Raw genomic sequence first — 144,179 nt, forward strand, 5'->3', positions numbered from 1 at the left:
ATCAGGAAATACAGAAATGTATGCCACAGATGAGGACTGGTTACAGAATGTGAATTCTTGGAAATGTGTAAATAATTTATGGGGATAAATGACTAACAGTCTAAAATATGTCATTAAGAGTTTTATTACTTCATAACCCAGCTAAAAATCACAGGAGTATTTGAGTTGGAAGGGACCCCTGTTTAGTAATCTAATTCACCCTTGTATCAGAGAGAGAGCATTTTCATTATCCCTAAATGATCCCAGAGAACTGTGTCAAGTCTAGCCTTGAGTATCACCAGTGAAAGTGATTTATAAAATCACCCTTAGCAGTTTGTTCTATTACCTAACTGCTCCTCTTAAATGTTTCCTAATATTTAGCCTAAATTTTCCATTCTGCAGTTTACACCCATTAGTGCTTGGTCTGCCCACGTTAACTAAGGGGAGTGTTTTGTCCCTGTCCTCTCTAGAACATCTTTTCTTGTATTTACAGACAGTTAATAATAGACATACAAGTAGGATGACTGGATGTCCCAATTTTATAGGGACAGTCCCAATATTTGTGGCTTTGTCTTATATAGGTGCTTCTATTACGCCCCTCCCCCCACCCCATATTTGCTATCTGGTCACCCTACATACAAGTCTCCTTCAGAGTTTGATCTGCATCACAACCAAGTATGTGGGTCAATATCTGAATCTCTTCAATCTTCAAAATGGAGTCAGAAATCTTGGTTTTCTCAAAATGCTTCTGCTGCTTTTGTGGTCAGACCATAAATACTCCAAGAACAGCTTTTTTATTTGTTTTTTTCAGGGTATCCAGGCACTTCTGGTCCCAGCTTGAACCAGGGAGTACAAGGACCTGAAGCAATGAAATAAGCAAACTTTCTTGACCCTCAGAGTTCTAGTTCCAATTTGGTTTCAGTTTGATGGTTGGCAACAGTTATTCTGTCCTATTCACTATTGTGTCTACTTTAGACCTGGTGTAAGCTTCAGTGTCATTGAACTTATTTAACTCTGGTCTGAATTTGGCCCTGGGTCTCTTCTCAGTTGTCTTTTTCTTTTCCTTTTAGAGCAGGGGCAGGCAAACTTTTTGGCCTAAGGGCCACATCGAATTTCTGAAATTGTATGGAGGGTCGGTTAGGGGAGGCTGTGCCTTCCCAAACAGCCAGGCATGGCCTCCCCCCCGGGACACCTACCCCATCCAACTCCCCGACCCTAACTGCCCCCTGCCGCTCCATCCAACTCCCCCCTTCTCCTTCCTGACTGCCCTCTGCCCCATCCAGTCGCCCCTTCTCCTTGACCGCCCCCAGGACCCCTGCCCCCATTCAACCCCCCTGTTCCCTGCCCTCTGACTTTCCCGACCCCTATCCATGCCCCTGACCACCCCCCAAACTCCCCTGCCCTCTATCCAATCCCCCCACTCCCTGCCCCCTTACCACGCTGCCTGGAGCTCCGGTGGTTTCTCGTGTGGCTGCACCAGAACAGGCTGCCGCGCTGCACAACACAGAGCACCGGGTCAGGCTGCACTGCCCCAGGAGCTCGCTGCTCCGCCTCCCAGAGCATTGCCCCGGCGGTACAGTGAGCTGAGGCTGCAGGGGAGGGGGAACAGTGGGGAAGGGGCCGGGGGTGAGCCTCCCGGGCCAGGAGCTCAGGGGCCGGGTAGGACCGTCCTGCGGGCCGTAGTTTGCCCACCTTTGTTTTAGAGTAAAAATGCCTCATAAACCTAAACTAACAAAAGAGCCTCCTTTGGTTTTTCTTCCAGAGGGTGGGAGACCCTAGCCACACCAAGTTGTTTGCTTGGGGTGCTTTATGGACAGGTCCCAGTTTTACTTCTTGCAAGGGGCCCCTGTCCTTTGCAGGCTTTCTTAAGTCCCTTCTGCTGCGGGATCGAAAGGAAAGTTAAATGCCCTAGCACACCCAAGAATAACTTCTTCCTGGGGTCCCTCAAAGGGGATAAAAGCCAACAGTACAGCATCTGTGCAGTGGTTTTTGAGATGTCCCTCTGGCTGGGCTGCTGAATCACACTCACTCTGTCAGGCTTACCCTTGGAGTTCACTGCACTTCCCCAAATAGCTTGGGTGGAGATCTGATGGGTGTTTCTCCCTGTGGCATCAGGAATTGCTTCAGCAGTTTTCTGCTTGGGATGATCTCTCCGCTGACTGCAGTTTCCTCCTTTTCAAAGGCTTCCTCACAGTGCCTCTCTCTGGCACCTTCCTTGTCAGCTATCCACAACCCCCGTAGCACTTTTGTTGCTGTACAGTACTCTGAAATTCCCTAAACTTTTTTCTTTTTTTAAAAGGTGATATCCAGAACAGCACCCTGAATTGCTATACCTAGCTTGTTGAGTTCAAGACACATTAAACTACACCTCTACCCTGATATAACGTGGGCCTCAGGAGCCAAAAAATCTTATCGCATTATAGGTGAAACTGTTTTATATCGAACTTGCTTTGGCCTTGAGCATTTCCGTTGTTAATAGTCACTTCCTGCTCCCTGTCCCCTGACTGCCCCGACGCCTATCCAGGCCCCCCGGGACTCCCAAGACCTATCCAATGCCCCCGTTCCCTGACGGCCCCGCCTCCGAACCATCCAACCCCCCCCCCCCAAGCTCCCTGTCCCCTGACCGACCCCTAAGAAGAGCAGTGTGTCAGAGCCAGACACACTGATGCACTGATTTGCCGGAGCACACAGCCACCCCCTTTGCGCCCCAGAGCACTGCTTTACCGCATTCTATCTGAATTCATGTTCTATCTGAATTTGTGTTATATCTGGGTAGAGGTGTAGTTGTCATCTAGGTCAGGTTTGGACCATTCATAGATTTTAAGACCAGAAGGGACCATTATGATCATCTAGTCTGACCTCCTTAAAAGCCGCATAGCCAAGCAGGCCCAACCAGTGCGTTCTTTATGCAGTCTTCCAAGTTAGTAATGAAAATGCCAAATGGTATTAGACACAGGGCAGGCTGACAGCATCTCACTCAACACCTCTTCCCAACATGACACTTAACCATTAATTACTTCAATTTTTTAATGCCACTGTGCATCTAGTTTATAACAGTTCCAGCTCATTTTCATTTCTCTAATTTCCTCTTGGGAATGTCATATGGAGTCCTATTGACTGCCATGCTAAAGTGAAATACTTCGCTCAGCCCACTTTTCTTATCCTCTAAGCTTGTCATCTATCAAAGTAACAGGTTTCAGAGTGGTAGCCGTGTTAGTCTGTATCCACAAAAAGAACGAGGAGTACTTGTGGCACCTTAGAGACTAACAAATTTATTTGAGCATAAGCTTTCGTGGGCTAAAACCCACTTCATCGGCTACATGCAATGGAAAATACAGTAGGAAGATATATACACAGAGATCATGAAAAAATGGGTGTTGCCCTACCCACTGTAATGAGAGTGATCAGTTAAGGTGAGCTATTATCAGCAGGAGAAAAAACCTTTTGTAGTGATAATCAGGATGGCCCATTTCCAACAGTTGACAAGAAATAAGCATGGGGAAATAGTTTTACTTTGTGTAATGACCCATCCACTCCCAGTCTTTATTCAAGCCTAATTAACTGGACACCATTAAATGGGTCATTACACAAAGTAAAACTATTTCCCCATGCTTATTTTTCCCCCCTACTGTTACTCACAAGTTCTTGTCAACTGTTGGAGATGGGCCATCCTGATTATCACTACAAAAGGTTTTTTTTTCTCCTGCTGATCACTCTTGTTACAGTGGGTATGGCAACACCCATTTTTTCATGTTCTCTGTGTGTGTATGTATATAATCTTCCTACTGTATTTTCCACTGCACGCATCTGATGAAGTAGGTTTTAGTTCACAAAAGCTTATGCTCAAATAAATGTTAGTTTCTAAGGTGCCATAAGTACTTCTTGTTCTTTCTGCTATCAAAGTAAGTTAGTTTGGCACAACCCGATTTTTGTTGACAAATTTACCTAATCAGAGCTGGAAAAGATCTACTATCAACCTTATCACTATTTATATTACAATATGGCTTAATGACTCCAACTGCAATCAGGGCCCCATTGGGAAGGATGGGAGAGGTAAATAGGCACAGGGAGGTGAAGTTGCCCAAGGCCATGCACCAGGTCAGTGGCAGATAGGATTCAAACCCAGGTTGTCTGATTGACTATTCACTGGACCATTCTGCCACAGAAAAAAAAAGCATCTCTTTATTTTCTCCAAGTATCACATATTTATTTACTGCATTTCTCTGAACAAGGACAATGAAAATAGACTGTTTTACTTCCTGCTTCTTCTCATGGATCAGCTCAAGGCTGCTATGTGCTCCGTAACCGGTTTTTCTTTTCTTTCTTTTAATTTCATGACCGTTTAAAATTTTGTCCTCAGCCTGGCAGTGTCCTCCTTTACTACAATGTACCATTTTAATAAAACGCCCCCCACCCCCCAGGGGCTGCGGGGGGTTGGTCTGTGCCCATCTCTCAAAGCCGGGACAGGTCCTGTCCCTGTGGGCTCTAGACAAGACAGGGCTTTGTCCTGCTTTCGGTAACCCCTGAGAGGCCCAGGAGTCCCTCTCTCCCCCCCCCCCCTTTCCACAAAGACTCCGCCACCAGCCGGGCGGGCGGCGGGGTTGGGAGAGGAGCCGGGGGCAGCGGGCGCCCGTTCTCCTGTCTCCAGACCCCGAGCGAGTCCCCACCGCGCCCGCTGCTCGCAGGGTGGGATCCCGGGTGGGCACAGCCCGGCAGGGGCCGTGCGAGCTCCGCCGTACCCCTGGCACGACCCCCCCCCGCCCCCGGCCCCGCCCGACAGTCCCGCGTCCGCAGCCCGCGCTGGCCCCGGGACCAGCCCCCCGCCCTGCCCGCAGCCAATGAGCAGGGAGGGAGCCCGCCCGGCGGCGCTATAAGAGCGGGGGCCGCGGCTCCAGCCGGGCTCGCCTCCCCGGGACGAGGGTTACGGTGCGCGGGGACCATGTGCGGTGAGTGACGGGCTCGCCTGGCTCCCGGCTTCTCCCTCCCCTCCCCTCCCCTCCCCTCGCCTGGCCTGGCCTGGCGTGGGACCCCCCCGCCCCGCAAGCGGAGCCGAGCCCCGAGGGAGCCCTCGCCCCCTTTGCGGGGAGCCCTCGCCCCCTTTGCGGGGAGCCCTCGCCCCGCCTTTCTTCCGAAGCCGGAAAACACGGGGGGGGGGCCTCTCCTTCCATCCTGCCAGGGGCCCCGACGTTCGCGGGAGCCCCCTGGCCTCAAGGCCCCCAGAAGGCGGAAAGCCCCTGAACCGGGGGGCCAAGGGGGCACCTCCTTTCCAGCCCGCACCCCAGCAAGGGGACTAGCGGATGCTTTTCTCTGCCCTCGACACCTCCCCGTTCGCACCCAGCCTGGCACCGCCCCTTCTCCCTCCAGCTGAGCTGGAGCCAGAGGTGGCAGCAGTCCCATGTGTTCGCCCCTCGACCCCCAAAGCTTGTTGCTTTCATGGAGAATGCTACGGTGCGGGGGCAAGCTAGGTGAATGTTTTTGCCCCCCCATCCGGAGCCGGCTACAAGGTCCTTGGTGGCCACCCCAAATGGGAGTGAGGACAAAGCCTATCTGTAATCCTATTACAAACTGTGTGTGTATGGGGGGGGCTAATTACATCTTCTCCTGGGAGACAGCAGGGGAGCAAGCAACTGCTGGGACAGGAGTGACTTTATTGTTAATTTGCAGGGTTGTTGTGTTGGTCCAGGAGACCAGGTGCCTGAGGGAATATCGGTTATTGGACCAGCTCCTGTTAGTGGACGAGACCAGCTTTGGCGGTCCGCAGACCCAAAGAACAGGTTTCAGAGTAACAGCCGTGTTAGTCTGTATTCGCAAAAAGAAAAGGAGTACTTGTGGCACCTTAGAGACTAACCAATTTATTTATTTATAGACCCAAAGAAGAACCCTGTAGAGCTCAACAGCTTGTCTCTTTCACTGCCAGAAGCTGGTCTGAGAAAAGATATTTCCTCACCCACCCTGTCTTTTTTTTATTTTTAATAGCATTAAAATTAGCCAGAACCCCTGCTACAGTGTGAATAGGAGTTCTAGTTATTTAAAAATACAGAAAATCCAGGCTTGATCCACAGCTGTTCTCTCTGGGCTTCTTTATTTTTTAGAATTCTGCTCTTGATGCATCTGTTTTGTGGGGATGGTAAACCATAGATCTGGGAGGGTGTAACTGGCTTTTAACCATTTGTGCTTGTCATAGGTAATGCTTCCCATCCTTAACTCCCTTTTGGACCAGTCATATCTTTCTGTTTGTTTGTCCTCCCACAAACTCCATCTTGCTGGCTTGCTCCCAAACATCTTTCATCACAACAGGCTTCAGGTGGTCCACTTCAGTGGTTCTCTGTTTTTGGGTTACTGGGTGGCTCCACTATTAATCTTTGCTCTAGATCAGTGGTTTTTTCAGCCTTTGGCCTGCTAACTCTGGGGGTCTGCAGACCATGTCTAAGATTTACAAAGGGGTCTTCACCTCCATTTGAAATTTTTTAGGGGTCTGCAAATGAAAAGGTGAAAACCACTGCTCTAGGTCCAAATGTCTCCTCTTGACACTTGGCTGTGTCTTCCCTAGGGGAAAAAGTGTGTTCTTCACTTGAGTTAAAATTAGGGCTGTCAAGCGATTAAAAAAAATTAATCACGATTAATTGTGCTGTTAAACAATAATAGAATACCATTATTTAAATATTTTTGATGTCTAAATTTTCAAATACAAGACAGAATACAAAGTGTACAGTGCTCACTTTATTTATTTTTGATTACAAATATTTGCACTGTAAAAAACAAAAGTATTTTTCAATTCACCTAATACAAGTACTGTAGTGCAACCTCTTTATCATGAAAGTTGAATTTAGAAATGTAGAATTATGTAAAAAAAACCCAACAACCTGCATTCAAAAACAAAACAATGTAAAACTTTAGAGCCTAAGAGTCCACTCAGTTCTACTTAAGCCAATCGCTCAGACAAACAAATTTGGTTACAATTTGCAGGAGATAATGCTGCCTGCTTCTTGTTTACAATATCACCTGAAGTGAGAATAGGCGTTCGCATGGCACTGTTGTAGCAGGTATTGCAAGATATTTGTGAGCCAGATGTGGTAAAGATTCACATGTCCCTTCATGCTTCAACCACCATTCCAGAGGACATGCGTCCGTGCTGATGATGGGTTCTGCTCAATAACAACACATAGCAGTGTGGACCGACGCATGTTGATTTTTGTTATCTGAGTCAGTTGCCACCAGCAGAAGGTTGATTTTGTCTTTTTTGGTGGTTTGGGTTCTATAGTTTCCACATCGGAGTGTTGCTCTTTTAAGAATTCAGAAAGCATGCTCCGCAGCTCATCCCTCTTTTGGAAGGCACTTCAGATTCTTAAACTTGAGGTCAAGTGCTGTAGCTATCCTTAAAAATCTCACATTGGTACCGTCTTTGCATTTTGTCAAATCTGTGAAAGTATTCTTAAAACGAACATGTGGTGGCTCATCATCCGAGACTGCTATAACATGAAATGCAGGGAAAACAGAACATGAGACATACAGTTCTCCCCCAAGGAGTTCAGTCACAAATTTAATTACCGCATTATTTTTTTAGCGGGCAACATCAGCATGGAAGCATGTCCTCTAGAATGCTGGCCAAAGCATGAAGGGGCATATGAATGTTTAGCATATCTGGCATGTAACTACCTTGCAGTGCTGCCTACAAAAGTGCCATGTGAACGCCTTTTCTCACTTTCAGGTGACATGGTAAATAAGAAGAAGGCAGCAGAATCTCCCATAAATGTAAACAATCCGATGAAGTGAGCTGTACCTCACGAAAGCTTATGCTCAAATAAATTTGTTAGTCTCTAAGGTGCCACAAGTACTCCTTTTCTTTTTGTGGATACAGACTAACACAGCTGCTACTCTGAAACTTGTTTGTCTTAGCGATTGACTAAACAAGAAGTAGGACTGAGTGGACTAGTAGGCTTGGAAGTTTTACTTTGTTGTGTTACATAACTGCACGCAAACAAAAATGTAGATTTTGTTTTTTTAAGTTTCTCTTTCATGATAAAGAGATTGCACTGCAGTACTTCTAAGAGGTGAATTAAAAATACTATTGCTTTTGTTTATCATTTTTACAGTGCAAATATTTGTAATAAAAATAATATAAAGTGAGCAGTGTACACTTTGTATTCTGTGTTTTAATACAAATATATTTGAAAATGTAGAAAAAATCCAAAAAATTTAATAAATTTCAATAGGTATTCTATTGTTTAACAGTGTGATTAATTGCAATTAATTTTTTTTTTTAGTTAAATGGCGTGAGTAAACTGCAATTAATTGATAGCCCTAGTTAAAATCCTAGTGATAAGGCAGTTTGTAGTAGTTTTCGCATGACTCAGTAGAGTTCTGCCATCGGCCTAGGCCACTTCTCAGAGAGGTGGATAACTACATCAACAGAAAAACCTCTTCCATCAATGTAAGAAGTGTCAACTCCACAGAGCTACTGTGCTGTTGTAGAGTAACAGCCGTGTTAGTCTGTATTCGCAAAAAGAAAAGGAGTACTTGTGGCACCTTAGAGACTAACCAATTTATTTGAACATAAGCTTTCGTGAGAAGCTCACGAAAGCTTATGTTCAAATAAATTGGTTAGTCTCCAAGGTGCCACAAGTACTCCTTTTTCTTTTTGTGCTGTTGTAGCTATTGAATTAGCCAAGGCCATGTCTATGCTACAACAAACCTTTGCTTTCCTACTGAAAGCAAGACCTTTAAGATGATAGCCAACCCAGCAGAGATTGTTGATTAGGCTGGCTTTGAATGTGACTAGATTCTATAAAAAGAACAGGAGTACTTGTGGCACCTTAGAGACTAATACATTTATTAGAGCATAAGCTTTCATGGGCTACAGCCCACTTCATCAGATGCATAGAATGGAACATATAGTAAGAAGGTTGTGTGTGTGTGTGTGTGTGTATGTATACATATATACACACACGTACAGAGAAGGTGGAAGTTGCCATACAAACTGTAAGAGGCTAATTAAGATGAGCTATTATCATTAGCCTCTTACAGTTTATATGGCAACTTCCACCTCCTCTGTGCATATGTATATCTATCTTACTATATGTTCCATTCTATGCATCCGATGAAGTGTGCTGTAGCCCACAGAAGCTTATGCTCTAATAAATTTGTTAGTCTCTAAGGTGCCACAAGTACTCCTTAGTTTTTGTGGATACAGACTAACATGGCTGCTACTCTGAAACTAGATTCTATGATGCTTTAAAAAGTGATAGCAGCCTGTATACACTAGGGCTCTCAATGCTGCTAATGCAGTGCAGTTTAGCAACAGAGGGAATTTTTTTTTTTTTTGAAAACTTTTTTTAATGTAGAGAGGCCCCTCAAAATTTGTGAGGAATTTGGTAAAGGTGAGGAGTCCATTGAGGGACAAGGAAAAGTGTGCTACTTACCTGTACTTGTTTGAAACTTTAAAAAGGTTCTTGGTGTGAGATTTGGGCTCAAATTGAGTTTTACTGAGTCTCCCTTACTTTTATGCTCTGAATCAGAAATCAATGCTTTGTCTTTTTGAAAATGTCCAAGGAGATGTTCGAACATCTACTTACTTTTAAGTTGCTTTCTTTCATCAAAACAAACTTAAAAGGTACCTTAATTAAAACAAACAACAACAAAGCAACCTAGGTGAGAGACAACCCTAGGTAAACAGACATGTCAGAAACATTCAACTGAGAGACTGGAAGTGACTTAATCCGAAGGTATGCAGGCTTTATTGATTGAGGAAATAAGGGAGTTAATCCTGCTAACGCAGTTTAGTAACATTTCTAATTTAGGGGTGGGGTAACTGACTCAGTATGAAATGGCAAGGGGAGTAACCAGTCACGGATCGTGAGAATGATGTGATTTAATTGCACTCCGCCTTCTGCCACCACCAGCATTTGTGGACCAGATGTCTTCAGTAATATAACATTTTTTAATTTTTACAATGGAACTTCAGTCCCAAAATGCCATGGGACGGGGGAAGAGGACAGGGAATCCTTGTTCTGGATGTGAGGCATCTGTAAAATGCCCAGGATAACATGTATGACCCCATTAAGTACCCCTTAACACATACATGGCATGTTGAAGCTGTTCTGTGAAACCTGAACACTTTCAATATTCTCTCTACAGTCAGCAGATATTTTAATATTTTTAAAAAGTATTAATAGTCCCTTAAGGTTTATTGTCTCCTCCAATGATGTAAATTTGGAAATATTCACTGTGGTACCTTCTTGTCTAATCTCTGATTTTGTGTATGTGTGGGGTGGGGTTAGGTAGTACATACAAGCCAAAGGTTTGCAATGTCGGTTCCTTAAATTTAAGTACCTAAATTTATCTACATAGAAACCTAAGTACCCTTTTCAGGTGAGTAAGCTGGAAAATTTTGGCCAGAATTGCCATTTACGTAAATGGCAATGTTGTTGCATGAAAATAAGGTAGGAAGAGTAGTAGTAGGCATCTGTCAGTCTCGAGAGACCACGGGTAGGTGCCACTGAGAGGTAAAAAAATTTACTGAGCTTGTTTTTATGGCATCTGCAAATGTGGCTGAAGAGACCCACTCGGGGGAGAGACTCTGCCACATCTGTCACATTTAAAAGTGATGTTTCGATCCTATGAGGATGCAATGTAAAAAGTGTTGACTCTTTTAAGCAGACTGGCTATTTTAAGTGTAAAATAAGCTCTAGTCCATCTAAAAGTGAATTTCACTTTCTTCTCTCAGAGCTAAGTTTCTGGCACCAACAACGCACTCGCTCCAACTATTGAACATGGACTTTAATCTCTTGGGGCGGGGAAGTGCCTTTACTTTCGGTCAAATTCAAAGCATAGGCTGCTCCCATCTTGGTGGAATCTTGCAATTACAAGCATTCTTGTGAAGTTTTTCAATAGAAAATTCTCAGAATCCTTTTTCTAACACATGACATGCAGTCTGCCAGAGAAAGCCAGAACTGCAGACTCTTGATGGGGGTTTAAGGAGAGGCCTCAAGCAAAGATTAACTCTGCTCTTTCTTAAACTTCTGAGCAGTATTTTGGTGTTTTGTTTGTACAGAAGCCATTTTGCACTGGAATAGACAATCAGCTACAAGTAACTTGATCAAACCAGATAATTACAGTCATTACTACAGTTTATAACTGGCTTCATCTTCTGTGTGATGCAGTTACAACATGGTATTGTGGTCAAAGGACAATACTCTAGCAAAAGACAAAAGAATGACTTTGAACATTAGCAGTTAGATATAAAATATCCAATTCTATCTTGTACTCCAGATTTATATTCAAGGACAACACTTCATTTTTTTTTTTTTTTTAAATTGTGCTAGTGAGGTGAGACCATCACTTTCAATGGCTTTACTTGATTTTTTTGGTATAATACTTAAGCTAAAATGTGTTAGCCATTTTTATTACAAGTTCTGTTGGAAATTGCCTCTAGCTAACACTTTTTAATGGTTTTCAGAGGGATCAGTTTCACAAGTCTCCTTTATATCAAGTAAAAATATTTGTCAAACCTGTAATTTGGTTCAGCTTCCAGTGGATGCGAGCTTTTCAGAAAACACTGTACTAAAATGTTGGTCTAATTGCATGTTGCTCAACTCCTCTTTAAATCCAGCCAAGAGGATGATCTGTTCAGGGAAGAAAGTACACGAGTGAATAAATTATGAAACACAAAAAAATACTGGAGAGGTTTGGTTTTGAGAACGAATTATTTCCCTATACCCAAAGAGTTTGTAATATATTCCTTGGCAACCCAGGTGCAGCTATCACTTTCAGTGTAATGGCCTCTAGTGGCTTCTGAACCTCTGAGTTGACATATGTAGAAACATAGCTGGAGTTCCCTAGAAACAAGGAGCCTTTAACAATTACAGCACACTGGTAGCATTGTAAAGGCCGTCCCAAAGGAAGCTTTTCCTGGAGCTCTGCATAGTCACGAACACGCCACACTGAACATACATGCCTGAGGTGTCTTTAAATACGTTGTGAAATCTGGCATAGAAAGAAGGGTTGGAGCTGAAAAGGGAGGCATGTAACAATGTTTTGGAATGATATTAAGAAATCTGTATTTAAAAATTCTGCTCTTGAGGCTGATGGCATGCACCAAACAACTGGAACTGGGTGTCTGAAAAAGCTGTCCAAAAATCCGCAGTCTAAGGAGCCTTTATATGTAATAAACTGTAGACATTACTTCCAAGAAATCCATTTAAGAATAACACTTGCAATGTGTTCAGTTAAATTTTTTTAAAAAGCATCTAATGTGTCAATGTTCTCTGCACATACTGCCACCCGGATATTAATATGATGGGCATATTAGAAATGCCTAGGCTAAACAGATATATGCAGTGCTGTTGTTGCTGTGTTGGTCCCAGGATATTAGAGAGAAGATGGGTGAGGTAATATCTTTTATTGGACCAACTTCTGTTGGTGAGAGAGACTAAACAGAGGGATTTCTATTCTGTAGTGCAGAACTGTTCTACTGAGGATATGCTATTCTGGATCAGTCTAATGAGCACAATAGTTTATGTGAGATTAAAAAGCTATCAGGCTAATTGTAATATCTGTGGTAGAAATTCTTTGAAATTGCTGGATTTACACGAACAATGAATTTGTCCCTAGATGTTCAACTATAATATCTTCACTACAACTTCCTTGCTTTTGGAGGACCACTGGGATATGTAAATTATGATGTTGAGTTCTCAATATCTTTAATTGATGGAGTGAAGGTATTAACAAATGCTTCTTGTATTCAAAATGTTAATTAGTCATTGCAGCTCTGTATTTGTTAATAAAAACAATACTTTCAAGTTTAACTGTCTTTTAATAGCTCAACTTTTACTCCTTTAGCTCTGTGATGTCACTTTCACTAGTTCTCTCGTCTGGATATGGTTTTCTGGACTAGACAGGAGCTAATTTATAATGTTAAAGGCATTTTTTAACAGAAAAACCTTCCAGGCTACCATTAGAACAAAAATGGTCACAAGAATACATGTTTTGTCTTTTGCTTGTAGGTCTCCTTAAAAAAACAAACAACCCCCCCCGCGTGCACACACACACCAAAAACTGAATATAGTTGCACCCTCTAAAGTGATCAGTGATCAGTTATCCTTCAGTCTCATTAGGGACATTATGCTATTACTCTGCTTCACCTCAGCCTTCAGAAAATGACCTGACACATCAAGAATTCCTTCCTGTCTTAGTGGTGTCCCATTCCCCTGTTCTTCTTTCCCTCCCATTCAAGAAAAGAGATTCCAGCTTGTGCACTTTCTTCTCATTCTGTCTTTCTGTTTATGGAGCAGAGTGTTCAGTTCTTTTCTACAGCAGATTGCTCTCTGAACAAGATGACCTCATAGACGTTAAGGTCAGAAGGGTCCATCATGATCATCTAATCTGACTTCCTGCATATTGCTCACCACAGCACTTCACCCAGCCACTCCTGTAATAGACCCATAACCTCTGGCTGAGTTACTGATATTCTCCAATCGTGATTTAAAGACTTCAAGTTACAGAGAATCCATCATTGACTCTAGTTTCAAGCAGCAAGTGACCCATACTGCACAGCTGCAGCGGAAGGTGAAAATCCCCTAGAGTGTCTGCCAATCTGACCTGCGGGAAAATTTCCTCCTGACCCCAAATATGGTGATCAGTTAGACCATGAGCATGTCATCAAGACCTACCAGCCAGACACCTAGGAAAAAATTCAACGTAGTAACCCAGAGCCCTGAAGCATGTGGGATGACAAATGGGACTAACAACTCTTCGTAGAGTCAGGGGTGACAAGCCGGTTATGTTGAGGGAGAACTTCGGGGGTGTGTCCTTTTGTCCCCTCACTTTTTTTGTCCTTCCTTTTCGATGTCTTTTCTTTCCTTTGTATTTGCTTCCCTAGTTTTCTCTTCTCTCCCCCTGCTAAAATGACCATTGAACACCATATAAAGTAGAAACTTTTCAAAAATAGATAACTACTCAAAGTACCTATCCTATTTAAGCATTTTGGGCCCTGACTTTGATTACTAATGTCACCTTATGTTGTACCTTAGTATTCAGATGTCTTAGTTTTAGATATGAAGTTGATCACAATACTCTCATTTTCAGCTGCAATCATGAAGTGTTGGGAAGACTCTTTTCAGCTTTTGATGTTCGCTGCTGCTCCTAATTGGATATGACTGTGAGGAGAATGAAAGGCTAAGCATTGCTTAGAACTGGTGCACTTGTTTAATTAACATGAACACTGTATTTGGTTTGCAGCATTTAAAATGGTTGGATAAATTTCTCTTCCCATTTTAAAGCCCACTGGGAATGACTGTACCAAATATAGACTTTATTGGGAAATGCGTGGTTGGTTGGTTTGTTTGTTTAATCTTACCAATAAATAAATGTTTTGAATTCCATAAAGGATTTTAAATCAATTTCTGAAGGGATTCAAACTAAATATTTGCTTTCTGTTCTGTCTCCCTTCCTCTCTCCTTGTTTTACAGGAATCTTTGCTTATCTGAACTACAGAGTACCTCAGACTCGGAAGCAGATATTTGAGACTCTGATAAAAGGGCTACAGAGATTAGAATACAGAGGCTATGACTCTGCAGGTATCTAAATTTACTTGTTGTACATGTGAGCATTTGTAAACAGGATGATGCTAACTGCTTACCTTTAAATTTAAGATAATATGGCTAATACTTTTAATCAAAACTCAGCATCTTGATTTGCACAGTATTCTCTCAAGCTAATTTTATACCATTGCCAGGAGAGGATCAAAATAATTTATCTTGACTATTAATCTCATCTTCAACTTTCCTTAGGACTTCAAGGGCTGAACACTTGATTTAACCAGGTGTTCACCTATAATTGAGGTGTAGATCATGTAATCAAAGCAAACAGGATAAGGGAACACTGTCTACACACTATAGGGTTGGGTTTGGGGCTTTTTTTGGGTTGGGGTAGCATGTGTCTTGTTGGAGGGGGGGCGGGAATCAAGGAGGCTTATTAAAATGACATATAACTTTTTAATGTCACTAGGCAAAATCTAGCTGGGGGTCCTTACTTAGGCAAAAGTCCTTTTGACTTCAGTGGGAATTTTGCCTGAACTGGGGAGACAGGAATTGCCCTAATCTAATCTACAGGAGTCCAGTAATAGACTTCAAGAGTTTCTCTTTGGAGGCTAATTTTGAAGTAGAGCCATGCCTTTGCATGTGCATGTCAGTCTCATCTCAGGTTGGACATTTCTTATAGACTCAGACTTTAAGGCTAGAAGGGAACATCATGATCATCTAGTTAAATTCATTTCTTAAGTAGCTGACACTCACAGATAGGTCTTCTGAATTCTAGGTGTTGCCATTGATGGAAATAATAACGAAGATAAAGAAAGGTACATCAGACTAATCAAGAAAAGAGGAAAAGTGAAGGCACTAGATGAGGAGTTACACAGTAAGTTTAAAAATTCGTATGTTGGCTTTGTATGTATTGCTGGTATGCAGATATCACCTTAGACCTCACTCGTGTGAAAACATTACCGCTGATCGCTGCATTGTATAACAGGCATTAGATTGGAGTGAGTGGTCTGTGATCAGCCACTGGCTGTCACAAAGTAAATCCATCTTCATGCTCCAAGTGTAAAGCAGCATTCTTCTTGTTAAAGTAAAGTGATGGAGGCCTCAGTCCACTCTTCATTTTTGGGTGGCTACTATGCTCCTTGAAATATGAGCTTCCTCTTGCAAGCAGTCATATACTTAATGGACATTCTGCAGCAGGAATGGCAGAACATGGACTGTTGTACAACAGAAGCTCTTATTAGCACTAAAGCAACTGGCTGTCTTAACAGCATCAGTTTTATATAACGCTTCTGTAACCCACACACCCTCTGGGTGTGGAGTTCTGTCCCATCTAGTGGGGTTGACACCACTGAGAGAGAGTTAGAGAGAGAGACACTGATTGCTCTAGCTAACAGCCAGTTGACCTTTAGCTCAGGCATTAGAGGCTCATGCACTAAGCTCCAGAGGTCCCTGGTTTGATCCCTCCTGCTGATGACCGGGTTCTGTCAGTGTTCCACTTCCATCTATGAAAAGCAGAAGTCACGTTTCAATATATCTGCATTGTATCTTATAGTAATGTGAACTTTTGGCTTCGTGCATAACTGTTAGAATTGGTTGAAAATGGTTCAGCATTAGCAAATAAAGGTTTTAATCACAATAACTTGAACCACCCAAAATTTAGTGTCATGAAAGTAAATACTTAAGGTTTTTTTGCCATCTTCTAACTGCTTTTTAATCTACTGAAATCTAAAAACGTTGGGGGACCAAATTCTGTTAATCTTGCGGTTTGAGTGATTTTAAGATTCAATTTAAAGCTGTTAGTGAACTGATTTCCCTCTCTATAGAACAAGATGGCATGGACTTAAAGGCAGATTTTGAAACACATTTTGGAATTGCTCACACTCGCTGGGCAACCCATGGAGTGCCCAATGCAGTGAATAGTCACCCTCAGAGATCAGATAAAAGGAATGGTAGGTATTCTCTGTACCAATCTGGAATCCTATTTGAATTTGAAATGTCACCAAAGACTTCAGAATACAGTGGATTACTGTAAAACTGATTTATGTGTGTAAATTTCAGATAGTCTGAACTCAGTTACCTTGTCAAACAGAAATTTCAGCGAACAATTTTGTGGATTTTTCTGAATTTGGCAAAGCAGTAATTGCTCAAATAAAACATCCCTGCATCTAATAGTCTTAAGTGAAATTTGTGTCATGCTTGAGAAACAAGTGCAATTAAATCACTAAGGGTATAAATTGTTCTACCAATAAATATTTGTGTGTATCAAAATTTTCAGTACAACTAGCCATCTACTCAGACATAATATAGAAATACATCTTATCGCGTCAAAGTCATCGTTGGTGTAATTGCATTTCGAAGGGATTAGATTGAGGATGCATTTAGCCTGTTGGGGGCTGTAAAATGCTTAGAAATTTTCGTAATGAAGTTTGAGCAATCTATTATGTCTGAATCCTGATTGGCTAGAAATTCTAAGGGCAGATCTACACTTAAAACACTCCACAGGCACAGCTGCATTGCCCTAGCACTTCAGTGGAGATGCTGCTACACCAGTGGGGAGAGCATCTTCCCTTAGCATAGTTAATCCACCTTTGCAAGAGGTGGTAGCTGTGTTGATGGGCCAAATGTTCAAAAGTACTCAGCCCCCAGCATACTAATCTCTGTTTAAAAACCTTGCTACTTATTGTGGGAACTGAATTCTTTTGAAAATTTGGCTCATAATAGTTTTTATTTTTAAAGAAATTTCTTTATTTTTAAATCTTCCCTTACTGTCAGTCACCCCCAGGAGTGAAAATGGAGTTACCCTATTTGAAAACTTCTATCCAAACAATGAAACTTAGCTGTTTTATTGTTTGAAGTGTCCAGCTGCACTAACACATTCTTTGATTGAGACTACAGTATCCGAATGGCCTGTTGTCTCTTACAAATGTAATGATTTTTGGGTGGTGAATTTTTAATTGGTTTACAAGGGGTTTAATCATTGCTCAATTTGGCTAAATTCATATATTCTATTTAACATAATTGTTAATATCTAACAAAACGCTGTCCATAATAAACTAAAGTTAATAAAGATTACTGTTAATATTAATATCTAGTTGCAATATTTAATCTCAGAAATTGAGTGTGATCTCTTTAAAGAGGGCAACAGACTTCTTTTTGAAAAAGAAGATCACACTCTTCTCTTCCCCTTATAAACCAATCAAGCTGTTTCTCCCATTGGCTGGCTGGGAAGAGGGGGGAAAAGAGATTTACAGTTTCTATTCTGGGAAGTGCTTCAATACTACTGTGGTGGTGAGAGCTGTATAACTATCTTGATACGTAAGTCCTATAAGGTTATATTTTAAAAAACAGAACTCCTAGGATTTTGTAGTTCACTCTGTGGGTTCCGCGATAAATCTTGATCTTAAAGCTCTGGAAGTAACTAATGTATTTTGTGGCTTTAAGCTTCTGACTTTAATTTTGTGTGTATGGAGTTTCACATTCGTTTTTTAATTTGAATCTTCCCTTCAGAGTTTGTAGTTATCCATAATGGAATCATCACAAACTATAAGGACCTGAGGAAATTTCTGGTAAGTTTATGACAACTTGAATAATTATAAAACTAGAAAATACAAGCAAACACGTACACATGTCTCATGGCATCTGCATAATGTGAATTACAATGTGCATGCAGTATTTCATTTAAAAACTGTATTATAATGGAAGCTGCCTAATAAGGACACCCAGGAACAGATACAATGCAGTGCATTTCTGGCCCTTTACATGGCATGACTGGTATTGTCTGCAAACCTCTTCGCACATTGTTGCTCATGTTCTACCCTGCACTGTTATAGTTACCTAAAGTCTCTTATCTAAATATTCCTTTGAAAATAATGCTATTCTGTTTTGTTATATCCTTACACTTCGTTCAGTGATAAATATATACCAGCCCAATGTGATCCTCTGTTTGAAATATGTATCTTTCTGGTGAGACACACCAGTTAAAGGCACTTGTTGAGTTCCTGTCTGAGGAAGAAAACACTTACCTTGCCTTCAATATATAACATTGCAGGAGACCAAAGGCTATGAGTTTGAATCTGAAACTGACACTGAAACCATCCCAAAGCTGGTCAAATACATGTATGATAACAGAGAGACTGAAGATATCAGCTTTTCTGCCTTGGTAGAGAGAGTTATTCAACAACTGGTAAGTGTGGAAATTCCATCTTTCTGTGTGAAGGGGGACTGCTTATGGTGCTATTCGAATATTCTTCATGAATTTATTGAATCCCACAGAATTAATTAAAAGATGCTGCAAATAACTTTTTTAAAAACTTTTTAGTGGTTTTTATAGAGCAAGTAATTAGATTAAAACATTGGAAGCTTGAAAAACTTGGTAAATCTCAAACTTAGTTAGCAGTATTTTAAAGCAGTAAGGGGCGTGTTGCTGCTTTTTGCTAGACTGCTTTATGTTTAAAACACAGAGCTAGTTAGGGGACTGGTGAATCCATCTGCATAGACTGCCCACCCCTTCTGCAGATTTTGCTTTTGAGCAGTTCTGCACCCCACCTATTTCATATTGTCCCTGTATGTGAGAGCCTGGAGATAGTCTTGGTAACATGGGGCAGGAGTTTGCTCTTGCACAGTATGGTACTTTTCAACTTCAAAGCTCTCTAACAAACATTCTTATACAAGGCTGCTTCTGAGTGTGGTGTCTTGGAGCCCCATACTTGCACTTGACAGTAAGGAAACTAAGAAGTAGTAGGACCTGAACTTTGGCCTACAAACTTGGGAATCATCCCATGTACATCCTGTAATGCATAACAAATTTGTATTACATTTCTAAATCTTACTGAAAATCTACAGCTGTCAGTTTTCATTGACTCTTAAAGTTGCTCATGAAGAGAATTGGCAGTCTTTTGTGTGTCTGGCTTGGGGTGGGAGGAGAGGGAGAGTTCTCTTTTTCTAATCTTTCTGGCAGTTTGTAGAGTGCATGTTTGTCTGCCTTGCATTTATTCCATTACTTCCTGGCCGACCCTTTCAAGGGGGCAATCGGACTTCAGGAAAAGACTCCAGATAACCTAATGAGCTAGACCCAAGAGGCTCCTCAGGAAGAGAGGGGCCCAGATTAGTGCAGAATGTGACTCATTCATGTAACTTTTTGGGAGGATTTTCCCTTTTTTAATCATTTGTTTGTATGGTTTCCAGGAAGGTGCTTTTGCATTGGTTTTCAAGAGCATCCATTACCCAGGTGAAGCTGTTGCCACCAGGTTAGCAAAAATCCATTTTTTAAAAACCCATTTTCTTCATTCGTGGTGGTCTGTAATATAAAATCTCTGATCAGTAAAATATGGGAACAATCATTTCCGTATTTAGCCATTTTATTTTTTAAGTAACTATAAGCGTTCAACCAAATGCAATTTGAAAACAGAGTTAGAAAAAAATGAAATAAGGAAACTTGACTAATATTATGATGAAAATACTGCATCTGTACATAACATCCTGTATGTTCTTGAGCTGAGATAGATAATGGTTGCAAACTGCAACTCAAATTCCCTCTGAACACTTCTTTAATTGACCATTAAATATAATCGATTTTAGAGATCATGAACTATTCATACTTTCTAAAACTACAGAATTCTAAAGGATTAAATTGTTTCATGAGTTTCATTTTGAAAGTCTGTTATAAAGGCAGCCTTGATTGTTGAGGTAATAATTGTGTAAAACGTGAATTAGCATTTTGTAAACACAACTGAAAAGCCATCAGAACTTGACAAACCAGACTTATTCTTGATGCATGTAACTCGGTTATTTTATAGGGAATTGATATATTGTATCAAGAGAAGAACTTACTAAGGCAGACACACCACATAGGAAGGGCTATAGGTGTGGAATTTCCTAGGTATGCTGTAGAACAGTGGTGGGCCACCTGCGGCCGGTGGGCCACCTGCGGCCGGTGGGCCACCTGCGGCCGGTGGGCCACCTGCGGCCGGTGGGCCACCTGCGGCCGGTGGGCCACCTGCGGCCGGTGGGCCACCTGCGGCCGGTGGGCCACCTGCGGCCGGTGGGCCACCTGCGGCCCATCAGGGTAATCTGATTGCGGGCTGCGAGACATTTTGCTGACGTTGACCGTTCGCAGGCATGGCCCCCCACAGTTCCCAGTGGCTGCAGTTTACCATTCCTGGCCAATGGGAGCTGCGGGAAGCAAGGGGCCGCAGGGACGTGCTGTTCGCCGCTTCCCACAGATCCCATTGGCCAGGAACAGCGAACCGCAGCCACTGGGAGCTGTGGGGGGCCATGCCTATGGACGGTCAATATCAGCAAAATGTTTTGCAGCCCGCAATCAGATTACCCTGATGGGCCGCAGGTTGCCCATCACTGCTGTAGAGTGTCATTTGAAAAGCTCCGTTTACCTTCTGTATCCAAAGTGCTTTTAATGGGTATACTTGCTTTACTGTTTATAACAGACCCAAAAAGGAGAAAGGGCTTGTGCACTCTTCCTTCGTTCTGAAGAAATACTGTGAATAGTATATTCATTCAAGCTGGCTAGAAGCCATTGCGCTAAAACGTTACACAAACACTGATCTCTAGCTCTAGTCCAAGAGACAAAACTCATGATAGTGTTTACAAACTCTGCTATTTCTGAGTGGAAAAGCAACTTTCAGGAAAAAGCAAAGGCAAGCAATTTACAAGATGGTAATTCATGTTTTACACAACTGTTACCTCACTCGTCTCAGACGGCTTTTTACAGTACAGCTATGTAGTCAACAGAAGCAGTGGCATTCCTTTTGCTATAGGCATGGAGATGAAAAAACTAATGTAAAAGTCTCCTCTATGTTTTGGAACACATAAGCAAAATCCTATAACTGTGATGGCAAGCAGAATTTTCCATGCCAGTGTTTATCTGAATTCCTTATTTTAGTGTTCTCTGAAACTGGGTGTTCACAGTAATATGTAGGGAATTTTTAAAATTATGAGGAACTCCAACGTAGTTGTTTTTAATTTGAGAACAGCTCTTTAAACCTTGTGGATCTGTATGCTGACTCTTTTTAATTGAAGTTAAAAAAAAATTGACTGGTTTAAAGCATATTCTAGTGACTTAATGTGGTGTATGATCCATCTGGCTCAAAAAAGTGATAGAATTTTGCCTTGCCTCCTAACATCACACAAGTCCATAGGCACAGTAATTAGGGTCCTGAGTTTGAGAGGAAGAAAGGCAAAACAAATCCCTAGTTATACAGTGATTATTGGGTTTACACTTCTCTGCCTCTGAAATGAGACAGCAGTAACTTTGTATGTAGAAAAGAAGAGTTTTTTAAGTGTGTAGTATAAAGGGATCCGACTACTGCTTTAAAGATTCACTCATATACATTTCCATATGTGCTGTGGAGGAGAGCAGCCTAGATGATATACTGAGGGCAATCTCCCTTTCCAGCAGCGCTTGGCACTCAGCAGCTGCAGGAAGGAGGGTGGGGGGCGGGACCTGTAGGGCAGAGCAAGCCCTAGGCATGAGATACTGCACCAGCAGCAGCCATAGCTGCTGCACTGGCAGCCTGGGGATGTAACCATCTAAGGTTATAACATGCCTTCCCATAAGAGGGGTGGTTGTAGGTGGGGAAACTGGGTTACAGTTGAATCATTCCTAATATATCATGCCACAAGAGTGGGGTTGGAACATCTGCCTCCCTATGGAATAGGAAGGGGTATGGCCTTTCAACTCTGCAGATGTCTATTTAATCAGTGAACCTACTCTGTATAAAGGATTTTCTAGCTAACTTGCTCATCGTTGCATTCACAGGCGAGGGAGTCCTCTGCTCATTGGAGTTCGCAGCAAATACAAGCTTTCCACTGAACAGATTCCTATCTTGTATAGGACATGTAAGTTATAACTAGCTTATCTGTTTGTTTTTCAAGATACGTAACAAATACAGAGCAGGATTTTCTTTTAAACATAAATTAATTTTAAGTCACATTAAGTCCTTTCGAAGAGAAGAGGTTAACTTCTGTACTTTAAAACAATCAAAAGATGCTCAAAGTGCGTTCTTACCTGAAAATACCCAATTTTGTATTACTGTTTAATGTCCATTTGAGAGTGGGGTTACTTAAATGCAGTGTATCTCCTTGCTACCAGGTAGTCTGAACAAAATGCATGGTCCTACATTACACATTTAGAGTATTCAACTCAAAATTCTAAGAAATGCAGGTTTCCTCTTAGAAATGGTGATCATTGCTTTTTTGTAATATCTTGAGTTGTGTAGTTCACAACCTATTTCAAACTGGTTGGGTTCTGCATTTCAGATTGGTCTATATGTTGGACTTGTCTGATTTTATTTAATCACTAGGCAACATTGAGAATGTGAAGAACATATGCAAGACCCAAATGAAAAGACTGGATAGTTCTACCTGCCTTCATGCTATTGGAGATAAAGCAGTAGAATTTTTCTTCGCTTCTGATGCAAGGTAACGAGCTCTTGTATTTTTTGGTTTGCCCTGTAGCAGTGACAGTCAGTTTTTGACACCTTATCTGTTGGTTCTCTGCTGCTTTTTTGTGATTTGGAGGTAGGCTGTTCTATCATGGAGATTTGGGAAGCCCAACTGGTAACTAGTCTACTTATTTGATAAGGATGGGAAAACTTGTACCATAGGTAGGAAAGAGCTTTTAATAGACCACCACCAGTTTTTGAGCTGTATGCTAGTGATGCTTGCCTCTCTCTAGCCTTTCTGCCTCTGATGTAAAATATATCTAATGCAAGTAGTCAAAGCGAGTTTAAGCCACAACTACCAGCAATGTATGTGTAGCTAGAATGGAGGGTAGCTTTGTTTTTTAATCCTACTTTTGCTGCCCGCTGAAATACTGTTCCAAATATAAATCTGTCTCTTCTCTGTTTGCCTGTCTTTCTGTAGTGCTATCATTGAACACACCAACAGAGTAATTTTCCTAGAAGATGATGACATTGCAGCAGTGGCTGATGGGAAACTTTCTATCCATCGGCTAAAACGTTCAGCTAGTGATGACCCCTCTCGAGCAATCCAGACTTTGCAGATGGAATTGCAGCAAATCATGAAAGGTAAGTTGGAACATTTACAAATATAGCCTATTCAAAGGTGGATAGTCTTCCTGATATTGGAGTGTGGGGGATTTATACCCCAAGAAAATTGCCATCTGATCATATAATGACTTTAAAGTCCTTCCTGGAAGCTGGCAATCCCAGGACATCTGAACAAAGGGAGGATAGAGAGTGCATGGTACTACCTGCCCCTGTAGATTATGACATTAAATTTGTGCCCTATGTAGTTTTTTTGTTTAGTTTTTAATGTGTTCAGTACTCATAAGCCTGGACTGATCTGACAAAGCTATAACACAACACATCAGAACTTTGATTACAAAGAAACTATTTCTGTTTACAACTTCCTCCAAAACACATTTATTAGATTGTCCTTTTTAGGGAAAACTAATCCTGTTAAATGGAGCAAATGCCCATCCAGGCACAACTGGTGAGATGTTGCATTAACGCTTTATCCAAACCAGCATGCTTCTACAGGTCATCCTAAAAGTTGACTCCATAATTGAAATAACAAAAACAACTGAAACCTTTGTGTTTGTCTAAACAGGTAACTTCAGTGCATTCATGCAGAAGGAAATCTTTGAACAACCAGAATCTGTTGTCAATACCATGAGAGGCAGGGTGAATTTTGAGACCAAATCAGGTAGCTTGGAATATTTAATTATTAAAGTTTTGTTGGCTTATAACAAACATTTTTAACACATTGGCTTAATAATAAAATCCCTTGCTGAAGTATACTTTTTTCTTTTTGTTGGGGGTGACTACAGTTCTGTTGGGTGGTCTGAAGGACCACTTGAAAGAAATCAGAAGATGCCGCCGACTGATCATTATTGGCTGTGGGACCAGCTATCATGCTGCAGTAGCTGTACGTTCAACCTGCTCTAAAATAGATGGAATGCTTAACTTTGTGGTTTAGAGAACAGCTTTCTTTCTTAAGCCCTTGGTATGGGAGTCTGAAAATATATGTAGCTTTCTTTCCCCTTTCCTCTGCACCTAACACTTAGTGTTAAACACTTTTGTTTTAACACAGATTTACTATGATCTACCATACCAGAAATTAAACTTTCTGTTCCTTGATGCTACTGATTGAAACTGATCAGTAATTACAGCTGCCCTATCTTCTATAACAGGAATAAATAAAACCTTTATCTTAATAAGTTTTGTAAATATACTCGTCCTTGTCTCCGCTCTCCCACTCTTAAACTGTAAAGTATTGATGTGGATGGCAGTATTAAAAAGTGTCTTGTGCTTACTGACTATAGACCCGACAAGTGTTGGAAGAGTTGACAGAGCTGCCTGTGATGGTGGAACTTGCTAGTGACTTCCTGGATAGAAACACGCCTGTGTTCAGGGATGATGTGTCCTTTTTTATAAGTCAGTCAGGTGAGTTGCCTTGACTGTTCATCCCTATCTGAATGGAGGCATGTAGCAAAGTATAAAAAATCCAATAAATAAAACTTATTTCTGTCTGAATGTCTTAATTTGAAGTAAAACAAGGGAGGAGAATAATTAAAGGTATCAGAACTCTCTATTGGATGCAAATCTTGCTTTTCAAATCAGTGGCATGAATCAAAAGTAGAAACAGCTTGTGAATAATGCTGAAATGAGGTTTCAGTGTAAATGTTTTCAGTCATGTTTACAAACATTTTCTGTTGTGCACAACTGGATTCAATTGGTTAGAGCCTGAAGTAACCTTGAGTATGACAGATTTAAAGTTTCCCGGTGCTCTTGCTGTTCTGTGTTTAAATTTAAATGTCAAACTGCTTGTTCTGTAGGTGAAACTGCAGATACGCTTATGGCCTTGCGGTATTGTAAGGATCGTCGGGCTCTAACAGTTGGCATTACAAACACTGTGGGAAGCTCAATATCCAGGGAGACTGACTGTGGTGTACATATCAATGCAGGCCCTGAAATAGGTGTGGCAAGCACAAAGGTAACTCTATTTACTGTGGCTTTTTATATCTTTCCTCTGGGAAATCCCATCAAAATGTTAATATATCGGTAGTTAAGATTTAGGTTGCATTTGCAGTCAAGTCTAGTAACATTGTGTTTTTGTCTGTAGGCTTACACCAGCCAGTTCATCTCTCTTGTAATGTTTGGCCTCATGATGTCTGAAGACAGAATTTCTTTGCAGAGTAGGAGACAGGAGATCATCAGTGGGCTGCAAACATTACCTGGTATATTTGAAGTTCATACTTTTTTACTATTCCAAGTATTAGAGCTCATTAGTGCACTGAGATTTTTCCCTCATTCTGGAATACAATTCTTTGAAGTAAAGTGGTGATATTTACTTGATTTTATGTCTGTCTCTGTATAATCCTTCCTCCTGCTATCTGTCTTTTTAAAATCACATTACAACTTACAGTGTTTCTCTTTCCTATGGCTTCATGAAAGGTATGCATAATAAGGAAAACTGATAGTTGTAAAACTCTGAAAACTGTGACTTATACTCAGAGCTGTCATATAAATGGACACCAAGTAAATAAATTGGAAAACCGAGAAATGTCTTACTCTTAATGTAAATTGTAGTGAATGTTTTTTCGGATATAGGTTCCTTTTAAAGTAATTTAGAGTATTTACTATTTGATTTAAATCATTGCTGAAATAAATCAAGCTTATACAAAACAAGTTCCGGAGAGAATTATAAAAGTATATTTAAAAATACTAAATGGATCATGTGGAAACTAGATCAAATAGGAACTTTTAGAATCCAGTAGTCTCTGTCCAGCCTTCATAACTTTGCAGTTTTGTAAATAAGTTTTTAAATTCCTGTAATTGAGTCCACTGTTACTGCTTCATTGAAACAGATTGAAATACTGTCAAGCTAATAAACATGGAATAATGGCATTCATGCTACATTCTCTTTTGTTATATTATCTGATAGAGATGATTAAAGAAGTCTTGTCTTTGGATGAGAAAATACATGACTTGGCCCTTGAATTGTACAAACAGAGATCGCTCTTGGTTATGGGTCGTGGCTATAACTATGCAACTTGCCTGGAAGGAGCATTGGTGGGTATGCTTTTGAAAACGTAAGGTCCTATTTACATATATAATATAGCTTTCTTCTTTTTCCTGTAATTACATTTTTGGATTAGAATTAACTGTACCAGTTACTTCGGCGATCAACTTTTAATTCTTTCACTCCCCTTCCCATTGCTTTTTTGCTCCACCTGCAAATGTACTGTATACCGGCAAATATAATGTATAGTGATTTTTAAAAAATTCCAAAAACATGTATGGCTAAGGAGAAAAAATGTGTGAACCTTTTATGCTGCACCATCTTCGCAGTAAACCTCTCTCACTAGGACTATCAGATGATACAGTATGTCTGGTCAGAAATGATCACCATTCTCTGAAGACTTGACTGATTCTCAAATATAAACCTGAGAACTGTCTGTAACTCTGGCCATTTTTAACACGTCTCAATCTGTGTTGCAAATTTCTTTGACTATACCTAGTCACTCCTACCCCATCTGGCTATTTTTTTGCCCCAATCAAAGACTCCCATTGATTTCTGTCAGACATAACTCATGAAATGACTACACCACTTTTATAGAACTGAAATTAAGATAATTTTGCCAAAAATAAGTTTGGGAATTAGTTTGTCTTAAGATGAAATAAATCCATTTCTGAAAAGAGCATGTTAGAATTAACCTGTTAGCTGTTTAAACATGGAAATAAGGTAACGTTCACGTTTGTATCTGTTTTTGCTCTCTGAGGTTCTTACCTGTTTTGCCCTTAATGCTCTGACATTTGCTTTCTAGAAAATCAAGGAGATAACGTACATGCACTCCGAAGGTATCCTGGCGGGTGAATTAAAGCATGGACCACTGGCTCTTGTAGATAAACATATGCCTGTTATCATGGTAATTATGAAGGATCCCTGCTTCACCAAGTGCCAGAATGCACTGCAACAGGTCATTGCTCGACAGGTAAGCTGTCTAGTGAGCACTATCATATGGAGAGATGTTCTGCATGTTGAAATATGATACTACTGATCACACTTCAGAAACAGAATGTGATGGTGGTTTTGTCTAATCATCAAATCAGATGCATTTACCATCTATTATAATATAACATTAAAAGTTGACACCAGTGGTGAAGAGTGACTTGTAAAAATGCAGTTGGAATAATAATAAAGCTATATATGGTGCTAAAGTTAAAATCGAGATTAAATTAAAAATACCACCATGTAAACAAGCACCTAGTTTCCTATAAAATAAACCTGCATTGACATTTTTCTTTCCATATGTTTGAGTAATGCTTTCAAAATATAGGTATTTCAGAAACCAGCAACATACTCCCCAAAAAAGTTGTTGTATGTCACCACTCTTCATTATTACATTTTATTTATAGGGTCGCCCAATTATTCTGTCTTCTAGAGAAGATACTGAAAGTTCAAAATTTGCATACAAAACTATTGAGCTCCCACACACAGTTGACTGTCTCCAAGGAGTCTTGAGTGTTATTCCCCTACAGCTGCTTTCATTCCACCTGGCTGTTCTTCGAGGATATGATGTAAGTGTCTTCTATATTTAGGTACTGCAGTTAGAGAAACGTGCTTGTGAACTTCCTCCAACCAGCCTAAAGAGAGGGGAATACTTAATGTATTTTAACAAGGGAATAACTGTGCTCTAGTTAGTCAAGATAGGGGGTTTGTACTGAAATTCTAACTTAAGCTGCTTTTAACTAGAGTATAAAAAATCCATTTTTCTAGAATGAAATTTAGCAAATGATCTGTCATTAGACAGAAGTCTGCAATTTATTTTCAGGAAATACTTCCAGGTTAAGTGAAATTTATTCAAGGAGCATGTGTGATACACTTTCATAAAATTTACTAAGAATATGGACCTCTGAATGGTGACCATTCTTGGAGAGTCTGTTCCAATGCCTGTCTTAAATTTTATTATATGACAAGGTGTTTTATCATAGCAGGGGTGGGCAAACTACGGGACAGATCTGGCCCCTCAGAGGTATGGATGCGGCCTGCAGGACTGCCCCCCGTGGTGCCGCAGGCCCCGCACCGCTCTCAGAAGCGTCCGGCACCACGTCCCTGCGGTCCTGGGGCAGAGGGCTCAGTGCATTGGCCTTGCCTCCAGGCACCGCCCCCCACAGCTCCCATTGGCTGGGAACAGGGAACCATGGCCAATGGGAGCTTTGGGGGAGGTACCTGGAGGCGTGGCAAGGGCAGTGCGTGAAGCCCTGTGCGTCCCATCCCAGGGCTGCACAGGGTCGTGGTACTGGCCGCTTCTCGGAGCAGAGCGGCACAGCGTGCGGCCAGCGCAGGCAGGCAGGGAGCCTGCCCTGGCCCTGGTGCACGCCACCGCCACCCCAGAGCCACTTTAGGTAAGTGGCGCTGGGTTGGTGCCCAAACCTCTCCTGCCCCCAACCACCTCCCCTGAGCCCCCTGCCTGCACCTCGCACCCCTCCTGCATCCCAACTCCCTGTCCTGAGCTCCCTCCCACAGTCTGCACCCCTCCTGCACCCCTGCCCTGAGCCCCCCTCATACACCCTGCACCCCCCTCTGCCCCAATCCCTTGCCCTGAGCCTGTTCCTGCACACTGCACCCACACCCCACACTCCCTCCTGCACCCCCAACCCCTTGCCCTGCATACAATTTCCTCACCCAGATGTGGCCCTCGGCCCAAAAAGTTTTCCCATCCCAGTATCATAGTAATCCGTATATTCAAGGAGGGATGGATTATAAGGCAGCTTTTGACCTTTTTTGTGGATTTAAAATCTCAAACTTTTTGAATTAATATTCTTGTGAATTCACTGGTGTTAGGACAGATGGGCGGCAGAATTCATTGTTGCATGCATGTGTGCACACAAATTGAATTAATTCAACAAACGTAGAAGATTGCTTTAACTACTATATAATGAAAATCTGTTGTTCGTTCCAGGTGGACTTTCCAAGAAATCTGGCCAAATCTGTGACTGTGGAATAAACAACCCACAATAGTGTGGTGGGTTTTTTGTTTTTCCCCACAAAGTTCTAAATTTTACTCCTGTTTTTAATTGATAGTTCCATAATGTTAAGTGGAATGATCCCCAAAACTTTTCAGTTAATGGTACCGTTTTTAACTTGTTTTTAATGCTGTTTTAAAAGCTTTTGATGTGCCTTGTACCCAAGTGCTTTTGCTTCTGGCAAATGTTGTTCCTCTAAATCCTAAAAATTGCCAAAGAAGAAGAGAAAAATAATTGTTTACACAGGTATAATGAATGAACTTTTTTACTACTGTGCAATATATATAATATATACAGCTCTGGTCAGAGTAACTGTGAATATTTTTGGCCAACACTACTTAACTAGTTTTAAAGACTAAATATTTATAAGTACAATTGTATAGCTTTTTAAATTATTTTTTTTCGTATGTTGCTTATCTGTAGCATTGGTAATGCCCAGAATGTACATTCTGGGCATTTAACATTTATTAATTTTGTGTACAGAGTCACTTTCTAAAATTTTTTATCTTTGAACTGGAAATCTGTGGCCTTTGAGGGTTTCCTTTCCTCACCTTTCTTTTTTTCTCCTAGCTTTTCTGGACACTTTCCACTGCACCTAATATTTCTGTTAATCCTCTTTTTCCCACCCCTCTGCTGTGGCTGAAAATTCCCAAAGAGACTCCTTAAGACTTCAGATTTATTCTACTAAAAGTTCACCTAAACCAGATCAACAGTTTGATTCATGTGCAGTCCCAACTTCATCTGCATGGAATGTACTGTGCAACAAAATAAGGGAACTGGGTATTTTCAAGTGGGTTACAATGCGTCTGTTAAAAGATTGTACAATCAAATTCCTATGCAATTAAAGAAAATAGAGAATGTAAACTCTTCGTGTGTGTGTGTGTGTGTAGTCTTTTTACCTGATTCCTGCCCATTCCAAACTGGTGATGAAAGAAATGAGTATACAGTAACTACTCTTCAGTACAATATCATCTGCTTTTCCAGCTTTGCAGATACATTTTCTTAATCTTTGTACCATCAGAATATTAAAACAATCACTTATTTTTGCAAGAATGAAAAATGAGTAAAGTGCTGTCCAAGGCTTCATTTTAGAGAATGGTCTTGTACTTAAGACAGTGGACAGGATTTCAAAATCTGGGTTAAACTATGCTACAGGCTTTCTGTGTGGCATTGGACAAATCACCTAATCTCTCTCTGCTTCAGTTCCTTGTTTGTAAAATGGGCATACTTTTTCCTTTCTCCCACCTGTGTGTCTTGACTAGTTAGACTCAGACTTTTACTGCATGTATGTACAATACTTAGCACAATCCCAGTCCCAGTTGAATTATTTCCTTTGAGGTACATACACAGCTAAGGTAAGCTTAATAATTATGTGTAGTAATTAACTTATACAAAAATACCATCCAGCTCAGTAGATATAAGTAGAGTAGGAGTTAGGTTATATTTTCCTCTACATTTGGCACTGATGCGACTGCTGCTGGAATGCTATGTTCAATTTAGTGCCCACAATTCAAGAAGAACTTTGATAAATTGGAGAGGGTTCAGCGAAGAGTCATGAGAATGATTAAAGGATTAGAAAACATGTTTTTATGGTGATAAAGTTCTTTGAATCTTATCTCCTTATCTTAACAAAGAGAAGTAAGGGGTAGCTTGATTAATCTAGAAGTACCTACATGTGGGGGGAAAATATTTAATAATGGGCTTGGCAGTCTAGTAGAGAAAGGTGTACATGATCCAATGGCTCAAAATTGAAGCTAGACAAATTCATACTGGAAATAAGGCATACATTTTTGACAGTGAAGGTAATTTTACTATTGGAAGAATCCACCATGGGTCATGGTGGATTCTCCATTGCTGACAATGTTAGAAAAACATCAAATCTTGATCTTAAAAAGAGAAGCTCTAGGTATTATTTGAGGGACATTCTATGGCCCAGGTTATATAGGCCAGACTAGATCATCACAATGGTCTTTTCTGGTCTTGGAATCTATGAGGTTTGATAAGCACCTTAGAAATCTTTGGGTGCAGATATGTTGTAGCCCTCAAAGGAGACTAAATATTATATTCTCATTTGAACTTCCAGCTCTTTGTATTGTGTCCTCCTTTGAAATGGCTGAGTTAGACGTTTCCCACAATTTTAAACAAGAAGACATTTTTACTACTTATAGTCATAACATTTATGCCTTTCATGTGAAGAAAAAAATCTCACTTGCATTTGTAGCTTAAAACCTTTCAAAAATATCCAGCCTCCATTTGACTCATGCCAACAAACGTTTATGTACATCATTAAGTTAGGTGTAAGCAGACCTTGGTGTAAGAGTTGGTTTCCAGCTTTCCCTATGGGCAAGAATCTTGGAATACTTTGTTCATATTGAGCAGGCATCACAGATCCTGAAAACTACACCGGGTGCGGGGGCAATCCTCCTTGATGTTTTGGTATGATATCACACAGGAACGCTGTTCTGTTTTGATACAGAAATTCTCAGTGTCTCCTCAAATGTCCTGTTATCAAATACTCCCCATCGTCCTGTACAGTTGGATAACTGCAATACTATATCATGGGAACTCAAGTCCAGCTGCTGATCAGCTTCTACGCTGAAGCATGTTAATATCAACGGCAAATCCTAGCCACAGTAGACTCACTGATTGATAGAATTCAAGTCATCCTTCAAAGCTGGACTTCTGATCTTCAGATATTGTGGCTCTCTTTTTAAAGTAGGCAATATACAGTAAAATCCATTCATAGTGCACTACATCTGTAGTTTAAATTCTTATACCAAACATGAAAATGAGATTTTTTTGGTAATATAGAAAGTTATACCTAATCTTTTAATTTCTGATCTTAAACCAGCGTGGATAACAATCAATAACTTTAAAAAATAAAATAAAAAAATTGATTTTTTTATTTGGATTTTTTATAAAGCTTTTTTTCCCCTCAAAAACCATTTAAAGATAGATACATTATAGCTCAAAGATCTCATCATGGAATAGGGATTATAAAGTCTAATTCTATAGTATGAGACAATATATTCATGTAATGTTGAAGAAAAGTTTTGTAAATGAGTTCCAATAGTTCATGGATTAGGGACCTAATTTTATGGGGTTCCACAGGCTTCTGTATAGATTTAGGTTAATCTTTCTATCTACCCAATGGGACTCAGTGCTCAGTCTAGAACAGGGATGGGAAAACTTTGGACCGAGGGCCACACTGGGGTTGCGAAACGGCATGGAAGGCCAGGTAGGGAAGGCTGTGTCTCCACAAAAAGCCTGGCCTCCGCCCCCTCCCAATTCCCACCCCCTGACTGCCCCCCCCCGGACCCCACCCTCATCCAACACCCCCTGAACCTCCAACCATCCCAACTGCCTCCCAGGACCTCCTACCCTTATCCACCCTCCCCCCTTACTATGCCGCTCAGAGCAGCAGGCTTATTGGAAAGCCTGGGAGGTGGGCTGGCACAAGCCATGCTGCCTGTGCATCCTCGTGGCTGCGTGGGAGAGGGGACGGGGGAGGAGGAGCTGGGGTCTCAGGGGCCAGGCAGGACAGTCCTGCAGGCCAGCTGTGGCCCGCAGGCTGTACTTTGTCCACCTCTGGTCTCGAAGATACCATTAGAGATGTTTAGTTTTGCAGTTCTCAGACTGTGGATTTGTGTCTCCAGAGGTATCATGCTTGTTAACAGCAAAAAATGTTTTAAAATATATAGAGGTGAGAAAAAACAGACCTCAACTCTATTGTCCCTCTGCAAATTTGTGTACATAGAGTTAATCCCTTACCTCTCTCTAAAAGTGCAAAGTTTCAAGAAGTTCAATGAATAGAAGATTGTTGGGGGCAGAATAGATCTGGACAAGGAGAAGAAGTCTGGAGATAAATGTGAGAAGCGAGGGACATATGCCTGTTTTGTTAAAATATTATGTTTGCTGTTGAAGAAATAAAATCTAGAATACTTAATGTTTTCGTTGAATAAAGCAATGTAAATGCCTGTCTGGTGGTGTTCTCCTCCTAATACGGCATGGAAGAAAATCCTCCAAATATTTACGATTAACCTGTTGCATTGGAGATAGTTCACCTCCCAATGACTTCATAAATAGCTGCTTCAATTACGTTTGGTAAATGAAATAACCAACCAAACAATCCTTAATTTTCTGATTATAGCTGTAAAACTAAGCTGAAGTTTTCAAAATAAATCACTGTTTAAAAATGTATAGTGTGTACCTTCTAAAAATGAAACCTTACATCTATCTCTGAGTTGTGAAAAATATGCATTAAAGTTATAACAATCAACAAGAATGTACTTTTATGTAGAAAAACCATGATTAAATCACGTCTTCCTGATTAGTGATTTAAATCAAATCCACCCTGTCTTAAACTATACATATTTGCAAAAATGTTGCATTCCCCCTTTAACATTATGTAAACATAGTTTTGGACTAGCACTATTGAGGAACTATTATAAACCTCAAGGGAATGTAGTAATTGTAAGAGTGAAATACTCTAATGGGTTGTCACATCAGAACATTCAAGAATTACCTTAATTCAAGTTTTTGATGTGATTTTAATGGCTCATGCACATTCTTGTTAAGAAAATATTTTTTGTATATACATACAAGATATCTCTCTGCAGGGTTGCTTTTAAATAGAGATATTTTAATACTTACACAATTTAATGGGTTGATAGTGGTACAATAGCTTGTTGAGTAGTTTCTGATAAATAATTCTTAAGCAGGGTTTGTTTTACTTTTCAAAACCCTTTGACTTTCACTGTACTTTTTTTTAGGCATGGATGTCAATGGCATCTGTTGAGAACAGAATTTTTTGGCAGGTGGTGGAAAGGGCCTCTTCTGTTTATTGAGCAACTAGTTTTCTTTGCAAAAAGGTGCAGTATTAAGGCAAGCTGACGACTCATCTGTAAAGCACATTAATTCAGGTGTTCAAAATGGTTTTTAAAGTTACAGTGAGGGGAGACTAGGTAGAGGTGGAAATGATCACTAAGAAGGCACCACGCATTGAGGGTAGATTGTGTCAAGATTTTTTTCCCCTCTTGGTCAGTAGCTGTTCTAAACAGCAAGCCGCCCTAAGGGTGAGGTGTGGAAGGAAGAAGAGCAGGCTTGTAATGTAGATTTTTGTTGGGGGGCAGGGGGAGAGGCCCAAATATTCCCTTCACTTACTTTGCTTTCAACGCTCAAATCATCCCTTACAATAAATACATAAATCATGTGGCATTCTACACCAATGCTGGAAATTACAACTATTCATAATCTTTTTAATGGGGGGGAGGGCTGACCCCAGGATGACCTCCTTCCCCTTTTCTGTAGTAACTAAATATGGCTACCCTGTGTTACTGAAATAACTGGAGGGGCTCTATAGGAGCAGAGTGGTCATGTCCTACCACTATCTCCCAAAAACATCAATGGAAAGTGACCACAGCATGTTGTGATGCAATGAGCACCAAGTGACATCCTGACAGGAGGTTTCAGAGTAACAGCCGTGTTAGTCTGTATTCGCAAAAAGAAAAGGAGGACTTGTGGCACCTTAGCAACTAACCAATTTATTTGAGCATAAGCTTTCCTGAGCTACAGCTCACTTCATCGGATGGATACTGTGGAAAGGGGATGGCATCACCTTGTGGCAATATGAGGGTCCCCCATGACTTCACCTCATGGCAGTTTGTGGTGAAGGGTTGACATCACGGCCCTGACAAGGGTGCTTTACCCTGAAGTGAGGGTGTCAAGCATCTCATAATGACACTGGGGGGGTGAGGTGATATTACACTGATTACATCACAATGAGGGGGAGACTATGACATCGAACGATGCCATCAGCACGCGGCGGCAGCGACGCCGCTAACACTAACCGACCCCCTAACCTCCCCACCTCTAACTGCAGCAGCCCCCCGCGCCTCCTCTTCCTTATGTAGTGGCTAGAGGGTCCCGCCTCCACAGGCTGATTGGCTCCGGCCGGCAGGCGCTGAGCGGTGACTGGGTAGTGTGGCTGCTCATCAGCGGGTCCGGACCTGGCGCGGCCCGTCAGGGGGCCGCGACGAGAGGCCATTGTGGCTAGGGCGGCCTGGGGAGGTGGAGGAGTGAAGCAGCTACCGCGGCGGGAGCCAAGCGCCGAGCTTCAGGAGCAGACGGTGAGGGAGGACAGGAGGAGGAGACAGCGGGAGGGGGAAAAGGGGAAACTGCGGCCGGGCGGTTTCTGTAGCCGGGCGGAAGGGGGGCGGAGGGCGAGTCTCCAGGCCTTGGGGCCAGTTGTAGGGGGACTTGAGCCCGAGCCCGCCACCCCGTGCGGGTCCGGCTTGCCGAGCCCGCTCCCCTCAGCGCGGAGCTGTCACCGGAAACTTTCCCTGTTGCCCCTCCTCCGCCGCGTTGCCCGGCGGGCTGCCGCTGGGGCTCGGCCCGAGGCGGTGGCCCTGGAGCTGCCCCGCCGCGGGCCGGGGCTGTGTTTTCGCCAAACGGCCGCCTCTCGCGCCCTCGGCTCGCATCCTCCGTCCTGCTGCGGGCTGCCGCAGAGACGGTCTCAGGTGAATGCCCGCCCGCCATAGCCTCGTGCTGCCGGGGGGGTGCGGGGTGCGCGTTAGTAGCTGGACTATGGGGTGTGGGGAAGGAATCTCCCCCCCCCCCCGATCCCCACGGGTGTAATAAACTCTGTGGGAAATGCATTGTTAATAGGCTTCCCCAGAGAACCCGAGCAGCGTTTATTGCTCAGTGACAGGTCGGGTACTTAAGGACTGTTCCCTGCACTGAGATGTTGGTCGAGTTGTCTTGCTGATGTGCATGGGCCCCGTGGTTTAAAAGGAGCACGTCTTCTCAGGGCAACTGGTGTATTATTGTCAGGATGCCAGTCTGCGTTTCTGGAACATTAAATCGGTATAGAAGCCCCCTGCATCTTGAGCAGCAAACATTGAGTATGACTCAAAAAGAAAAGGAGGACTTGTGGCACCTTAGAGACTAACAAATTTATTTGAGCATAAGCTTTCGTGAGCTACAGCTCACTTCATCGGATGCTTATGCTAAAATAAATTTGTTAGTCGCTAAGGTGCCACAAGTACTCCTTTTCTTTTTGCGAATACAGACTAACACGGATGCTACTCTGAAACCTGTCATTGAGTATGACTGATCTGGAAAAAGGTGTCATCCCAAATAATCAATTGGCAGTGTTGCTCCAAAGTGTAAAAATGTGATTAAAAATTTACCTATCAATATGACTTAAACTTTCTCTTTGCTAAACCAGAATCATTTCACAATCAAGAATTTTTTTTAAAGATCCACTCTTTAAATCTGTTAAATCACTTCATGGCAGTGTAATCTGGTATAGAAAATACATATTTGAGAGCCCTCTCAAGTCTTGCCAGCCCTGGGTTGCTGAGGTCCACCCTGGTGTCACTGGCTATGCTGCTAAAATGTGCTTTAGAGGTAGCTGCTGACGAGCCCTTTGCTTGGAGAATGAGTACAATCACTGCAGCAGTCTAGACGCTTTAGTTGCTAAACGTCTAATCTGAAGATCTTTTGAATCTCTAGGAGTGTATACCATTTCATTCTAATTGCTTGACGTTAATTATTGGTTTCTTGTATTTTATGTACGTTACTTCTGTTTTGTTAGTAGCTGTCATAACTACTAGATTTCAATAGTAGTTCAACTGAATAGATTTCAGGACCATTAAAATCACGTAGTCTGGTCTGGCCTATTGCTACACAGTATACACCAGCAGTGACAGAACTTTACCTTCAGAACTAAGATGCTGTCTCAACTTATTGCTTTTCAAGAACTAATTCACTATCAAGGTTATTAGGTTAAAAACTGCTTATTTTAAAAAGTCTAACATTCCAGGGTGTTCAGAGTCATGATCGGGGCCGGAGTGGGTCTGCAGCCGGGGCCGGGAGCGGGCTTGCGGCGGAGTGTCAGGAGTGGAACTTTGGCTGGGAGTGGGGCTGTAAATGTGGTCGGGAGCAGGGGGCCACGGGTGGGAGCAGGGGGCCATGGGTGAGAAGTGGGGCTGAAGCTGGGGCAGCGGCTGGGAGCGGGGCCACGGGCAGGACTGGAACTGGGGGTCCGCGGTTGGGAATGGAGCTGGAGCCATAGGCGGGAGCTAGTGGCTGGACCTGGGCCTAGGCTAGAGTAGAGCTGGGGGCAGAGCAGACTGGGGACCAATAAAGTTACATGCTAGGGTTAAGTGCATTTATGGTACAAAAAATGATAGTTAAAAACAAAAAAGTGACACTGAGACTTCCTATTTCTTGTCTCGGTGACTTCGTCTTTTCATTTATAACCTTACAAATTTTATCCTAACTACCAGTATTGGAATCTCAGCCTGGGATTTAAAAATCAGGTTATGATCCATGAGAATCTTTGCCCTTCATTGCCAGCAATAAAGATTCTTCAACAAAAAACATAAACATCAATTTTGTAGAAGCGCCTTTCTCCAGACCTGTATTTAGAGTGAAGTACTAACAGTAGTAATTTGGTATGGCAATGAAGTAAGCAGATGTGACTTGAAGATATACAGAAAATGGATCCGTTTAGTAAGAACATGCCACTTTTGCATCGTCACTCTCCTGACTGTAATTACACTTTAAATAGTGCATGTAAGCTAAAATGTATTCACAAGTTTACTGCATCTGACATACTATATTAGCCTTGTGGTTCTGGAACTTTTCTTGTGGTTGCAACTAGTTGGAAAACAAAATAACTTTCAGATTGGACCACCCAGTGTATGTATGCTGCTTTTTTATGCACCATGTGCATATTTATCACTTTTGTATAATCTTTTTTAATTGGTAGTATATAGTAGTGATTCATGAGACGTCAGTTTATGAAGATGTTAGTGAGATTGTCATCACTGTCCACCTTTCATAGTATGAATACCTTAGTTTTCTGTTTCAATATTGATAAGTGTTTCACTAAATAAAATGAGGACACCAGTAACTGAAAACTTCTGTTTTTTTAAATTGAATGTGATGCTAAATTCCAGTGGAGTCCTTTACTTTTCATATCAGTGTTGGGCCTACTGATACTGGTCTACAGTCAGGATGTATGGAATGTGCTTTACATACCCAGGACATATATGATAGGTCAAATAAGCTATTGTCAGTTAAGAGCCTGGTACTTGAGAGTCAAGAAATCTAGTTGACTGACAAAGCTGGTGGTCTCAAACCCTAATCAAACCAGCTTCCAACAGTCAGTAGTTCAGAGAGCCTTTATCCTGGCTTCTAAATCAGCTTAATTTTAGGATTGTTTTATACAGTCAAATTCTGTCAAAATGCCATTTGAGCTCATAGCTTCCTCCTTCCTTTAATGCTTCATCTTTAATGCTATCAGAAAAAAAGTGTTCTTAACTCAAGTTAGCTAGCTCACGGTAAAATCCTGGTAAAGACAAGGCAGTTTGTATTCTTCACTTGCGTTAGCAGGTTGAGTTGAAGCCTGTGAGCGAGCCTAGTCTCTAACTTCACCTACTGATTTGTATGAAAACTACAAACTGCCTTTTCTCTGCTAGAAATTTGCCTCTAGTTATCAATACACCTTTTACTCCTGGGGGAATTCTGTGCCACTGCGCAGTGCAGAATTTTGCAGAAATTAACATGCACGCAGAATTTCCTTTCCCCAAAAGAAATGGGCTGCAGTGCTGCTATCTGCCACTAGGACCCAGCAGAGCTCAGCTGGCACATAGAAGTCACTGCTGGGGAGAGGAAGAGGGAGCTAGAGTGTTCCTGGCAGCTGCAGTTCCCAGCATGCCCTGAGAGAAGGAGAGAGTGGTGCATCGGGCTGTTTCTCCCTCTGGATCCCTGGGCTCTGGGGGGAGGGGAAGGCAGGTGTCCGGGCTGGGGGAGACATGGCTGGGTTCTGGGAAGGAGGGGTGTGGGTATCTGGCAAGGGGCGGCCTTGTGGCTGGGCTCTGAGTGGGAGTGGGTGCGGGTATCTGGGCAAGGGGGACCCATAGGTGGGCTCTGGAGGGGAGGGAGTGTGGGTATCTGGATTAGGCGGCCCCTGCAGCTGGGCTCTGTGGGGGAGTGGGTTTGAGTATATTGGCTGGGGGGGCCATGGCTGGGCTCTGAGGGGTAGAGGTTGTGGGTGTCTGGCCCCCCCGGTTGGGCTTGCAGGGGTGAGGGGGGAGGGAGTGGGGGTAGAGAAACAGGAACCGGGTTGTCATAGGGGTTTCTTTAACTCTCTAATCCTGGGGGAATCTTTGTGTGTGTCTGTATAGTTACCTGTAAAAAAAGTTTGTCCGTATTTTGAAATAAATTTGCAGAACTTGGCAGAATTTTAAAATATTGTGTGTAGAATTTTTAACTTTTTGGTGCAGAATGCCCCCAGGAGTAAGGACCTTTTCTTCCTAGTGAAGATAAGGCCTAAGGAGGGTCTGGCTCCTAATAGCAGCAAACTCTGGCCCGTTTCCTCCTGTCACAGCCTTCTTGTAGTGTGCTGGGAAATTGTCCCATCCCTGTTACCCAGCCAGTTGCTGCAATTAGGACAAGTAGCTGTGATCTTTTCTTTACTTTGGGGTTTAACTTTGTCCTTGTCCAGTGCTAACTTTGCTCACGTCAGTTCTACTCAGTTGCTGACCACAGTTCTGCCACCCGCTCAAATGCTGAAGATTGGTGGGTGATGCTTAAAACCTTGCCTTTCCTCTGGTCTGCAGGGCTTGTCCATGCAGAGATTTAGTGCATGGCAAAATGGAGTATAAATCTACAGCATACCTGCTTGCCGCACACTAATTACCCATGTGGCGACCCTTACTCAGAGAGAATAAGAAAGAGAGGGGACTCCTCAAGGGGATGGGCGGCTGAGAACCTAAAATTTGCAGAATTTTTTTTTTCTCCTGCTAGTAATAGCTCACCTTAACTGATCACTCTCGTTACAGTGTGTATGGTAACACCCATTGTTTCATATTCTCTGTGTATATAAAATCGTCCTACTGTATTTTCCACTGCATGCATCCGATGGAAGTGGGCTGTAGCGCACGAAAGCTTATGCTCAAATAAATTTGTTAGCCTCTAAGGTGCCACAAGTACTTCTGTTCTTTTTGCAAAATAGGGGAGGGAATGATGGAGAGAACAGCAATAAACTGCTTAATTTTAGGGAAGGAATTATGTTATAGGTGCTTGGATACTATGGTGGTGATATTTTAAAGTTTTGACTACTAATCTAATGCCCCCATTATGTAGTTTAAAAAAATTCCCACTTTATAGTTTGTATTCTTTCAGCTATCCCTCCTCAATTTGAAAGTGTGACGAAGATTGTCTTAATCCTCTCCCATAAAACAAAATATAAAACTAATGGTCTGAAAATTAAAATATAGTAAAAATTGGAACTCTGCTTTACAGAGTTCTCAGAACTCACTGGTGTGACTCGGATGTCTGAAAGAGCTTTGGAAGAGGGAGGATTGTTCAAAAAATTCTGAATTTATCAACAATTCTCTTTATGGCTCATTATGAATCTCTCTTTATAACTTTTTTGGAAAGTTAGGCTGTTTCTCCTCTTTATTTATTTAAAGTTTAGTATTCTTACAGTACCTGGATGTAATAAGGTACTCTCTTGAACAGCTCTTTAAATCCTATTAGGCCTGTTCTACAGGGTCGCACACTTTGTTGCTTCGGTGGACTGAGCTCACTGACACACCAGGGTTCTTTGCATCAATCCATTCCCTACACAAACTCCCGGTGTGCACTGTCCTGTCCCCCAATATTTCAGGGACTCCCTGCAGCCCTTCTATCCTCTCCCTCATATCAGGGACTTTGTACCCCCCTCCCACTGCTCCCCCCAACACCAGGAGCTATTGTGCTCCATATTCCTCCTACTCCCATACTTGAGTCTGCCTACCAAGACCTCAGTGTGCCTCCCTTCTCCCCACCTCCACTTCCTTGCCAGGACTCTGTATGATCCCTGTGCCTCTGCCCATTGTCTCCCATTTCCCTCTCCACCATATGGTGCCCCCTATTTCCCCCTTTCCCTCTGTTACATTGCACTCCATATGATTTTAAGAAAATATGCTAATGAGTGTGAATATAGTGTAACTTGGGGAGGGATAGCTCAGTGGTTTGAGCTCTGGCCTGCTAAACCCAGGGTTGTGAGTTCAATCCTTGAGGGGGCCATTTAGGGATCTGGGGCAAAAATTGGGGATTGGTCCTGCTTTGAGCAGGGGGTTGGACTAGATGACCTTCTGAGGTCCCTTCCAACCCTGATATTCTATAGAATATGCTTCATGCAAAAGGTCTCTTGTAAGGTATCATTACAAATCTTATCTGAGTGTGGTCATCCTGCCTCTATAAATGTATCATTCTTGTATCTAAAACTAGAAATATGAAATATAACTTGAGGTCCTATCGTAATTATGCAAAGTGTGGGCCATTAATGGTGGTTTGGAATCTTGATGGCTCCCATCAACTAGTACAATTGGTTGTAAATGGGTCTGTTTACTTGCAAGCCTTTCTGTGAGTCAGGCCAGGAAGAATGAAGGCTTGGGGTCTCACAGGACATGTGACCATGTCAGCTGATACTGGAATCCATCTTAAACCTGGGGCTTTTCCATTTAGAAGGAGGGGTGGAGACCCAGAGAGACAAAAGATTCCCACCTTGTGCAAAGCTGTATAAGGGGGTGGAACAGAACAAAGGAGGTTCCAGTCATGATAAATCCCCTAGTTGCCACCTGAGCTGGAGCTAACAAGAACTGTACCGCGGAGAGGATTGGGCCTAGACTAAGAAGGAATCTAGTCTGTGAAAGAAGTTTATTGGAACATCTCTGAGGGTGAGATTTTATCTGTAATCGGTTTCATAATGTATTAGGCTTAGACTGGCTTGTTTTGTTTTATTTTGCTTGGTAACTTACTTTGTTCTGTCCTCACTTGAAGCCACTTAAATCCTACTTTTTATACTTAATACGATCGCTTTTGTTTATTAATTAACCCAGAGTAAGTAATTAATGCTGGGGGAGCAATCAGCTGGGCATATCTCTCTATCAGTGTTATAGAGGGCGGACAATTTATGAGTTTACCCTGTATGAGCTCTATTCAGAGTAAAACAGATTCATTTGGGCTTTGGATTCCATTGGGAGCTGGGTGTCTGGATGCTAGAGACAGGAGCACTTCTTAAGCTGTTTTCAGTTAAGTCTGCAGCTTTGGGGCACATGGTTCAGACCCTGGGTCTGTGTTGGAGCAGACTCGTGTGTCTGGTTCAACAAGGCAAGGTACTGAAGTCCCAAGATGGCAGGGAAAACAGGCTCAGAGGTAGTCTCAGCACATCAGGTGGCAGTCCCAAGGGGGTTTCTGTGACCCATCCGTCACATCCTCCATACCAGGTCCCTCATTCGCCTCTCCCATGTAAGGAGCTCTGTGTGCTCGCCCTGTTTGCATCTTCTCCTTCACCAGTATTGTTTCTTTCTATCTGGGGGATAAGTCATTCAGGCGGTCAACATTTTAAAATCTTTTGTAACAGAGCTAAAATGAATGATGTTATGCTGGAAGATTTTCATGGCTGTCATCAGCTGGGTTCTTTAATCTGAAGACAGTAGCTGAAGCTAATTGGTCTGCTAATCAGATGCTAGGGGGCTCAATGTATCCTCTAATGGAATTGATCAGATGCTGCATTCAAAAATTATCACATCACAGACAGACAAATGAAAATATCAAAACCAGCAAAAATTATATACTCTGGGTTTTAATATATTTATCACATTTCTGTAGCAATATGGATGGCTCTGAGCTTAACCTTACTTCATGGAGACTGCCATCTTTCCTGTGACAGAGAAAAGTTTTCACAATGATTTCAACTGGAAAAGCACTCTACTTTTGCTGGCTTTATATAAATGTATTGTTTTATATACTTGTTTGTTTATAAAGAAAATATAAACAGTGGATTTAAACAATTGAAAGCAAAAACTCCAAATATACACAAACATTTAAAATACGTGATGAAACATTCCCAAAACAGTGCTTAAAAGTGAGTGCTTTTCTATTAAAACCAAGAGAAAAGTAATTATCTTCATTATCTATTCTGTCAGCCTCAGTGAATTAAGTATTTTGACATTTTTTAAATGTTAACTGGAATGTTAATTTTTTTTAAAAGGCCAGTTCCAGTGGCTTTAAATCTTGAAAAGATCGTTGATTTTTTGCTTTAATGTATTTCTATTTCAGCAAATGAAACTAGGTTGCAGAGTCAAACACTTGAAAGTTAGAAAATGGCCAAATTTATGGTGACTTATGAAACCTTAATTTGACCCCCAGGTGCATCCAGCCTGTTCACTGAATGGGAGGAAGGGTCTATGGAAAAAAATTGTGTGATAATGTAATTAAAGATCATAATGCATATACACAAGGGAGCTGAATTAAGGTTTTTATGGGCAACTGTAAATGTGGCATTTTTAAACATTTTCACAGCGCTTGAAACTTTGCAGCCTAACTAACATTCTTTTAACATTTTTTTGTATGTAATTTCCTAGGTGTGCTTTCTTAAAGAGAGATGTAAAACCAATTTTTTAATGGTTTTCAGAGTAGCAGCCCTGTTTGTCTGTATCTGCAAAAAGAACAGGAGTACTTGTGGCACCTTAGAGACTAGCAGATTTATTGGAGCACAAGCTTTCGTGAGCTACAGCCCACTTCATCAGATGTCTAGAATGGAACATATAGTAAGAAGATATATATACATACAGAGAACATGAAAAGGTGGAAGTTGCCATACCAACTCTAAGAGGCTAATTAATTAAGATGAGCTATTATCAGCAGGAGGAAAAAAACCTTTTGTAGTGATAATCAAGATGGCCCATTTCAGACAGTTGACAAGAAGGTATGAGGATACTTAACATGGGGAAATAGATTCAATTTGTGTAATGACCCAGCCACTCCCAGTCTCTATTCAAGTCCAAGTTAATGGTATCTAGTTGCAAATTAATACTAGTTCAACAGTTTCTTGTTGGAGTCTGTTCTTAAAGCTTTTCTGTTGCAAAATTGTCACCTTCAGCCTCTCTGGTCATTCAATAACAGACTTAAAGTGTTCTCCTGCTGGTTTTTGAATGTTATGATTCCTGTGTCCATTCACTCCCCTGCTTAGAGACTGCCCGGTTTGGCCAATGCACATGACAGAGGGGCATTGCTGGCACATGATGGCATATATCACATTGGTAGATGTGCAGGTGAATGAGCCCTGGATGGTGTGGCTGATAGTAGGTCCTGTGATGGTGTCCCTTGAATAGATATTTGAGTTAATTGGGGATTGGTCCTGCTTTGAGCAGGGGGTTGGACTAGATGACCTCCTGAGGTCCCTTCCAACCCTGATATTCTATGATTCTATGATATGTGGACAGGGCCGGCATCGGGCCCCGTTGCAAGGATAGGTTCCTGGGTTAGTGTTTTTGTTGTGTGGTGTGTGGTTGCAGGTGAGTATTTGCTTCAGGTTGGGAGACTGAGGGATCATCTTTCAAAAGTGGGGTGCTAATAAGCAGTGGTCACATAAACACCACCCTATACTGGAAACCTACTGACTGCTATACTTACCTACATGCCTCCTTGATGATGTGCTGGAGAGGTTTTAGTTGGGTCTGTAGGTGACGGCTAGTGGTGTTCTGTTACTTTCTTTGTTGGGCCAGTCTTGTAGTAAGTGACTTCTCGGTACCCTTCTGGCTCTGTCAATCTGTTTCTTCCCTTCACGAGGTGGGTATTGCAGTTTTAAGAACACTTGATAGAGATTCTGTCAGTGTTTGTCTCTGTCTGAGGGATTGGAGCAAATGCGGTGGTATCTTAGAGCTTGGCTGTAGACAATGGATTGTATGATGTGGTCTGGATGAAAGCTGGAAGCATGTAGGTAAGTATAGCGGTCAGTAGGTTTCCAGTATTAGGGTGGTGTTTATGTGACCATTGCTTATTAGCACTGTAGTGTCTAGGAAGTGGACCTCTTCTGTGGACTGGTCTAGGCTGAGGTTGATGGTAGGGTGGAAATCATTGAAATCTTGGTGGAATTCCTCAAGAGCCTCCTTCCCATGGGTCCAGATGATGAAGATGTCATCAGTGTAGCGGAAGTAGAGTAGGGGCATAAGGGGACAAGAGCTGAGGAAGCGTTGTTCTAAGTCAGCCATAAAAATGTTAACATATTGAGGGGCCAAGGGGGTACACATAGCAGTCCCACTGACTTGAAGGTATAAATTGTCCCCAGATCTGAAATAGTTGTGGGTGTGTACAAAGTTCAGCCACCAGGTTTCCCGTGATGGTAACGGGGATGCTATTCCTGATGGTTTGTAGTCCATCTTTGTGTGGAATGTGGGTGTAGAGGGCTTCTACATCCATAGTGGCTAGGATGGTGTTTTCTGGAAGATCATCAAAGGATTATGGTTTCCTCAGGAAGTCAGTGGTGTCTCGAAGATAGCTGGCTGGTAGCATAGGGCCTGAGGAGAGTCTACATAACCAGATAATCCTGCTGTCAGCGTGCCAATGCCTGAGATGATCGGGCATCCAGGCTTCCCAGTTTTATGGATTTTGGGTAGCAGGTAGAATACCCCTGGCTGGGGCTCTAGGGGTGTGTCAGTGTAGATTTATTCCTGTGCTTCTTTAGGGAGTTTCTTGAGCAGATGGTGTAGTTTCTTTTGGTAATCCTCAGTGGGGTCAGATGGTAATGGCCTCTAGAATGTGGTGTCAGAGAGTTGTCTAGCAGACCTCTTGTTCATATTCCGACCTATTCATGATGACGACAGCACCTCCTTTGTCAGCCTTTTTGATTATGATGTCAGAGTTGTTTCTGAGGCTGTGGATGACATTGTGTTCTGCACGGCTGAGGTTATGGGGCAAGCGATGCTGCTTTTCCACAATTTCAGCTTGTGCACATCGATGGAAGCACTCTGTGTAGAAGTCCAGTCTGTTTCGACCTTCAGGAGGAGTCCACTCAGAATCCTTCTTTTTGTAGTGTTGGTAGGAAGCTTCCTGCTTGTTAATATGCTGTTCAGTGGTGTGTTGGAAATATTCCTTGAGTCAGAGATGTCGAAAGTAGGATTCTAGGTCACCGCAGAACTGCATCATGTTTGTGTGGGTGGTGGGGCTGAAGGAGAGACCTGAGATAGGACAGACTCTTCTGTCGGGCTAAGAGGATAGCTGGATAGATTAACAATATTGTTAGGTGAGTTAAGGGAAGCACTGTTGTGGTCCCTTGTGGTATGTAGGAGTTTAGATAGTTTAGTGTCCTTTTTCCTCTGTAGAGATGCAAAATGTGTGTTGTAAATGGCTTGTCTAGTTTTTGTAAAGTGCAGCCACAAGAGAGTTTATGTGGAAGGCTGATTTTTTAAGAGAGTTTCTAGTTTTGAGAGTTCATTCTTAATCTTCTCTTGTTTTGCTGTATAGGATGTTGATCAGGTGGTTCTGCAGTTTGTTTGAGTGTGTGTGGCATAATCTCTCGCTATAATCTGTGTGATATGTTGATTGTAATGGCTTTTTACCTTCAGTCCTTTTGGTATTATGTCCATTTGTTTGCATTTGGAAAGGAAGATGATCAAGCGTTCTTAAAACTGCAATACCCACCTGGTGAAGTGAAGAAACAGATTGACAGAGCCAGAAGGGTACCGAGAAGTCACCTACTACAAGACTGGCCCAACAAAGAAAGTAACAGAATGCCACTAGCTGTCACCTACAGCCCCCAACTAAAACCTCTCCAGCGCATCATCAAGGATCTACAACGGGGTGGGCAAACTACGGCTCGCAGGCCAGATACGACCTGCGAGCCATTTTAAGCTGGCCTGCGAGCCACACCACGTGGCTCGACCCTGCTCCGGCGCTCCAGCTGGGACTCTGGGTTGGGTCTGCACCACCCGGCTTGGCCCCGCTCTGGCACTCCGGCCGAAGTGCTGGGTCGGGGGCCGCAAAACGCAGCTCTCAGAAGCCGTGGCGTGGCTCCACTCTGGCTCCTACGTGCTCCAATGGGAGCTGCAGGGGCGGTGCCTGCGGATGGGGCAGCATGCAGAACCGCCTGGCCACGTCTCCGTGTAGGAGCCGGAGAAGGGACATGCCACTGCCTCCGGGAGCCACTTGAGGTAAGCACCGCTCGAAGCCTGCATCTCTCAGCCTTGCCCCATGCCCCAGCCCCCTGCCCCAGTCCTGATCCTCCTCCTGCTCTCCACTATCCTCAATCCCAGCCCACATCATCCTCCTGCACCCCAAAGCCCTGATCCCCACCCCAGAGCCCGCACCCCCTCCCCCACCCCAACCCCAATTTTGTGAGTATTCATGGCCCGTCATACAATTTGTATTGCCCGATGTGGCCCTCGAGCCAAAAAGTTTGCCCTCCCCTGATCTACAACCTATCCTGAAGGACAGCCCCTCACTCTCACCAACTTTGGGAGACAGGCCAGTCCTTGCTTACAGACAGACTCCAACCTGAAGCAAATACTCACCAGTAACTACACACCACACAACAAAAACACGAACCCAGGGACCAAACCCTGGTGCCAACTCTGTCCACATATCTATTCAAGGGACACCATCACAGGACCTAACAACATCAGCCACACCATCCGGGGCTCGTTCACTTGCACATCTACCAATGTTATATATGCCATCATGTGCCAGCAACGGCCCTCTGCCATATACATTGGCCAAACCGGACAGTCTCTACGCAAAGGAATAAATGGACACAAATCTGACATCAGGAATCATAACATTCAAAAACCAATAGGAGAACACTTCAATCTCTCTGGTCACTCAATAACAGACCTCAAAGTGGCAATTCTTCAACAAAAAGACTTCAAAAACAGACTCCAAGGTGAAGCTGCAGAACTGGAATTAATTTGCAAACTAGATACCATCAGATTAGGCCTGAATAAAGACTGGGAGTGTGTGGGTCATTACAAAACCTAAACTTAATTTCCCCAATACTAATTTCCCCCAACTGTTACTCACACCTTCTTATCAACTATCTGTAATGGGCCACTCTCTTACCACTTCAAAAGTTATTTCTCCTCCCTTGGTATCCTGCTGTTAATTGATTTATCTCATTAGACTGACCTAACACTTGATAAAGCAACCCACATCCTTTCATGTATTTATACCTGCTCCTATGTCTTTTACTTCATACATCTGATGAAGTGGGTTCTAGCCCACGAAAGCTTATGCCTAAATACATTTGTTAGTCTCTAAGGTGCCACAAGGACTCCTCACTTTTTTTGTGTTGCAGACTAACACGGCTACCACTGAAACCTGGAAACATGTATGAGAACTATCACCTGTCTGTTTTTTGCAGGGTACCAGCAAAGAATTATGTGAATCACAATTAAGGATATTTTGTGTTGATTAGAAATTATATTGCAAATTCTTTGCCTCTCTTCCTTTTTTGTATGAGGCAAAGAGATGACTGGCTGATTTAACTCTTGCAATCCTGCCAGTTAAGAATGAACTGTTCATATGGTGGAGAGAAGGGAGACTGGAGTTTTACTGAACGTACCTTCCCTTAGGCAGGTGTCTGCTGGTTATGTTTATATCTGTAGTAATAGGCAAATAAATATATCATCGATAGACTAGTAATAATCGGTCTTCAAAAACAGAACTGGATGTGTTAAAACATGGGGACGTGGCTTTTCAAAAGACTTTTTTGTTGCAGATTTATGTGAAAATTTGTGGTTTTAGAAAAAACAAATGTTCAAACCCAACTGGTAATTCTTTTAGCTATACACCTGTGCCATTGAACAGAATTTCTTGGAATGTCCAACAATGTCCAAAAGAAAATACATTCAGAAGGCTATCACATCAGTCTTAATCTCATCAGTGTAGTAAATGAAACAGCTGAGACAATAGGTAACATGCTAGTTTAGAGAACACTTTTTTTTGACAAACTACAGTTACCTTTAGAGTGTTCGCAAAAAGAAAAGGAGTACTTGTGGCACCTTAGAGACTAACCAATTTATTTGAGCATAAGCTTTCGTGAGCTACAGCTCACTTCATCAGCTCACGAAAGCTTATGCTCAAATAAATTGGTTAGTCTCTAAGGTGCCACAAGTACTCCTTTTCTTTTTAATTAATTTAGTGTTGGTACTTGAAATTTGTTGTACTTCACATGTAAGACTTCTTTCCATGATTTATATGGTTATAGATTTATTTCTAGTTTAGCTCTTGGAATTTCTCAACATTTTATTCTCAACTGAAAATGCATGGAATTTTTCTTTCGTAGAAAGATGGGTGAAAGGAGTAGGAGATCTTAGTCTTTTTTGAAGGAAGCTCCAGGATTTGTAGTTCTACATAATGTGACTTTTCAATAGCTCATTGGCCATAGTAAAGTTTTTATTAGAACATATTAAGTGTCTGCAGTCATGAATCTTGCAAAAAGTAGGGCGTTTTGGTATTGATCACAGTCAAAGAACCAAACCTGAAAAGCCAAAAGTTGTTGCTTTTTTTTCCTCCTTCAAATTTTATGTTAAAGGTAATTCTACCCTCCAAAGCACTTTCAATCCCTCCCAGCTTGGTATTGCCTGCAAACTCTCTATGCCATTATCTAAATCATAAATGATGATATTGAACAGAACCAGACCCAGAACTGATCCTCGCAGGACCCCATTCGTTATGCCCTTCCAGCATGACTGTGAACCACAGAAAACTACTCTCTGGAAACAGTTTTCTAACCAGTTACGCACCCACCTTATAGTAGCTCCATCTAGGTTGTATTTTCCTGGTTTGTTTATGAGAAGGTCATGTGAGACAGTATCAAAAGCCTTACTAAAGTTAAGATATACATCTACTGTTATTGCTCTGTTTCAGAGTAGCAGCCGTGTTAGTCTGTATTCGCAAAAAGAAAAGGAGTACTTGTGGCACCTTAGAGACTAACCAGTTTATTTGAGCATGAGCTTTCGTGAGCTACAGCTTACTTCATCGGATGCATACCGTGGAAACTGCAGCAGACATTATATACACACAGAGATCATGAAACAATACCTCCTCCCACCCCACTGTCCTGCTGGTAATAGCTTATCTAAAGTGATCATCAAGTTGGGCCATTTCCAGCACAAATCCAGGTTTTCTCACCCTCCACCCCGCCCCCGCACAAACTCACTCTCCTGCTGGTAATAGCCCAACCAAAGTGACAACTCTCTTCACAATGTGCATGATAATCAAGGTGGGCCATTTCCTGCACAAATCCAGGTTCTCTCACCCCCTCACCCCCCTCCAAAAACCACACACACAAACTCACTATCCTGCTGGTAATAGCTCATCCAAAGTGACCACTCTCCCTACAATGTGCATGGTAATCAAGGTGGGCCATGTCCAGCACAAATCCAGGCTCTCTCACCCCCCACCCCCTTTTTTCCCGGGGACACACACACACACACAAACTCACTCCTGCTGTTGCAATAGCTCATCCAAACTGACCACTCTCCAAGTTTAAATCCAAGTTTAACCAGAACGTCTTGGGGGGGGGCTAGGAAAAAACAAGGCCCACCTTGATTATCATGCACATTGTGAAGAGAGTTGTCACTTTGGATGGGCTATTACCAGCAGGAGAGTGAGTTTGTGTGTGGGGGGGTGGAGGGTGAGAAAACCTGGATTTGTGCTGGAAATGGCCCAACTTGATGATCACTTTAGATAAGCTATTACCAGCAGGACAGTGGGGTGGGAGGAGGTATTGTTTCATGATCTCTGTGTGTATATAATGTCTGCTGCAGTTTCCACGGTATGCATCCGATGAAGTGAGCTGTAGCTCACGAAAGCTCATGCTCAAATAAATTGGTTAGTCTCTAAGGTGCCACAAGTACTCCTTTTCTTTTTGTTATTGCTCTGATCACCTCATCCCTTCTCCTGAGTCCCTTTATGGCTCTGTGCTTCTTTCTGCATAAATTTCAAAGTCCTTGAACACACTTTTATGTCTTTTTGCAATTCTGTTTCTTCCTGTTATCATGGCTTTTCCCATTGCTTGCCAGGCCAGTCAGTGTGCTCTACCCATTTGTGTTACTGACTTCCATGCCTGTTATCTGCTCTTGAAATGCACAAACAAATGTTGCATTTTGCCATGAGATTGCAGTCATATACAATAGTAATAGCATAACAACTCCAGATATAGGTTTTACATTCTCCCCCTTAAAGATTGCTGGTTTAATCACAGTCCCATGGAATGTTTTAAATTCTGCCGTTTGAATCAGCAAAAGAAAGTTGCTTCTTGGGGTGATGAGGGAAACAGTTGCTCTATTTAGCAATGATTTCATCCATAAAGATTTCTGTGTATCTTATTTTACAAGAACTGGTAGCTAGATAAAGAATGCTTAATTTGTTTAAATCTGTGAAGAGTCCATTTATTTTTGCCATCTTGCATATGGGTACCTTATGTATTAATAATAAACCAAAGCACGAATAACAATTCCTGATGAAAAAAATCGTTTACTAAATAGTATATGTATTGAAAAATTGTTATACAGAAAATATTGAAAATATTTTAATGAATTTTCCTGTTAGAATAAACAATTGTTCAATATCTCTTTTTGTGTTTAAAGATCTTGAAAACTGTGCCAGGTCCTTGGGGAAAATTACATGACTCTGCAACATGAGTGACAGTAAATGTGATAGTCATTTTTACAGTGTTCAAGTCGCAGATTCCACATTCACTGTACTAAAACGGTATCAACAATTGAAGCCCATAGGATCTGGGGCGCAGGGCATTGTTTGGTGAGTAATACAAACTTTATTTATACACAAACAATTTTAAATACAAAGCAAAATGTGAACATACTCTTGGTATAATGAAAAGGTAAACTATATAGGTGCCAGAATATAAAATTCAGGTTGTAATTAATACTTTTATCTTTTGCTACAGGATTATGAACTAGGCAGGTTCTACAATACCTGCTTGCTCTAGTTTCTAGTACTGAATTTTTGTTTTAGGAAACAAAATTTAAATTTCTAGATATCTGCATAAGTTGTTAAAATGGGTAGCAAATTTCCTTCTCATTAACCATTTTATTTTTATTTCTAGTTCTTACATTCCCCATGTAGTTATGATATTACAGTGTAAGGTATGACAATGAGATGGTGAAAGATTCTGGGTTTTACTCGTTTCTTCATCCTGGCCCCCTTTTTCTCCCCCCTTTTATTCCCAATCACTCCTATCCATTTCTAGGAGCCATCAATGCAGTGCCTTGCCATTAACTGGCAGGATGAGGCAAATCAATGTCATTGTCACTCCATGGATTAACCAGAAAGGGATGCTGTGTGAGGGGTTGGGCTGGCCGTCTCTTCCTTGGTGTGTCACCTCAACTATGTGTCCAGCCTCCACTGCCCCAGGATGTGCGAATCGTTAGTCTGATCCTGAACCTTAGTCTCTTGTATGGCACCACAGCACTGGGCCAGCTTAAAGGTAAAACTTTTCAAATGTTTTCTAGACTGCAGATATCAGCTCTACCCAGATTACCTGTCAGGCCCATATTTTATTGGGCAAAACTTATTTGGTACTAGCAGGAATGTGTAGGTAACTGTAAAAGGATACCAGTGGTCTAGGGGGCAGAAAGGCATTACCAGGAATACCCTGGTATTGAGTTAGAGTAACAGCCCCTGGGGCTGTTACACTTTAAACGTACACTTTTTTAAAAAAATATTTTTCTACCTTTTATATATGTATGTGAAACAAATTTATTTAATCTCTCCCATTTTCAACGGTTGTGGATGTGTCTGAAATGCCATTGTCTTGCTATTAGGCAAGAAGTAAAAAAAAAAAAAAAAAAAAAATGGAAACTTCCATTCTTCTTTGAAATTTGTGTGTTTGAGTGGGGTATATGTAGTCACTACATGTTAGATATTAGTGATTAGGTTTATTTATTTATTTGGTGTATGCAATCCTGTCGAGCCGAGCAAAGCCAAGTTCTTATCAATGATGTTCAAGGCATGAAGACCTCAAGGAAATTGAGTCATTTATCAGTCCTCAACAATATGTGTCATAGTTTGTGGCTGCCCACATTGACATAATGGACTCTCTCTAAAACAGGGATTAGGTAAACTTCAGTATACCGTTTAAATTTTTTCAGATTAATACATTTTTTTGTTAACTTTCATTTCTTTATATTAGTACAAGATGGCATGAGGAATTTAAGAAAGAAATGACCACCCTTTCTTTTCTAAATATGGTGCATTTCTGATCTGTCGCACTTCACTTCTGCTACAAACCAGATTGTTCCCTTAAGGTGAGGTCCAGTGCTGAGGTCAGGCTGTAGGGTAGGAGGAGGGATGATCTGATTTTAATGGTATGGTCTGAGTATTCTGGATTGAAGAGGCAGGGGAGGAATACAAATCAGAGATACACCATTTCTCATCTTCTGAAAACTGTCTGCCAATTAAAGAAATAGCAGCTAAAACTACATCTTGTAAAATATGTATGGAAACGTGCCAAAAATCAGCAGTAATAATCCAGTGCTTTCAGTACAAAAGAATGATCTGGTCCCCTAACTGTTGTACTTCCAGTTTGCTAGCTGGAAAGTTGTAGCTTCCAGGAAATAGGTTTTTTTGTCTTTTTAGAAAAGGGTTTTTTGGTTAATCATAAGGTTAATTTTAAAAAAACGTTTATTAATCTGTCAAAATCCAGTTGAGCTCTGAATAATTGGTGGGGGGATTCCCATTACTCAGTTCATCATTTTAACTACAGGAGATTTGGAGTTAGTTATTTCCTTAACAATATGAGAATAGGAGCAATGAGAGTTGCCGAGGTTTTACTAAGAACCAATGTTAATACTGTTCCACTTTTCCTTTTGGTTGATATTGTATGTGCAAAGAAGTAACAAATTTGTTCTAGTATCTATTGTTGGTGTTAGCTGGTAGAGGGAGTCTCCTTTTAAACCTCAAATACAAAATAAAGATTTTTTGGAAGGAGCTCAAAGAACTTGATTCCTTAAGGGAGTGTTTTAACTCTCCTCCCTACCTGTTTAAGGGGACTAATCACATATTGTCCTTTTATACTGTAGACAAAGTATAAAACTCAGGTTTTCCCACCAAGATTCTGTTTCTTTCATAGTTTGTGACTATTAATGTGTTTGAGCTTTTATGGTAAGACTAAATCTACCAGCGTTTTACATACCTCTTTCAACACACTTTTTTTTTTTTCCTTTTCCTTTCCCCCCCTTCATATTCTTCCCTTTCCTCTCCAAATGGCTCTTTCCTATCAGGGGGGATTTGATTTAAATCAAATTGATTTAAATCATGGTTTAAATCACTAATCAGGAAGACTTGATTTAATCATGGATTTCTACAAAAAAGAGCATTCTTATTGGTTGTTATAACCTTAATACATATTCTTCACAACTCAGAGATGTAGGTTTCATTTTTAGAAGGTACACACTATACATTTTTTAAAGTGATTTATTTTGAAAACTTTTCAGATTAGTTTTACAGCTATATCAGAAAATGAATGATTGTTTGGTTTTTTCATTTACCAAAGGTAATTGAAGCAGATATTTATGAAGTCATTGGGAGGTGAACTATTTCCAATTCAACAGGTTAATCATAAATATTTGGAGGATTTTCTTGCCATGCTGTATTGAGGAGAACATCACCAGACAGACATTAAAATTTTTATTTAACTAAAACAACAACGTCATGTATTCTGGATTTTTTTCTTCAACAGCAAACATAAAATATTTTAACAAAACAAGCATATGAATTTTTGAATTTAGTTAAACATTCAAATTTTTAAAATCAGGATTGTTTTTGTTAACTATTTTAGTTAAAGACCATTTTAAATGAAATATTTTTTAAAAAAACCCAGAAGTTAAATAGACTATGTCAGCCAGGTCAACATGAGAAACTTAAAATCTTGGCTTCTGCAGCTAACTCAGTATTTAGCCTCAGATGGAGTTTACCACCAGCTTTGGGCTGCATTCCCAAGCAACCCGACTCCAAGAAGACCCGGTCCCGGAGTGCCGGGGGCCACTACCAGCCTCACACCGTCCACGGGTGCGCGGACCCCACCCGTTTACCTCTTCATGCTTTTCAGTCGTCTTCACCTTCATTTTCCTGTTTGTTCATAATCTGGAGAAGAAGAACAGGCTTTCCTGCTTTTTCAGTTCCCAAACGATTTCTCAATTTGGAATGAATTAGTCCAAAGGAAGAAAATATTCTTTTTACACCAGCAGAAGAAGCTACTGCTGTTAAAAGTGGGATTATCACTTCAACAGTCTCTGAATCCAAGTGCTTAAGTGACCTCCACCAGTTCACTGGTGTGACTTTCTTTAAAACATAATTAGAAAAAAAATATATTTCTTGAATGGTTCACTCTTAGCTCTGAAGTTTATTATTGTTGGCATTATGGAGGGATGATTGCTGGATGTTCATGTCATAGCCAGTTCCTCTTCAGCAGTTAAGGTTTGACCCTGGTACCAGGTATTGAGAATATTTGCAAGAAAATCAGCTGGAGATAGTGCTTGCCGCATGTTTAATGCTTGTAATTTAACTCTGTCATTGCATATTTCTCTTTTTACGATCTCACTCAGTTCCTTCCAAATTTCAACAGCATCAGCAATAAAACAGCTATGCCCCTGCATTTTGTTCAAGGCTACAGAAATAGGCTTCAGGGTACTCAGCATGTGTTCAACATTTCTGTTAAGCCCCATGTTGAGAACTTTTGCTATGAAAGTGCCATCTATTTTTTTCACGATTTTGTTCACAAACTATCATCAGATTAGGCCAGTTCTTAATATAGTGCTCAAAACAGTCCAGTGCTGAGTTCCATTGCATGTCTTGTGGGAGAGTTAGCTTGGTTCCTCCCACTTTTTTCAGAGCAGCTTCTGCAAAGTGGTTGTTATGGAATTATTTTGCAATTTCAACAACATTAGCCTTTACTTCTGGAACACTGAAGTTCAGGGTGCATCAAATGAGCACTGCAGCCGTATGTTATTAGCTTGGGGTTTTCTTCTAAATTTCTTCTCATCTTGGATACATTGTCTGTGACCAAGCTGCATACTCAACATTTGAATTTTTTTTTCACAGTTATAGCTTTTACTGCTACTTCTTGTACGTATTCTGCAGTGTGCGAGGAAGACATTCCCTTCTTCTGTTGTCACACAAGCACATACAACAGGATCATTGTGGGCATTGCTCCACCCATCAACACTCAGGTTAACAATTTCGCCCTCTAGGTCTTTTGCACACTGCTCAGTTTCTTTCATCTACTTTATTGAGCAATTTGCGACATCTGCTCTGTTGGGTGGACTGTATCTTGGTCTTAATGACTGAACACTGTTAATGAAGTGTTGGTTCTCAATCATATGGAAAGGAGGGTTTGTTGCATAAAGAAACCGGCCAATTTTTTCATCAGTTTTCTCTTTTTGTAATCTGCTGGTCTTATCACAAACTTATCTATGGTTATTTCTGGATGATGGAGATTTTTTTTTTCTTTTTGCTACAGATGATATACTGTGGATAGGTGACATACATGATGTGCCTGAAATGCTATCATTGGCAGATAACTCTGAAACTATAGAAAATTATGGTGATCTTGAAGGTGGATAGTCTTCAGAATCTTGTATGTTGAGGATGGATTCTCCTAAACAAAATAAGTCAATGCAGTTATGTAATTATTATTACATACTGCTCATTTAGTATTACTCATTGCATTCACTGACACTCAGTACTACTTTAAAGGTGAAATTGTAAAAGGAAGATCTGCCTGTTTATTTTTTTTATCATAACTGCATCTAAAATGGTAGTACCATAGAGTAACAACTGTATTTTTTGCTCAAACAGAATTCAAGAATAGTCCAGAAGGTAGACAGGCAGTCATTAAGAAAGAAGTATGAAATGAAAAAGTTTACCAACCTGAAGATCCTGCATGTTCAGACATGTTCCTTTCATCTTCTTCATCACAGCTTCCTCCTGAGAAGAAACACTTCTCATGATGTTGTTTCATTTGGGCAACCAGGCCTTGCATTTCTTTGTTGCACTGTTTGCATTTTGCACGCATGCCCTTCTTACCCACAGGTAGAGGAACTTCATTAAAATATTCCCAAACTGGGTCTCTTTTATGGCCTGCTGCCATTATCGGTTTTCCCTTCTAGTGAGAGAATGGTATGGTAGATCTCAAATCAATTAAGGCTATACTCAGAAAGACCTCCAAGACTTCCGGAATATGCTGCTCCAATAGTTTCACTTTTGTTTCTACTGTGTGTCCCTCCCTTCTCATATTTCTCTCCAGACTATTTCTCCTTGTCCAGATCTATTCCACCCCCAACAATCTTCTATTCATTGAACTTTTTGAAACTTTGCACTTTTAGAGAGAGGTAAGGGATTGACTCTGTGTACACAAATTTGCAGAGAGACAATAGGGTTGAGGTCTGTTATTTCTCCTCTATATATTATTTATTTATTTTAAAACATTTTTGCTGTTAACAAGCATGTTATCTCTGGAGACACAAATTCTCAGTCTGAGAACTGCAAAACTAAGCATCTCTGATGGTATCTTCAATACTGAGCACTGAGTCCCATTGGGTAGATAGAAAGATTAACCTAACTAATCTATACAGAAACCCCTGGAGCCCTATAAGATTGGGTCCCTAATCTATGAACTATTGAAACTCATTTACAAAACTTTTCTTAAACATTGCATGAATATATTGTCTCATACTATAGAATTAGAATGTATAATCCCTATTCCATGATGAGATATCTTTGAGCTATAATGTGTCTTAATTAAAATGATCTTTAGATAGGTTTTTTCCTGAAAAAGCATTTAACAAAAAAATCCAATTTAAATAAAAAATCAAATTTTTCATTTCATTTATTTATTCATTTATTCATTTAAAATTGATTTTTATCCACCCTGTTTCCTATAGACTTTGATTTCCTGGCTCTCTTCAAGTTCCCACCTCCCCCATGGACTCCCTAATTTTCCCTGCTTAGCTTCTTCCCTATTCCAAAAATATTCCTATATCAGGCCCCTTCAGGCAGCTAAGCCATGATCTTGAGGATCCTGCTTTTTTCATTTCTGAGATGTTGCCTGTGCCAATGTCTGTACTAGAAGAAACGTTTCAAAATGATATATCGCATGGTTTTTAAACAGTATTACAAAAAGAGATGGCATAGATATCTTAAGACTTAAACATATAGGTTCCTAAGATTAAACTGACTATGGGAGCCAAGTAATTTATTCTTAAAGAGATGCTTTACTGAGAGCGATCATAAGGCATGTAATGCAATAACTTACTGTATATAGTTTCTTTCATTCCAGTACCCTTCACAGACTAGTTGAGAGCAAAGGCACAGTGCCTAATTAATGGTGAAGATGAAAAGCCTATATTTGTAAAGGACAGATAGTTGACAAGAACCATTCTTGCCCAATAATAATCAGAGCAACACAATCGCAAATAGCACTTTCATAGAATATCAGGGTTGGAAGGGACCTCAGGAGGTCATCTAGTCCAACCCCCTGCAGGACCAATCCCCAAGTTTTCTCCAGATCCCTAAATGGCCCCCTCAAGGATTGAACTCACAACCCTGGGCACTTGACCTAAGGGTTTGTGTTTCGACTTGTAAACTTTTTTGGAAAGGAGGGGGAAGAGTCAAAGTGGTGAAATTGGCAGTGTACAAATTAATTCTAGCCTACTGTAGTTCAAATAGATTTTTCTTTTTTAGTAGACAGAGTATTACTTGATTACCACAGCAATGAGCATTGTATAAATGCCTAGACAGAGAGAGAGGTAAGAGTAGGGGCAGGGAGGATATTAAATCCTTGGATCTTCTGGATGTGTATGTATTTTATATAAGGGCAGAAACTGGTGTTTTGAATTTCTTGTGTACGGGGATGTAAATTAATAAAAGTCATGGTACATTTTTCTCAATCTGACAAATGTCACTTCTTAAAATTATTGTATTTCCTGATGCAGCTCTGATCATAAAATTATTAGTGATATCTTTCACATGGGACTGTAAGTGCATTCTTTGTCTGCATTATGGTTTGCTGTTCAAGCAGAATGCTACAGAAAACCACTATTGCCAGCGGTGAATGCCCTAAACAGTCTTTCTTCTGAATTAGAATTGTGAAGAATTCACACAGGTGGATGTTTTTAATTTCAAATATCTGTAAGAGAATCACTGTGTGATATGGGATGTTGGAAGAGTATCTCGTTCATGTGGAAGAAAACTTATTTAATAGACTTCCCATTATTAGCCCAGGTGTTAAGGAAAATTAAGCAAATTTTGGTAAAATCAGACTTTCATGACATTTTTTACCAGTAGCAGTTTTCATGTAGATGTCTGTCTTTTCCTTACAGTGAATCCTTCTAAAACTAGGTGTTCGAATTTAGAATGATAAGGAAGAAAAAATACTTCTTGCTCAGTGGTCTGAAAAGTTATATGACGTTTCTCACTGTAAACAAATAGTGAATTATAGAGCATTTGAAAATGAGTACTTGATTATGGTATAGACCTTTTGGCTTTTTTTAAGTGTCAGTTTGTAATACTACTAAGTATTGGAGTCCTTGGTTTTCTTTAATATGTTACAGTTTCAAACCTGCTTTCATACTGGTTAAACAATCATAAAACCTTTAACTCATTTCTTTCTGTTTGTAGCAGCCGACCGCGTTTCTTTCCTTAGGCTGTATGTACAGCATACACAATTTAATTTGACATATGTTGTCAGGGCCCCTCCTGTAGATCAGCAAAAATGGAATGGATGAAAGTTGTGGCTACTGACTTGCTTGTATCCCTACGGAGAGAGTTTGTCAGATTTGTCACCTGATTTCTGACTTCTGGAATAAAATGAGGGACTTTATTTCCCTTAAAATCATGCATGAATGCATTGCTGTTGGGGTAGTATATCTACTTGTGACCGAACTTGATGCTCCTGGGGGAATTCTGTGCCAAAAAATTAAAAATCTGCAAAATTATGTATATTTTGTCAAAATAACACTGTATAATCATGCCAGTTTCAATTATTTTGGTAGTTTGTTTGTTTAAAAATACCTGTCAGCAGCTATATCTGTAACAATACAGACAACAACAAAAATTTCTCCCCTGAGTAGAGAGTTAAAGAAACCCTGACAATAACTCTGTTCCTGTTTGTCTGCCCCACCCATACTGTTTGCCCCCCGGAGCCCAGCTTTGGGCGGCCCCAAGACCAGTATCCCCTCCCCCTCAGAGCCCAAGGATCCAGAGGGAGAAACAGTCTGTTTTTGGGTCCTGGGCTTGTACGGAGTTTCCTGCACACCGCCTCCTTTCTTCAGGGTGTGCCTGGAACCACAGCAGTCTGGAACCCTCCAGTTCTCCCTCCCCCCTTGGCAGTTTCTTCTATTTGCAAGCTTGGCTCTGCTGGGTCCAGTGGCCCCTAGAAGGGGCCAGCAACTCTGCAGTGCCAATTCTGCAGGGAAAAAGGAAATTCTGTGCAGATCATTAATTCTGCACTGCACAGTGGTGCAGAATTTCCCCCAAGAGTAACCTGAGAATCATCAACCACTGTTTCATCCAAGTACACTTGTTTACTAAGTATCAGAGGGGTAGTAGCCATGTTAGTCTGTATCCACAGAAAGAACGAGGAGTCTGGTGGCACCTGAAAGACTAACAGATTTATTTGGGCATAAGCTTTTGTGGGTAAAAAACCCATTTCTTCAGATGCATGGAGTGAAAATTACAGAAACAGACGTAAATGTACTGGCACATGAAGAGAAAGGAGTTACCTTATAAGTGGAGAACCAGTGCTGGGAAGGCCAATTCAGTCAGGGTGGATGTGGTCCACTCCCAAGAACCCAAAATGTACTGACCACTATACTTACCTACATGCCTCCAGCTTCCATCCAGGACACATCACACAATCCACTGTCTACAGCCAAGCCCTAAGATACAAATGCATTTTCTCCAATCCCTCAGACAGAGACAAACACCTACAAGATATTTATCAAGCATTCTTAAAACTACAATACCCACCTGGGGAAGTGAGGAATGGATTGACAGAGCGAGACAGGTACCCAGAAGTCACCTACTACAGGACGTCCCAACAAGGAAAATAACATAACATCACCGGCCATCACGTACAGCCCCCACCTAAATCCTCTCCAGCACATCAACGATCTACAACTTATCCTGGAAAACGATCCCTCGCTCTCACAGACCTTGGGAAGCAGGCCAGTACAGACACCCCACCTACCTGAAGCAAATATTCACCAGCAACTACACACCACACCACAGAAAAACTAACCCAGGAACCAATCCCTGTAACAAAGCCTGCTGTCTACTCTAGTGACACCATCATAGGACCCAACCACATCAGCCACACCATCAGGGGTTCATTCACCTGCACATCTACTAATGTGATATATGCCAGCAATGCTCCTCTGCCATGTATAGTGGTCAAACTGGACGGTCTCTACGTAAAAGAATAAATGGACACACATCAGACATCAGGAATGGTAATATACAAAAGCCAGTAGGAGAACACTTCAGTCTCCCTGGACATTCAATTTTAAAGTAGCCATCCTTCAACAAAAAAATTTAAAAAACAGAATTCAAAGAGAAATTGCAGAGCTACAATTCATTTTCAAACTTAGCACCATTAATTTGGGCTTGAATAGGGACTGGATTATTCAATTCAATCTAGGGAGTGGCTGGATCACTACAAAAGTAATTTTCCCTCTCTTGGTATTGACACCTCCTCATCAATTACTGGGAGTGGACCACATCCACCCTGACTGAATTGACCTTGTCAACACTGGTTCTCCACTTGTAAGGTAACTCCCTTCTCTTTATGTGCTGGTATATTTATGTCTGTATCTGTAATTTTCACTCCATGCATCTGAAGAAGTAGATTTTTTTTACCCACAAAAGCTTATGCCCAAATAAATCTGTTTAGTCTTTAAGGTGCCACTGGACTCCTACTTGTTTGCTAAGATAATTTGATATTTTGTACTGATTCACAGAGTTAATATGTATAGCACTTCCTATTTCCTAATACAGTGTTCTCTTGATTGGGTAAATATTGAAAAATGTCCACTTATTCATGCTGGCTGGGCAAAAAATATTATTTTAAAAACATTTGTTCAGTTGCCTTCCTCCCCTTATGTATTCTATTTTACATATTCAAACTTTGGCTCTGTGAACTATTGAAAATTACCTGATAATGGTGACTTCTTTCGACAAAGCAGTTATATAAAATAGGTAACTGCTAATAGACTCTAATTTTAGGTTAGAAATGTGTGTTAATTAGAATCTGGACACATAATCATGTCCACCTTCTCTTGAACGGTACTGCTTTCCCTGTAGGAGAAGTAGTGATTTAATGTTGACAGAGTAGGTGCTATTTTATTTCAATGTTGACGCTACCAGAGGGAAGACTATTGTGCAGGGGTACAGTGATATTATGGTGTTCTTCAGTCTACTGCTATTTGTGCCCTAAAGAGGAAGAAGTAAAGAGAAGCTGCTCACAAATAGCTTTAAAAATATTTGAAAAATATGTGGCAGAGCAGAACATCCATTGGCACTAACTGAGCAGCCAAAATAGAGAGTGGATCATATATGCTCAGAATTAGTTACTTGTGGCTATTGAGAACAAAATTTGAAACTCCCCTGCAAAACTTGCTCATGTAAATGGAGGCAGAAGGTCACTAAGAAAAAGTAAAGCTCTTGAGATAAAAGCAAATCTAGTTGGCTATCTTTTAACTGGAAACCTTTCTTCCTAAAATCTGTGAATCCTGTTATTCAGTCTCTGGGTTGGAGTGCCCTTCTCCCAATGAATCATAAAGCTAGAGAATACTGAAGGACGCAATTAGTAACATTAATTAACTTGTCATATTTTGCAAGCTTCAAAAATGCCTTAAACTGCATACCTATAAGGGTCTCAGTGTCCAGAGCCCTGTGTGTTAGCCGGGGAAGTGATGCACTAAGGCATTTGGATTTAAAGTGAAGACTTTAGTAGTGCATAGTTAATATTTGCAACAGAAGTGCATCTACCCTAAAAGTAGTGCCAGCAGCACTGTGTGGAAAAACTCATGTAACCCAAATTAAGCATCAGAGAAACTTTTTATTTCAAGTAAGGTTAATACAAGTTAAAGTTGGATTTTGACCAAAATGCTGGGATTTCTGCCCCCTATCTTGGAGAAGGTGCTATTGAAATTTTCAATAAAAATGCAGAGGGTTTCTGTTTTATTCTTCAGTCATCACTGGTAAAAGATATGCAGGTTCCGTTTTGTTTGTGTGTGAACAGAGACGAGAAGAAATGAATATGACCAGGTTTGTGGATATGTATGGTTTCAAGCCTTGGTTTCTTCTTGTTCCCCTAAAATATTTGCACTTAACGATGTTTCTTTCAAAACTTTCAGTGCTGCATTTGATACAGTCCTTGGGATAAATGTTGCGGTAAAGAAGCTGAGTCGTCCTTTTCAGAACCAAACTCATGCAAAAAGAGCTTACAGGGAACTTGTTCTTTTAAAATGTGTCAATCACAAAAACGTAAGTTTATTTTTCTCAAGAATTTAATTTATTTTCAAATAATACTCTTACTAATAGTGAACAAGAGTGCATTAAAGTAAGCCTAAATTATGGAAAGGTCAAAACTGGTTAAGTGTGGGTCAGAATTGGTAAATTATTGTAGATCGCAAAGACTATTCTAAAAGTTTTGACTTTTCTCAAATATTCAAAATATAAAGCAATGAAAGAGTGCTGGAGCTTTGGTAACATATATTAATGTGTCTAATATTAAACAAGAACATTTTTTTAGTTAGACCCAATGCATATTTGGGTTTATGGGTGGGAGTGGGTGCTTTGTTTCCTTTTGAGTTTGGGAGGGGAATGAGGTTTTTGAATCAATGTAGCTGCATTAGTAGAACCCCCCAGTGTAGGTCCTGCACCAGTGTAAAACTGGGTTGCTGCAATGCAGTTTACCCCAGTAAGTCATACGAGCACCAAGGCTCTCTTACCGTGTTTCAGTGTGGATTTGCACATCAGTGTGGTACACAATTGTAAGTTCCCCTGGTCTAAGCAAGAAGGCTTTTCCTGGCCTCCCTCTTTCAATCTGTTTGTTTTTTTTAAAAAAAACAACAACAAAAAACAGAAAAACAAACCTAAACAAAAAACAACCTGTGCTCAAGGGTAAACTTTGAGACAGACTCATAGTTTGACAGTACTTGCCTGTTAGCAACAGTGAGATGGTACTATGCTGCTGCTGCTGCTAGCTTATCTGAATAATATGGAAGATATGCTATGTTTTATTTGTGTAAATCTTGATTGAACTGGACTGTGTAGACTGTCGGTCCTTCATCAGTTGAGACTGAGCCAATCACCTGTCTTGCAGTCTTCTCTTGCTCTGGCCATCCTTCGCCATGCTTGTCCATATCTCCTTGTTAGGAAATCAACCCACTTCTTTGGAGGCCGACCGCGTGGCCGTTTCTGTTCTCGTCGATACCACTCGGATATAGCTGCAGTCCATCTGTTGTCGCTGAGTTGGGCCACGTGTCCCGCCCACCTTATTTTGCTGAGCCTGCTTTCAACAACAACGTCTCCCACTCCAGACTGCTGCCCAGAAATGTTCGTTTCATCGACCTCTGTGTGACAGATCGCCCTCTGTGTGACAGACAGCTGATGATGTTCAGTCTTTGTCAGCGACCATGTTTTGCTGCCATATAACATCGCTGGAAGCACGGTCAAGTTAAAAAGATTTGCTCGAGTTGTTTTGCTGATCTTTCCTTGGAGGATGTCCTTGCTGTCATTGAATGTACACCATCCAGCTTTTTTTCTGCACGACAGTTCGCCTTTTTGATCCTGGCACATGTTGACGTCCTGGCCAAAATAAGCGTATTTATCAACCTCTGGGATCTGCTCTCCTCCAAGAGTTATTTGGGTTCTTGGCAGAACATCTGATCTCATGTATTTTGTTTTCGACCGGTACATTTTTAATCCGACTTGACTACTTTTCGCCTTCAGTTCTTTAAGCATTCTCTCAAGCTGGGCTGTATTTTTGGCTATCAACACTATATCATCTGCGAACCTAAGATGGTTTAGCTGCTTGCCGTTGATATTAGTCCCACCTTTCAAGTTTGCTCGTCGAAAAACCAATTCAAGACAGGCTGTGAATAATTTTGGTGAAACTGTATCTCCTTGTTTCACACCTTTCTCGATGGGGATTCAGAGGGGAGTATCAAACAGCGATATGTCCATGCTGCAGCCAGAGTTCATATAATACATGAAATATAAGATGTATTATTATATTATAATATATTATTAATATTCTATTAATATATTATATTATGTCCATGCTGCAGCCAGAGTTCACTTCCTTTAGTAATATGATATATTTCGCGCTGATGCCCTGTTCTGAAAGAGCTTCAAGAACGGCTTTAGTATCTACACTGTCGAACGCCTTCTCGTAGTCCACGAAGGCAATGCACAAAGGGAACCTGTATTCCCTTGAACGCTCTAGGAGTTGATTTAGAGTGAAGATGTAGTCTATTTTGCAGGATGCAAACAGCTGGGTATAGAAATCCTTGCAGATTGCCTCCATCTCTGTTCGATCAGTTACTGAGTCTCCGTTCCTGATCTTCAAAGCCGATAATGATGACCTGTATAACACCAGTTCCCATTTGCATTTTTTGAGACTTTTACGATCTTCAGCAGCCTTTAGGAGCTCTTCGGTTCGAATTTTCTCAACTTGAAGTCTTCCTTCAACTTCATTCGTATGAGCCTGCAGAGAAGGGAGTACTCAAGCCTGTCAGTGCCATTTCTTTTCATTTTCCTCCGCTTCTCCAATAAAGTCTTTGTATTCTCCGAGATTCTTCCACTAGCTCTTCTTGGTCTTTTACGCTCAGCTGATTTGACGCACATTTTTAGTCTCTTACTGAAGTTCTCATAATCATCGTCACAGTCATCCAGGAGGCTCCAATTTTCCCTAGAAATGTTTTCCTTCAGGATTGCCTTGTTGATAGCTACCGGTTGGTGCCTTCTGTTCGCTATTCACAGCGCCTTTTTCTCCACCTTCATAGTGAACGTGAGTCTGGCTCTCAGTAGGTGATGATCGCTACCGATATTGAGTGATGGCGCTACTGAAATGTCCTGCACGATGTGTCATCTATCGATCAGAAAGTAATCTATTTCATTTTTTGTCTTCGTGTTTGGTGCGATCCAGGTCCATCTTCTGTTGGCCTTCTTTTGGAACCAGGTGTTACCAATAAACATTCTCCTCGTCTCTGCCAATATAGCTAGTCGTTCTCCTTGTGTGTTTCGTTCTCCGATACTGTACCTTCCTATGAACTTTTCGCCCTCTCTCCCTCTTCCAACCTTGGCATTAAAATCTCCCATCACGATCGTATATGTGTAACTCTGAGCGAGGGTTTGCTCCAGTTCCTGATAGAATCCTTCCACATCATCATCTTCGCATGCACTTTTGGGAGCATAGATCTGGATGATTTTGAGGGTACTATTTCAGTTCAGTCGGAGGTAAAGCATCCCGATACGCAATGACTTTAAATGGCATGAGACAATTTCGAAGACCATTCCTTGTTTATGATGAATCCGACTCCTCCAACTGTCCTCGTGCCTTCTCCTTTTCCTTGAATGACTGTGCTTCCATCCCTCCAGTTGGCCTCCATCTCCTTCTTTCGTCATGTTTCGCAAACACCCAGCACATCGCAGGCTGTTTTTGCCTTTTCCTCCATGAGATGGGTTATCGATTCCTCCCTTATCAGTGTTCTGCAGTTATAAGTGCACACTCAGAGACTTGTCCGGTTTCCTTTTGGTGACCTGGTTTCTGAGAGTCTTTGCAGCCTCTCGCCATTCGAATGCCTCACTGCCTTCGGAATGGGGATCGAGGAACGTGCAGAGAACTGAGACTTGGCTTTCCGTGTTGTCTTAGCCATTGTTTTCAGCCACCTGCTGGCTGGGCTGTCAGTGGCACGTTTACCTCCTCAACTTAGCTAGTTTACATCCTCAGAAAGAGGGATTATACGCCCCTCCACAGAGGAAGCAACCTCCTTGCTGGGCTGACAGTCCGACCCCTTGATAACATGGTGAGACCTGCCGGAGAAGGCACTCCTCTACCATCTCTGTCGAACAGCCAGGGTCACCGGTGCGTCACGTTGAGGTGTCGAGGTAGGATTTGCAGCAGATTGAACTTGACAGTGCTTTGAAAACCTAAAGCATCATATTGGTGCAAGTACTAAGTATCCTAATTACAAGAATACAGGATATGAATGCCAGGACCACATTGTTATGAAACGTTTGAAGGATTTTGAGAACTTTTTCCAGAAACATAAGGCATGTCTACACAGCAACTAGACACACGCGGCTGGTCCATGCCAGCTGACTTAGGCTCATGGAGCTCCTGCTGCAGGGCTGTTTAATTGCTGTGTAGACTTCCGAGTTGAGGCTGCAGCCCAAGTTCTGGGACCCTGGCAGGGACTACACAGCAATGAAACAGCTCCGCACCCCAAGCCCCGCAAGTCCAAGTCAGCTGGCATGGGCCAGCTGTGGGTTTTTCTTTGCTGTGTAGATATATCCATAGAGCAAACAGGTTGATGGGGCATCTCTGTCTATGTACTATTTGGAAGCCATTTTTCTAAGGATAGAAAATACTTGCACACCACTTTTTCTCTCAAATATCAGAATTTTTGAGTGATAAAATACATGACCAAGCTATTATTCTAGGCACAAAATTTTAGGTTTTATTTGATGTGTGGGTGGGAGGAGAAGTAGTTTCATGTAACTTAAATGTGACCTTTTAAAAAATGTACAGGATCTCTTGTGATACTTCAACACAGATGCTGCAGTATTGTACTTGTATGTGTGAAATAAGGCCAATGAAATACGTTCGTAACAAAGCAGTCTAGTTTCACTGTCGAAGTTGAGTGGCAAAGTAAATCAGCAGTGTAAAAAGAGAGAAACTGCGTTTTTGAAATTGTTTTAATAACCACATTGTCTTGCTCTACATTTAGTGTGTGAAAATTCATATATTTAAGGTTTCTTCATGTTTTATTTTTCTTTATAGATAATTAGTTTGTTAAATGTATTCACACCACAGAAGTCACTGGAAGAATTTCAAGATGTGTAAGTACTGTAGTTCTTAAATTTTTCTTGATAAACATTGTCCTGAATATAGAGGCGTATTCTGTGCTTTCTTACAACTTTTCTGGCTGTGAAAAAATATGGTACTGAGGATAGAATCTCTGGCCTGTAATTAATCTTTAAATGTTACAGTGAGCTCCTTGAGAAAATCTATAACTAAAGTTGTTGTGATATGTGTGTAGTAATAGAAAATAATGGGAAAAGTAAAAAGAATGCTTACCTTTTCATCAGCCCTCTGCCACCTCTACTGACAACACATGGATCTGTAATTATCACAGCTGTTTTCCTTGACAAAGAAGGACAGTCAAATAAGTCACTTCAAGCCAATAACTCAATGTGGTTAAGCTGACATGCTTTTCTGAGATCAAGCCCATCAGACTCCCAGTACCTCCAGCCTCAATTACAAGCTGAATACATTTCTTAACCTAGCCCTTGCATATGGTGGTAAAAGATCTATCAAAGTATTCATGAGGCTCCAATCATTGTGATATCTAGGTGCTAATGTGGGTGGTGTTGCAGCTTTGGAATGGATTTATATGATGAATGGCATAAAGAAGGATCACACATTAACTTGGAAATTAATCGTTGTTCTTTATTTCACAAAATGTTTTCCCTAATTTTGTTGATGTTAAGTCAGTACACAGTGAAAGGAAATCTCAATGTGACATGTTTATTTCTTTATCCTATGTGTAACGTCTGTTTAAATTTCACCTGTACCTAGGTTACATTAAGAGAGACAACATCAACTAACAGTCCTGCTCTTAAAATTTTGTTTGGTAGAATTGATGGTTTTAATGGATTTCCACTCTCTTGTGAGAGAGTATATGTTCATTTTTATTCAAACTTTTACTGTTTTTAGAATGTTGTTTTAAACAACTTAAATTATGACATTCAGTATTTTTGCTAACATTCCAACACATGTTTCAGTGACTTGCATGGGGTCCTATTTTAAAAATATGCTCTGATGTTAGTTATAAAATACCTGAGATGAAGAAAAAATTTTTTTTTTATTCTTTATACTGTAGGTATTTGGTTATGGAACTGATGGATGCTAACTTGTGCCAGGTTATTCATATGGAGTTGGATCATGAAAGAATGTCCTACCTTCTCTACCAGATGTTGTGTGGTATCAAACATCTCCATTCAGCTGGTATCATCCACAGAGTAGGTAGTGTTTTGATAGTGACATTGACAACATGCGTCTTTGAAGGCGGCATTTATATCTTCTTTTGGTTATCTTGTAAATCAGTATTCCGTTTCTTATTCATATTATTAATAGTAATGTGAAAACCATATCTGGTTCAAGAACAGACAGACAGAAGTATGTGATAAATGAAACTCCAAAAACCAAACCAGTTCTGCAGATGATAAAAGGGCATTTTCTGTGATTTTTTTTTTCATGTTAAATGAGACTAAATATAAATACAAATTAGGGAAAAATATAAAGTACAAGATATTAATATTGATAGGGAACAGAACATGAGTAAGGATGCTCCAAGAACCTTATGGCTAAAACAAGAGAATAATTTGTATTAAAATGATGCCTTTTAAAAAATTACGTGCTACAATCATATTAATACTCAAGGTAAAATCGGTAAATGGTTGCTCAAAATTTCAAAGCCCTGCACAGCCGATGTCCTGCCTTTCTGTAGCTCTGTTGGGCCTATTTGCTGTCTCAGTCTGCACAACTAGTCCTGCTCCTTTGTGGGTTCCAGTTCCTTCCATTCCTGCCTTTTAATTTCTTCTATGCAACCATGTGCCTGGAACTTCTTGCCTTCATCCTCTCCTCCTTCAAGTTCATTGTTAAAACACAATAAAGAAAGTTTATAAACTCTAGAATGGAATGCAAGATTCCCTAATCTCACTGTTCCTCTGCTGTCAACAAATATCTGTGAAACCCACTAGCAAAGTGTTCCATCCGTCTCTCGTGCTGGTCCACATAGAGAATGACAACTTACTGGTGGTATTGGTTACTCCATTACCTGTAGAGGTCTCAGCAGTAGAGATCTAAAGGCTCCAACCCTGGTGATGACCCGTGTGGGTGACAGTATGATGTCACATGCTGGAATTTTTGTCTTTTCAGTTTGATTTCAAAACCTAAGAAATTATACACACACTATAATGTTTTTTAGCATAGTTTAGGTTTGCAAAGTCAAACGCTCAAGTGTTAGGAAATGGTTGAACTAAGATTGCCCATGCAACCTTAATTTGGCTACACAACCCTGATTCATCCTCAGAGCAGGTACATTCTTTGCACTGAATGAGGCAGGTCCTGTGGAAAATGTAGTATGTGATCATGTAATTAAAGAGTGATTCATAGCGCATATGCGCAAGAGGCCTGAATTAAGGTTATGTGGGCAACCTTAATTATGTCATTTCCTGACTTTTAAGTGCTTGACTTTGCAATCTTAATAATGCTCTTTCAAAGTATTTTTCTGTGCATATAATTTGTATATAAATTAACTAAAAGAATTAACACAAGAAATGTATATTAAGATGTTAATGTTCAATACAGTGTGGTGGCTTACATGGATTTTATGGAAGGTCGTATGGTATCTTTTAGAATGTTGAGCCTTTCTGTTAACTGAAATAATTTTTCTTTAGGATTTGAAACCCAGCAATATAGTAGTAAAATCAGATTGTACACTCAAAATCCTTGATTTTGGACTGGCAAGAACAGCGTGTACTAATTTTATGATGACACCATACGTAGTAACACGGTATTACAGAGCACCGGAGGTTATCCTAGGCATGGGATACAAAGAGAATGGTAAGTTGCAGCAATGAAGTATTAAACCTTTTCTCTAAAGTGCAGCTCTCTTGGATGAATCTCTCTGGCAGTACACTTTTAAGTCTTCTATCTCTAATGCTAACGTAATGTATAACATGGTGATGAGAATACTGAGATTTACAGAGTTAAACATTTGAGGAATAGCTTTTGTCCTGTTCCTGGTGCCTTTCTCTCTATTACTTCTCTCTCTATCCCCGTCCCCTTCCATTCTCACTTGCTGCACTCCGCATAGTTCTTTAGTCCTATTACCGTTGCTCCATCCTCAAAAAAGAATACATTGTTTATAAGACAATTATAGATTTTAAAAATCTAGCAGAACCACTATAGGAAATAATTAACTTGCTCTAAGGCGTCTTCTCTTTCCCCCTGTTTACCACCCCCACATTTGTTGCTTCATTTTCGTCATGTCTGTTTAAGCTCTCTGGGCCAGGGAGTGTCTTTATACCATCCTAGGTCTATGTAGCACCTAAGACGCTTTGGACGCTGTAGTATTAATAATACATCTTAACAGGTTTCAGAGTGGTATCTTAAACAAAGCTTTCAGCAAGGACAATGTCCTTGAATTTCATTCCCTCATAAAAAAAAAGTTTTCAGATGATTGCTTGTGAGGCAGGTGATACCCTGCATTCTACTCTAGACCTTCAGCCCAGTGCATCCCTTCTCTTCATATTCCTTAGCCTGGATTAGCATTATATGGCCTGGGAGCATACCTTTTTTGAGGTGTAAAGCTTCGTTGTGGCTTTCTAACCTGAGAGGTCCACAAAATTTTCCTGAGTCAGCTGTTACGATGGGTTCTGTCTGATGCACAGGGCCCTTGACAGTACAGTAATTGGTGTGGGTCAAAAAATGTTTAGTATGCGTGTAGTAGAATGTGTCCTGAATTGGACGAGAACATTCTAAATAACATTAAGAATAATAAACTAATCTGTAAAACAGTAAATATGCAGTTTAAATTTTACAAATTAAAAAACTGTTTGTCGTAATTTAAAAAAAATCTTTAATCTTTTGTCCTTGTTGCACCTAACATATGATAGTGGATATCTGGTCTGTTGGGTGCATAATGGCAGAAATGGTCCTCCATAAGGTCCTGTTCCCAGGAAGAGATTGTATCCTTCTTCACAGTGGTTTCAGGGATTGTAAAGTATGATAAATATTTAAAAGTAATTGAAGGATTTAAGAACTGATCAGAAAAGCATTTTATGGAGTTTAAAAAAAAAAAACGCAAGGCCTACAAAACAAAAACTGAATTATTGTCTAATTGCAAAATTTAGGAAAAAAGCGAAGTCAGTGTTCTGTACTGTTGAGAAACTCATCTGTTAGCAGTTTGGTTTTCTGCATTCTTCTGTTTTTATTGTAGATAGTAGGTTTATTTGTTTAGCTTTTTTTAAGTTTTCCACTTTTGTTCATGACACTTCATAATTTGATCATTTCATTTTTACTTTCAGTTGATATCTGGTCAGTTGGGTGCATCATGGGAGAATTGGTGAAAGGTTGTGTGATATTCCAAGGCACTGATCGTATCCTTCCCTAGTCATCCTTGAATCCTTTTTCACATCCACCAAAGATGCACAATTATTTTTATCTATTTATGTATATAAAAGCATAAAAAAGAAAACAAAATATTTCACTACTATATTTTAATGGATCTATTGTAATGTTTGAAATTAGTGTCATTAACCAAATAGCTGAACTTTCTTTTTTTTTCTCCTACTTACTTGACAACATTTAACGTAGTTCTTACTGCTTGAAGGCTTACTATTCATATTAACAACTTCACATTTTGCAGCTTTAAAAGGATATTGCTAGGTTAAAAAGCAAATTTCCTTGCTAGTGTTTCTAGTAGTTAAATCATTAAAAAGGAAATCTTGAAAAATTTACTTTTCACAATTTATGCTGTTTGCTTCCAGCATTTCTGTGTTCGTACAATGAAAATAATCCTACTCTCAATAGTTCTTTGGTTTTTAGGGTTTTTTAGTTCTTTTGTTCTTGTTTTTGCTTCTTGGTACTTGTATAATAGCACACAGCAGTGCTGCAGTGTCTCAGTTGCAAATGTTGCAGAAGGGGAATGTACATTTAAAATTAGACCTTTTTTCTTTTGAAATTTTGTTTAATTTTATGGAAACATTTCTGTTCTTGGATTTTTCTAAAACTTTGTTCTTACAAACTTAATATCTTGGTCTCTTAACTCATTAAATACATCTGGTTAAGATGACTTAAATGATCTTTGCCAATAGATATATTGTACAAAAAATTAATAATAATTTAGTATATTTCAAAGCCTTTTCCTACAGGCAAAGTATAAAACATAGCTTATTTACTTCTTTCCAGTTTATAATATCAAAATTGGAAAGGAGACTACATTTTTCTCCATTTTAATTATTCTGAAAATGAAACACTGAAAAGTGAAACATCTAGTTCTGCATCAATAAATAAAATTTTATTTTCCCAGTTTTTTAATCTATATAAAGTAGATTCTGTGAAAATATAACCTCTATAAAAAAACATAAATATGTAACAATACAGGAATTTAAATCTGAATGCTAAATTCATGACACTAATCTTCAGCAGCTATTTAACATGCATTAATTTAACAGCACAAAATAATTAATATACAATTTTTTTCACCTCTTCTTCCCTTGTATATTTGTTTTATCCTTCAAAGCCTTCAGACCAACCTAACACAATTCTTCATGTATGTTGTATATCTTCTCACTTGCATGTTAACGTTGGCTATCCTGATTGCTGTCTTGATTTATTCATAAATTTATTCATAAATAAATCAAGGGATTTTTTTCATACTTGTCAAATATGTATATAATGAATCAGTTTTCCTTCTGGAAGGGTAAATAAAGCTCCACCAATCTAGATTTAATGTAGCATGTACTATCTATATTGTAGGTGTTGCTGGTAGCTATGCTGATAGTTAATGTTGCCTCACGTTTTCCGTTCTAAGAATCTTTTTCTAGTTGCTTATAACTTTGTCAAACTTTAACCATTTGGGCTGAAATTTTCTATTTCAGGTGTCTGCCTTAGGTATATTTTTAAGTTCCAACTAAAATGGTTCAGCAGTTTCACAGAACGAGGTTGGAGAAAAATACATTGTTTTTGCTCGTTAGATTCTTACAGCTGTTTCATTGAGAATCCCTAGCACTTCCATCCTTTGGCTCAGGCACTTGAACTCTGGCAGAGGGATACTCTGTTGCCAGGGGTATGCCTTTGATTGTCTGCATAAAAATCACCCATGTTTGGCCTCAGAAAATCATGGTTAACATATGCACAGTAGGCGTTTGTTAGAGGCTGGTGGTTTATTCGCCAAAGATTCTGCCTGTGTTGAGCATGCGCTACCCCTACACAGCTTGGTGCTGGCCAGAGTGCATTCTGTATTCTAGAATTGCAGGGGTTGAGCAGGACTTTCCTTGCAATTGCTCTTCCTAGTTGTTATGATGCCAGGTACCAGAAAGGAGAGCAGGAATATTTTTTTTTTTTCTCCCTCCCTTCCTCCATTTTCTGTGCTGTCAATGCTCCCCCTTCCCAGGTAGTCAGCGGGAGGAGGAAGCAGCTTAATTCAAACACAGAATGGTGAGGAGCAGAGGAGGAAAACAGGTACCAGAGTCCACCCAGTGTCTTCCTGGAAGTAATTACAACTTTGGAGGACTGGAATATTTCTCTAGATGTTAGGATTTAGGAAAACTCAGTTCCCTGTTTATCTTTCTCCAGAGCTTCAAGAAGAGTCAGAGAGCTTATAGATCCACTATAGCTAGGTAAACTCCCCATGTGTTACAATCTACTCAGGGACTTCTAGGAGTGAAGTCTCATATCAGTAAGATAAGGACAGCCTCTGCCCCAGAGGCTGCCATCTGCTTCTGCGGATGAAATCTGCCAGGCTGTTACATACCATCCTGTGCACACCTTGCATTACATATCAAGCTTCTGCCTAGTCTGTGTTTCAAATGCTGCGCGGCATAGCTTATTAAACCCAGGTTTGTAGTGGTCCCAGTCCTAGAGCATAACAAATGTTTGTTTCTACTTTCAACATTGCTGTGGTCCTTTGGAGAAATCTAGTTAAACACTCATTGGTCCGGTTCAGTTCTTCGGTAGGTTACTGTTGGTCATTAAATTTTCCTAAGACTGTTACTGACTAAGGAAAGAGAAGTAGGGATTATGAAAGATGGGGCTGGGTGTGAAGTTTTATTCAATTAACTGATTAATCCTTAGGGTATGTCTTCACTAGCAATGTTAAAGCGTTGCCATGACAGCACTTTAACGTGGCTGTGTAGTCACGGCACCAGCACTGGGAAAGAGCTCTCCCAGCTCTATTAAAAAAAACCCATCTCCACGAGGGGAATAGCTACCAGCGCTGGGAGCACAGCTCCCAACGCTGGTGCACTGTCTACACTGGCACTTTACAGCGCTGAAACGTGCAAGAAAGTTGCAGCACTGTAAAGTGCCAGTGTAGACAAGCCCTAACTTTGGTGATACTTTTGAGGAGAAACAACCCTTTGAATGTAGTTTGGTGGAGCCCCTACCAGAAATCAGTTTCCAGGTGGGAACAATATTTTTTGTGTGTTCAACAACTTTTTTTGTGTGCACATTGTTTTAGCATGAGAGTTAACTTTTGTAATTTTTTATTTACCATGCTTTTGATGTCAGTTTTCCGTTTGAATGCATGAAAAAAATACATTATATTAGAATAATCTTTGCATTAGCTGTCTATATTTTTAATATGCATCAGTGCATATCATAGGTATGAAAAGTTCTCAGTAGTGGCTGTATTTTTGGCAGACTAACTGAAATTTAAGCACTTCCAACAACAATTTCTAAATAGAATTTTTTTTATGCAAAGGCATGCCATTTTGTTATACCCTCCAGCTACATAAATAGGTATTCTAGAAAACTTTAGATGTGACATAACTAAAAGTCTAACTTGTGAATGTTGACAGAGTTGGTGTTCAGCAATATGTAATACTGCATTAGAATCCCAAATTCCTCTGATTCAGAAAATGATTAGTGATTCTGTCACTAAGAATGTCTCCTCCAATGTCAGATCTTTGAGATAAACTACCTTGCATAAATTAATTTACTTGCTGTCCAAGCATCTTCAGGCATATGTACCTTTTTCATATATTGGACTGAATTCTCAAAAACTGCTTCACAGTCGATGATGATAGAAATAATACAAGAATAACTTATCTATACAGTCCTCTTCAGACATTGTTATGCTTTCTATTTCATAACATGTAATAAAACACTTAATAGAGCCACATTGCCAAATATTATCTGAACCCCAGACTATACAGAGAAGAGTAGATGCTTCAGTTCTTCCCCTCCTCTACTTTTTTTCAATATAAATAAGTAGAAAAATCATGGAATTTCTAGTGTAATCCCAATAAAACATAGAAATTGTGTGTTGTTGTTTTCCTAACTCCTCCTTAAGCATCCTCTTTATACAGCAACAAATTGAGATTCACATTCTTAATCAAAATTCTGTTTTAAAATCCAGATAAATGAGACTGCTTGGCAGACGAAATGCACAGTTGTCATTTAGATAGTAAGGAGGGCAGGGGGAGAGTTGGGAAAATGCATCTTAAAAGTGTGTTACCTCCTGTGAAGTTACATTTGAACTCCTAATAAGCTATGGTTATACTACAGCTTAAGTTGACACAAGTTATGTCACCCAGGGGTGTGATTTAGTCACCCCTTGAGTAACGTAACTTATGCTGACTTAAGCACTGGTGTGAACAGCACTGTGTCTACGGGAGAGCTTCTCCTTCCGACATAGCTGCCGCCACTTGTTGGGGGTGGATTAATTAAATTGATGGGAGAACTTGCTCCTGTTGGCTTAGAGTGGCTACAAGCTGCACCGCTGTAAGCTGTGTGGTGTAGCCATAGCCTATGATTGAAGAACAGTCACTTCTTGTTAGGTACTACCATAATTGATAGTTAAAAACAAAACACTTATATAGAAAATTCAGATTTGACATTTTAGAAGCCATCATGATTCAGTAGAGTTGGATTTTCATTCCATCTTCTCAGAAAAGTTTTCTGATGAAAAATCACTGTGATGCAGACTTTCTTAAGTAGAAGAAAAGTTGTACAGAATTCTTCACTCTGAATGTGATGCAGTTATTATTTGGTCAGGTTTGTCCTGATCTTTTTCCTGCCCTTTATGAACTTTATTTGTGAGGTGTGTTGTACCTCTTGGGTCCAGAAGATTCGGCACCAGTCTTTCCTTTCTCTCATCCCTGTCTCCATGAACAAAGTGCTTCATTATGGACACCAATCTCCAATCCTTCTGGATCCTGTCAGTGCCACGTTTAAAAATGGCCAGTAGATTCTGTTCAACAGAGATTTACACTTTGTGCAGTACTTTTAGTCCTTCCTACTATTGGGATTGGAAGTCTGATTTTTGGAAATCAAATTTGTTCTTTGCATGACCGCTCAGAATGCTGTTGCTGCCAGAACAATGTTACAATCCAGATTTGGCTCTTACTGTCTAGGTTTTCATTACTTTCAGTGCGCACTAATGCTTTGTGGCACATTTCTATAAGCAATATCTTACACAATGCAGATTTGAAATTTTTCAGCTACTTTTCCTAAAGGTAGCATCCAGATATTGATCAATGGAATAAAGTTATTGAACAATTAGGAACACCATCAGCAGATTTTATGAAGAAACTACAGCCTACTGTGAGGAATTATGTAGAAAACAGACCGAAATATCCGGGTATCAAATTTGAAGAGCTCTTCCCAGATTGGATATTTCCATCGGAATCTGACCGTGACAAATTAAAAAGTAAGATATTTGGAGGGGAGGGGGGTCTTTCTAAATTGGTTCACTTGAAGTATATACAGTAAGGGCAGACAATGCGAACATGACACTATGCTGGTGTGATACAGTCTGATATCATCACACTACATTGCATTAGGAGGTAGGAGACTGAAAGCAGTAGCCTTGCTTTCTCCTGCATTGGTAGCACACCATGAAATGTCTTACTGCTGCCATTAAAATAGTTTGATTAAATATATACATTCTATTCTCAAAATTCCAGTCTATTAAGATACAGTAAATGGCTTGAATGTTTACTGAAAAAACCATTTTTATGAAAGCCATTTTATAATGAAAATGGATCTCTTTCTCTAGTTGATATTGATATGCATGTGTAGTTGTCATGCTCATTTTAATTGCGTATTGATTAAATAGATTATTTGTTCTTAATTACTAGTATATTAGACATGCCTGTTGAATTTACCTCTTGGCCCTGTGCAACTGTAATTATATTTAAAAAGCCTCAGCAGCAGGCAGCTTAAATTTGTTATAACAATGTGATACCACATTGATATTGATAAGGGGCTCAATCCCCCAAATACGTATTATTAACGTCACTTGTGTGAGTAGTCTCGCTAAACCACCATAAGGATATAGGTATCTAATGCACCATAAGCAATAACTCTGTCAAAAGGAATTAGTGACTTCATAAGTCACAAGAGCTAAAGCTTTCTTTTAACTTTATTAACACCTATTTTTAAAATTCAGATTATGCTGTTATACTTGAAATATTATTTTAGTGCCATACAAACCAGGGCCTAGTACTGCAATGAGACTGGGCGCACAAGCAAAGTTACTTGGGTGTATTTGCAAGAGTGGGACCTTGACTTGGATGGTATTAAATAATGTTTAATTTCAAACATTGTAACCTTAATTTTAAATATATGTAACAATATAATAAAAAGAAACTTTTTCATTTGGCTTTTGAAGATACTAGTTTCTCTCACTAGAGTTAATACTTTCGTATGTACAGCCAGATGTGTAGTTGTACTGGACACCTATTTCATCTTGGTTCATAATGTTCAATGAAACTCTCACACAAGTTTTATAAGAGACCTGTTTAATCTTGGTTCATTGTGAGACAAGGTTGAAGGCCAAGAATTCTACAGGTAACTAACTAATAGAACTACTTGAGTTATTAACTTTCTTAGGAATTTTTGTTTGTGTTTCTTTTTTGTTAGGATATATTCTACCATATATTTTTTGTTACACTTTAGCATTTTAGCTTCTGAAATTCTGTTTTTGTCTCCCGTACCCCCTTCTAGCAAGTCAGGCTAGAGATTTATTATCAAAAATGCTGGTAGTAGACCCAGACAAACGAATTTCTGTAGATGAAGCCTTACGTCATCCATATATCACGGTCTGGTATGATCCAGCTGAAGCAGAAGCAGTAAGTGTACATTAAAAATTCTACTCAAAGTATCACTTTAATCTTCATATTTGAGTCGGTAGTTGGTGTCTTGTGTCAGGTCAAGAGTAGACGTTGAAATCTCACTTTTCAGGCTAGCAAAGATTACATATGTAATCTTGAGAGGATAGCAGCTTGAAGTAATTGAAGTACCACCTCCAAAACAGCCCAAGAAGGGGCATTACTGTTGGTCTGAAAACAGCCCCTACAGCTGATTTCCTCTCCATAGATATATAGTTGCCAGTGCGACAGTAATTTAGGCAGGTTTTTAATCCTATCCGCTTTAGGATAAAACCATTTAATTTTGTTGAGACTCCTTCAGGCCTCATGATTTCTTTAAACCTAGTATTGAGTTTTCAGCTGACAAATCTAATTTTGGTACATCATTCCAGTAGCTTACTTAGTTTTGAAACTGAGAGCATATAATTCTGAGGCGCCTCTACAAAACAGATAGGATGGAGATATTGGCAAGGCACCCAGCCAGAGATTAGAAACTAAAAAGAACATTTTAACTAGCTGCTTTTTTTTTTTTTTTTTTTTGACACCATGGTTAATTATGCTAATGAAATGCTGCAGTTATATTTCAGATTTTATTTTCTTTGTAGCCTCCTCCTAAAATCTATGATGCACAACTGGAAGAAAGAGAACATGCCATTGAAGAATGGAAAGGTAACAGCCAAAAATGACTGATTCCAGTGATGGTGGTAATTTATCAACCATCACTACTAAAGTAGTGTAACTGCTACACTGCATGGCTGATCAGAACCCACCAGATTAATTATACAATACTGCATGCAGCAATGTGACGATTAAAGACCCAACAAATCATAAATGTCATATTATGAAGTTAATTATAGTTTGGTATACAATACATTTGGAAAGGGAAGAAAGTAGTAGTTTGCTAAATGCAAGTTTTATTTGTATTTTGTTAGCTCTCTTTGTGGGTGTGGTGGGTGGTGTGGTTTTTTTTGTTTTATGAAACCAGCCTTCCAAAGTAAGTGGTTGTTTGTTTATAATGGATCTCTACTATATTTTTCTTAATCATGAGTTCTTCAAAACAGATACGCCATCCACCCTCCAAACCGCAATACCTAGTCTCAAATCTGTTCTAGTACAGGAATCCTGCCTAGCAGAGTTGTGTATTTTTACTAAGCCACCTGTTTTCTTTGTTGAGTAGGTTCTATGTTGGTAATTTCCACAAAAAGATGAAAGGCATTGTGTGTTCTGGTAACAATTATTCCTTATTTATGGCATTGTGTACTTAACCTTGTGGTGAAACCAAGAAGAGAGGTAGTCCTTACTCATCAAGTAGTCTCATTCACATTAGCAGAATTAGTTTTACAAGTTAGGGCTACAGGATCAGGCCCATAATATTACCTTTAGAGAGAAGAACTTATAGATAAGTAATTTCCATCATAGTTATGAACGAAAATATTTATATTGGTATGAAAAGAGTGCAAAGGTTTTTCCAGTACAGGTTGTCTGACTTACTTTATTATGTTTTTTAGCTGGCATACTTTTTTCTGACCTTTGTAAAAGTTTAATTTCAATGTAGTTCAGCCATACAGTAAGTTATTACAATGGGATAATTATTATATTTTCTTTAATGTGTTTAGAATGTCTGTTAACTTTTTAGTAAATATTGAAACTGTTTTTAACTCTTAAAGTAAATTTGCAAAGTCCATTAATCATAACAGTTGTTTGTTCCATGGGAAAGTGTGCCTCAAAACAACTTACAAATACACCTTTAAAAGAGTAAAAGGAAATGGCTGAAAGTAGTTTTTTGTAATATTACCTTTCTCTACCAACCCTTTTTCTTTTACTTAAGAACTAATATACAAAGAAGTAATGGACTGGGAAGAAAGAAGCAAGAACGGTGTGGTAAAAGATCAGCCCTCAGGTTAGTCATTGGTTTTAATAGTTTAATTTTTTCTGCAACTCTGATACGTGTTTGGTGACACGCTCATATTACATGAATCAGAATCAACAATCCAGTTATGCCAGAAAGTTTTGGTGTCTAATGCTCTTGATCCTGATCAGTCTCCCAGATTCATAGTCAATTTGCCTTGCTGTGAAGTGAGCTGCGGAAGCATGTGCTGCTCTTCTTCCTCCCTGACTGGAAGAGGTAAAAAGAATTGTTTGGGGTTAAATTGTTTATAAACCACTGCTTTCTAAGACATTCTCCTGACCTGTGGGTATAACCTGTGTCCTTGGTTATACATCTGGGCATTACCTTATATTACCTTGCATTGGCGATATTAAAAACATTTAAAAGTGAAAATGCAGTGTGCTTGTGGCCTCTCCTAAACTGATAGCAGTATGATAGAATACAGTTTAATGGATCTGTACTTCTCAAAGGTTTTAGTACAGTGGGTAGTATCTGCAATGGTTTTGTATTGGAAAAATGTCTAATGCACTGAGGAAACTTGCAGCAGTGTTTCAGTCCTTCTATTCAGATGTTGGGTGGGGGTTCTTGTCTTGGCCTTCTAAGTTAGGTGGGTAGTAGTGATTTTGTTAGCAGAGTATAAAAATTGCAGAAGAACCTTTGCCCTGTTTTCTTTCTATATCAGTTGTACTCACTGTTATCCTTTTATTGGTCTGAGGAACTAATTTGTTTAATTAGGGTAGCGATTCGTCAGATCCTAAATCCCAAGCCAAAGAAAGTGCAGGTAAATCCTTTTTACTTAGTTTCCTATATTTATATATAATAAAATAGTAATTTATTGTCCTTACCCTTTGCCTTAATAAATGATACTAGAAAAAGCATATGTGAAAAGCAGGTAGACTTCAAATTTGGCTGTATTCTTCATAAACCCATTGTGTCGTCTCTGTGTTTTTGCTGGGAAACAGCTTAATTTGCTCTTCCATTCTGGTTTAGAAAGAGTTTGCTTTATCTTACTCCTGTTTCTCAGCTGGATACATTATTTTGATTTAAATTTACATGTAAATTCAGAAGCTAGTATTATGGTCTATTCAAAAGGCTAAAATGGTCATATTCTGCACAGGGAACTCCAGTGAGGAACCTTACATTTTGCAATAAATATGTTCAGGGAAATGCCCCATGTTATCTTTGTGTAAAGACCCACATTATTGGAGGTTTTATATTTAAGGAGTTCCAAAGGTATGAAGCAGTTTTTATCTCATTCTAGTAGCTGAAAGAAACTGCCAGACCAAGTGAAAAATGTGCTGTGAGCTGAAAAGTGGAATAAATTAAAGTATGTTATGGAAAACAACTCTGCAGGCTCTACAAAATGTTGTTCTTTAGAAACTTGCAAACTGTCCTGCAGGGATCCAGTACTCTTCAGCTGACGGCACTGTAACTCAAGATGTCCTGCTGCAATGTTTAGATTTAATTTTGTCTTTAGTTTTATAGTTTGTCACAACTTGTTTATTTGTAGTACTAGTTGTCTTGTAATTCAGTGACATTGGGATTATTCCTCCTTGTGTGTAACATTTTAATAACTGCATAATACAAGTACAGCAGTTATGTAATTGTATATAGAACTCTGATAGAATGAACATTGGGGAAAGGAATATTGTAGGTTCAAAATACTGACAAAATTACAGAAACTGTTCCCTCAGAGTATAAAAGTTTCATTCAGTATAAATAAGAATACAGGTATTTATCAATCTTGTCTTCAGGTATTTACTAATACAATTTTCTGGGGGATGCCAACACACAAGAGAAACTACTCCACATCTATGTATCTTTTACCATACAATGTAAATACAGTGATATTTTTAGAATTTCCATGGTCAGACAGAGTACGTTAAGAAAATCTTGAAGCTAAAATCTCAGGTAATTTAACAATAATCTTCTGTCAAGAAGAAAGTTAGGTTACCCTTAATGTTAATTCTAACACATTCAGGAAACAGAACAGGCTGTCCAACTATTCCTCCTGGAGAGTTAATGCCAGTATCCCCTACCAAGTCCCTAAACCTTACTCTGGGATGCATATTGGATACTGAATACCTTGAAATTTAAAAAAAGAAAAGAAAAACCAGAGTCACTTTTGAGGCAAAATTCTAGTAACACTTTATCTAAGTATTTCTCTACTATGAGTTGTTTTTTCATCCAACAAAAAATTTAATTCACACAGATTTTAGTTCACACGCTTGTGCACTTGCTTACCTTGAATAGTACTTTACTCCACATGGAAGTGGAAATTATGTATATCATGGAAATCAGTATATCTTCTGTAGCTTCTATTTTGGCTGAAATAAATCTTTAACTTCTTCCTGTGTCTCAAAAATTATCATAACCAACATAATCCTAGCAAGTTAAATATTTACTATTTCCCAATACCGAGTTTTACATTAGAATTAGTGTAATCTGGAAAGAGTTCAGTCTGTTAAATTCAAGCTTGTATCTGATGTGCTGCCCCTAAAATTGAATTCCTCATAGCTATTGTCGCACTTGTCAACAGTACTGTTTTGGAATTTGAGGAGGATGCACCTTTCTTTGTGGGTTTTTGGTAGCAGTTGATATGCCTTTATGAAGTACCATGCTCTGAGAATGTGTCAACCATACTGAAAGTAACCTCCCCCCCCTCCCAACTTTCAGTGTTCGCTGGTATTCCAGGGATTCTTACTTTTCTTTTTTCCAGCCCAATTTTTAGGTGAATCTAACCTGATTCAGTATAACATTTCTTTACTCTAAAACTCTGACATAGTCACAAGGAGCTGCATAAGTTACAAGCCCTGAAATAGACTTTAACGTCTTGACTATTTTTGTCTAGTTTCTTATCTATCATCAGTTTGAGTGTATTATATTTTAGGTAGATTGTGCATGTTTTTACTGCAGTTTAGAAATCTGAGAGAGTGTCTTCTAATGTAGTCCCTTCCAACAAGAGATATCAGCTTTCCTTCCTCTGGGGTGTGGGTAGTGTGTAGAGGATCTCATTTGCTTTCTCTGTGGACCTCACAGTCCTAAGTCTGACTCTGTTGCTGGAGCCTCCCAGTGACTCCTGCTCCCTACAGGTTACTGTTGGCCATTTCCTTTGATGCCTCCTAAGTAACTCTGGAGTCTCCTCTGATACTTTCTCCACACAAGGCTCTCTACTCTGAGCTCATGCTGCTTCTTATATAGTCCTGGCATAGCCACCTGACCCCCACACGCTTTCTGGTCACATGACTCATCGGTCTCTCTTGAGTACTAAATATCACAGAATGCATTCTCTTTAAAGTACCAAACCTTAGTAACCAGCGTAGCAGCGTTTCCCCTTAAAGGGGTTTCCATGTTTTCTGTTATGTGGCTGTAAAAAATTAGTAATCCAACCTATTCTGGGAGGTGTTGGTTACCTTTTGTATGCTTTGACTGTTCTGATGAGTATTAAATTTTCTGATATGAATAGGTAATGCAAAAAGCATTACTGTTAAGAGTGAAATGTAGATCTTCCCATCTTCTCAAGGAATAAACTTACAAATTATTCAAATACAAAAATGACAAAATGAGGTATCTGAAGGGCATGGAACAATGTTTCCTACTATTTATAACACTACTGTGGAAATGTAGAACTGAAATATGCTTCTCAGACTTGTTTGCTCTTCTGATCTTTTTCAGAAGTGATGAGCTGCTGGTATTTTTTTTTTAAAGATACAGTATTCTTTTTGGAGGAAAAAGGCACACAGTGGTACATGTATTTTGCACAGATATGTGAGCTCAAATTTTGAGTTAACTTTGATAGTCCCTTAATAAATACAATAGTAATGCATTGTATACTCTGGAAAAGGAGATATTAAGAATCCTAAAGCATTATTATCTATATGTACAATAATGTCTTGCCTCAGATTTTATTATGCTTGGTTTACTTAGCACAGATGCAGCAGTGAATAGCAGCACCAGTCCTTCCCAGTCATCATCTATCAATGACATTTCATCCATGTCAACTGAGCAAACATTGGCTTCAGATACAGACAGCAGCCTTGATGCCTTGACAGGACCCCTTGAAGGATGCCGATGATCAACCAGGATTGCAGACTTAACACTGGGAAAAAAACTCGTTTCCATTGGCCTGAATTGCTTGTAAGTTAATGGAACCAAGTAGAGAAACTCCATGTTCTGCATGTTCTACTAAAGTAATGCCTGTGTTTTTACTCAGTTGTAATAAGACTCCCTGCTTAATGTTGTAGAATGAAAGCAAATCAATGTCTAAAGAAGAAAAATTTACAGTTTAGACACTACTATAGGCTTTTTTGTTTCAGCCTATTTCAGGTGAGCAGTTACAGTACATGTGTACCAGATAACTCCTCCTGAGTGAGTTCATGGACCTTCTGTCTCATTCAGTAGACTTCTGTAACGCACACATGGTCATTACATTTTTGCATAGAATTACCCTGTAGTGGGTTTTTTGAATGTATAGTGTCCGTATAATTTGCTTAAATATGATTATAGAAGTTTGCGCTATTTAACTCCAATATGTTGTATGTGAGTGTTACCTTACATATTGGAAATTATCAGTACTGTATTCAAGGGGCAATTGTTCTTCCACATAGCACTTTTTTGTTTTTCTATTGAGCCCTGTCTCTCCTCACCTCCCAATAATTTTGTGTATCTTCTTGTAGAAGAAACAAACTTGTGAACTTCATATAGCATAGCCATCATTTCATATTTTACCCATGAATGTGACTATGCTTCTCTGAATATCTTCTTTCAGTTGTTTTAGTGGGAGATAGAATGGGTTAGCTTGATGAAGCAACATGTCTCTTTAAATAAGGTGAAGTGCTAAATTATTTCCTTATTTTCTGGCTAATACATTGTTTTGGTCCTTTTTTATCAATAAAAACGTTTAGAAACTACCCTTTCCCTACTTTTTCTTTCAAGAACAAAAATTAGTCCTGTGAAGCTTCTCCCTTAGTCACTTCTTGTGTCTAAATGCAAAATCTGATAAAGTGAAGAGGCAATGAGGAGACTTGAAACCTAGGTGACCCCTGGAATAGTTGCAGATTTTTTTTTTTTCTAGTTTTGTTTATGGAACCATTCCACAATGTGAACACTTCTAAATTTTGATAGGCCTTTTGACTGATTTGACAAATGATTTTCTTAAGTATTTCTTATATCCATGGAGCTCAGCTCTACTTCCAAATTAGACAAAATTCTTTCTTTATTAAAAAAGCAATCTGTCTACATTTTTTAACAAGGTACCACAGGAGAGGGAGGCTGTTTACAGTGAGGCTCTTCTTCAGTTTTAATAGAAGTTTATCAGTGCAGTTTCAGATATAAATAATACGGACATTGCCTCTTCCATTGCACAATATTTTGAATTGTTAGAAAATGTGTGTGCAGTAGAATAGTGCTTAAGTTATCAAATATTATACTGTTGTGCATTTGCAAACAGAAAAGCATGTTTGCTTTGGAACGCACAAGTGTAATAAATGCTTTTACTAAAAGATCTTAATGTGTGTACTTGTGTATGGTTAAACTATAACTAAAACAGTAATGAAAAAATGTAAAAGATGAGGCAAAACATTTTACTTTCATAGTGGCACTATATTTAGCTGTTGATTTAGATACTGAAGTCTCGAACGTTTAAAGAGAACTTGTACAACTTTCTCGCTGAACCAGCAATTATATTACTGACCTGAATGGTTCAGTATGCTGTTTGGAAAAGGAAAAAGAATTGCCCATGATTTTGCATGCTCTTGGTTATGATCTGAAAGGTAGAAGTTTTTCTATTAATGCTGTGTGTACCCATAAATGTTTTAAAATAAATTCAAAGCTACAGCAAATTAAACTATTAGAACAGAAAAATTTGACAAGAAAATTGGACAGAAGTATCTCAGTGATAAGCTGTAGGAAAAAGATAAGGAGTACTTGTGGCACCTTAGAGACTAATAAATTTATTTGAGCATAAGCTTTCGTGAGCTACAGCTCACTTCATCAGATGCATCCGATGAAGTGAGCTGTAGCTCACAAAAGCTTATTCTCAAATAAATTTGTTCGTCTCTAAGGTGCCACAAGTACTCCTTTTCTTTTTGCGGATACAGACTAACACGGCTGTTGCTCTGAAAGCTGTAGGAAGTAAGTCTTTAGAGTTCACATCTAGCATCTTCATTTTGATATTTTTTTCACAAGTACTGTTTTTTAGTTTTGTGTTTTTTGTTTTAATTCAAAAACTACAGGTATATTATTTATCATGTGTTTCTGGAGATATGTGCAAAATTTGTCTGGCTTATTTTGTCATTAGAGCAAACCTTTGATCAAAATGCTTATTGTGTTCTTACACAATAGAATTGCGCATACTCTTTATCTCTGGGTGTTTTGAGATGGTAATGTTCAAAGACACCTAGCATATAGAATAAGCTCTGGTGATCTTAAACTATCTTGTGCTTAGTTTCCACCCTATTCACTTCAGGGGGGAAAAAAATTGAAATCTCGCTTTTCTGGTGTATTGATCCAAAAACTGCTGTTTTGTTCTAGAGATAGCTTAGCTTAGTTTAGCTTCACTTCACTGATTGCATGCAAGACTTCCAAAAGTGACTAGTGATTTTTGGGTGCCTAATTTGAGATACCTTTTCAGGAGCCTTATTTTCAAAGGATGGAGGCTCAGGACTTTGAGAATCAGACTGATTTAAGGTATCTCAAGTTAAATACCCAGAATCACTAGTTATTTTTGAAAATCTTGGCTTTAATGTTTTCAAAGAACTTTGAAATAATAAGATGAAATGTGCAAAATGATGCAACCTACCATTAAGGTTCCCTAACAGTTTCCCACTGTACCTGAGGTATAAAGGGCTGAAATCGCTATAGGAATTTATTGCATGTCACAGTACTGCTGCAGAGAAAATACAGTTAAGCTACCTTAGTAATAAAATACATGATTTATTAATAAGTTTTTGTCTGCCAGTCTTGGTCTGATCTTGTTTGTAAAAGTTCTTCTTGGATATTTTGAGATCCATGATTAACTTCTGGGACCGACCTGCTGGACTTGTCATTTTTCAAGATTATACAATATCTTTGTTTAGCTTTCCATCCTCTTTAAGTAAAACATATTAAGCTAAAGTCGTCTTTGTTGCAACTGTTGTCATTCAGGAGCAACTTACCCCACTAGGCTTAGTCTGTTTGGCATGCCTCACCTGCATGTGTACAGTGTTCATCCTGGATTCCACTCAGCCCCCATTGGCCTGGAACAGCGAACCGCAGCCAGTGGGAGCCGCAGTTGGCCAAACCTGCGGACGCTGCAGGTAAACAAACAGTCCCAGCCTGCCAGCGGATTTCCCTGACGGGCTGCGTGCCAAAGGTTGCCGATCCCTGATATATATGAAGTGATACAGTTGACCAGTTTTCTGCACTTATAAATATTTGGTTTTCAAGTGTGTGTTTTTATAAGTAAAAACAACCCAATTGATTCTATAAACATTAATTTTGACTTTTTGTATGACAAACTCTATGTAAGTTAACACTGCTTCACACACACAGACTTACGAAATGTTTAAAAATAAGTGTTTAAACTTAGTTACAGTTCTTATACTTAACTGCTCACTTGAAAGGAGACGTGGATAATGGTTAATATTCAGATTATTATATTTAAACATCACTTTTAATTATGTAAACACTGAGTAACTGAATGGCATTGCAGAAATGGAGTGTGTTTTAAAAAGTTGATTTCATTTCATTTCATTTGTGCTCATATCACTTTTCCTCAAAAACATGACGAAACTAAGAAATCAACCATTTTGAAAGCTGAGTGAGCAGTCTATACATTGTGCTTTGAGGAAATACTTTGATATGAAAGATATTTTCATTTTGTTAGGCTTAAAAAAAAAACCACTATGTCAAAATAAGGTTTGTCTGCACAGATCACATAAAATATACCAGTCTAACCACTGGAAATGCAAGCCTTTGAAGTTTGTCGTATCTTATATCTGGTAAGGATTTAAACTTCTTTATCAAAGAATACAAGCTAGATAAGCTCAGACTCAACTAGAAATTGTTGACTAGTTGGTTGTGAAGATATGAAAACCTGTTAGGGACCAGATTGTTTTTGGGGTGGTGGTGTTTTAAATCCTAAGAGCATGTGGGTATTTATTCAAAATTATGTAAAAAATATGATTCCTTCTTCAATTTATTAATATTTTCTGAGGGAAAGCTTTTAGATGGACCTCTGCCTAATGCTAAATCAGTCTCCTTTTTGGATCTGGTTTTACTTGACTCTTGTCATAAACTTATGATTTTAGAAATAGGATGGGGTTTAGAACTTCAAAATACAACTTATATGTCCATTGTCCAAGAGTGGAGTGAGTGACTCATTTCAATATGGCAGAAGTGCACTGTACTGATATGGCATGCATTTTAAATTCCTAGAAAATTCCTCAGGTGCTCAAGTGCAGACAAATCTTTACTGAACTTAATACCAAGTTGGCAGATAGGTTCAGTTTTGCAGTAATATAGTTTGTATGGGGTGTTTCATTTGAATTGTGAAACTTAGAGTGGAAGTACTTTTAAGTGAAGAAACACTGAGCAGCCTTTGTCTGTAAATGCTACTTTCTATATAAAATTGATTCTATCAGGGCTTGATGCTAAACTTAGTGATACTGGGTACTTGGATCCAGATTCTTTCCTGGGATGTGCAATGTGTGGCTCCCATTTTAAGTTAATGTGTTGTGTGCACTTGCATCCAAATGCAGAATTTGGACTTAAATTATGTTCTGATGGCTGATTCCCTGATCTTGCATCCGATGAAGTGAGCTGTAGCTCATGAAAGCTTATGCTCAAATAAATTTGTTAATCTCTAAGGTGCCACAAGTACTCCTTTTCTTTTTCCCTGATCTTAGTAGTTTCATTACTTCTCCATGAATGTCCTTGAGTTCATTTGATATTGCGGGTATGGCAGAAGTAAATGTATTCTGGTTCATTATCTTATATATATTTTAGATTGTCCATCACATAAGTTATAGTGATGTTCTAAATAGGCATTATTACACAAATCTATCAAATCAAACTTATTCGTATGCCCACTTATGCATGCTGAAAATCTCTTGAGCTACATGATGTTAATATGTTTTAAGTAAGCAATCTTTTCTCTTAATATTTGTATTAGAGGTAAGTGGAGAGGCAACCAACCTTTGTATTTGTTTTCTCTAAAATGACAATATTTATTTTTGTAATTATAATTCTGCTTGTGGATTTCAATCCCACAAGCTTGCTGTGTTGATGTGTAATCAGAACAAACATATTTTTAAAAAATCAAATACAAAATCAAAACAGAAGATTCTCTTTTGGGCTCTTTTACTGAATATATGGTAAATTAGTTTGGTCCCAAAATTAAAAAGCAGATATTGAAGATGTATTTAATATTTAAGATTTTACTCTGTCGTGCTGCTTAATTTTTGAAAAGGTGCTTGCAGTTTTGCACAACAAAAAACAGTTTTAATTGCAGTGTTGAAGCACTTTAGGATTCTTCTAAACACCATCTTCACCTTCTGTTTTTATATTGTTTTGCCTGTTAAAACTGTTTGTGTTGCAAATCTTGATGTTCCTCTTTGATCCTGTAATTAAGGTTGAATCAGCATTGTATTTTAAACATAAACCTATTTTCAGAGATTTAAAAATTTGGGTTTACTTTTTTTTAATAGGCTAAAACTTAATGCACTGTAAAATGTCAGTTAGGAAGCATCATTTCCCAATTCTAAAATGGTTTGATTAGCATCATGGTTGCCTAGCCACTGTTTATATAGCTATTATAGTTTCTTGATTCTAATAGCAGGATCAGCTAAGAACATTAGGTCCTTTATTGAAACCAGAGTCTATTAATGCATGCTATGCTTCAGAGGAGGGTTGTTGTTTTATGGTAATGTCCATACACCCTAATCAGGATCAAGGCTTTATTGTGCTAGGTGCTGCACAAACACACACACACGCATAGTCTCTGCTCCAAAGAAATTGTTCTGAGGCACTGATCCTTCCAGTGGGGAACAGGGCTTAGAGTATCATCAGCCGGGAACAATAATCAGCTAGTACCTTATTTTTTGTTCTCACATGGCCTGCTAAAGACATAATAGCTGAGACATTGATGGTAATATTTGTTGCTCTCCATATTTATGAAAATGAAGCTAAAATTATAGCGCTTTATAATAGCACACTGCACGTGCTCGCGGCTGTCTTTGAAGGAAAAAAATGGTAACTTCAAGGTCATATGTGTGCAATATTTTTGTGAATTTCAGATGCTTGATTGGTGCTAATTTTTTAAATGAAATTGGCAGATTAGCAATGTGGTTGTCACTTTTGAGATATATATATATTTTCAAATGGCTGGCATCTTAAACTATAAACTGGCTAATGTGCATTTTCAACTTTTTCAAATAAAGTTCAGAAAAATTCTTACAGTAGTTTACATTTCCATGATAGGTTAATGCCTTTTTGGAGCCATTAGTTTATTGGATGAATAAAAAACTTAAAAACAAAACTCTATCAATACATAACTCTTTCTCAAAATGCCAAAATTTATATTACGTACTGATAGATCCAGAAGTGCTGTTCTTGTCTTTCATGTAAGAGATGTGCTTAAATAGAGACAAATGAACACAAGGTTACTATAATTTGATTTGTCCAGTACAATGATGCCTTTCCGGTCTATAGATTAAATTACAAGGATTTTACTAGTTTTCATCTGAGTTTTTAAGCAAAAAAGAAATGGATATCAAATGCAAGTACATTACAGTGATTTAACAGCTTTTAGTACAAACTGTCAAGTCCAGGAAATTCAGTCTACAGCATGACTGAATAAGTTGAAGATGAAATATCAGCCTTAACAGAATTTCCTGGATTTTCCTGATTTCAGTCACGAGCATAATGTGTTTATATTTATGAAATGGTTTGTGTTTACTTAGTTTTAGCAGGTGTAATTTTTATGCAAATGTTCTGTATAAGGTGTTTATGATGTGGTGTTTAACATTTGCCTAATCATATTTTGAAACTTCTGTTCTCTAAGAATTTTTTCAAAAGTCTTTATTTGTGTTCACTCCCACCAAAATGTGTGTTATAGGCCCTTCCTATGGGTTTACCAATTATCACGAAAAATAGCATCAAGCCCTAACATATATCTTGTTCAGAGTTTATGGCCTTTATTTTAGTTACAGTATGGTATGTGATTTCAGAAGAGATGTGCTTTCAAGTCTAACTATATCGATACATAAAGTGGCCTATTCTGCCTAATAAACTTGGCTTTGATTGCCATATCTCATTCTTGATGCTTGTGCAATAGGGAAATGTTCTGTGTAATGGCAGTGGCTATTTTGTCTCATGCTGGATTTTGATTTCAAGAAAATTAAAAGGTATTTTTTATGGACAGCAGTCATTCCTTGTTTTCAGACTGATTTCAAGGAAGCTAGAATTTTCATAACAAATGTTGTCAATAGCTAACGTGCTAGCTATAGCCTTATCTAAAATTTAGATTCCTAAGTTTTTTTTTCAAAAGTCTTATTTTAGAACATTAATACTAAAACCACTGTAAAATTTCAAATAAATATGTGAACTTAAAGAATGTGAGAAGCCTGTTTCATTTAGATAAGCTATTACCAGCAGGAGAGTGGGGTGGGAGGAGGTATTGTTTCATGGTCTCTGTGTATATAATGTCTTCTGCAGTTTCCACGGTACGCATCCGATGAAGTGAGCTGTAGCTCACAAAAGCTTATGCTCAAATAAATTGGTTAGTCTCTAAGGTGCCACAAGTACTCCTTTTCTTTTTACTACAGCAGTGGTTTTTGTCTTCAGTTTTCTTGCTTTGAAGTTACACATTTACTCTAGGCTGTTGCACTAGATAAATATACACTTCCAGTCATTTTGTAAGATAAAAATTCAGTTGTAAATTTCAGTTAACTAGTGGTTCTTAAAATGCTAAAATTAATAGTGTGAACTCCAGTGAATGAGATTTTTAAAAGAAACTGCTTGTAACTGTTTTCTCATGAATAATTGGAACAGCCTGACATAGTAAGAGCAATTGGATATTATTACCAGATAGAAAATATACAGTGAGAGACAGATTGTGGTTACTCCTGGGGGAATTCTGTGCCCCCCAAAATGCAAAATTTTACATATTTTATTTGTCAAAATAATTCAATATAACCAGTTTCACTTATTTTGGTAATTTATTTAATCTACCATACAGGGGGAAAAAATCACAGGAACTGTTCAGCATTTCTTTAACACATGAAAGTTAAGTTACATATACTTGGTAACCAATACCCTGCATTCCAGTTATAATCCTGGATTTTCATTTAAATTACATTATTTTATTTTGGAGTTTGGTGTTCTGTAAAGTAGAATGTCACTTGAAATTGCTCGACTCTCGCACATGAAAGTCGTATAGTTTTGCTAATCGTTGTCCTGCCTTTTTTTTTTTTTTTTTTTTTAATGGTTAAGTAAAATAGATCCTGAGCTGTAACCTAACCCTATTGTGCCTCTCTGGCACAGGGGAAAAAAGGGAGAAAGCCCGTATAGACCTTACTAGCTGAGGTTTCTGTTATAGTCATTTACAATGAGCTCCTTTGCACCACTCTGGCAAGGTAAAGGAGCGTTAATTGACTAAGAGTGGGAACAATTAACTAACAATGGGAACATTGGTTTTTGGAGGGGGGTGGGGAGGTGAGAAAACCTGGATTTGTGCTGGAAATGGCCCACCTTGATTATCATACACATTTTAAAGAGAGTGGTCACTTTGGATGGGCTATTACCAGCAGGAGAGTGAGTTTGTGTGTGTGGGGGGAGGGGGGGGCGGAGGGTGAGAAAACCTGGATTTGTGCTGGAAATGGCCCAACTTGATGATCACTTTAGATAAGCTATTACCAGCAGGAGAGTGGGGTGGGAGGAGGTATTGTTTCATGGTCTCTGTGTATATAATGTCTTCTGCAGTTTCCACAGTATGCATCGATGAAGTGAGCTGTAGCTCACGAAAGCTCATGCTCAAATAAATTGGTTAGTCTCTAAGGTGCCACAAGTACTCCTTTTCTTAATGGGAACATCATCAGCCTGCCAGCTTAGTTGTTACACTTTTGCACTGCCTCAGGAACAGAGCCTGTTTTACATGGGCCTACGCCTCCAAGCCCTGGATGCAGCAACAGGGAGCGAGAGGGACAGAGTGAGTGGTGTCTCTCACTTTTCGCACGCAGGCATGCGCCCAGCCCCACTCCCTTAACATCTCTCCACGGACGCGCACCCAGTTTCCACCCCACGCCCGCCGAGGTGATCTGCTGCAGGCTGCTCCCAGCAGACGTGTCCGGGCTGCCGGAGAAGGGGTGTGTGTTCCCCAGAGATTTCTTTGCTTCCACATTTTTTGTGTGGGGGAGCCAAGAAATCTGCAGAAGGTATGCGCAAAAAGAAAAGGAGTACTTGTGGCACCTTAGAGACTAACCAGTTTATTTGAGCATGAGCTTTCGTGAGCTACAGCTCACTTCATCGGATGCATACCGTGGAAACTGCAGCAGACTTTATATACACACAGAGATCATAAAACAATACCTCCTCCCACCCCACTGTCCTGCTGGTAATAGCTTATCTAAAGTGATCATCAAGTTGGGCCATTTCCAGCACAAATCCAGGTTTTTTCACCCTCCACCCCCCCCCACACAAACTCACTCTCCTGCTGGTAATAGCCCATCCAAAGTGACAACTCTCTACACAATGTGCATGATGATCAAGGTGGGCCATTTCCTGCACAAATCCAGGTTCTCTCACCCCCTCACCCTCTCTAAGGTGCCACAAGTACTCCTTTTCTTTTTGCGAATACAGACTAACACAGCTGTTACTCTGAAACCTGCAGAAGGTATGGATTCTGTGCCCCCCGCAGAATTCCCCCAGGAGTATTGTAATGCTGAGTAATCAGATACTACTGACAGCACTGTCTGCACAGTCCTGTTCTTAGAAAAATCCAAACCTTGGTACTATTCTGTTTAACTCCCCTCACAGTTTATAGATTTAGAAAACTGTAGCTTACCTAGAAAAAATATCAGGTGATTCTCTTTTGACCATCTGACTAAAAAGTGAGCTGCTGTTTTGGTCTGTTTAATTGGATGAGAGAACCAAACAGCTGCTTTCAAAAACTTTACTCAGCCACAGTTATCTGGGCATGTAATTGTTCATTTTTCATTGTCAACCTTGTAAAAGGTAGGGGGAAAGATTTTGTGGCTGACCTGATAAGTTTTTGTGATCATTTTGCAAAGCTGTTATACACTGCAATATAAAAAAGGAAGGTTAAAATCCAGAATTGCTACTATTTTCATGCTACTGAAGGTCTTGCTACTTTTTCTTGAGTTCCCTGATATTAAATGAAGGATTAAGGTAGCCACGTCTCTGGATGGATGGTTGTAGTTGGTTGTCATGTCCAAACTTGTGTTCTAGAGTTTGAGTTTTATATAAAGAACTGGGAATGCCATACCAGATTGTAAAAAGAAAAGGAGTACTTGTGGCACATTAGAGACTAACAAATTGATTTGAGCATAAGCTTTAGTGAGCTATAGCTCACTTCATCGGATGCATACAGTGGAAAATATAGTGGGGAGATTTTATATACACAGAGAACATAAAACAATGGGTGTTACCATATGGACTACAACCAGAGTGATCAGGAAAGGTGAGTTATTACTGGCGCGGGAGGGGAACACCTTTCGTAGTGATGATCAAGGTGGGCCATTTCCAGCTACTGTTCTTGTCAACTGCTGGAAATGGCCCACCTTGATTATCACTACAAAAGGTTTTCACACACGCACGCCAGCCCACCCGCCGCTTTCCTGCTGGTGATAGCTCACCTTTCCTGATCACTCTTGTTACAGTCTGTATGGTAACACCATTGTTTCATGTTCTCTGTGTATATAAAATCTCCTCACTATATTTTCCACTGTATGCATCTGATGAAGTGAGCTGTAGCTCACGAAAGGTTATGTGCTAATAAATTTGTTAGTCTCTAAGGTGCCACAAGTACTCCTTTTCTTTTTGCGGATACAGACTAACACGGCTGCTACTCTGACATTTACCAGATTGTTTGTCAATCTCTCTTGATTGTGGGGGGGTGGGGGATGTTTTTTCTCTCTCTACAAGGTACTGCTTTCGACTATCTGGCTGAAGAGTTGGGAGAGCCAGATCCTTAGACTACCTGATATTTGATGGCAGGATATTTTTCAGGTTGCTGGTTCAGCTGCAGAAAGACATCTTGTTGCACGAACCAGAACAGAATAGAAGAAGATAGAGCAGCCTGGCTGTGTTTGCATGGGGGCATTTTACAAAGTATACTGAAATACGTTCCTTGTCTTACCTCTTGCCTTGTCTGTTCCTCTCAAGTTCTTTGGAGACAGCAGTTCAGGTATAGAAGAGTTTGGAGAGAGGTGAAAACAAGATAGGAAGGATTCTTGAGGAAAGTGGGACTTCAGGAGGTAAAGAGGCATTTGTTACACACATGATCCGACCAAAGGAGCTGCATGTTAAAAGGTGCAAAATTGAGGGTGGGAGGAGAGGAAGAGTGAACAGGTTGGAATAGAAAAAGTGAAGAGCCCAGTTCAAAAATTCAGCTAGGTGTGGTATTATGTAAAGCCTTGAAATGAGTGTGAAATTATTGAATTTGTGATGGTAAAAGACTAGAAACCATGGATAGTATTTAAGAAGGATATTGGGTGATGTGGTCAGAGAGATTAGAGAGTGTGTGGAATGGACTGGATAGCATATGCCTTACTCACAAGTAAGGGTCTGTAAAGCCTTCTGTGATTTTTACAGTCTGAGCACTGAGTGAAACTGCCTGCTTCACTCAGAATACATATCAATGGATCATATAGGATGAGGAAGTGTTACAATCAGATGTTCTGCATTGGCACCTCATTCCTGATCTCCGACTTGTTCTTTCCTTTTCACAGAACTAAGATTTATTTACAGGACTGAGGCTTCTTAAACTGGACTAGGTTCAAAGACTGCCCAGATGATAGCACATGCTCTGATTCCAATGAAAAATGTTCCACAATCTTTCTTTTATTAAGAATATTTTTACTGGCACAGTCTCTCCCTTATGCCTTATGAAGCATGATGACAACACAGACTTCCTTATTCAGTGCACATATTAAGTCATATAACATGAGGCAGGACATCTATAGAGTGCTGACTCATTCCATCAGCACCTTCACAAATCATCCTGCATGTGCACCTGTACATTAGAATTGAACGTGATCCAATGTACACATACACAGAGTAAGGCTCCGTGATTTGTTTTTCGTCCTTATGACATGGTCAAGTCAAACCTGATTTTTTTCCACTGCACCACCAAATAGACCCACACGGGATTAATGTTCCTGTCAAATCTCAAGCTTCTGCCTCCAGCTTAAGTGCAAGAAAAGCTTTTAACCAAGGCCTGGTCTACACTACGGGGCTAAGTCAACCTAAGTTACGCAACTCCAGCTACATGACTAGTTTAGATCGACCTACTGCGGTGTTTACACCGCATTGGGTCGACAGGAGAAACTCTCCCATTGACTTCCTTTACGCATCTCATTCCGGTGGAATACTGGAGTCGACGGGAGAGTGATCTGTGGTCGATTTAGCAGAGCTTCACTAAACCTGCTAAATCAACCCTGGTGGATCAATCGCTGCAGCATTGATCCCCAGTAAGTGTAGCATTACCCCTAAGTCACACTTCTGTTTTTCTTCCTCTTCACATGGAAGAAGTGTACCTTCTCCAAAACTGATGCACTGTGTATGCTCAAGCTTTCAGAAATATGTGCCCTTGGACTGAACACAGAAAATTTCAGCTTGAGAAGTTAGTTTTTGAGAAAGTTAGAAACTAAGACACTGTATAATGGAAATTCTTGTGGCCCTTAACTACAGACATCACCATACAGTAGGCATGTAACTGGGAATGTAGGTCCCAATTCAGCAAAGCAGTTAAGCACATGCTGTAAATTAAACACATGAATAATCCCAATTCTATTCAGCAAAACACTGACGTGTGATTAAAATTAAGTGCTTTGTTGAATACAGACCATAATGAGCTACTGGTGATTTTGTTGTCTTAAAATACTTGTCCCTCAAAAATCTCTTTCCCATTGATTTGATCTCAACATGGCATATATCACTTGAGAGCTCATTATCTGAAAAATATCAAAGTAGCCTTAGACAGGTTTCAGAGTAACAGCCGTGTTAGTCTGTATTCGCAAAAAGAAAAGGAGTACTTGTGGCACCTTAGAGACTAACCAATTTATTTGAGCATGAGCTTTCGTGAGCTACAGCTCACTTCATCGGTTTCTTGTTTCTTAGTTTCTTTCCGAATAGGCTAGCTAGGGACCAAAAAGATTTTTTTTTTTTTTTTTTTTTTAAATCAGGGAGGTTTATTTTACATAGTTCATATTGGTAAGTTTCCTTTAAAAATATTGTCAATGGTAAGTGATGTTCAAAAAGGGGAATTTTCTTTCTCAGAAACCAGCTGGAATTTTACTTTCATTCTGAACAGAGAAAACAATTGTCATACTGGTACTGAGGAGGAGGGTGAAAAATGCAACTAGCCGTAGCCACTGCAATGTGACTTAGAAATATGTCCCCCAGTTTTTATAAAAAGATATCACTCAACTTTGTATTCTTCTTGCCTTTTAGTATGAACTGGCAAACAGTGACCATAATTACATAATTTATTGATTGTATCCAATCATAACACAGTCCATCAGTTATCCCAGTGTTCAGGATATAAAATATGTTGTTCTGGTTTTGCTTCAGGAAAATACAGACTTTTAAACTCTCCTGTGACATGCATTTGAATTGACTTTGGTTGCGCATTAATTGGTGTTGATTGTAGTGACTGGAGAATCTACATGGGTAATTTAGAAGTACAACTGTAATATTTGGTTAGTTACTTTGTGGATGGGGAAATGGACAGACTGAAATATAGTCATTTCTGCTTTGCACAGGTTCAAATAAAGGTTTTTTTTCCCCCTTCCACTGAGTGCTGAGGTGACTTTTATTAGTGTGTCAAACTCATTGCAGTTTTTGGATTGTCTTGAACAAATACAAGATTTTTATGTGAGCAGGCAAAAAAAATGATATTGTTTAACACATAACTTTCAAAATGTGATTTACATTGTTGAAAATGAATAGTAGGCATTGCTGACTTGGTTTATTAAATACTGCAGTTTTATTCCCTATTGTATTAAAAGTTTAACAAAGTTTAGTTTGTAGTACTAAGCTTATTTTGTGGTTAGGAATCTAATTTTTGCATTGAAATGACAGTAACTATTTAATCAAATATCAACTCTTTTGCAAACTGATCTAGTTAATTGATTTAAAAACTTCAAACAGTTTTCGCTCTGTCTTCTTCACATCATTTGTTAATTCCCCAAAAGTATCAAAAAACTCTTCCATTTCCTTCTGGAGCATTTCATTTCTTCTTACTGCATCTTCCCGTGCCCTCTCTGCATTTCGCATTTTAATCTCCACCAGACTGTACCACTTTCGTTGCTGACACAGTTTTGAATGCAGATCCTTAATCTCTGACTGCAGCTCTTTGTTCCGCTGCTCCAGGCTGTTTGAAAGATAGACATTGCAATTTTATAGGGCTCTTTTTCCTGTCTCTGTTTCATGAGAAACCTAAATTTTTAAAAACCATTTGATTTTAAGCATGTGATACTATAAATAGAAGTGTGTGGAGAGGCACTTGGTATCCCCAAAGCAAACTATGTTAGGTCCCCCTTCAACACGTTGCTGATGCATTTCTCTGCCATCATCTTCATGATTTGTTCAGTTTCTGCAGCTCAGTGAGTTAATGTACCAAACCTGCTCACAAAGTTGTCCTTTCTTTTCAAAGGTAAATACAATTCTCCATTTTATACTCATGCTAGTATACCTTGTATTGTAGTGTAAAAAGCAGTTGTGTACATTTCTGCACAAGCACCCAGATGCTTTGACTTAGGTTGTGTGCAATTTCTCTAATATTAAATTATGGAAGGGAGGGCTATAAGTCCTGTGTATAATCTTCATTTAGAACCTATATGCTGACCCACTCCCACAAACGAATAGTTGGATTTTACATCAGATTTCAGTGGAATCTCACAAGTGTTCAGGATCCTTGCACACACTCTGTATCTAATGCTAAAAAAATTAACAGCTATCAAAATTTGCTTTTCCATACTGTTGATTATTTAACTGTATTATTGTTGCTTTAACTTGCATGCAATATAGATAGAATCATAGAAGATTAGGGTTGGAAGAGACCTCAGGAAGTCATCTAATCTAACCCCCTCCTCAAAGCAGGACCAACCCCAACTAAATCGTCCCAGCCAGGGCTTTGTCAAGCCAGGCCTTAAAAACCTCTAAGGATGGAGATTCCACCCCCTCCCTAGGTAACCCATTCCAGTGCTTCACCACCCTCCTAGTGAAATAGTGTTTCCTAATATCCAACCTAGACCTCCCCCACTGCAACTTGAGACCATTGCTCCCTGTTCTGTCATCTGCCACCCCTAAGAACAGCCAAGCTCCAGGCTCTTTGGAACCCCCCTTCAGGTAGCTGAAGGCTGCTATGAAATCCCCCCTCAGTCTTCTCTTCTGCAGAGTAAACAAGCCCAGTTCCGTCAGCCTCTCCTTGTAAGATTGATGGGAACCATCTCACACACATGCAATAGGCCTCTGCAGTGGAACACTACACCTGTTCAACAGCAAACAGCCAGACAACTATTTTTTTAGGAAAGAAACTGAATGAGAATACCAAATTGAAACTGCAAGGGAGAATTGAGGCAGAATGTAATAAGGATGGAACTAAAAAAGGAACAGCTCCTTTATTTTCCCACCAATCCCTTATTTAATCTTTACATTACTCAACAGAACGGTTGATGTATCCAAGACCTGTGACATTTTTGTCTCACTTGCATCATTTACTTTCCTTTTTATTGTAAGGCTAGACCTGCATAATGTATGGCAAAGCAGTTTTTTGTTGTTAATTGCTTTTAGTTACATTCATCTGAAATGCTGAGGCTGCAGCGCTGGGCAAAAAATATTTTGTATTCGTTTACTCCCAGGGGAGGCTTAATCTTCTAGTGTTTGCAGGCAATACATTTATTAAGCAGGAATCATTAACCCCTTTGAAAGTGGGACTATCCTATGAAACTAGGAAACTTCCAACAAATCTTCAATATCGGGCAGATTGCACTTCCTCTCCTTTATTTTGAGGGCAAATTAAATATCCCCGTTTGAAAGTCACTAAAATAATTATTTCAAGGTATATCACACTTTAACTAAATATTCTATTTGGATAATTTATCTGAAATTTTATAGCTAACTAATTAGTGATTATATCTGTTTAGAAGATATGGGCATTTTTTGTATAATAAACAGGTGGTATTGTTCAGCTGACTGAGCACAGACTTAGGAGCTGCTGCATTCTTGTTCTAGGTCTACCTTTGGCTCACTAAGCAGCATAAGGTAGGTTACTTTCCCTATTCAATTTCCTGATACGAAAAATGAGGATAGTACTTGCCAACCTCCCCACTGAGCTGTTGCAAAGAATTTTCCTTTAAAGTTTGTAAAGCGCTGTGTCAGTGCTTAGTATTAGTATTGTTTATATCCTGGCTTATTTCCCCCCAACCCCAAACTGACTGCCCAAAGTACTGCTCTTCATGCTGACTGAAAGGGGGGAGGGGAATTCCACAGTTGACTTCAGATTTTTTTTTTTTAAAAAAAAAAATCTTTTAGTTCTCCAAGAAATTTTAAATGCTTTGACATTTTCCAACCAGCTCAAATGATACTAGCTTCTGTTAGTTTTAAATAAATGACATTAGCCTAAACCCTGTAACATGAGTCAAAACTGGTCTCTTGTAAATACTGGACAGTGAGAAACATTCACTTTGAAATGTGAAAAAACATTATTTCTATTGCAATAGTGTCCAAGGACCTCAGTTGGGGATCTCTGTGTCACAGCAGTAGGCACAGTACACACAACACAAAGTCCCTGAGCCAGAAAGCTCATAGTCTAAGATTCTTTACCTTGTAATTTTAGCTTCATACTCTGCCTTCTGCCTGGACGTCTGCTTCTTTAGGCTGACAAGATGGTGCTGCACTGAAGTTGAATTTGCTGAGAAGTCATTGGCAGGAGATCCTTCACTGCTCTTGTCCCCTGGGCCATGTCCCAAGTTTTCCTGTAGCCCCAAAACATTGGAAGTGGCTGTGTTAGTTTCTTGGGACTCTTCTGGGCAGGTAGACCTGGTTAAATATCTTGAAGTCGGGTTTTCTTCAAACATAATTTCACATAGGGAGCTAGTCCTGGATCCCTGACCAGTATTGCTCCTACTGGCTTTGCAAAAGAATCCGTTCCGTTTTGTTATAGAAGAGGTTGTTTTCATGCATTTGCCTCACCCTGGACTGTGAAACTTTTCTTCCTTACCACAGCTGTTTGAAGCTTTTCAAATACTTGGAAATTGTCCATTTTGTTGGAGCCTGGATCTTGTTTCAGTCTCTGATTTTGTTTTTGATATGGAACGGGTGACGCCTCAAGTTGGTGTGCCAGTTCACTGTGCGCATGGTCTCATTGTGCTGGCTTGTTCTTATCCCCAGGAGACACCACCTCTTTTGTGTACCCTCCATCTTTTCTGTGTAGTTTGAATGACATCTGTGGGTGGCACATTTCATAGCTGTCTGAATTACTAGTTGCATTCTTCTCTGATAAATTTTCTGCCAGGGTAATCTTGGCTGTCAGTAACCTGGGGCAGAAGGGGATAGCTGGTCTGTATTCTACAAATACAAGGCTCCCTATGTTCCATATTGCACAGATTATGGAAGAGGCATGTTAAATCTGTTTTGGGTGCACTGTGTCTAGCCAGCCTGGCGTGAGAAAAATTGCATGAATGGAAAACGGCTTGCTGAGCTTTTTTATCACTGACCTCAACTGTTGCACATTTTAAAGGAAGCAGAGGGTAATGGTTAAAGTAAAGCTATTCAGTCTCTCTTCAGCGCTGTTGTATCAAGGACAAGAACTCTGAGGTCAAGGAAGCTTAGGGCTCTTTTTATCTACTTACTAAAAATTAACGAACGAATACATTTTAAATAGACATTTTTTTAACTGCTTCTTTTCAGAGGATACTCAAGTAAGTAAAGTACAGTTTCATTTTCCAGATGACCAGAAATCACTCAAGTACAGCAAACTAAATAGGTGGGGGGGGGGGGAAGCTTGTAATTACAGTTAAAATACATTTAACTTTAAAACTAAAGCAATTTAATAGTAATTTGGAGATCCTTTTCCCTCAGTCATTTGGTACAAGGAACAAGGTGAGGTTTGAATAGTGAGCAAGATTACCAATACAAATAAACTATAGGAAACCTTAGCTGGCCCAGCTACCACATTACTTATTTTTTGTATGTTTTCTTCCAGGGTTTTCACATATCCATGCAGAGTCCCTCTTTCTGATGTTCTTTTCTGTTCACTTGACTTCGAGTTTGTATTTAAAAAAACAAACAACCCTCTGAAACTGATGCACGCAAAATAAAGGCTACTCCTCATATGCTTTAGAAGTATCTCTTGAGCCTGGTGCTTTCATGAGCCATTTTCTAAGAGTGGTAGGCTGCTATATTATCCGTTTATTTTAAAAGGCTGTGTTATGAATTTGCTATATCCTAGATGTGCATGTGTTAGATTAAAAATGGTGGATTGGTCCCACAAGAAGATGCAAAATTGAAAGTTGGTCCCTTTGCTGCACAAAAACTGGTCATCTCCTTTCGGTTAGACTCCCTAGTCTACTGGGAAACTTTGATAGCTTGAGTGAAACTGCCAAATGTTTATAACCCTTTGTAGAGGGAGCTCAGCATCCTTTGTGGAATTTTTCTTTCCTCAGACCTGTAAAGCCTGCTGGACAAGGCTCATACAGCATTTAGTCAGATGGGAATACGTTTTGATTGATTTGGGCTGGCTTAGTGGCCACCATCAAGGCAGACTTCAGCATCCACTAGCTGTTCTTTTACATGAGTTTTAAGGTATCTCCCTCCTCTCAAATGAATAACACACTATTATTCATTCCACTGTGCCCAGAGCTCTGCTAGGTGCCTTTCAGACCATAGAAAGTAAATGGGACTTGTGAAATTTTTACTTTAAGCCTCCTCGGTAGAAAACAGCCCTTAAACTTGAACAAGCAGATTGAATATTCAGTAACTCTGAAGAAGACTTGAGATTATTATCGAAAGAAGAATCAAGAGAGATAAGAACTACACACATACTAAGGGCAAGAAAACTGCTGACTGAAGGAGTGGGATCCACAGATTCTGTTTTGCAGAAATAAAGTACTGGGTAGATAAAAATCAAGAACGGCAGTTGCTACGGAGCAAAAGCCCTTAATACTCCAGATATGTTTTTTCTTGGAATAATGTCATTGCTTTACACCAATTTTATGTTTCATAAATAACAGATGGCTGAAGTCTCTGAAGAATTAGATTCTCTATCTTTTACAATAAATTACTTTGACAAAAAAAGCGGGGGGGAGGGCGTGTGTGGGAGAAAGAGGCAGACAACTGTGAAGAGCACCAGCTGCTACTTACACAAATGTGAAAGACCTTCTTCCTCTTTTCATTCAAATGTAGAATTTCTTGTCAGACATTCTTTTAACAGGAGCCTTGGCAAAACTGAAACATTCTCCGTATCTGTGAGGAAATGGTTCCAGAATGGGCTGTCAATTGAGACTGAAGTATGAGTGCCTCCTCAGATATCTTGTGTCTTGAGTAAATTGTGGCTGGAAGAGTTGCAGAGGTGATGCTTCTATGCTGAAGTGTGGGTGGATGTAATGGGAAGTGAACAACATAAGGTCCTTGGAAACTGAGCTCTGGATAGCATTATAGTGAAGTTGTTACTAATGTAATAAGGGTGTTGACGGCATGGAAACTAGAAGGCTATTTTACTAGTGCACCACCTGTTTTGTCAAATATGGTTCAAGTAGAGTGGTTCTCAAACTGTGGGTTGGGACCCCAAAGTGGGTCACGAGCGACCCTGTTTTAATGGGGTCGCCAGGGCTGGCATTACACATGCTGGGGCCCAGGGCTGAAGCCAAAGCCTGTGGCCCACTGCCAAGGGCCAAAACTGAATCCTGAGCCCTACCACCCAGGGCTGAAGCTAAAAGCCAAGGGCTTCAGCTCTGGGAGTCAGGGTTCAGGTCACAGGCCCCCCCCCCCCCCGCCTGGGGCTGCAGCCCTTGGGCTTCGGCTTTTTCTCTTCCCCCCCTGCCCTCCACCTTGGAGCGACTGGACTCAGGCGGGCTCAGGCTTTGGTTCCCCCTCCTGGGGTCGTGTAGTAAGTTTTGTTGTCAGAAGGAGGTCACGGAGCAATTAAATTTGAGAACCTCTGAAGGAGGGCAAACTACATGTTCAAACTGGTCCTGACAGAGTTATATAGAGGACGCTTTTTCTGCCTTTAGAAGTGACTGCCTATCACATCCTTTGACTGTCTTATGCTTCTATCACTGATTTTATTTTCTGCAAATGACATCATCTGTGGTGGTAGATGAAAAATAAACAAAAATAAATAGTTCCTAAACATTTTATAAAGCTAAATCTTTCTGAAAGTGTTTACTGTCTTGAGGACTTTTTCAATGGCAATTTCAGACTCAGCAGGTTTCAATCTGTGTACAAAGATAATCTGCAAAGACTTCAGAGAGTGGCTTCTTGAAGATTGCATTGGAGAATATGGATATTGGATGGATTTGGTCTTTCTGGATGGGTCTCTTATTGGTTTCACAAAGTTATGTTCCTGTGTTTTATGTAGCATTTTAGCACTATCTGAACTGTTGTTTATTTGTATTGTGGTAGCACCTAGAGGCTGCAGCCCCAGTGCGCTAGGCACTGTACATACATAAAACAGATATGGTCTGTGCCCTGAAGAGTTTGCAGTCTAAGTGCATTAGATGCACATTTTGCCTGACAATGTACTAACTCAACCAAAGAAGTACAAGTGACTCAAGCATCATTTCAACATTTCATTAATTTTTTAAAATTTTATGTATGCTCAGTATCTCAGTGATATCTCTCCTTAGCTGCCTGCTACCAACAGCTAACCCATTAAGAAGCTAATTCTCACAAATGCCTAATATAATGATAAAGGATAAATGGGAAAAGAAAAAAGTTGGCCAGTTCCTCCTTATTTCCCTTTTCACAAGTCACTGAGTGTACTCTGGTTCATTGACCAAGTTACTATGGTTTTGCAATTGCTCTGTCAAATGTCTCTGGTGGGCAGTCCACAAGAACACCTCCGTAGTAAGGGGTGGTGGTGACAGCAAATCTGAGAACAGTGCACCTTAGTACAGGAACTGCTCTACTGCATTAGCCCAGTGGCAAAAATGGCTGATCTAATCCGGTATCTTATCTCCAGTAGTTGCTCATTTTGGATGCTTCAGAGGAAGGTGTAAAACAACCATAGTTGTCAATTATGTGATAATATGACTATCATGGAAGTATCTTCCTAACCTCAAGCATTTAGTGATCTGTCTGCTTGCCTAGAAGCATCCACTTATACTTGTAAGTATAAGTGGACATCCATACATACACTTATACTTCAGCCAGTGTCATTGTTGAGGATATTCTTATTTATCACGTAGATGTTCAATCCTTCTGTTGAATCCTGCTAAACTGTTTGCCTCTGTCTTGGGGCAGTGAGTTCCATAGGCTAATTGTGTCTTGTGAAAAAAGGATTTATACAAATGAGCCCCTTTTCTCCTCTCTCACATGTGCACACACTCACTCCTAATCCCAATGCTTTAAAAACAGGAATATCAAGAACTTCAAATTCTCAGAGTTAGAATTCAGATGTATTCACATTTATGTTATCTATGCCTCTATACTTTTTCAGAAAGATAGAACTAAAAGCCACTAACAAATCAGTTTGATAGGGCCACTTATGTGACCTGTTTAGTGATTCTGAATATTATTTGAGTGCTAACGCTATGTTCAGTGTGCTAGAAAACAGGAGCAGGATGCAGTCTTTGCTCAAGCAAGCTTACCATCTAAATTAGATAGAGATTGCTTGAGCATTCTTGTAAGTACACTGCATACATAGGTATATTAGGCAAATGGATGGGTTTCATGGGGTCAGTGAATTTTTTTTATTTAATGTAAGATTGTAATTTCTAGCTGATGGGGTTTTTGTAGTGTGTATACCATGACTGCCTATTTGAGTTCCTCAGACCCAGTGTCACCATCATAAGAATCACCACCATGAGTGGCACTAATTGGTGCCTTTGGCACTCTGCAAAGCAGCCAAGGATTGAATGGGCATTGAGAGTTAATTGAGCTTTTTCACCTTTTTCACCTTGGGTGGTAGCCCATCTGGATCAGGGTTGGTGAGGAAGTTTGTTGTGCTGGACCTACGCTGTGGATGAAAAGAGGGTGTCAAATGTCTCCTTCTGTCAGTGTTAAATTCATCCCTAATATTAACAACTTTTTGAAAGAATTAAACATATGACTGAGTCTGGGAAATCTCTGACATCTTATCTGAATGGGAAAGTTGAATAGATGGTAGGTACCTTACACAGAGATTTGTGTTCAGGGTTCTGGAAATGGTCTCAAACGGAGGTCAGCAGCAGGCCATAAAAACTGAGGGTGGAAAGGCACAGTTTGATGTATTAAACACAACCAGAGGCAGCTTCATGGGTGCTCCAATACAGTGCCTGTAAATCCTATTAGAGCACCTACTGCCCTGAGTCTGGCTGGTGAAAAGGAAAGGACAATCTGGTTCAACCAGCTATTTAGAGAGATGTATACAAGCATTCCTGGGGCGTGACGGATCTGACAATCTAACTCTGGTTGATGGAAATTAGTCATCATAAGGGTCTCAATATTGCCAGGTCCATGGGGTTAAAAATTGTGTCAGAACCCTAAAGCTCATGAGATTGGACTAAAAATCATAAGTATATTTTTTTTAAGCAAAGAAAATATCACATTTTTGGTCAATCTTCTGGTGTTTGAACCCCCTTGGCCAACCACTAGAGTGTGTGTGTGACAACCACAGGATTAAAATTCAACCTCAAAAGCAAATGCAAAAATGCAGGCCCTGGCTCCCTGGTGCACCTGTTCCCCACATTCCTTCCCACTGCCAGATTCCCACAGTCCCCCAGCCCCGCCCCCATCTTCAACCTTCAGAGGAGGGGGCATTCCCTCAGGGTGCCTACCTCCGTTAACTCCCCCGTCCTGCAGTGTGTTGAGGGAATAAAGTTGCTGCTGCTGTTGAGCATGGAAGGGATGGGGAGCAGCTGTGCTGTGCTGCTCCGTCTCTGGAGCTGTGACCCATTCAGGACACATAGCTGTAGCCAATGCCTGCAGTACAGGGCACCCTATGTGCTGCCTTGGGGATGAGGTTGGTAGCAAAGAGGAGCAGGGAGGGGTAAGAGAAGAGACGGTAAGTGCACCCTTCCCTCCAGCCCAGCTATGCTCTTTCTTCCTTCCTTCACTGCTTCTGGGCTACTCATAATGGGCAAAGGAGGGTGGGCCAGGCAGTGTCCCAAGAGAGGAAGAGGGGAACTGGGCAGGGGTCAGTGGCCTGACTGGGAAGGAGCTGGTAGAAGGCATCATTTGGAGGGCAAGAGAGCAGGACAGAAGCCTTGCCTGGAAGAAAAAGCTGCAGCAAGTCCCCATGGTAGGAGTAGGGGACCATGTCCCGAGTAGGGGAAAGAGTCCTTCCCATTAGTCAGTAGAAAAAGTGAAATGTTCTCTTCTCCCTCTCTCACCAGTGTGTGTAGACTTTGTCCATTTCAGATTAAGTGCCCTGAAATGTATGTGTGTAGGTGCATGGATTCTCCTTGAGAACTCAGAAATCAGACCTCAAAATAGGATTTACTACAGAGAATAAGATCTTGGGATTTCTGGGCCAATTTCATGATGTTTCAGGGCTTGTCTCAAGATTTTGAATGTGGAGGTTTGGCGGCACTGCAATCATGATAACATTGCAAATGTTGGCAATACTGAGGCCTTGAGGGATGCGATAGGAGCTGGAAGAGTACTTCTAGGAGATGGAGCACAAACTCTCCATACTGCCTAATGAAAGAGATGGATCATTTACAGTAGTACCCAGCGTTGCTGTTGTCCCCTATCCTCAAGTTTAAACACCCAATCTAGAGGACTGCAATACAAATCCCAAAAGGTCTTCCTGAGAGCGTAAATGGAATAGGTTGTTTACACTATGTCCTTACAAATTAAAGGTCGATGGCAGAAATACGAGTTGTATTTTTGGTTGGTTGGTTGGTTGGTTGGTTTGTTTTGTTTTTACCCTGAGGCAGAGGAAGAACTTGGATTCAAACCTTCAGCTTGCATAGGCCTGGGATGTTTTGAAAAATTGTTTTTCTTTTGGGCTAATTGCACATTCATTGGATGGAATGCAGGATTCCTTGTCCGGAATTACCTCTTCCTGGAATTTAGAGATGCTGCCATGTGTGGTTAAAATGAAACATGCTTGAAATAGTTTTTGTAGGAAAGTTATGGGATTTTCTCCTGATTCTGGTCTGATGCCAGTTTCTTGCTCTTGTGTATCTCTTCTGATCTCTAAAAAAGAAGAGAGAGAGAAAACAATACAGTCCATTCACATTTTATCAGACATGAATTATACTGTGGCTGACTGAAGTATGAACTTTCCTGCAAGGGCATCAGCAGGCTAACTGTGGCTTTCCAGGGTGGAAGTCAGGGATGGACAATAATTTTCACAGGGGGGCCACTCCATGAATTTTGGTAAGTCGTCACGGCCCACACATTTCTACTGTATTAATGGAGGGGGTGAGGGGTATGGGAGGGAGTTTGAGTGCAGGAGGGAGCTCCAGACTGGGGCAGGAGATTTGGGTGCAAGAGGAGGTGCAGGCTCTGGCTGGGAGGCGCTTACCACAGGTGGCTCCCGGCCAGGAGCACAGCAGGGCTCAGGCAGGCTGCCTGTCTGCTGTGGCCCCACACCGCTCCTGGAAGTGGCTGTGGCCAGCTGCTGCTGGCATGTCTCTGCGCGCCCCTTTCCAGCCAATTGGAGCTGTGAGGACAGTTCTGGGGGTGGGGGCAGCGCACAGAGCCGCCTTTCCTCCCACCAGGTGCGCGCGGAGACATGCCTGCAGCAGCCAGCCACTTCCGGGAATGGCATGGGGCCACAGCAGGTAGGCAGCCTGCCTGAGCACCCCTGTGCACTGCAGGGCTTTTAGCAGCCCGGAGATCGCGAGGGGGCAGCCAAAGAGCCTGGCGGGCCGGATCCAGCCTGTGGACCATATTTTGCCCATCCCTGGTGTAAGTGAAGACTTAAGTGTGTGTGTGTGTGTGTGTGTGTGTGTGTAAACGTACCGGACACTTCTGCTCTGATTAAAGGATGTGGAGGGAGCGGGGCGGTGTGTGTGTGTGTGTGTGTATATATATATATATTTATATATGTATAATATCTTAAAATCTAATGACAATTCGGTTCCATCTATAAGGACAATTAACATGTTGTTGACCATGATTGTCAAAAATGGGTTCTTCCTCACCTGCTGTTGAAAACAGTTCAACTGTTAATGAAGATGAGACCACAACCATTTTCAACACAGTTTACAGAAAGGGTGATAGATGCCACTTGCCACCAGGGGCAATCTTTTTCTGTAACAGTGTTGAAAATGGGTTTTGTCTGGCCTACACCAGCAACCAAATCACTTTCAACCTCTGTTATGGGCAAGAGTATACAAAGGGAGGGGGCGGGAGGAATAATACCAAACATCCATTGTCACCTACTACCAACTTGCCTAGTGTTGACAGACCCTCAGAGGGACACATTCTGCCCTTGTGTGGAAGCATGGTGTTACCGAGAGCAGAAATTATTGCAGTATGTCCCCTTGCAGTGTTCCTCTACCCTAACACAAGCAAGTGTGTTTTTTCCAGAACTGTGCACAGTAGGGGGAAATGTGATCTGGGGGTGCAGGCAGATTTATTTGGTTGTGGTGTGTTGTCTGTGTTGCTTGGTGCTTGTTTTAGTGGTGAGACGTGTCTCTGGGTGGAGGGGTAGAGGTACGTACTGTTACATGCATTAATTTTTCATTTTCCTGCTTATGGGTTAGATATGTTATGTTCAGTCCAACCTTAACTGACACAACAACATAGTGTTTTTGCGTATTGATACAGAGTGTCCCAACTGAATGGCATTACCAAGAGCCCAAGACTAGTGTCGTTCAACAGCACGGGAGAGAGTCAAAAATGAGGGCAGGGTGCTTATAAGAGAGGCAGTGTGGTCTAGGATGTGTGGGTAAGGCAACAGACTGGGACTCGAGACCTGGGTTCAATTCCTGGCTCTGCCCCTGGTCTCCTGGGGGACCTTGGCAAGTCACTTTCCCTCCCTGTGCTTCCTTTTCCCTATCTGTAGATGGGGATAGTGATACTGACCTCTTTTGTAATGCACTTTGAGAGCTTCTGAGGACAAGCACTCTAGAAGAGTTTTGCATTTTTATTATTAATTATTGTAACCACACATTCAGCCCTACTAGAGAGCCCAGAACCTCCTGAATATCCTCCTTTAATTCTCACTCCTTCTGGAGTTCCAGCTGAACAAAATATTCCTCAGTTCCTCTCCTAAGCACCCCTGAACTATCACTGCTCATAAACCGCTGTAGCTGCATTTCATTGGCGGGTGAAGTCCGTCCTCTTTTTGTTAAAGTTGGTTAAGCACTTCAGAATCCTTCCAGATGAAAAGCATCACCAAATGTACAGAATTATTTCCCAGATCCTCAAAGGTATTTAGGCAGCTGTCTGTCATTAATTTCAATGGGAGTTAGGTGCTAAAGTATCTTTGGAGATCTGGGCTATTGTGTGTGAAAGAAACATGTTGTTTGTACTGATGTTGTTGGCCCCAGGATATTAGAGAGACAAGGTGGGGGAGGGAATATCTTTTATTGGACTAACTTCTGTTGGTGACAGAGACAAGCTCTCCAGCTACACAGAGCTCCTTTTCATGACTGGACAGAAACATGACATTTTTTTTCCTGACTAGCAGAGCACAGGTGTGTTTAACCTCATGACCACTAGATGTCACAGTTGCTTTTTTAATTTTAAGTTGCTATAGATGAAAATGCAGAGTGGAAATTTTCAGTGAGGAAAAAATTGGGGTATTTCTTCAAGTTCAGTAGTAATTTTTGACCAGCCTTTTGTAAAGCAAAGTCAGGGGATATATTGCCGGTGCAGACACTGAAGGTGGACATGGTGTATGTGTGTGGGAGGGGGGAATCTTTATTAAAAAGACATAGACTCCTTGCAACAGAGGGTGCTGGGTACTTCACTCAACAGAAAAGATGGACTTGTATGTGAGACTATTTCAAACAGGTGGCTTTACAGAGCTATGAAAGGGACACTTGTGTACAAGTGCCATACTAAATAAAACTAACTAGGAGTAAGGGCTTGAGTGTAGATATTAAAAGGAGTCTCCAGGAAGTGCTGTTATCCAGTCAGTCTCTCTCTCTCTTTCTCTCTGTTGTTTCATCCAGCCTAACAATGCATGCCATGCAATTAAAGAAGGTTCACAATATAGAGATTCTGGTGAGTAAGGAGCCCAAACAAACGGGTTTGTTGCTCAGTAGTGCCCATTTACCTGCTGGCCTTCCAGGACTCCTAATTAATTCTAAAACATTTTTAAAAAAATTTAAGGGGCAGAGTGGTAGTTGTCCAAGTCACCTCTATCAGATGATCAGATGTAGAAGAAAGTGAAGCAAATATTTGCATCACTTGCAAATTTACTCAGGCAAATAATTGCAAGAGCGTTTCTTTACAATGTAGCTGGATAACGTCCACAATTTCTGCAGGCATCTACTTCTCTGTGTAGCCCACCAAATAATTAAAAAGGAGTCCCAGGAGATGTAAATCTGACTCTTTCTACCTTTATTTTGCTTCCAGATTGTCATCTTTATTTGCTCCTTAGCTCACTTTCCTCTTTTGCTGCAATATGTCTATACCAAACAGGTGTATCATCTATCAATAGCTCTGTAACTTAGGGCATCGCTGAGGTGGGACTATACCTACCCTTATCCAATCCACAGGAACCCTGTCTCTAGAATATCTTTTCCATGATGAGACATGGGGGTGAGGTTGGGCAGGTTGGGGGTGAGGCTATTAAGTAAGTTTATTATATTAGTGTTCCAAAATCTGGTTTTAAGATGGAAAAAGAGAAATGAAGGTATAATGAGCTTATATGCAGTATTTATTTATAGCAGGCCTCCAGTATTCTAGGGCAGCGATTTGCAACCAGGATTATGCATACTCTTGGGGGTATGCAGAGGTCTTTCAGGGGGTACATCAACTCATCTAGGTATTTGCCTAGTTTTACAACAGGCTACATAAAAAGCGCTACTGAAGTCCGTACAAATTAAAATTTCATACAAGCAATGACTTGTTTATACTATATTCCATGCATAAAGTATGCAGAATAAGTACAATATTTATATTCCAATTGATTTTATAATTATATGGTAAAAATTAAAAAGTAAGCAACTTTTCAGTAATAGTGTGCTGTGATGCTTTTGTATATTTCTGATTTTGTAAGCAGATAGTTTAAAAGTGAGGTGAAACTTGGAGTACACAAGACAAATCAGACTTCTGAAAGGGGTACACTAGTCTGGAAAGGTTGAGAGCTACTGGTCTATCGTCCTTTGTCATAAATATGCAGCCACGAATTCACAACTAAAAGTAGACCCAAATTGCAGCAGGTAATAAAAATCAGTCCAAGACATAGGTAAATGTCTCCTTTCTCATCACAGCCAAGGGTGCTGGAACAGTTTTTATAGTGGGGGTGCTGAGAGCCATGGAACCAAACTTTAAACTCTGTGTATAATGGAAACCACTTCAAGCCAGGGAGTGCGGTAGCACTCCCCCACCCAGCACTCCTAGTTCCAGCACCTATGATCACAGCCCACCCACCAGATCAAGAGTGCAGCATTCCCTACATCTAGTTCCTGCCGTGGCTTCTGCTTTTATTGTTAAATGTGCAGTTTCCCCAAATTTATTTACTCTCCTACACATAGGTTCCTGCAATTACTAGTTTATTGTTCTCTTAGTGCCTAAGCACCTTCTTGAAAGCATCACATAGGCCTGTTCCTGCCCCCGCTGAATCCTTGTCATTGGATGGAAGAGGAGGAGGATTTGGGTTTTAAACCTCTGACACCTACCATTAAAACAATAGAAAACCCTTTTCTCTCTCCTGATATTACAGACATCAAAATGGCAGAACTCTCTTTTTGTTCAGGATGCTTTTTTTTTTTTTTTTTTTGGGGGGGGGGGTGTTTATTTTCCAAATGGTAGCCACTTCATTTCTGTACCTAGCCAGTCATGATTACTGCAGCTGAACTACAGCGAAATGAGTACCCACACACTCATCCTTGCTGTGCAGAACTATTGGCACTTGCTGCAGTTCCAGGCTGTTGGCATCTGTTTTACAAGAGAGTGACTATATCTGCAAGACAATAAATGTCTCAATGTAATTTTCCAGCTCCAGTTTTGCATGAGAAGGAGAGGAGGACGTTGTCAGTTTCACTGTCTGAGCTGTCAATGGATGATTCATAAATTAGATGCTTTCTATAAACTGCAACGTCTGGTGCTTGTGTGTGTTGGCAAACGGAAAGCCATCTTGGTCCCATCCATCTAACAGGTGAGAACGACAGAGTGGCAACACATGCAGCTTGCACGTTTTTATGTTTTAACAAAATGATCCTTACAAAATTTACAGAAATATGGTTTGGTGTTAGCCTCCGTTCTTCTCTTCTCTGCTTTTGACTTAAACAGTGGTTACTTGATTGCTTTAAAGGAGGTTTAAGTTCTGGGTTTGCAACTTTTGGGGACCCACCGTCTTTTTAATGTGTAACTGGCATAAAATTGTGTCATATTTTTAGTTTTGACATTTATAAAATAATTTCTACTGCATTAGAACTGGGGAGCACAACCCAGAAATGCAAAACTGTCAAACTGCCTCTCCCGTGTTTATTTTATTGGAAACAGTTTTACTATCGCTGCCATTTAATTTTTGTATTAATTATGCAAACATTGAAGGTGAGAAGTCAAAGTCAATGTTGAGAGTTAAGCCAATGTTAACTAAGCATTTCTGAAAATCCCACCCTATCTGCTTCAAAAGGCCAGTCTCTTTAACGCAGGCTTGGAGCTCCTGTTGATGGGAGCTTCTGAATGAAAAAAAAGATGAAAAGAATCTTAGTGCCAGTTTAAAAAAAACCAGACTCCTGTCACTTGAGTGATGATGCCAGCTTGAAATACAGTCTAGACATCTGAAGTAGTCATCAGAATGATGTGAGATTAGTTCTGCATTTCCAGCTAGCAGTTTCTTAAGTCCTTAGATCTCACTTTTCTCAGTATGTATAACTTGAAGTGTTCTGTTTTTCAGCGGGGATATATATTTTTTTCTTCCTGCATCTGATTTCTGCAAAACTGTAATCTAGAGAAAGGAGAAGCCTTTTCTATTGTTCCTTTTTTGCTGATTTCAGTTATTTCCTTTCTCTGACAATTTCTCACTTTTCTGTGCTGTGGGTGACCTCTTGTGTGAAGAACAATGTAAAGCACATTAAAAAAGATCCTATGTTAATGCCATTAATCTTATTACTATTTCCTAAAAACTGCCACCAGGTGTTTGCTGGTGCAGAGGATAGTGGCTAATGTATTGCTTGACAGATAGTATTTTGCCTCCAAAGTGCTATCAATCATAAGCAGAGCTGCTTAGAAAAGCAGGAGATTTGTTTGTGAAATTTTTTGGCAGAAAATTTAGTTCCTTTCTGTTTTGTCGTTTATCTTGAAATGTTTTGACCACCTCTACAGCTGCTGTGGGGGGAAAGGGTGATTTTTTTTTGCAAACAATGTATCGTGTTAATGTAGAAAAATCACAATTTGGAATATTTCAACCAACTCTGCTCAGCCAAGAACAAAGAATTTTGTTACATGAGGTCAGGCCCATCTAGTCCAGTATCCTGTTTCTGATAGAGGTCAGCACCAGATGCTTCAGAGGAAGGTGCAGGAATCCCTGGAATAGAATAATTTGCCCATAGAGGAATTGTCTTCCCAATCTCTGTCAACTGGTGGTCACCCATGCCCTATGCATGAAGGTTAATAACGCACCTCTTTTTCATCCTAATGTAATTATGGAGATTCTCTTTATCCAGATAAACATCTGATTCTCATAAAAATCCTACTAAGCTCCTGGCCTCAAAATGAGTTCCACCGCCAATTACTTATGCATTGTGTAAAAATGACAGACAGACAGAGCTTGGATGGGCACTGTGAAGCTCTTGTTACTTGTTAGGCACAGCTGGTTGGAATCAGACACTGAATAAAGTATAGCTCCTGCAAGCACCTTACACAATGTGTGATCGCTGAACACCACAAGAGATCTGTAAACCAGACATGTACAGATGCTAACTGACACTGTGTGAGTGGTGGAAGTTGCCCACAGCCAGGGTGTAAAGTGATGAGTAAAGAGCCAAAGACAGAGCCCTGCGGTACCCCCATATACAGCAGGAAGGAGAGAAAGATCCACGCAAAGAGCTGCTGAAGGAACAACTGGAGCGAGAGGAAGAAAACCAGGAGAGGGCTGTTTTGAAAGCCTAGTGGGCCTGTAATTAACATAAATTGTTAAAAATGGATGACTGGTGTGGCAGAACTATGGTCGCTCTGTTCAGTCTAAGAGCACAGATTAATTTGAGGACAGCATAATAAATGACATGAAGGAATGTTGTGGGGCCATTAGAGCCAGGCCAGATTCATTTAGCAGATTGGCTAACTTTATGGTGCCCCCTGGGATGTAGACCATTAGGCACTGAGTGCTGTATTTCTCTGCAGTGCTTAGTGTAGAGGGGAGTGTGTTTTATTTCTGTCCAGGGCAGAGGTGGGGGGAGGCTCTTCTCTAGTTTGTTGTTCATGTAAAATAGTCTAGCTAGTTTTGTTAGTTTTTGTATTACTTGTAGCAGCTACAGACTCCAACTGCAATCAGGACCTCATTGTGCTAGGTGCTGCACAAACACATCGTGAGAGACTGCAAGTTCTTGTGGGGAGGGACAATCTAAATAGGCAACACAGACAAATGGGATGGGAGAGGAAACAGGCAAGGAGATACAGTGATTGGCCTAAGGTCACAGGCCAATGGGAGAGCAAGGAACAGAACTCAGGTTTCCCAAGTCCCAGTTCTGTATCCTGTCCACTGGACCCTGCTGTCAAGTTTGGAATTGAAGACTACTAAGGGAATGTAGCTGTGTTTTCACTTGTATTCCTGTAGAAGAAAAGAGTGGAAACAAAGGAGGAGATTTTTTCTGAGAGGTCCTGTGCAAAGATTTTCCTGAGTCTTCTAAGTCGTGACCTAATGCTCACTTTTAATTTATCGAAGTAAAACTCATGAACGGAGAAGTTAGTTACTGTAAGAAATTTGGCCAAGGGGTTTTTCTAGTCCTGGGTTATACCTTTGGCAGAGGTTAAAGGAAAATCTACTTGCTCTCTCACTAAATATTCTGGAAATGAAGTACTGATGCAGCTCAAACTTATTGTTCTGCAAGCAGCTCAGAAATATGAGAATTTTTCCGACCAGCTCAGCTAAATCTAATTTAAACATTTTTCTGTTTGGATTTGGCTGATTTGCTGAAATTGAAACATTTTCTGGAATTCAAAGAACTCCCAGAGGAGCTCTGCTACGTTTCCTGGCAACTCGTTTATCTGGTTCCTTCAAAATGAAATACTGCGGGAATTGAGTTCCACAAAAATATTTGAATTTTTAGCTTTTTGCCCTGATTTTTTTCTGCAAAAAAAACACGTTTTCATGGAACTGAAATGCAGTTTCCCAGCCAGCTCTCAGACTGAGGCTACTACTAGTGTGAGACAGGTGTGCATCTCCTTGATATTGTCCAGAGACAAAGGGCATGTCTGCACTGCAATAAAAGACCCACATCATGGCTGTGGCTGGCCTGGGTCAGCTGGCTCCGGCTCCGACTGCAACATAGACTTTGGGGTTGGGCTGGAGCCTGGGCTCTGAGACCGCATGAGGGGGGTGGATCTGAGAGCCCGAGCCTGAACTCCCACACTGCTGTTCTTATCTCCACAGCCTGAGCCCCAAGTCAGCTGACCTGGGCTCTGAGACTTGGTGCTGCAGGTGTTTTTATTGTACTGTAGACATACCCAAAGGGTGTAATCCAACTCCTGCCATTGAAGTCAATGGAAACAGCTTGGCAAACAGAAGGAAACCGTCAATTATTCTGACATGCAGTGGGGAACTTGAAAATTGGTAAATAGCCACTAACTTAATAAAAGATAGGTAAAATCCTGTTCAGTGGTAAAATCAGACTATGGCACTGTGCATGGTTCCACATAATGAACTTGTTCGTGATCCAGCAATGAGATCTATTCCAAAGTTCCTTTCCTCTACCCAAAGCTAAAGGACTCTGAATTATAGACTGTAATTGCTACTCAGTGTGTAACTCGTCGATGTAGTGCAGTAATGCACTCTAGAAATATATACAGTACTCGCTGTTCTGTGTGTTCAGCTAGTGCGTAACTTGATAGTAAACACAGGAAAAAAGAATACCACTGGATATGAGGATTTATTTTAAAGAGAAGGCTTTTCTTTAAGACAAATGTAAATAAAACTTTCCCTCAAGCTGACCTGATAGTTTGAGCAATTCTTCAAGGAAAATCAAACCACGCTCCAAACTTCAGTAATAAAATGCCAAGACGTTACAAAAACTGGCAAAAGAGAAAAAAGTCCCTGGCATCCAGCAAATTATTTTGCTTGCTATGATTTGCGAGACTGGGGATCAAAGAGGCTACATCTACAACTGTACCTCATAAATAAAATAGATCTTTTTAAGATGGTAAACTATCCATGGGACCTGCTGAATTGGGCTGGGTCTGCTGTCCCTGGAAGACAGACTGCATCTGAAACAAAGATTTTTTTTTTTTTTTTTTTTTTGGAAGAGCACAAGGGAAAATCTACCTCTGCATTGCTGGGTTGTGGTGGTTCAAGGAAATGAAACCCCAGAATGCCATGGGAAAGCTGTTCTCATAGAATCTGATGGTCCAACCAGAAGCAGAAAATACCAGGAATCTCTAGAGAGAGCCTGTACTTTCATTTTCCAATCCAACTGTGCAGACCCAAGAAGCGTGGATAGTTGTGATAAACTTTGGGACAGTATCTAGACTTGTGGGTGCTTCTCCCAGACAAGGTCCAATGCTAAACGTTTTGAATGGGGCCATGCAAAACATCTGCACCATGACCAGGCAACATTTATTTGGTTCTTTGGTTTTGGCCCAGCTAGCAAAACCACAATGGAGGCTCATGTTAATCTGTCATTCAGTCTTTTTTTTTCTGCCCCTACAATCCTTAAACAGCAATCAGAAGGCATACGTTGAAAGGCTTGACTAAAACTAGTGTTTCGCTACTGATTGGTGGGTTTTTTTGTTTTTTTTAAATCAGTCAGATCCACCAATCCCATAGCGAAAATGTTGAATTAGTGATTTGTAGTTTATTTATCAACTCCTGATTGACTTTGTCTGAATGCTGCATTAAATTGCTGTTTGTGTCCACTTCCAACCATGCCCCCTTTTGTTTTGAGTTTCAGGATGATACACATGCACCAAACTTCCTAGAAAAGTCCCTGAGACTCAATGTGAACTGAAACTGATGGGCTTCACACAGCTCTACTTTTGAATGTCACTCCTAATTAATTTTGATCACACTGTGTAGATATGTCCTCCATGCATGGTCAACTGATTTCTTAAACCAAATGTTCCATATGTGTATCTCCCTCCCATCTATTAATATGTTTTCTATGCTAGTAGCAGATTGCACTTGATCACTGATGCTGTGTAATTAGTTATTTCCTCTGGCCAAGATCAGATTCATATTGGTATAATTAATGGAAGTCATAAACACCTGCTCTTTCAAGCAGGTTGGGAAACTATGCACATCTTTGAAAATGTAGAGGGGGAAAAAATTACACTTTGCAAATTTTTTGACCAGCTCTGTTTTTATCCACGATCACAATTGCACTAACAGAAATCTAGCTTTACTGATTCAAATACTAATGAAGGTGGTAATAACTGAAAGTTCTTACCACCTGATGTCTGTCTGGTGGAAATGATTTTGGTTTCAGTCCTGAGAACCTAGTGAACATATGTCCACAGTCAGCCCTGTTTGGCACAGAGAGGCCAAAGATTAAATAAGCATAGAGTTTAAATTGCTCTCTTGACCAAGAGAGAATGTCTGTGGGGGTTAGGGTGCGGCATATTGTCTGGACAGTGTGGAGAAGTTTACACTGCTGCTGCTTGCTCTGCTGACAGAGGACTTCAGGTGGCAGGAATGTCGATCTGTCAGAATGTAATCAGAGCAGAGACCTGCTTCAATGAATCCGTTTGTTACTTATAGGCCCAGATGCAGTATTTCATCCCTATTCAGCACCCAGTGGAGGCAAGTGCTCTATTCAGCAAAGCACTTAAGTACAGTTAAGCACCTGCATAAGTACTGTACTGAATAGGGATGGGTTTAAGCACTTACTTTAGTGCTGACTCGAGCCATAGTCCCTATTTTGTAGGCCCTGATTCAGCATAGGATTTAGGGTGTGGACCCAGATTCCCAAAGGGATTTAGGCTCCTGACTACCATTGGTTGCAGTGGAAGTTAGGAGCCTAAACCCCTTTGAGTATCTGGGCCTAGATCCTGCAAGGTCCCTAGAACTCTGGTCCCAAACCAACAAAGCACTAAAGCATCTGCTTAACTTCCCGCATGCGTAGTCTCACTAACTTCAGTGGGAATATTCATGTACTTAAAGTTAAGCATATGATTAACTGGTTTTGCTGAATTGGTGCTAAAGTGCTCAGCCCTTGAAGGATTGATCCCTACAGCATGTACATCACTTTAAGGATGTGATTTCAATGGGACGGTTTGCATGCTTAAAGCTAGACCTGTACTTTGGTAGAGTGGGACCTTGACTAGCAAGAAAGTGTCACCTCTGAGAAACTCACTTTTACATTCACTGTAGTGCCGTGACTACCCCAGAACTGGTTGCATGCAGAAAAGGATCTGGTACCATGTAGTGATTGTTTGAAATGATCGGTATTTAATTCTGCTGATGCCAGTCATATTAACAAAGTTACCACTGAGCCAACTGTGAAATTGGGTGATCTTGCTAGCATTTTGCACGTGATAAAACTGCAGTTCTAAAGAAAAGTCTTCTTCCCCCCCTCTGCTGCTTAAAAATAAATAAGAGAGACTGATAAGTCTCAATCACTTGATTAAATTGCCTTTTGCTAAAAGTCACTTGAACAGAGCAGTCATAATACTGACTCATTATCATCCATTTGCATACACAATAGTGGCAGTGACAAAGAGAAAAATCAGTAGTGAAATCAGTAGTGTTCATAGCTTCAGGTCTTCTGCTCAGTTTGAGCAGCAGGCAGCTGAAGGAGTAGAGCACAATTAACTAGAGGACACACCTGCTTTTCAGGGGAAATGATTGGCAGTTGGAGAGAGCCCCTGACTTTCTTGTCATCTGAGTAAGTTGACAGAGGCAAAGAATCTTTCATACCACATTTATTTTATTTTTATTCCCCGGACTCATGCAGTGTCTTCAGTGAAACAGCCTGAAATTTGTGCTTTGAAGGAAGAGAGAGGTTAGTTCCCTTCTAATCTGAAATTCTTCAGAACTAATTTGCCAAATGCTGGGACTAGTAATAAAACAGGATCTAGAAGAGGAGTTAAAAGGTGGGGGCAAGGACACAGGAATTGCCAGATCACGGCTCCATCTATGGTGGTATCCTGCCTCCAGCAATACCCATAGCCGGCTCATCAAAATGGAGTATAATAGGCGTAAACATTCTAAACAAGATATAGCAGATGTCCAGAACGCTCTTGACTTTTATCCACTAGGGATAAGAAAAGGAAAACAAATGGCCATCACTGTCTCAAATGTAACAGAATCTGGCTTTGACCAACATGAAATAGCTTCCCAGGGTCCTCCAAAAGGTAGGACTCAGTCCACGCCTTTAAGACTTACCGGTACCACTTCCTTTTGGCTGGAGTCTGACTCAGATGAGGTGATTGCATAGGAGGAGACTATGGGTTACCCAGACCTTTGGTCCAGGCACATGGGAGTAAATAGAGCTGCAATTTGGCTCCAACCACTCATCCCTTCAGCTGCTGACCAGAATAGCTGAGCCAATTGTGGGTTAGTAATTTGCTGCTAATGTAAGCCAGGAATAAGTCACCAACCCGCAAGGAGGAACAGAATAGTGTATGGTTTCAGAGTAACAGCCGTGTTAGTCTGTATTCGCAAAAAGAAAAGGAGTACTTGTGGCACCTTAGAGACTAACCAATTTATTTGAGCATAAGCTTTCGTGAGCTACAGCTCACTTCATCGGATGCATACTGTGGAAACTGCAGAAGACATTATATACACAGAGACCATGAAACAATACCTCCTCCCACCCCACTCTCCTGCTGCTAATAGCTTATCTAAAAGTGATCACTTTAGATAAGCTATTACCAGCGGGAGAGTGGGGTGGGAGGAGGTATTGTTTCATGGTCTCTGTGTATATAATGTCTTCTGCAGTTTCCACAGTATGCATCCGATGAAGTGAGCTGTAGCTCACGAAAGCTTATGCTCAAATAAATTGGTTAGTCTCTAAGGTGCCACAAGTACTCCTTTTCTTTTTTCAGAATAGTGTATGAGAGTCACAATGCCTCCCCATTGCTTGCTTAGTTTTGTGCTAACATCCCAATCCAGCTCTCTGTGCTGGCTTAGTCATCAGTGAATTCTCTGAGGGGGCCACCCTCTCACAGGAACCTTTCCCAGCTTGTTTTCCTTGTCGCTGGCCTCTTCAATTTGGGAGGGACAAGTAGCTGCTGCTGCCCTCATGTGGTCCTTTATCAGCAGATAAAGCAATACCTGCAGCCTGCATTGTTTCCCTTTTTTTCTCTCCTTTCCTAAGAGATGGTACATCCTTGCACCCCCTGCTCCATGCAGGTGCACAGTGCTGCAATGGTATTGCACAAAGAGGAGAAATTCCCTTCCTGCCCATTTCAAACAATTGGCTGAGGGCCTGAACGCGTGATTGGATTCCCACTGCCTGCCTGCGCATTGCATGCAGGCTTACTAATTGGTGGTAAAACTATCCAGCCCTCTTAAAACTCAGCCATGACATCCGTCCCCATGAACTCCCATGCCGGGGAGGGCCATATGTGGATTACGTGCTGTGTAAAGAGCTTTTCTTTTTTTATTATTGTTTCTTTATTTGTCTATCAGCGTCAAGAGGCCCTGAGTGACACAAGGGCCCCGTGATGCTAAGCAATGTAAACACATCCAGTAAATGCCGTGTAAATGGAGAAGACAAAGGGTGGGAGAGAGGAAGGCTTCTTATCGTCATTTTACACATTGTCTAAGCTCCTAAATCACATCGGCACTTTTGAAAATGTAACCCCGGATCGCTGGCTGGAGGTGGCAGCGGGAATCTGGGGCAGAGCAGGGAACCGAATGCAGTTCTGCTGGATCCCAGAGCCTGAATCGCAAGAGACCATCCTTCTGCAGGGTAAACGTATCTGTAATTTAATGCTTTGAAGTGCCCCTTTGTCCTCACATTAGGTAACAGGGTAAAAAGGATGCCCGATCATTTGCCAGTGCCCTTCAACACTTTGTTGCTCATTAAACCTCACCATACTCTTCTGTCCAGGTTATTCCACATTTATGGAGCCGCTCAGAATAAGTGATGCCCTCCTGCCCCTTTTGTCTGGTTGGTTTCCCTTCTCTGATCTCGTGCCTGTGCTTGTCACTAAGGCAGGTGGTTGGGGCCACGTCTGTAGATGGAAATTTTGTGGATAGTTAGTGCTTTTTAAAAAAGGTTAGTTCTTTTTAAAGCCCAGACTTTTATCTCAGCACAAAGGCTCCCCCAGGCCCTCTCGGGTCATGCAGCAAGAGAGGGAGGGGGAACAGTTAACTCAAGTCCGCGCGGCCTGTTGTGTTAGCAAATCCTTCTCCTCCTCCTTGGTAGGGCTGGGTTAAGCATATCTAGAGCCACCTGCAGCCCTATATATAGATGGGCCCCAATGGGAATCATTAATTCACACCCCACTCCCAGGGTTATGATTAACACTGCAGGAGTGGGTGGGGGAGGGGAGCAGATGAAGCCCCTTGCCAGGGGTGGGAGGAACTGCCTTCTGAGATGCTTCAGATGAAGCCCCGGCCCCCTAGAAACAGGCAACAGGAGCGACTGAGGAGGCAGGCCATGGACATGAGAACCCCCCCTGGAGGGATGCTGTCGGCGGAAGTGGTGAGGGGAAAGGGAGAGCTGGCCTTGGGGTGCAGGAGTGTATGTGATGGGGAGGTTTAGTATCCTGTTCTCCCCCACTCCCAGCAACAGCAAGGAAGTAAAAACAACAGGGAGTGGGGGAGAACAGGATACTAAACCTCCCCATCACATACACTCCTGCACCCCAAGGCCAGCTCTCCCTTTCCCCTCACCACTTCCGCCGACAGCATCCCTCCAGGGGGGGTTCTCAGGTCAGGCATTTCCAACAGCTTGGCCTTTGACTCCTCCGGCATGAGGCTTATCAGGGTGTTTGAAGGAGCAGTGAGCATGAGGAACTGAGCTCTCTGCATCCTGGTGGGGACCCGCTGCAGCCCATCATACCAGTGAGGAGGGTTGGGGTGGCCTGTTGCTGAAAAAAGGCTCTCTGCTAAAGTGGTAATGGGTGGAAAGACTTTCAGCATTAACCGTTAATAGGCACTTGGCTCTCTTGCTTCCAATTTAAAACATGAGCTGCCCTTTGCAATTCTCTGCTCTTAGTAGATTGTGCACCTTTTTGGAAGACCCAGGGCCTGATCCAAAGCCCAGTGATGTCAAGGGACAGACTCCCATCGATTTGAATGGACTTTTAATCTGGGTCCGTGAGTAGAGTATTGATATAAATACTGGGTCTGTCCTTCAATGTGTCCATGCTCTTGGCCTATAAACTGCAGGGACAGCATGTATCACTCCTCTCAATCTTGTTCCAATCATCACTTTGCTTGTGTTTGTGGTTGCTTCTGAGAACATTCTAGTGAATGTGATCCACTAGCACAACTTCGAGAAAACGAATATTTCCTGAAAGCCAACTTCTAACCTCACAACTAGCCAACAGCCCAGACTGCAAATCTAACACTCAGCTAGGTTCTCCCAAATTCATGATGCTGTTCAATAAGCTGCACAAATCCACCAGTCAGAAGCCAGGCCAAGCAACTTGCACTGGCTAGTTACACAGCCCCAAGTGCAAATTTGGAGTAGCTGCAACCATCTACAAGTGAATATTTTTCTGATCAGGAATTGCACAACTAATTTCAAATAATGAATCCATTTCCAACTGGTGTGAACAAAAAGGGAGGTAAAATTCATTGACTACCTTATTAATTATAAACTATTTGCCCAACTCTCCTCACAATCTAGTGAAGGACATGTAGTTAGGAGAAGAGCTCTGATTGCCTAATGTTTGTCCCGTAGTGCACTAATCAGGCACTAAGCCCCCAAATTGCATTCAGTAGTATGTGGATTGCAAGCTCTTTGGGACAGGACCTCTTTCTTTGTTCTGTTTGTAGCACAATAGGGTCTATGACAGGCTGCTTCTGCAGGCTGCTTCTGCAGTACACATTCATGGATGGACTACTGCACTTATGCACTGTCAATTGCAGGATCAGAGCCTTAAAGGTTTTTTTGTTTTTTTTTAAGCATCTTTTTTAGTTGCAATCTCTTAAAAAATGTAACATATACTATATCTTGCTGCCTCTGCTGGCTAGGCTATTAAGCTGATTTCCTGACAGTATGTTTTTTATCTTCAGCTAATGCATGTTTATTTTAATTAATAAACATGAATTGAAATAACATTCAAGTTACGCAGTTTTCCCTGTGAATCATGATATAGCTGATAAGAGGCAGTGTTTTGTTACTACAAAGGTTGGGATGTTTTTACTCTCTCAGTAGTCAAAACCTAAAATAGTTCACAGACCCAAAGGACAGTAAAAAACACCATCTCTTTAAAACAAAATGCAATTATTCTTAGTAAAATATTCTCGATAATGCAGCACTTAATTGGCTACTGCATGCTGTTTGTATGCATGCTTTTGTATGCATGCTTTTTTTTTGTATGCATGCTTTTTGTATGCATGCTTTTAGCTGTTTGTTTTGTAAATTCTTCTGAGAGCATCTGGTTCCAAGCCAAGTTTAGTTTTATGATACTGGATATGCTACACAGACTCAAAAATTGCCAAGAAAGTTGCTACTGAAAATGACTTTGAGGGATCAACAAGTCAAGGGGGGCTATCACTTACTTAAGCAACCATTCTTCAGCAACAGGGAAGTGTAAACAAGAAATTTATATTTCATCCCAGCTACGGTTCAAATCTCACATACACGGGACTGTTTGTCTCCATCCCTGCGGGGGTTTAACTTCAAAGAGAGGAGGAAGATATAAAAATAAGATACAGTGACCTTCACGGGACCCCTCTCTTCTCTTCCCATCTCTCTGCTCACGACACCAACAACTCACTGAAGAACATTGAATCCAGCCTGTGAATTGTTACAGCTTATGGTGAGAGAGACATTTTGTTTTTTAATTCATTTAGGTATTAGCTTGCGGTTTTATCTTTTCATTTCTTTTGTAACCAATTCTGACTTTTATGCTTTATTACAGTTAATAAACTTGTTTTATTGTTTTATCTAAACCAGTGGCTCTGAACCTTTCCAGACTACCATACCCCTTTCAGGAGTCTGATTTTTTGTGCATACTCCCAAATTACACCTCACTTAAAAACTACTTGCTTACAAAATCAGACTTAAAAAAAAGTGCCACAGCAGGCTATTACTGAAAAATTGCTTACTTCCTCATTTTTACCATATAGTTATAAAAAAAAACCCAATTGCAATATAAATATTGTACAAACATGTCAGTGTATAGTATATACAGCAGCATAAACAAGTCACTGTCTGTATGAAATTTTGGTTTGTACTGACTTTGCTAGTGCTTTTTATGTAGCCTGTTGTAAAACTAGGCAAATATCCACCGCCCCAGAAGACTTCTGCATAACCCTGGTTGAGAACCACTGATCTAAACCAGTGTGTTTTGATTGAAGTGTTTGAGAACTTCTATTTGATAAACAAGGCTGGTGCGTAATCATTACCCAGTATTGGAATGATGGACTTACTATGAGCATACACTATCCAGGAGAATACGGAGCAGTATAAGATGCACATTTCTGGGGAGCAAGGCTGAACTGGGGATATGTGGGTGTTGCCCTGTATGTAATTCATGGATGGCTAGGCATAGCATTCATGTACTCAGCTGGGAGTGATTTTACATGCTAGTGGCTGTGTGTGTGTGCAGAGCCTGGAGGGGTGGCTGTTCACCAGCAAAGCAGTGTAAAAGGCATCACAGGCTGGAGACCTAAGGGGACACTGCAATCCAGCAGTTCAGATTGCACCCTGGGGAATGTCACATTTCTTTACTGTAAGTTCCATAATGACTTATGGCACATATCTCATATTTACCATGTCTACACATTTTCAGAATTAAGGAAGCCAATCCCACAAACATTTGAGTATCTGAGTGACTTAACTCTTGGGAGTAGTTGCAATGACTCCATGCGTGTTTGCAGGTTTGTGTCTTAAGAACTCAGAATTCAGTTTGGTTTTACGTTCGCATTTTTGCTTCCATCAGCAATGACTCTTCATAGAGGGGGTGTAGGATATTGTGTTGCTTCACTATGGCTGTATTTTATTTTAAACCTTCTAATTAGCTGTCAGATTAATGACCCCGGAGTGCTTTCCCATTCCTGTCAATGTTCTGCAGAAGCTAGGTGGGAAAATATCACAGTTTATATTTGCAATAGTGAAATGCCAAATCATTGTAATATTCACGGGACAGTAGCCACCAAAACTTAGGAGCATGGTGTAAGTTACCTTTGAATATACAGTAAACAGAGCAATCAGTCAAAACATAGCAGTGTCTCCATTAAACTTGCTTCTCCATCAGCCTATTTGTACGTCTGCAGGCTGAAATAAATCATGGCAATCGGCGTGCTGCACTAAATGTTCTGTGACATTCTCCACCTTTGCTGCGTGAAGTTGTTTAATCGTTTCCCTGCTCACCTCAGTTGTCTGTTTATTTCTACTTGGTTTGTTCTTGACAGCTGCCTTTGCCAGATGTGGTTAAACCCTGGAGTCGTTCAGATCTTTGATTTCTTTATAACAGGTCACTGGGCTGGATTCTGGGCTGCACTCCTCAAGAGCAGTGCAGAAGGAGCAAGAACAGTTGGTTTTGGAGCTAGTGCAGCCTCCAGCATATGTTAGAGCAGCCCCTACGCCTGCTCTATGCTCCTGCCAGTGGGACCTCTTCTCCTGCCTTCAGCCATTTCCCTGGCATGTTCCTATGCTGGGCCTGTGCAAGGAGGGTAGGGGAGGTAGTGCAGAGCCACCTAAATCAGCCGTCTGCTATTCTCCGGGGGCTGCATAAGTTGGCTTCATGGTCCCTTTGTCCCTCCGGCTGTGGCAGAGCTCAGAACCAAGTCAAATGTGGGGAATGTAGTAGATCTTGCTAAGCAAAAAGTGAAACTGGGCTCATGTTATTGTGATAAATGGCCAGACAGTTTTGTCTTGTTAAGAGTTAAGAACTGTTTTGGAGCATGCAAGCTGCCATACCATTAGGAGGACTCTGCCTAGCTGAACATAAACTCCTCTGTAGTCAGCATTAATCAAGTGCTGCTCCTCAACAAAGCCAAGGGAAGCTGCTAGGTTTTGTTGTGCAATGAAACTATTTTGTTAAATTATTTTTACCCCATAGTATGTGAATTTTGCAAATGGGGAACACAGAGGTGTAATTTCTCCTGCTCTCACGCATTTCCCATTGTGTTTGGAGTGGAGCTGCAACTCAGCAGGGTTTTACAATTCCAGCTCTGTAGAAAAGAACCTTCTGTTCTGTGGGGTGTAAGTAGCTGAGGCTAAGAGTTACTTTGAAGTGGTCATGAGGGTGGCGTAGAGAAGTGTAGAGGTAAGGTCGTGACCACTGTTCCCTCTAAGCTGTGCACGTGCACACAGATCCCGAAACCCCACACGCACAAACATTTGCACAGAAGCACAACAATTTGCACAAAAGAAATTTTTGGCGCAGAAGGCCTGTCAAAAATTAGAGGGAACACTGGTCATGACTCCAGTCCGATGCACCACTGTATGTGATCCATTCCAGTACTTGAGCAGCACCAGCAACACTGAGACAGCCAGAGTTTGCAGAACCTAGTGTGGTTGGAAACAGTTGTCTCTGGGGGTTCTTCTTGATACAAGTAAATGCTGAAGCATTAAACACTTTCACTGCTGTCATATTTTCATCACTGCCAAAATCCCCATTTTTCCTTCTCTTCATTAATATGGCTCAGTTTTCACCACTGCTCTCTTCCTCATTCTCTTGCTTATGCCTTTGCAAATTCCCCTTCCCGCTGACTCCTTCCATGTGCACAGATCTGTCTTGCGCACTCTCCCTGGATCCTGGTACCAACTCAACTGCCCCTTCCTCTCCCAACCGTCTCCCCTTCCTTGGATGAGCTTCTTTCAGGGTTCAGTTTCCTCTGAGCTGGGTTCAGTGAACCTTGAATCTCACATGCCTGACTCTCAATGCAGTCTGGATCACATACGACCAGAGAAACCCTAGAATGCTCCACCCCAGCAAGATTTAACAACAGCCACACCTGGGGCCGAGCACAGGGGGCAGCTGGACCTCACAACTAGTCTTCTAAGAAGGTAGTGAATGCAAGCGGCTGGCCCCTCTGTGAATTAATATACTGAGGCTCAGCGTTAAAGTAACTAACTATTCAAGTGTGAGGATAGAGCTAAAGGCCAACTCCCAAAAGCCGCAGAGGACTCACAACTCATTTCATGTCAACAAGGGTTGCAAGTTTCCATTAGCTCTTTGGATTTGCCAGAGTAAAACCTGCAATGGATTCCTTGGGTTAGTCTTTTCTTAAGCTTTTCTGTAATCTTGTGTAAGGATCTGGAGGGATCTTCTCAGCTTAGATATGGGGAGAACTATTTCCTGCCCCCCTCCAGACATTTCTTTAACATTGAGACACTAGGGGACAATCCCAAGCTCTCTCTTGCCAGTGGGTTTTTTTTCTTTGCTGTTATTGTTTTCTTAAGTCTTGTGGGACCCATCACATTTTTGAGCACCAACCGCTGCTAAAACAATATCATTAAAATGCTGGAAAACTCTTAAGCTTAATGTAAATCTGTTGTGCTAAATTGTTAGCCTGTGGAAGGTGCATGATTTTTCAAAATTAAAACATTCCATTTTAAAGCCCTTTCTTAGTGGCTCCAGCTTATTAGCATGTATTAGCATCTTTTTGCATAGCAGATACAAGAAATCTGGGTAAAGTAGTAATAGAGCAAAGGTTCATATTTAAAGGGCATTTTGTACATCAAATATCAAGGCTGTTTCAATTAACAATTAAGAGCTTGATTAGTTTTACAGTTTTGAGGAGCACATATGTTTCAAAGGAAACAGCTGGTAAAATCAGTTAATGGCTTGTGAGGATCATTCCCTATTAAAATATTAACCTTTGGAGGGCTTTAGCAATCTGTATACTGTTCATTTCATTATTTTACATCTATAATACCATACAGCAGAGTATCAGCAATGGGTATCCCAATTACAAAATGCCTTGCATTATGCACGTCAATGTATTTGTAATGTATTACGTATGCCATTGTACGTACTAATTAATCCTATGAAGATTTGTCACTGTATGTATTCATTTGGCTGGCATATAAACACAGCAAGGCTGAGACTTTCAAAGCCACTAAGGTGAGTGGGATACCCAATTCTCATTCAAGCTGTTATTGTATAACAACATTCTTAAATCTCCTTCTACAATGAATGGGACATGGGCATCCACAGCTCTTAGACAGCTTTGAACATTTCAGTCCGGAGTTTTAAGGGAGAGCATGCTATTGTGTGCCAGGGGAGGGCACTAGTTTCTTGTACGTGAGCTTCACAAAACACTAATCATTGAAATGGTTACAAGAATTGCTTCCTGTTCTCTGTAAACCAGATCCTCAGCTGGTGGGAATCAAGGGCGCTCCACTGAAGTCAGCAGAGCTATGCCAGTGTACACGAGTTGTGGATCTGGCTCTATGTCCTTATACTGGGGGGAAAAAACCTTCTTGCTTCTACTTGCCTCTCCCACTACTGCCTTATCTAGACCTCCTTTCCCTCCAAGACCTCTGGACAGAGAGACACTGACAAGCCTTCCTGGATCCAATTCACGGTTGTGACCCTTTGGAGCAAATGCCAGTGGCACCTCAGAGCAGCCGTCAACATTTTCTTTGTTTTTTAAAAATTAAAAATACTTTAAAAAAAAAAAAAAAAGCTCCGAATCAAGATGAAATGTTTGGCTTTGGTCCAAACTGAAATGGTTTCTAAAACTGTTTTCAAAAATTTCAGTTCAACCCATAATGAATTAAAAAAAGCTGGAAGAGCCAGCAAAGCAATAAATGCGTTATTCTCCTAGTGCTGCCTCTTTTCTGAGGGACTCCAAGTGTTTCATAAACAGCAACCCTCATTATATCCCTTTTGAGGTAGGTAAATGTGATTATAGTCATTTTACAGACGGCTGAATGGCAGAGAGTGGGTAAATGACTTACCCCAGGTCTGAATCAGTGACAGAACTTTAGAATCCCATCTCTTAGCAACCTCTCCTAATGGCTAGCCCACATGCCTGGGAGCAGAATTTGATGGCCTGGCATGGAATTTAAATGCGCCTCAATTTTATATGCGGCTAGTGCCTTTGTGGAATCTGCTTTTGGAACAAATCCTTCCTATCATCGTCTATAAGGACATTTTCATTTAAAATTGTACTCTGCAAAAATGGGGCTCTTGGAAATGGGGAGCTAAGGTGCTCTTGAATGACAGCTGGGCGGGTAATGGTAAGGCTGTAAGATTAATTTAATTTATTAAATCTTTGAAGAGTGTACACTGAAGACTATAAAGAGGCTTTTGAGGTTGGTGCCGCATGCAGTGGTGAGTAATAGAATGATTTATTTGTCAACGATCCATTTTACATGCCCCCCCCCATTTGAATTAATAACTTAAAAAAACCACAAGTACAGCTGTAGAGTTAATTTCTTTACTTTTTCCCTCTATTAAAATATAAAATTGATGCCTCAGCCTCTAAAATGCTTCATTTAGCCACTTCCACCCTGACAGGAGAGCTGCTTTGAAAGTCTTGGCAATCATTGCCTCCCTGTAAATCACCTCATTGTGATCAGGGAGCAGGATTTTTCTTTTAGAAAGATCCAGGCTTTATCTGGAAGGAGCTTCAGTGCTTGGGTGACATAAATTGTGCCTGAATCACACACTAACCAGGCTATTTAAAGATGTGTGGCTCATATCTCAGCAACACAATAGAAATAAGTATCCAGGGCAGCTACGTAAATCAAGTGTGTGGGCCAGAAATGTTGAAACCTTACCTTATCTTTAAAATATGGGTGCTTACCATGGCCATGGTATTTAGAAGGCCTTTTAACCTGGCTACAGTTATGAATATTTCAGGATTTCTATTCTAATAACCTATTTGCAGGGGAGGAGGGGAATAATTCAGCAGCTATAAAAATTCACTCCAGGCTGAAATCTAGTTATGAGGTCCCAGCTTACGATCAAACTAGTTTGTACATAGAGTGTATACACACACTTTTTTTTTTTTTAATTTACAAAACTAAAAGTGAGGGATTTGAAGGTATTTTTCATATTTCTGTAACATGCTTTTAAATTTTTAAAAGAGAAATTCAGCAGCCCCTATGATTACTCCTCAGTGTTGACTAGTGAACAAGTTACCCTACAAACAAAGGTTACAGAGTAGCAGCCGTGTTAGTCTGTATCCGTAAAAAGAAAAGGACGACTTGTGGCACCTTAGAGACTAACAAATTTATTAAAGCATAAGGTTTCATGAGCTACAACTCACTTCATCGGGTGCATACAGACTAGACGAGACAAATCGATCCCCGATAGATCGATCACTACGCAGGGACTGCTCCTTTATTCATTCACATAGGAGGAAAGGGATCCCTGAGAACACCACCTTGTGCAGGGAGCCTTCTCCCCAGCTGGATTATTTCTGATATAAGGGCTCTATCATACCCTGTCCCCAGACCCTGTGGGGCCCATGAGAAGTAGAGCAAAGGTTATAGAGCAGCCTTGAGCCTGAGGCTGCTCTAACTTACACTGAATGCTGGACAGACAAGATAGGTTTGCAAAGCCCAAAGGACTGTGGTAGGATTTATATAGCATGTGCATAGCTGAGAACAGAACTTGATCTGGGTGGAGAACAAGGGGAGACAGTGCTGAAGAATTTATTTAATCAGGTTAAACAAGCAAAGAAAGAACAAATCAGAGACACCCTGAGAGAGAGAGTGCACACCGTATGCTACTCTTTATAATAGCATTTTGCACAGACTCCCAGTTCTGCTGTCCACCCCCCAGCAGAAAGACAGGGAGTCTCCTTTTCATTTTACTGTAAATATCTATTCACTGCACCATGGGTCTGCATGTGCAAAAGTGAAGAAAACTGCACAGTAAATAACAACAGGCTAGAAAATCTCTGGCAACAGCAGTGGCAGGATATATAGTGTTATGCATCTTCCTTGTGTTATTTACTATACTATGATTTGCCCTAGTGTGGACACAGTTAGACTGGTATAACGATGTAGAAAAATTAGTTGTATTCCAGTATAAGAATGCTTATATCAATATAAGTACATGTATGCCAGTATAACTGTCTACACTACCGAGGTTGTACTGCTGCAACTGTTGTTGTTATTTACTTATTTGTATTGTTGTAACCCCTAGTCATGAACCAGAACCCTATTGTACTAGGTGCTGTACAAACATTGAACAAAAATATAGACCCTGCCCCAAGGAGCTTACAATCTAAGTATAGCTGAAGTGGTACAACTTTTGTGTGTAGATGAGGTCTTAAAGTCGTCCCCAGTAATTTCTCCTTGAGGAAATGAATTGCAAACACAGGGCTCAGTTCAGTCAAAAGTATAAGCCGATGAATGGTACCGGTGCTGCCTACAGGAAATCAGCCAAAATATGGTAGCTGCTGGATGATGAAGTGATTTATGTGGTTTACATACCAAACAAAGTGAGAGGGGGAAAAAACCCAGCTCATAAAACACCCATTTCCAAGGTGTCACAAGCTTTGCATTTTCAGGTGAGCCATTTCATTAATTATTTAGAACTAGCTATGCCGATGTTGTCAACGCGCTGATTCACCCTTTTCCATGTGAAACGCAACATTCTCTGCCAAAAGCACTGCACAAAATATCCCTGAACATGCCTATTTTTAGCTGGGAAAGTCAATATTAACTTTTTTTAAAACTCTTCCTTGGCAGATGGCCGTGCCCGCTTGGGTGCCCTGCATGGTCATTGACAACCTGCTTCCTCTCTTTGACAGGTTGAACACAAGAATGACTAACACAGCTCTCAATTTATAGAAGTGGAGGTGGTTGGGGAAATAATTATCTTCAAATAATAATTTTACTGCAATGCCCCACTTTAGACCAGTATTCACACCAGGACTGACCTCCACCTCTTGATCCCACAGCTTCACCCCCAATTAAGTTTTGGAGAGCCCCTTTCCTCCAATAACATTGTTTCTTCTACCCCTAGTAACGTATGTCCTTCCTGACCCCGCACCTGCTGTGGTGCTCCACAGGGTCCAGAATGAGTTGATACCATAGATCCAGGTGACTTCTGCCCAGAAGTCACATTCCAGCCACATGGGGGATCTTCTCTGCACATGGACTTGGGGAAAATAATCTGTCCCTTTCATTCTTAAGTATCTGGCAGTCATTGAAAACACACACTCAAGATAGACATTAGCCAGAAAGAGTCAATTCTTGGTCATGTTGACGAGCCACATCTTTATTATGACTACAAGAGTGAAAAGTTCCCATGTATCAGCATTTCTGCTAAACCTCGAGTTAAACCTTCTGACCTGTAGGCAGCCATTTACTCAATGTGAGGACAGTGGTGTCTGTGTAGGGAGCCCTTTATAACTGCCATCTGATAAAGTGAGCACATTTGTTTAAATCAATAGTAATTAATGTTCTTCTCTTCTTCCTTTTGTCTATTAGATACAACTCAGCTGGAGTACAGCACGAAAATGGATAAGGATTTTATTTTATTGAATGACTCTGAATGCAACAGTTAATTGTACTACACCAACGGTCACAAAAAGGGGAGCTGAATGACCTGCGTACACTAGGATTAACTTGAATTTTCTTACCAGGCAAATGAGGTTAGGTCTTTAGAGAGAAAGCGCACGCTCGAGCAAAGTTAATGATCAGGGAAAGTTGGCTCTATTCAGGGATAAGTGTCAAGTTTGTGTCCTTTCCTATGACATCTTACATTAGAGTCCACGAGAGACTAGAGAGCACAATGGGCAGGAAGGAAAAAAGTGGCACCGTGCTCTGCATGGTGTTCTGCAATTTTATGAAGAGTGGAACACACTGGGCAGGTTTTGGATTAAAACCACACAACCACATCCATGGAAAGGGCATGCTTGTGTGCACCTGCACGCAAACTGAATTCTCTTTCCAAAGAAACTTAATATTAACTCTTCATGAAATATAAGGGTCTGTCTTCACAGCAGAGTTAATCCAGGCTCTTACATGGCTATTGCTCCTCACCTCGCTACTGCCCCCACACCCAAGTCTCTCACAAGAGTTTAGTGGTACTTTCAAGTCAGGCTAGCTGGCCCAGCTACTGGTATAGGCTAGAGTTCAGATGCCACTTTCACTCGGGATCGTAACTCACACACTTTTCAGTAAGGACGCTGGCTAACTCTGAGTGCTACTAGCTCTCCAGTGCCTTCCTACAGTTCCCCTCCAGAAGGGGGAGACATGTTCTGAGAAAGAATCACAGAACAGCTCAGCTTACTGTAGCCCAGAGAACCATGGGATGTGGCCCCAGTAGTCCTACACCACAGATGAGTGCCCCATCAGTCAGGACACAGTAACTCAGGTAGGACTTGGCCAGCCTGAGTGCTGATTGCCCGAGTTAGCTCTGTAGTGAAGACACAATGGGTTTGACTCTGTGCTCAGTTACTGGTGTAAATCAGGAATAACTCCCCACTGAAGTCAACTGAGTGAAGCCGGAGTGAGAGCACATTCACGTGAACTAATTATACTGAATCTTCCAATTTCTTTTTGTATTGTGGCAAAGTACCTTGTTCTCCTCAGCAGATTCAGTCCTTTTTAGCCGTGGACACAGCGGCTTGGGCAAGGCAAATCCTCACAGGTAGCACAGGGTCCGGTTATTCCTTTCCCTGATCAGTCCCCTGTACTTGCTTTCCTTCCCTTCTAGGGAGGGAGTGCCGTCTTCCTTCCTGGAAGGGGTCTGTGTCTTGCTGCCCTTAGCCTACTGGCAGCTTCCCCCTCCCCGGGGTTTAAAAAGGTCTTCAGCAGTTGGAGTCAGCTGAACCTAATTAGCATGGAGCTCAGAGTCAGAGTATGCAGCAGCAAGGACTGGCATAGGAGGGCATAGTGGGGAGCAGATGACCTTGGATTGCTGCTCTGTGCGCTCCCCAGGTACCTCTGGGAGCACAAATTCCTCCACAGTTATGATGCTGCCCTCTGTTACCACTAGGGCTCAGGAAGTCCTCCTCCAAACATGACATTCACAGCCCCAGCATAGCCCTTCGCCCCCCTGGAACATTGGTGCAATACTTACATCGGGAGGGGCGTTGTGAGGTTTATTAATCTGTCTAAATTCCCTTTCACTATCCACCAGGTGCCTATTAAATGAAGTCACCAACATATCAATATTGCCAGCCATGAGTTTTGTTTCTTTGCACAATTCTAATAAGCAGGCATAGGTATCTGCTTCTCCTGTGGCTGGATCCAGCGAGCATGGGAGCTGGCTGTTGCTCTGAAATACTAGAGCCCAGCCTCTGAAGTGGTAACATAATCCCACCATTCCAATGAAGGCGGAGCCTTTAAAAAAGGTTAATCCACAACAGATGGTGCGAAGCAACACAAAGCGCTGCTAACGACTATTGTGATGGGACTGAAGCTGTGAAGGTGAATGGTGCCAAGAATCAGCCAGCTGCGTGTGGCCAATGCCCTGGGACGGTGCCAAGAGGGATGTGGCAGGGATTTGACACACAAATGCAGGGATCCCAGGGCACCCAGTGGTGCTCACCAAAAACAATTCTCTTTAAAGCCACATTTTTGTTTTTGTAGTGGTTTGGCACACCAAGGGGTGGAAGCAGACAAATGAGCAGCTGTTTTCAATGGGCAAGCCAGTGAAAGGAGAACGCTTCCAAAAATATTAAAAGAAAACTAGAACAAAACCACAAAAAACCCACAAAAACCATCCCAACCTTGCCCTAGCTTTAGCTTCCCTGCTCAATAGCCAGGGAGAAGGTGGGTGAGGACCAGAGATGGACTCACATAAGGGATCTTTAGTGACTGGCTTGGCCTTACCTAGATTAAATGAATGAAAAGAATTCTGTTTAGAAATGGGGCCTGAATCAGAACCTTGGATCTGAACAGCATCAAGTGTCCAAAGCTCAGATCACAACTTGGGCCCAGCTCTAGTTAAAATTCATTCTTCACTTCCCTGCTACTGCATTTGGGAGACCGCTCTTTGTGAGGGTCTCCTCCCTAAATGTGCAAAGGAGTGGAGACTTGGAAGGAGATTTCAGATATCCTAGGTTGAGAAAAGGGTAAAACCTCAGCACAGTGTGCAGTCAGACATAAATATACAGAGGCCACCTCTGAGCTTGTAACCCTTGTTCTCTCTATCCTATTGGTGGTGGTAATGATTTATATAGACCAGCATTTCCTATTTCACATTGATTTGGAGTCCCTGTAACTCCTTGTTTGTTTGGGGGTGTTTTTGTACCAACTCTTCTCTTCCATCCCTCACAGTCTTGCTAGGTCGGCATTTATTGACCCACATGACTTTCTAGTTCGACTAAATTTAGGCCATGTGTACTGCCAAGGTTCCTTCACCACTCTGAACTCTATGGTACAGATGTGGGGACCTGCATGAAAACCCTCCTAAGCTTATTCTTACCAGCTTAGGTTAAAACTTCCCCAAGGTACAAACTATTTTACCTTTTGCCCTTGGACTTTATCGCTGCCACCACCAAATGTCTAGTAAGTATATAATTGGGAAAGAGCCTGCTTGGAAACATCTTTCCCCCCCAGAATCCTCCCACCCCTTACACCCCCTTTCCTGGGGAAGGCTTGATAAAAATCCTCACCAATTTGCATAGGTGAACACAGACCCAAACCCTTGGATCTTAAGAACAATGAAAAAGCAATCAGATTCTTAAAAGAAGAATTTTAATAGAAGAAAAAGTAAAAGAATCATCTCTGTAAAATCAGGATGGTAAATACCTTACAGGGTAATTAGATTCAAAACATAGAGAATCCCTCTAGGCAAAACCTTAAGTTACAAAAAGACACCAAAATAGGAATCTACATTCCATTCAGCACAGCTTATTTTCTCAGCCATTTAAAGAAATCAGAATCTAATGCATATCTAGCTAGATTACTTACTAAGTTCTAAGACTCCATTCCTGTTCTGTCCCCTGCAAAAGTATCACACAGACAGAAAGAGAGGCGTTGTTTCCCCCTCCCCCCAGTATCTTGTCTCCTCATTGGTCATTTTGGTCAGGTGCCAGCGAGGTTATCCTAGCTTCTTAACCCTTTACAGGTGAAAGGGTTTTTCCTCTGGCCAGGAGGGATTTTAAAGGTGTTTACCCTTCCCTTTATATTTATGACATGTACGCTGGGGAATTTGCCTCAATTTATGACCCTGGCGGCCATAGGCACAGCTGCATTGGTATAACCTCCAGTCCAGACAGGACAAAAGCACCATAAGCCATGATTTGCACCAGTGCAGCTTGTTTCCACCAATGCAAATAGTGTAGATGAGCAAAGCTGCTATCTGCTTGCACTGGTGTAGCTGGCTGTAATCAGGGTAAATCCTCAGTGTGAAGAAAGCCTAAGTTTCGTGCTGTTGTATAAGATTTGTTAGAGGAAGGCTGCTGTAGTGAACTCTGTGTTTTGCTCTAGGAATCCTTATGATGCATATGCTTTTATCATTCCACTGGCATTCTGGGGTTAATTAATTTGGTTAGAGCCCATTGATCTCCTTATGATGTTGTTAGTGTCCTTCAGTGACACTGAAATGCAAGTTGATCCTCTGAGCATGAGCAAGTGGCTAGGAGTGAGGTTAATGAGTTAATTACTTTTATAGACTTACTATAGAAACGATTTTCATGTTATCTGTAATTAGTGCTGTTCTTGCTCCTTGGGCTGGTTGTTCCTTCATGCACACAGGTGCATTCTGAATAATTAACTAATCAGCCCAGGAATAGTGGCCTTTGGTTTGTGGTCTCTGAAACCGTACAAGTCCTTAACAGGAAGGTGCATGTGAGAAAAGCATGGACTGAGTTGTGAGATGCCTGAGAAGAGGGTGCATTGTGGCTAGCCACCCACTGGACCCAATCCTTCTCCTGATGGACTTGCTCCTGATTTACCTCAGGGAAAATACTGGAGGAGACTCACACCCCAGATTCCCAGAGCTGCAGATCAAGGTAAATAGCATTTAATTATATAGTTAACATATTATAATGCAATCACAGAAAATATAAAGAGGGGGAAATACAGTCCCTGGAGCTGGTGTGTTACTGAATGTCTAGACCCAGGGAACTGATAATTCAGGTGGGGAATCTCCTTGGCTTCCCCCTATAAATAATTCACTGAGGCAGAAAGAGAGTTTTGCATAGGGAAGTTCATGCACTAAATTCGAAGTCAGAGAAGACTTTGCCAGCAGGCAGCAGAAATGTCAGTTTCCTTTTCACACTAAGATTGCATCTGAATTTTGATTTATTAAACTGCTGCATGTTTTTGGTAACCAGAAATGGTTGACAAGTAGCTGGAAGAGGGATCTGTGGGCTTCATTCTGAAATCACTGAAACTGGTCTTACCGCAGAGTAACCAGTGCTTGTGTAATGCCCCTTCCTGTTCACCATCCCAGTCTGGAGTTGTCCAGGATAGGGTAAGTCTACCTGGTGGCTTTTTCCACAGCTTTGGGGGACTGGGACTGAGCTTCCTTAAGGCACTCTGCATTGGGTGCCGTGTGTATTCACCTCAGCCCAGGCCTGTGCACCAGGGACAAAGTTTTATTCTGTGAGGAAACCTAGACCAGGATTGCAGTCCAGCTGCCTTCTTTCTGCTTGCCTTAGACTCCCAGATTCCATGCTAAAACTTCCTACTGGGGAGCAGTTCTCCCAACATGCAACGTGTTTGTAATCCCTACCCTACAACATGTAGTTTCCACCACAGCTGCTGAAGCACACAGGGCCTTGGGCTACATCCAAATTACAGGGGGGCTTGGAAGGGGCGGGGCCCCTGACTACTTTTAGGAGCTACCTCACTTCTGTCTGATGGACCCCTTACTTTCCACTACTTGTAAATTAAAGCAAGCCACTTGACGTTCAGGGTCTCTCCTCTACTTTTTTCCCCTCATAATTGGAGCAATGAGTGTAGCTCCATCAGGCCAGATCTCAGATGGTGTAAATAAGTTTTGGCTCTATTATAGCAGGAGTCAGTGGAACTATGCCGATTTGAGGATCTGGCCCAGGGATTTCAGTTGGCACTGGTCAGCTGTTTTAAGCAGCATCTGTGAGTGGATATGAGGAAGTGTGGGACACAGAGACTTGAAGACCTATAAAATCCAAAAAAGAGTTTGGCATTAAATCCCAAATGAGGCAGGTCTTTCTGCCCCCCTCTCCTCCCCCCCCACCCCAATTTCACTTTACAAACTGTTCCCTTGGCATGAAACTTCACCCCAAACTGGTACGTCAGGGTTGCTGTGAAACCCATTCATATCTACTACCATTCCACCAAGCTCCAGGGTAATCTCCTATTGTTAAGTGGGGATTTCACGTAGCTTTCATTTTCGCCAGCGCTCCTTCAGCCAACACAAATAAATGGTAATGCAATGGTTCAGACTGTATATGGTGCATTTGCTGTAAAGAGGTAGAGTTTCAATATAGCAGACATTCTGTAGTACAAAAGCAAGCATACTAAATGTTCAGTTTTTCATGTATCTGGGGATACATGAGTGTTCTTTAGTTTCATCAAAAGTGAGGAACAGAGGCCTGGTTCTAATGATTTCCACATTTCCAAGTGTATACTGCTTTGTAAATTGAGAGCAGGGGTATTTTTGAATGCTTTTATTCATAGATTCATAGATATTAAGATCAGAAGGGACCATTATGATCATCTAGTCTGACCTCCTGCACAACGCAGGCCATGGACTCTCACCCCAGAGCTTATCTTATCTCAGTTACCAACGCAAATGCAAAGCAACTCTGCTGAAGTCAGTGGAAATATTCTGAATTTATACTGGCGCAGTTGAGATCAGAATCTTTCCCAATGTGCTTTTGTTGGTATGTCTTTGATGGGTGGACAGGTGCCTGTAAGGTGCAGTATAGTTCTCTATAATTGAATCACTCTCTTCAATTATTATTACTTATTGCAGAAACATGATGGGGCTTAATCCAAGATCAGGTACCCCTTGTGCTTGGGACTGAACAAATGCATAATAAAGAAAACAGTCCTTGCCCCAGAGAGTACCTGCTACTCATCTCATCACTAATCTATCGATGACCTGTAACACAGGCTACCAGAGCCATTGGAACACAAGGGCTAATGACAGAGTAATTGCTAGTCTGATTAAATATGCATTAGATATTTCATTTCACCTTTACTTGATCTTAAAATAGCTTTCTGGTTATTGATCACTAGTTAATTACAGCAGCAGATGCACCACAGTTAATTAAAGCATGGCAAATCTATAGTATGAAATCAGGTGTTCTCCTTTGTTAAGTAAGGTGCAGGGGGTTTCTAGCATACAACTGAAAGGAACTGGGGCAAAAGACTGAGAATCTGCATGGAGTTAAGTTTGCTGTGCAGCTCTCTTGGAATTCTTGCACTATTTTGGTTGCCATTTCCATTGAGTGAGGAAATTGCTTGGACTGCCAGGGCTGTCTTGATGCAATAAAGAAATTGGGGGAAAAATATTCAGTACTGTGGCCCTAAACTGTTCGTGATCCCTTTCATATAGTTCAGGGAGGCTCTTGTGTCATTTGTCCCAATATCTTAAGGCTAAAGTCTGACTGTGTTAAGGGTGCATCCTTCTGGGAGTGGTGAAGAGTTTGTGTCTTGCCATTTCATGTAACCCAAAGCCTTACATGGGAGCAATTGCACTGGTAATGAATATAAACTGTTAGACCACTTCCTAGGCTTTGCTAAGGCTGCTCTGGGCCGCTCCACCAGAGCAAAGCAGTCTTAACCCTGGCATGAGGATTCCCTTAGCAATGTAGTGGCTCCTACACCCCATCCCAGCTCCTTGTGTAGGGAGCAAGGCTGGAGGAAAGCGGACATGGTCAGGGCTTCTCTATGCTCACTCCCCAGCTGACAAAATGGCCCTTTGGGGGCCATGCAGCCAGTGTGTAATCTAATAACTTCAATAAAACTATGCTGATTAACCCTAGCTGAGGGTCAGGGACCAATGAATTTGAAGTGGCTATTGGAGAATATTTTCTGAAAGCGAAGTTTAAACGCATAGACCACAAATTGTAGAAATTATTTAGTGAATCATTGTGAATAATGAATGCTTTTGAGGAAATCATAAGCTTTTACGATCACGAACAGAAAGAGGCAACGGTTTTCAAATTATTTGCTAGGAATTTTTCACCCAGCATTGCTTTAATTGCACTGATTCAAGTTAAAGTGGTGCTGATTTGATATTTACTATGATATTAACACTCAGGAGGTTGCTCATGCCCAAAGGAATCTTGCTACCATATTAGTTTGGCTGGGAAAGATGAAACATGATCGTGCCTTGACTAGCACAGCAGTTTGCAGCACGCTGTTCAAAAAGTGCTGATCAATAGATCAAAATGCCACAGTCTAAACATACTAATCAATTCTGAAAACCAAGATTAATCCTCTGATTCATATGTAATCATTTGAAATAATCCCCTTAGTTTACATAACTATAGTTATTCTGTATAGTGGCCTGTGAGGTACGTTAGTGTATTAGAAAAGGGGCGAAACATATGCTTTGACTAATTTTCTTGTTTTCTTTTGTATGCTTAGAACTAGCTAATTTAAAGAAAGTTTAAACAGTAGAGTGGAGGGAGCACATTGTGTTTTTTAAATCGTTGTTCAAAGCAATAATTGATTTTAAACTTACCGTACGTATGAAAACAGCTTTTCTATTATTGTAGGATATCCTCTGTTATAAACCACTTTGTGCTTTACTTATAACGGAACTCATGTTGTTGTCCTGAGACAAGTTACGTCAAAATATGATTCTTGGATGGTTTGAAAGTTTACGCTACAGTGTCAAGGAAACATATTGGCACTAGGGAATGTTAATCTGACTAGCTCTAGAGTAAGCAAGAAGCACTCCATACCTTTCCAGCAGTACACTTGCAAAAGGATGTCTGTCTGGCTTCTCCACCCAGAGAGCCTATTCAGCAGCCAGCTGGACCAGGTTGTGCAATCTTCCTCATTTAGGCCCAGATTTAGCAAAGCACTTGGGTACATGCTTAACTCTTAAGCTTAAAGGTAAGCACATGCTTATGTGCCTTACTGAATTGGGGGATTTGCTTTGTAAGTGTCTTCTTTAGAGAACACCATCGGGATTGAGACC

The 144,179-nt window shown here is 40.7% G+C and overlaps 2 protein-coding genes across 6 annotated transcripts; both read left to right on the forward strand.

Annotated features, from left to right (window-relative positions):
• Positions 1-13,711: 13,711 nt before the first annotated feature.
• On the forward strand, positions 13,712-29,508 carry GFPT2 (glutamine--fructose-6-phosphate transaminase 2). Its single transcript, XM_077824379.1, has 19 exons — positions 13,712-13,778; positions 14,445-14,552; positions 15,292-15,390; positions 16,340-16,465; positions 18,024-18,082; positions 18,565-18,699; positions 19,701-19,762; positions 22,291-22,370; positions 22,835-22,952; positions 23,397-23,560; positions 24,105-24,200; positions 24,325-24,422; positions 24,820-24,940; positions 25,333-25,490; positions 25,620-25,734; positions 26,442-26,569; positions 27,325-27,492; positions 27,917-28,078; positions 29,464-29,508. The coding sequence occupies exons 1-19, from the start codon at positions 13,712-13,714 to the stop codon at positions 29,506-29,508; spliced, it is 2,109 nt and encodes a 702-aa protein (XP_077680505.1).
• Positions 29,509-35,559: 6,051 nt separating this feature from the next.
• On the forward strand, positions 35,560-115,026 carry MAPK9 (mitogen-activated protein kinase 9). 5 transcript variants are annotated; one of them, XR_013346867.1, is made up of 13 exons: positions 35,560-35,655; positions 51,958-52,129; positions 63,745-63,874; positions 68,400-68,458; positions 69,502-69,640; positions 71,081-71,246; positions 72,713-72,784; positions 77,878-78,060; positions 79,359-79,483; positions 80,107-80,170; positions 81,330-81,401; positions 85,322-85,526; positions 114,880-115,026. XR_013346867.1 is itself a non-coding variant. In XM_077824307.1 (12 exons), the coding sequence occupies exons 2-12, from the start codon at positions 52,008-52,010 to the stop codon at positions 85,462-85,464; spliced, it is 1,275 nt and encodes a 424-aa protein (XP_077680433.1). In that variant the 5' UTR covers positions 35,560-35,655; positions 51,958-52,007; the 3' UTR covers positions 85,465-87,343. The 5 variants fall into 5 exon arrangements, 4 of the variants coding, with proteins under 4 accessions (XP_077680433.1, XP_077680436.1, XP_077680434.1 ...); XM_077824307.1 differs by lacking the exon at positions 114,880-115,026 and having other exon boundaries at positions 85,322-87,343; XM_077824310.1 differs by lacking the exon at positions 114,880-115,026 and having other exon boundaries at positions 85,317-85,463.
• Positions 115,027-144,179: the final 29,153 nt, after the last annotated feature.

This window comes from Eretmochelys imbricata, chromosome 8 (genome assembly GCF_965152235.1).
Source record: "Eretmochelys imbricata isolate rEreImb1 chromosome 8, rEreImb1.hap1, whole genome shotgun sequence".
NCBI lineage: Eukaryota > Metazoa > Chordata > Testudines > Cheloniidae > Eretmochelys > Eretmochelys imbricata.

Bases quoted from the DNA above. Each gene is read 5' to 3' on its own strand.
- GFPT2 (XM_077824379.1), top strand. From the start codon at position 13,712: ATGGGACTAACAACTCTTCGTAGAGTCAGGGGTGACAAGCCGGTTATG. The intron at 24,423-24,819 runs GTACGTTCAACC...TACTGACTATAG, and splicing joins GCTATCATGCTGCAGTAGCT to ACCCGACAAGTGTTGGAAGA. The intron at 26,570-27,324 runs GTGGGTATGCTT...TTTGCTTTCTAG, and splicing joins CTTGCCTGGAAGGAGCATTG to AAAATCAAGGAGATAACGTA.
- MAPK9 (XM_077824307.1), top strand. From the start codon at position 52,008: ATGAGTGACAGTAAATGTGATAGTCATTTTTACAGTGTTCAAGTCGCA. The intron at 69,641-71,080 runs GTAGGTAGTGTT...ATTTTTCTTTAG, and splicing joins CAGCTGGTATCATCCACAGA to GATTTGAAACCCAGCAATAT. The intron at 79,484-80,106 runs GTAAGTGTACAT...TTTTCTTTGTAG, and splicing joins ATCCAGCTGAAGCAGAAGCA to CCTCCTCCTAAAATCTATGA.